This window comes from Miscanthus floridulus, chromosome 18, assembly GCF_019320115.1.
Source record: "Miscanthus floridulus cultivar M001 chromosome 18, ASM1932011v1, whole genome shotgun sequence".
In the NCBI taxonomy this organism is placed as follows: domain Eukaryota; kingdom Viridiplantae; phylum Streptophyta; class Magnoliopsida; order Poales; family Poaceae; genus Miscanthus; species Miscanthus floridulus.
The window spans coordinates 123285143-123426922 of NC_089597.1; the positions used below are offsets into that span (position 1 = coordinate 123285143).

Here is a 141780-nt window from a genome sequence, read left to right on the forward strand (position 1 = left end):
TCCTTTTTGGAAGCCTGGACTACATTGCTGATCGGCTTGGAGTGCTTCGCCTCCGCGAGGAGGCACTTGTCCCGGTGCCCGTCGAAGGAGGAGCGTCCCCCGTCGACTCTAGGACACCCGGCGACTTCAACGATGAGGCGCCCGTGCTTCGCTCCGAGCCTACACTGGGTTCAAACCCTACTGTGAGTAACATACATATTGTTCTTTACTCGCTTCTTTATATTTACCGCCGACTCTTCGGAGGAACCCCGTCATCCCTGCCATGACCGCTATATGACTGGTTCCCCTACGGCCTCACGTCCCCCACAGACGCGTACGCACGGGGGCGCTGGAAGATGCTGGCATCGCCCCCTCTCACATCTGAATTCGTGGGGATGGCGAGCTATGCTCCTACCTCTTTCCACGACCTTCTGGATCATGATGTCGAGAGCGACGGCTCCAGCATCGGTGACATCATGGCACCTAGCCACCCTCTATCCTGGGAGTGCGCTATGGCAGACGCCCCAATACAGCCGCTGGTGGTAGCGGAGTCTCTACAGACCCACACCCCTCTGGACCCTCGTGCAGAGGCCGTCGTGTGTGCGTAGGAGCACGGTGAGGAGCTATGACAAAGGTGGCAGAACCAGCCGCCACCTATGCCGACGCGCTCGGCACACCATGTTGCTCCCCACGCACGTAACCCGGCGAGCGGCGCTCGGGGTTGCACCCGCCAGGTTCAGTGCAACATCATCGACGGGGGAATGATCCCCCACAGTTCGCTCGGGCTGGCCAGAACATCGCCATGGTGGCAATGCTTCTGTGTGGCCTTCCCAAGCCTATCGACCCATAGGAGTAGGTGGTCCACCAGAACCTTCGGGCGCTGGTGGAGACCGCCGTTGTTCAAGAGGTAGTGAGCTCCGCGTCACGACACCGACTCGTGGCCTCTCTCCCCACCAGGAGAGTGGGGACGCACCAGATGAATCGCTCCATCCGCTCACCACTATAGTCGTCGGGCGTGGAACAGGAGGCCGTAGCGGCACCGCAGGCTAACTCGGTGCCCGCTCCACACCGACCCCCTATGCGCGAGCGGCTCGGGCCAAACCGAGATGCTCACAGCGTCATCAGCAACCGGCATCGGGCCCAACATGATGATGACATCCATCGAGCGACGATGAGAGCAGGCGACATAGGCCTTGGCCGGACCATCGAGGGGAGCGGTGAAACGTGCTCCAGGCATGGTCACTGACCCGATGACTAGAGTCCTAGCCCAGATGGCTCGGGAGATGAATCCTAGTATATGGCTCAAAGACTTCCGGCTTGCCTACTGAGCTAGAGGAGTGGATGATGACCACTTCATCATTCAATACCTCCCCATCTATGTGGGGGAACATGTTCGAGCGTGGCTCGAATTCCTCCCGCATGACAGCATCCGCGACTAGGCGAACCTCAAGAGGATCTTCGTCGAGAAAATTTCCAGGGGACGTATGTCTGCCCTAGGAACTCCTGGGATCTCAAGAGCTACCAGCTAGAGCCCAATGAGTCCGTGCGGGATTACATCCGCAGGTTTCTCAAAATGATGCAACTCCCTTCCTGATGTCATCAACGCGGACGTCATCAGCGCATTCCTCTCTGGGACAACCTGCGAGTCCCTGATCCACAAGCTTGGCTGCCTGAAGCCCCGTACCACCCATGACCTGCTCGACGTCGCCATGAACCACACCTTCGGCGAGGAGGCGGTCAGAACGGTCTTCAACAGATGCTAGGACAAGGGCATGGCCAAGCGCGAGGGCCCCTCCACATAGAGGGGCAAAAAGAATAAGAAGGATCGGCGCTGATTGGCCAACTCTATGTTGGTCACCGTAGCTGATCCATGGGCAAGCAGCCCCAGCAGGGCTAGCCTGACCACTTCGACAAGCTCATGGATAGTCCATGCACCAACCATGCCTACCCCATCAAATACCTCTACAAGGACTGCGAGCTCCTAAAACACTTCCTGCGATAGGCCGGCAGGCCAAAAGAAGGAAAAGGCAAGGAGACAGTAGCCAAGAAAGAAGGCGCAGCGGACAAGGATAGGGATGGCTTTCCCGACCCCGAGGAATGCATCATGATCTTCAGGGGAGCTGATGCCATCTACTCCAAGCGCCACCACAAAGTGCGCTATAGAGAGGCATGCGTCGCTGAAACGGTCGTCCCCTCCTTCCTTCGTTGGTTAGAATCTCCGATCACTTTTGATCAGAGGGACCATCCATCCCACGTCGCCAGACTAGGTCGCTACCCACTCATCGTTGACCCCATCATCCACAAGAAGTGCCTCACCAAGGTGCTGATGGACGGAGGCAGTGGCCTCAACATTCTCTACGTCAACACCCTCGACGCCATGCGCATCCCCCGGTCGGAGCTCCACCCAGCGAGCTCTCCCTTCCACGGCATGATCCTAGGAGCGTAGGCATACCCGCTCGGGCAAATTGACCTGCCCGTCACATTTGGTGACTGAGCCAACTTCCGCTCAAAGGTACTTACCTTTGAGGTGGTGGACTTCCCAGGGCCTTAACACGCCATCTTGGGGCGACCATGCTACGCCAAGTTCATGGCGGTCCCCAACTACACCTACCTAAAGTTGAGGATGCCAGGACCGAATGGCGTCATCATTGTGGGTAGCACTTTTTGCATGCCTACACGTGCGACCACGAGCATTACGAGCTTGCCACTGCCATCATCAACTCTTCTGAGCTCCCGTGGCTCAGGGAGTTGTCGACCCCAGTAGTTCTGGACTGCAACAAGCCAACCTCCTCGATTGCCTTCAGCCCACTCAAGGAAACTAAGGCGGTGGGGATTGACTCCACTGACCCTACCAAGATGGTGCGGATCGGGACCCAGCTCCCGGCCAAATAGGAATGCGAGCTCGTCGACTTTCTAAGCACCAATCGTGACGTCTTCACATGGAAACCTTCCGACATGCCAGGCATACCACGGGAGGTCACCGAGCATGCACTACACCTTGTCCCAGGCTCAAAGCCCACCAAGCAACACCTGCGTCACTTTGACGGCGAGAGGCGTAGGGCCATAGGTGAGGAGGTCGTCAAACTTCTGGCAGCCGGATTCATCAAAGAGGTATTCCACTCCGACTGGCTTGCCAATCCTGTTCTTGTTAAAAACAAGACTAGGAAATGGAGAATGTGCATTGATTATACTTGCCTCAACAAGGCATGTCTGAAGGACCATTTTCCTTTACCACGCATAGACCAGATAGTCGACTCCACCCTAGGATGCGAAATCCTCTCCTTTCTAGATGCCTATTTAGGCTATCACTAGATCACGATGAAAGAGTTCGACCAGCTCATGACTTCGTTCATCACCCCGTATGGTTTGTACTGTTACATAACCATGTCTTTCGGTCTGAAGAACACTGGCGCCACCAATCAACAGTGCATGCAGCAATGCTTTGCTGATTAAATCGACCCGCTCGATTAGCCTGACCAAGTCAAATGGCCAAAAGCAACAATCGATGTCTATGTTGATGACATAGTGGTCAAAATGCCTCAAGCTTGCGACCTGATCGCAAACCTAGCCACGACGTTTATGAACCTCCGAAGGTTCAACATCAAATTGAAACCTGAAAAATTTGTTTTCGGGGTTCCGAAGGGGAAGCTACTTGGATACATCATGTCCGAACGTGGCATCGAGGCCAACCCCAAAAAAATCATGGCCATCTCCAACATGGGCCCTATACGCAACGTCAAGGGCATACAGAGGTTCACCGACTGTTTGGCTGCCCTGAGCTGATTCATCTCCCGACTCGGTGAACGGGGGATGCCTCTCTACAAGCTTCTCAAAAAGATAGATGCTTTCAACTGGACTGAGAAAGCACAGTAGGCTTTGGAGAGCCTCAAAGCATCACTGACGTTGGCCCCAATCCTCGTCGCTCCTGAATAGGGAGAACCCCTCCTCCTCTATATCGCGGCAAGCAACCACATGGTGAGCGCCGCCTTAGTTGTCGAAAGGGAGGAGCCTGGGCACCACCTTAAGGTCCAACGACCAGTATACTTCATCTAGGAGGTACTCACCGACCCCAAGATCTAGTACCCCAAGGTGTAAAAACTCCTATGTGCCGTGCTGATGGCGACCCGGAAGCTCCTACACTACTTCACCGACCATGAAGTCTCGGTCGTCACTTCATACCTGCTCGGAGACATCATTCGCAACCTTGACGCCACAGGATGAATCTCCAAGTATGCACTCGAGCTAATGGGCATCAACATCAGGTATATCCCCCCGTACTGCTATTAAGTCTTGGACTCTCGTGGACTTTTGTCGTCGAATGGAGGGAGGTCTAGCTCTCGACCCTAGATGTCACCCACGAGTACTGGATGATGTACTTCGATGGGTCCGTAATGGCACCTGGCTAGGGGGCTAGAGTGGTTCTAATCTCCTCAGATGGGAGTAGGCTCTGCTACGCAATCCACCTCCACTTTTTGGCCTCAAACAACGCCATGAAATACGAGGCCCTCATCAACGGACTATGCATCACCATCGAGCTTAGCGCTACATGGCTCTACGTCCGCGATGACTCAAAGCTAGTTGTCGACAAGGTCATGAAGGAGTCCTCTTGCAAAAGCCCCTTTATGACAGTATACTGTCAGGAGGTGCGCAAGCTCGAGGACAAATTCTAGGGGATCGAGCTACACCATGTCCCTCGAAAGGACAACAATGCCGCTGATTTTCTCATAAAATTAGCTGCCAGGTGGGTTCCATCTCCGGATGGGGTCTTCATCAATGACCTTCATGAACCTCTACCAGCATCCTGGAAGGTCCGATCCAGACACACCCCGATGCCGACCTAGCGCTTGGGGGCTCTGACCCCAGTGCCTCCGTGACGACATCGTCCGCCAATGTCGCCATGGTGGCACTCAATTAAGCCGATTGGCGAGTGCCGCTACTCGCCTACCTCGTCGAGGAGGTTCTCCCACCCGAAAGGACTGAAGCACGATAGATCGCTCGATGCGCCAAAACATACGTCGTGATCAGTAACGAACTCTACAAATGAAGTCCGTCGGGAGTACTCATGAAGTGCGTCCCTACCGACCAAGGCAAGCAACTCCTCCTCGAGGTCCATGCCAAAATCTACGGACATCACATGGCCCCGAGGTCGCTGGTCGAAAAAGCCTTTCACCAAGGTTTTTATTGGCCCACCTCACTACGAGATGCAGAGGAGGTCATTCGTAGGTGTGAGGGATGCCAGTTCTACGCTCGACAAACACACTTGCCGGCACAGGAGCTTCAAACCATCCCCATCACCTGGCCGTTCATGGTCTAGGGCCTCGACATGGTAGGACCCCTCAAAAAGGGCCTGGGCGGCTTCACTCACCTACTCGTAGCAGTCGACAAATTCACCAAGTGGATAGAGGCCAAGCCCATCACCAACATTCGCTTGAAAGAGGTGGTCAGATTCTTCCTCGACATCATCTACCGGTTCGCCATTCCTAACTGTATCATCACTAACCATGGAACTAACTTCATCGGGAAGAAGTTCCTGGACTTTAGTGATGGATACAACATCAGGATCGACTGGGCCTCGGTCGGACATCCACATACTAACGGTCAAATCGAGCATGCCAATGGCATGGTCCTCCAAGGACTTAAGCCACGCATCTTCGACCGACTCAACAAGTATGCCGGGCTATGGGTCGCAGAGGTCCCAGCGATCCTCTAGAGCCTGAGAACGACCCCAAACTGATCCACAGGGTTCACACCTATCTTCCTAGCCTACGGAGCTAAAGCAGAGCTGCCCTTTGACCTCGACCACGGCGCCCTAAGAGTGAAGGTCTTTGACCGCGACCGAGCCATGGAGGCTCAATAAGACACAGTCGACCTGCTCTAGGAGGCCCACGAGATGACCATCATCTACTCCGCTTGCTACCAGCAGACTCTCCACAGGTACCATGAAAGAAAAATCAGAGGGAGAATCCTCGAGGTCGGAGACCTCGTGCTTTGAACGACTCAATCAACCAAAGAGAAACACAAACTCTCTCCGCCTTGGGAAGGACCCTATACGGTGACCGAAGTAAATAACTTGTATTGGATTGATTGTGTGTTTTACAATAACCGGGGTTTGATATTTATACCCGGAGCCTAAAAACGAATCCTACTCGAGTATGACTTAGTACAATCTTTGGTACAAAGAAAACATTTCTATTTTAAGATAACTTGAACTCTAATCTTTCCCCTTTTGTAGAGTCTGATATGTATCTTCTCGATGCCAACCATATCTCACCGTCGTTACTTGCTGACGTCATTTAAAGAGAAACGATCCCAGTGTCGCATCCGATCCGGCAGATATTAATCCTTACACAATCGACTCCTTGATTGACACAATCTTGGAAGCCTGCAAGTTCCCGTGCTTTTCTCCCAAATTTTGATGTAAACAAAGAGACATTGATGTTTTGTAGGGCCACAATACACCTTGACAGTTGACATGAAGGCTCGATGCAGATATGGCCTTTAAGGCAATACTCATACTCCATGCTGGAGTGTTGGGAAGCCCTTATTCGTGGATCCCTCTTTCAAAATATCCGATCATGCATTCGGTCTGTTCGCTGGTTGGTTTCTGGGCTGATAAGCCTGGCTAGTGCTGGTTTATTGTTAGAAAAAAACACAGTGGGCTGGCTGATAAGCCCTAGTTGAACCCAACAAGCTAACAGGCTTATTGATTGATGGAGGTTTAGGCATCACTATAACGGTGTGTATCTCATCGTCTACCCTTTAACGGCCACCAATTGCATCCAGCAAATCATTGTAAAAAACCGCATGCAGCAAACGGCATGACCATCATCATATCTCCTTGGCGAGGCAGCCTATCTGCCTTTTTTCTTTTGGAGAAATTGCGCGGTGGGGACGAACTCCACGACACCACAATGCAACCGCCTCACGCCGCCCGCCCCCCTGTATAAATTGGCACCACCCCCGTAGCCCCGCTGGTCGCCCCCTCTTCATCCATCTAATCCTCTCGATAAAAAGACTAAAAGTAAGACTATTTTTTGGTGCAGACTTTTTTTTGGGGTCGCTCCTCCCTTCCGTCCATACGATACCTGCGATAGAAAAAGAAACTGTCATCCCTGCGATCCTCGTCTACTTTGAAGGAAACAAATTGATCACCTGAGGCCACATGCATGGAAGAAAACAATAATCATGCATGGAAGGAAACAATTGGCAAAGATCAAGCAAGACTCCTCCCTTTCGGCCATGCGGTACCCCGCGCGATAGAAAAAGAAACTATCATCCCTGCAATCCTCGCCTACTTTGAAGGAAACAAATCGATCACCTAAGGCCACATGCATGGAAGGAAACAATAATCATGCATGGAAGGAAACAATTGGCAAAGATCAAGCAAGACGACTCAATGAGGTTGACCCTTAATTTTAGTGTTTCCAGCATGCAGACCTGAAATTAAAAAGTGACCGCTCCTTAAGAACATCAGTGGTGCCAAGTAAAAGATGTGCAGGTTATACATGGTGAGACTAGTGAACCTTCTGTAATTTCCTAAACGAATATTCCCACCATTCGTATATAGGTCCATTCCCCTACGTTTCTTCGTGCTCCAATTAGCATATAATATGAAAGTATTGTTGTGTTCATCACGACTTCCAGTTGACTACTCCCATTAGCATATACTTCCTCTGCCCCAAAATATAAGTCGTTATGAGATGTGTGCAGGTCAAACTTTCTCAACTTTGACTAGGTTTGTAAAAAATACTGTGCAAGTAATTCATTTGTCCACAGATTTAGTTTATTGAAGTTTTTGTTCCGTTTGCATATAGGCTATTCTCCCTCCTGAAAAAATCCCAGACGCATATGCTAATGGTTCCACTGAAGAGCAGGTACACCTGAAACCATATTATCTTGTGTAGTGGTATATTCTAGGAGTCCATGATTCATGCTCCCCCTAATTTTATATCACTCTCACTTTGTTCATTTGTGCATGCGTTTATACAAAATCTCGCACTCTTCTTCACGTCCTTCTTTAAGGTAAGGTCTTTCTCCCCTGAATACTAGTACTTGTCTAGTATAAGATCAATGGGAAAATTGGTTCTATAACATTGAAAGATCACAAGAATCAGAAAATACCATCGAAAGAGCCATGTCACGTAAAATACCATTCAAAGATGCAAACGTTAACTCAAAGTAGCATTCCATCACCTTCCGTCACCTTCGGAGCTAACGGCGTCTGTCTCCACCCGCTGGGAGCCTAGGACGTATGCTCTTTCTTCTCCTCCATCCATCTACTACTCACCGGCCGGACTGTTTGCTGAAGCCAAAAAGGACGAATGCCTGTGACATGGCGAGCAGAGCAGTGGTGATGCTGCTAGTGGCGCCGTGCGGCGCCCGCGACCTCTCGAGCTATGTGGGTTCTTGGTGGGCCTCGACGCTGTGGTCGACGGCTGGCCGACTGCGAACGCGTCCGAGATGGGTGCTGCCAACCAGAAGCTGCGGGGGCAGGTAACTACGTCGATCGTGGGCCTCAGCGTGAGCGAAAATGCCGGATTGGACACCCGTGGACAGCAACGGATTGTGAGTCTCCACCGTCCTCTTGGGAGAGCACGCACATTAGTGGACGCCGAGCAGCCGGCTGTCCTTATAGGACATCCACAGATCGATTGGGCTGGTGCATGCACACGTCGTCCTTTTCCATGCGAGAAAGCCAAAAGCGCTCGTTTTGGCGGAGTCCGGCGAGCTGGTACTCGGTGCAAGAATCATCGGTCGCTCCTAGACCGCGACCATGACAGCACGGTCACGCACAGCGCCACTAGCGGCACCTGTCTGAGCGGCAAGCAGACAGAGAGAAAAGGAGAGAGCAGACCGGTGGTGGCGACTGTCTTGGTGCCGGCGGCGCTCAGCTCCGGCCTTCGGCGTGGCGTCGGCTTCGATGCGCACGGGTGCTCTGTGCTAACCGCACTCGGCTCCAGTGCGGGGAGCTCCGGGCAGCGGGGTGGCGGCGGGAAGGCCCCATTGCCCGTGGGTCATGGTAGCGAGCTTCGGCGGCTGGCGGCTGTGGGTGGAGTCGCACGCTGGTGCGGCGCAGCTTCGGTGGAGGTAGCTTCGACGAGCCGGGGCGAGTGCGTCTTCGGCGGCGTAGGGCGTCGGCGCTGGAGTGCTAGGCGGCAGTGTCCGAGGCAAGGATAGGTGTTGCGGAGATGCTTCCAGGGGGCGCTGACTTAACCTTGGTGGCTGGCGGTGCCCCTTGCACTATAGACAGCGGCGGAGGTGGTGCGTCTGGCACTACCCGCCCAGCTTCGTCCGTAGACGTCACCTCTTGAAATCTATCTCTGTGCGCCGGTAGTGGCGGCGGCGGCGACACATTTGGCACAATGGCATTGCTGTCCTGCACTAATGGCTACGTACTCCCATTGGGTGAAGGTGAATCCATGGATGGTTGACCAGCTTCAAGTGATGCAGAGCTCGTAGAGCCTTCCATGCTGGTGCTGACGGGCGTGGTGTCTCTCGATGCTGTCGTCGGTGCTGCCTCAGAAGGCTGTGCGACGACTGTAGGTTGCACAACTACTACGGCGGTGTGGCCATCTTGCATTGCCTCCCAGGATTGCAGAAGCATGGGCAAGCCAACAACGGGCATGGGGGACGGTGGCGGCGCCAACAGCATATGTGGGGTTCATGCCTGCTGCTGCTGGTTTGCCCATCCTCCTCCAGCCCAGGCGCCGGTGTCCGAACTTTGCAATGTCTTGTGTCAGTGTGCCTCGCTGTGCTATCTTGGTGAGGCATCGCAACCTCGTCACCGTGACACCGTCTGATGGACGATGGCTGGCACTTCCACAATGCGCCGAAGATCTAGTGCGACAGAGAACAGGAGGGCGGCTAGACGTGAGCTGCACCATGGCTCATGCCCTCGCACACCTCCAGCTCCTAGAGCAGCACCATGATGGGGTCGCAGGGCTCACGGGGCACGGGCACGGTGGGGCCATCGGACGGCGGGTAGTAGACGTCGTTGGCGTGCACGACGCCGGCCTCCTCGCACCAGGTGCCGATGTACATCCCGCCGTCGGCGTGCATGTTGCCGGCCCTCCAGGTGCCGATGTACTCGTGGCCGTCGGCATGCATGTACGCGTTGCAGGTGTTGGCCAGGTTCGAGGGCTTCCCTTCCAAGAAGTTGGAGGTGCTGAGGACGGCAGCCGCGCTCTACTCCAAGCTGGACGGCACTGCATCGAGGCTCAAATGCTGGAAGCTCACCGCTGGCCCATCTCGCCGTAGCTCGACAGAGTGAAGAGCTACTTCAACAAGGTCCGTTCACTGCTGCACTGGCCAGTGGCCACTAGAGAATGCCTAGTGGTACGAATGCTGCTCAAGCGTGCGAGTACGACTCCGTGCAGGTCAAAGATGACATGGACATGGTGGAGCGGAACAGAGAGGAGGAGACGAGGCGGCTGCAGTCCCATGGCATCCACTTCGACTTCAGCGTATGCTCACTTTCAACGGTGTTAACAGCGAAAGTAACAGAGTGCTAGATTGCGGAACGAATGCTCACTTTCAATGGTATTTTATGGCACGACGAACTTTCGGTGGTATTTTCCGATTCTCGCATTCTTTTGATGCTATGAAACCAATTTTCCCAAGATCAATTTAGAGTAATAGACAATTGTTTGTATGGATTTGTAGATTGTTTTCTAAGTTCTGTAACTAATATGCAATATGCCATACTTCAGATTCTACTTCATCAGCTTTTGATGCTTGTCATTTTAAGCACTAGGAAAAGAAAGAGATGATGTATATGAAGATACTCTGTTGGGGGAGCCCATACGGAGTATGGGTCAACTCCCCCTCGAAGAGGCCTGATGAAGGAATAATGGCGGAGGCCTAGCCAGCGGAGGCTCTCCCCAAGACGGCGGAGGCCCGGCCGGCGGAGGCTCTCCCCAAGACGGCGGAGGCCCAGCCGGCGGAGGCTCTCCCCAAGACGGCGGAGGCCTAGCAGGCGAAGGCTCTCCCCAAGACGGTGGAGGCTCAGCCGGCGGAGGCTCTCCCCAAGATGGCGGAGGCCTAGCAGGCGAAGGCTCTCCCCAAGACGGCGGAGGCTCTCCCCAAGATGGCGGAGGCCTAGCCGGTGGAGGCTCTCCCCAAGATGGCGGAGGCCCAGCCAGCAGAGGCTCTCCCCAAGACGGCGGAGGCCTAGCCGGCGGAGGCTCTCCCTAAGACGGCGGAGGCCTAGACAGCGGAGGCTCTCCCCAAGACGGCGGAGGCCTGGCCGGCGGAGGCTCTCCCCAAGACGGCGGAGACCTAGCCGGCGGAGGCTCTCCCCAAGACGACAGAGGCCCGGCCGGCGGAGGCTCTCCCCAAGACGGCGGAGGCCTAGCTGGCGGAGGCTCTCCCCAAGACGGCGGAGGTCCAGCCAGCGGAGGCTCTCCCCAAGATGGTGGAGGCCTAGCCGGCGGAGGCTCTCCCCAAGACGGCGAGGCCTAGCCAGCGGAGGTTCTTCCCAAGACGGTGGAGGCCCAGTACAAGAATGACGGTGGAGTTTCTCCACGGGACGGTGGAGGCTCTCCCCGAGACAGCGGAGGCCAAGCGCAGTAATCATGGCGAAGGTGTTCCCCAGGGCGGCGGAGGCCCATCAAGGAACGATCAGGTTAGCGAGGCATACGTGAGGACAGTTGATGGGCCTCTAGTGGGCGTCGGCTTAGGCCCAAGATGAAGACATCGTGAGACAGTGTGATGAGAACACCCTTGAGGTTAGACACTAGGGCTGGAATATTCCTAGAATGTACCGTAGCAGTTGAGGGGTACTGTTGTAAACTCTGCAAAGTGGTAGTTGAGCCCTATAAATAGGGAACATTTGTAACTGTGAGGGGGAGGTTGGTGAAGCAATTATGAAACCCTAGTTCTTATGAGTCGGTACTTGATCCTCACTCTCTTCTTTAGGCAAGCCTGAGCCAAAGCCAGAGACTGGAGCCTTGGCCAAAGCCGAAGGCCTCCGCCCCTTTCTCTTATTCCCACTTAGCAAAACCCTTCTAAGTCCCTCGTTTAGCAACGATTTACCTGGAACCTCCGTTGAGGGATCTTGTCCGACAGGCGTGTGTTGGGGGGCCTCCGCCCGTCTTAGGTGGAGGCAGGCCTCTGCCCATCTTAGGTAGAGACCCCAACCTAAGACAAAGGCCTCCGCCCACTTCTCGCGCTTGTTAGAAACCAATGTTTCAACACTGGCGCCCACCGTGCTCGGCACGAAAATTTTTGCAGAGCTAGAAGTTGGAGCCCTCGTCGACACGCCTTCTCCGGCCCGTCCTTCACCAGTCGCCACTGGCCTTCATCACCGACATTCTCTGGCTAGACCTTCATCAGAGGACCTTCTCCGACCTGCCTTCGTCAACGCACCGTCTTCGGCTTAGCCTTTGTAGCAACGACTTCATTAGCGGACTGGCAGTGAACCTCAAGGGATGGTAAGAACCTTTGGGCGAAGGTATGAGTGTACGACATACTTACACCTCCTTAAAGAATTTTTAGCCGAAATCCTAAAGCCTTCGGCCGCTACTACTTAAAAAAGTTTCTACAAAGATTAGAAAGCCTCAAGAAATAAAAGCAGCACTACACTCTGATTTCATCTTTGCTCACATTTTTATATTTTGATAACTCCACACTCTGCTCTTATTTCTATTTTTGCTAATAACTTCTTGAGTGACGCAAAGGCAAGGTTGTTTTTTCATCTGCTCGACCATGCATGAAGTGTGCAATGCATCGACTGCTGGGCAAAGGCCATAACAATCATCGCTGTCAGCCTGACTGGTTAATTGGAATTCTGTTTGTCTCTGGAGTCTGACAGAGCTATCACATCAGGCTTTACCTCTCGCCATTTGTGTTTTTATATTCGGCTCTTGGTGTATGTGTGTCTCCAACTCTCCATTCTCCTAGCAGTATACGGAGCTGTACACGAAGACATCTTTTGGCAGCCTATGACTCTAGCTAGTTTTTGCCTTCGGCTCGTATCATGTTTGGCCCATCTATTTTGAGCATGAGCCTTCGAATGACCATGCAAAACTCCAATCAATGCTGCTGCCCAAAGATAAGTATGCTGCCCACCTTAATATAAGCCTTCGTACAAAAAAACTTCATATACATACACATGAGCTAACCTTCTTGAATTGAGATCGTCGTGTCCTTCGTGGGCACATGGGTCTTAAATGAGCAGCCCCACCTACGGAACCTCCGCACGCTAACCAGATTACCTTGCAAGCTTTTGTGCTCTGTGTGCATGCGCAGCTTGTTCCTTGGCACTGCATTGGTCGAAGGCCGAACACACGCAGAAGGGTGAAGGTACAGCCAGGCGGGCCTCTGCCACAGACCTCCGCTCCCAGACTCCACACCAACCATGCCCCCGTGGAGGCTATATCCTTCGCCACAACTCCAGAACAACTCCAACCACGTCAAGAAGTGAAGGGGGCCAACAAATTTTTATCCGCAGCTGCCGGCCCAACATGTTGGCAACGAAGGATTTGACCTTCGACACAAACCGCAGCTAAGTTGCTTAACTTTGCGCAACTTCGAATTCTTGAACCACAACACCAAAGGTATCAAAATAGCATAAGAGAATACTTTTCTTCAGCTTATAATCCTAACAAATTTCGACCTTGACATTTATTTTTACACATTCTTGGTCTAACCTCTGCCTCTCGAGGCAAATTTCATAAACCAACCTTCATGTACAACTTGTCACCAATGTGACCAAAAAACTTGTTGTGGCCTTCGCTGCATCGAAAACATGGCCTGAGTGGCTATACATGCTTGGCCCCGACCCGGCTAACTTAAAACAATTTTCAACTGTTGTCGAATCTCTTTTTCAATAGCATGCAGTCACCAGCGCTGTAAGTATCTCTACAGCCTCCGCCGATTATGGGTCTTCATTATATGTCAGTGCACCTTATCATTGGTTCTCCGCAGCCTCTGTCATCAGTCAGTGGGCAGCCTCCGATCAGTCAGCAGCCTCCGTCATCAGTCAGTGGGTAGCCTCCGATCAGTCAGCAGCCTCCATCATCAGTCAGTGGGTAGCCTTCGATCAGTGCAGCCTCCATCATCAGTCAGTGGGCAGCCTCCGATCAGTCAGCAGCCTCCGTCATCAGTCAATGAGCAGCCTCCGATCAGTCAGTAGCCTCCGTCAGCAGTCAGTGGGCAGCCTTCGATCAGTGCAGCCTCCGTCATCAGTCAGTGGGCAGCCTTCGATCAGTCAGCAGCCTCCATCATCAGTTAGTGGGCAGCCTTCGATCAGAGCAGCCTCCGTCATCAGTCAGTGGGCAGCCTTCGACTAGTGTAGCCTCCATCATCAGTCAGTGGGCAGCCTTCGATCAGTACAGCCTCCGTCATCAGTCAGTGGGCAGCCTTCGATCAGTTAGCTGATCAGCCTTCGATCAGTTAACAACCTTCGTCAGTCTTTGGCCTTCGTCAGTTTGGACCTTCGACAGTCATGGTCTTCATGAGTTAGTGGACTTCACCTATTATTGGTTTTTAGCAACCTCCATCAGTCATAGGCCTTCGACAGTTAGCAAACTTTGTCAGTTACTGGCCTTCATCAGTCAGTTGGTTTTCATCAGCAATAGACCTTCGGCAGTGACTAAACCTTTGAGCTGTCTAACGCTAACACTTTCTCTCATTTTTGCAGGTTGTGTTATTCAATCTCTTTCTCAAGTATTTATAATATGCATCAACACAATGTTATTGTGTATAACCTTCGTAGGGAACTGATTACTTATATATTCAATACTAGTTACATCCATACCCATGCAGGTCCTCAAATGATAGCCTTCGCAAGCTATCTGAACTATAACCCTCTCATATAATGCAGAGCTTATCTTTTATTCAAACTTTACCATCATTTTTGCAGGATGCATAATAACTTTACACCTTTTAAATATTTTTGCGCAAATGCTATCATTCTCATCATCGCATACATATATTGTGTAAGTACATTGCAATGCATGGCCCCGGCCACCCGGAAGAAGTCCCAAGAATACACGGGCGCCATGACTCTATGCATCAAAATCCTGGAAGAAGTCCTAAAACAACACAGGCACCAGGTCACGAAGCTAAGGCTATCATGCTGAGACATCAAAATCCTGGAAGAAGTCCTGAAACAACACAGGCACCAGGTCACGAAGCTAAGGTTGTCGTGCTGAGACATCAAATCCTGGAAGAAGTCCTAAACCAACACGGGCACCAGGTCACAGAGCTAAGGCTCTCGTGCTACCTTCACGTATCATATAAATGACTAACCATCTTTTGCAGCTAGTGGGAAAGCCAGTGCCTTTCCGGGTGTCGAAAGACTTGCAAAGCAAGTCGATATTCGATGAAGCTATAATGCCCAACCTAAGTCCCTAAAAATACAGGAGATCAACTCAGTTGCATTTTTACGACTTCTCTGGCCTTCGACACGCGGCGTCAGCGTCTATGTAGGCATCGCCTTCGCCAAGCTCTTCGGCATGAGGGGCTCCACAACCATCTTCGATAACTTCACCAACATCGCCTCCGCCAAAAACACCTTTTGGCCTTCGCCAAGCAGCTTTGCAGGAGGACCTTTGGCAAAACCATGATAACTAGCCTCCACCAACGCGACGGCATGAGGGGCTTCATCGACACCTTCATCGTGTACAACAACATCGCCTCTGTCAAACAACTTTTGCAATATGGCTCAAGAACCTCCGTCGAGGGATCTTGTCCGACAGGCGTGCGTTCGGGGGCCTCCGCCCGTCTTAGGCGGAGGCAGGCGCCAAGAACCTCCGTCGACACCTTTGATACCAAGCTCTACAACACCTTCATCGACGTCTACATCGGCAAACTTGGTTCTGAACACCTACTTCCACTACTATAACTGCGCTGCCTACACCAAGCGTCACTAAGGACCTGGTCACGAGCACTAGCCAAGAGGGGCTAGGGAAGCACGCGGACCAGCTTCTCCGAGGCATCAAGTCTTTTTGCCTGGTGGTCGTGAGCAACGGTTTGAAGGCCTCAGAACAACATTCTACCTCGACTACTATGACTACGTCGACTACACCAATCGCGGCTAAAAACTCGGCCACAAACGCCAGCCAAGAAGGGCTAGGGGAGTGCACCGGAGGACCAACCACTCAGGAGCGTGTGGCCTTTTGTCTGGCGCTCGTGAATGAAGATTTATTTGAAGACCTCCACCCAAAGAAGGATCGGAGACGAAGACCTCCGCCTGAAGAAAAGACGAAGACCTTCACCCAAAGAAGGATCGGAGATGAAGACCTCCGCCTGAAGAAAAGTCGAAGACCTCCGCCCAAAGAAGGATCGGAGATGAAGACCTCCGCCCAAAGAAAAGTCGAAGGCCTACGGAGGCCAGCACGCCAAGACGATACCAGACTCGGAGGTAAAGACCTCAGAGATGAACACCTACGAAGGCTTTGGAAGCAAAGGCCAGCGCATCAAGAAGACACTAGAGGCGAAGACCCCAGAGATGAAGACCTGGGGAGGCCTCGGAGGTGGAGACCCGCACGCCGAGATGACACCAATGGTAGAAGACCCGAAGGTGAAGACCTCTGCACCGAGAAGAGACACAGGCGAAGGCTCATACAATCGGGCCTTGGAGAGACACCTGCGCGCCAAAAAGACATCAGAAGCAAAGGCCTCAAGGATACAGACCTACGCATCGTGAAGGTCCCAGAAATGAAGACCAGAGCACTGAGTGAAGCCGATGAACCATGCCATAGAAGCAGCAGTAGGAGCCGAAGGCCATAGATGAAGAAATCTGGAAGATAAAGGCACCCAGAGCTGAAAGCCTAAGGAATTAGTGCATGTATAGGTTAGAGTCATGCGCGTGCTCTTTTCTCCATGCCCTTTTTTCCCACAAGGTTTTTGGGATGGAGTTTTTAGCGAGGCGTGCATGAACGGGTTGCGGAGGGCAATCCTCGCAACCAAGATCTGGGTTGTATAGTGCCTCTTCTTGTATGAACATCTACCAGGTCATGTAGTACCGTCCATAACCTAGTAGCTGAGGGGCTACTGTTGGGGGAGCCCATACGGAGTATGGGTCAACTCCCCCTCGAAGAGGCCTGATGAAGGAATAATGGCGGAGGCCTAGCCAGCGGAGGCTCTTCCTAAGACGGCGGAGGCCCGGCCGACGGAGGCTCTCCCCAAGACGGCGGAGGCCTAGCAGGCGAAGGCTCTCCCCAAGACAGCGGAGGCCCAGCCGGCGGAGGCTCTCCCCAAGATGGCGGAGGCCTAGCAGGCGAAGGCTCTCCCCAAGATGGCGGAGGCTCTCCCCAAGACGGCGGAGGCCTAGCCGGCGGAGGCTCTCCCCAAGACGGCGGAGGTCCAGCCAGCGGAGGCTCTCCCCAAGACGGTGGAGGCCTAGCCGGCGGAGGCTCTCCCCAAGACGGCGAGGCCTAGCCAGCGGAGGCTCTTCCCAAGACGGTGGAGGCCCAGTACAAGAATGACGGTGGAGTTTCTCCCCGGGACGGTGGAGGCTCTCCCCGAGACAGCGGAGGCCAAGCGCAGTAATCATGGCGAAGGTGTTCCCTAGGGCAGCGGAGGCCCATCAAGGAACGATCAGGTCAGCGAGGCGTACGTGAGGACAGTTGATGGGCCTCTAGTGGGCGTCGGCTTAGGCCCAAGATGAAGACATCGCGAGACGGTGTGATGAGAACACCCCTGAGGTTAGACACTAGGGCTGGAATATTCCTGGAATGTACCGTAGCAGTTGAGGGGCACTGTTGTAAACTCTGCAAAGTGGTAGTTGAGCCCTATAAATAGGGAACACTTGTAACTATGAGGGGGAGGTTGGTGAAGCAATTATGAAACCCTAGTTCTTATGAGTCGGTACTTGATCCTCACTCTCTTCTTCAGGCAAGCCTGAGCCAAAGCCAGAGACTGGAGCCTCGGCCAAAGCCGAAGGCCTTCGCCCCTTTCTCTTATTCCCACTTAGCAAAACCCTTCTAAGTCCCTCGTTTAGCAACGATTTACCTGGAACCTCCGTCGAGGGATCTTGTCCGACAGGCGTGCGTTGGGGGGCCTCCGCCCGTCTTAGGCGGAGGCAGGCCTCCGCCCATCTCAGGCGGAGACCCCAACCTAAGACGAAGGCCTCCGCCCACTTCTCACGCTTGTTAGAAACCGATGTTTCAACATACTCCATAAAAACAAATGAGTCTCCAATTGGTCTAACCCCTTCCCTTTCGTGCTAAATGCAGAATCACATGCGTATACTGGAACTAACTCAAGAAAATGCTGCTGCTTTGCTTATGGGTCTCGAGTACCTTATTGGAATTTCATATGTTGATGATACAGAGGTTTTTAAGGTAGGAATGCTGAAGTATATTTGTCATAGAAATATGGTGTAAGGACCACCTTACAACACTGGATAATTTACAGGCCTTCTTATGAAACTTTACAGGTTTGCTTGGATTACTGGAATGTGTTTGTCTTAGAGCTATTTGAAGCACACAATCAAATGGAACCTGCAGCAACTGTAAGCATGATGGGGCTTCAGGTGCTTTTATTTGATTTTTGTTCATCTTTTGGAACATTACCTGAATAAAATGAATAATGACTTTCTACTTTTGTTATCATACATTGTTGTGACATTTCTTTAGCATCCTTTTCCCTTTTTGTTCCTTTAGTTGCTCCTATATAGACTTCCTTTCTTGGGGATCTGTTTTTTTTCTTTCTTTCTTTGATGCTCTCTAATTATAGTGTTTTGTTCTGAATTCTGAATCTCATTAAAACTATACTGTAGGCACAGATGGTTCCTGGAATGGTAGATGGGACTGGAACTGCTGTTCAACAGAGGCGACAGCTTTACTCTGGTCCACTCTCAAAACTACGGATGCTGATGATTTGTAGAATGGCAAAGCCTGAGGAAGTACTTATTGTTGAAGACGAAAATGGCAATATTGTACGTGAGACAATGAAAGATAACGATGTTCTTGTTCAGTACAAGGTTAGTAAAAGGATTGCCTTCCTACCACCCCACCATTCATATGCTCTGTGCTTTATAAGCTTTGTAACCTTCTGACTGACGTGGAAATTACCATTGTTTTGAATAATATCAGATCATGAGGGAAACATTGATCTATTTATCTCATCTTGATCACGAGGATACAGAGCAACAGGTATGCTCACGGATACTTATGTTTAAGAACATATATGTAATTAATACTACAATATGCTTACCTTGCTCAGAAAATAATACTACATGAATGAAGCTTGTAACAATTAGTTAATTTCAAAAGTGGCTTGTGGCGCTTACATTGTAGTTAGTACTTTCATGGTTAGAAGGCCTGATTCACTGTAGCTGTGATGAAGGCGAATTCAAATCCACGGTTTAATAACGAACCGTATTAACTTACCATAACAACTCAATTCCTATCGAATTTCTATAGTAAAGTTCCTATAGGATAGAACGTACACAGGGTGTACACATTATATATGAATGAAACATATTCATTAACTTAAGCATGGTGAATAGCGGTTCTTGTTCTATTTTTGCTGTTTGTGAATTTAGTCCAGCACTTAGGGTAATTTATTCTGGAATTTCAGATGTTGAAGAAACTAAGCAAGCAATTAAATGGAGAAGACTGGAGTTGGAATAATCTTAATACTCTCTGCTGGGCTATTGGATCAATATCAGGCTCTATGGTAGAGGAGCAGGTTTGTATGTTGTTCTGTCCCTTTTGTTGCTTCTAAGAAACACTTTTGGAAGTATCAATCCTTCACTAATGATAGATGTTGTGTGATGGAATTCTAAAATTTTCTCACGTGTCTGTTGCAGGAGAATAGGTTTCTGGTTATGGTTATCCGTGATTTGCTAAACCTCTGTAATCTGTAGTCGATTTCTGGTCTGGCTAGGTCGTCAGGCGATGCTTTTAGGCTTCTATTACTGCTCGCGCTCTGCAATCTGTAGTCGATTTGCGGGAGAGGTGTAGATCCGCGGGCTGTGATGAGACTTTTGACGTTGATCTGTGGGTAGAGGTGTAGATCTGCGGGCTGTGATGAGGTTATTGGTGTTGATATGTGCTCGTGATTTTGCATGTTAAAGAGTTCGAGCACGGGCAGATATGATAGGTTCTACAGGTTGGCTCCCTCGCAGTTAGGGTTGGGCTGATGTTGGCATGCGTGTCATCTTGCTGCCGTACCTGCGTTTTATTGTTGGATCACGATTGGGTTATGTGATTTGGTTTAGATTGTTGATCCGATTCATCTAGATCCTGCTGTTCAGAGGATACTTCCTGATTGCTGGTTGTTCATATAATTTCATCAAGATCAGTGTCTTATTTATGCTCATACGTATGATGTGGCTATTGAACTTGTTTGGTTGCTAACCAGACAACCTTGTCTGGCACACGCAGAATCCCCAGCGTCTGATTTTGGTTGCCTGGGGACAGGGACACGATTGCTGCCTGGTGGTTGGTTGCCTGGGAGGCTTCCAACCAAGCAATCTGTATGCCTCATTATGATAGCTGATTGCTGTGGTAGTATTAAATTAAATAGCTTCATTACGGATTCTATGTCATCGCGTTTGTTGATACTGCTGCACAGCTGCACAATTGCATAATTGGATACTCTATGTCACTCATGTAGCGCTTTTTGCTAAATTGTCGTAGCCCTGTATATCATGTGTTTCGATTTTTACACTTGATTTTATGGTACTTCAAAGCTATTAAATATTATATTTCTGGCCATCACCCTTGAGGTTGAGTCCTCGGACACCATTGACAATGTAAGGCTAAGATCCAGGACAAGGAAGGCATTCCTCCGGACCAGCAGAGGCTCATCTTTGCCGGCTAGCAGCTGGAGGATGGCCGCACCCTTGCTGAGTACAACATCCAGAAGGAGTCCACCCTCCATCTGGTGCTCAGGCTCAGGGGAGGCATGCAGATCTTCGTCAAGACCCTCACTGGCAAGACCATCACGCTTGAGGTTGAGTCTTCTGACACGATCGACAACGTGAAGGCCAATATCCAGGACAAGGAGGGCATCCCTCCGGACCAGCAGCTTCTCATCTTTGCTGGCAAGCAGCTTGAGGATGGCCGTACCCTTGTTGACTACAACATCTAGAAGGAGTCGACACTCCACCTTGTGCTCAGGCTCAGGGGTGGTATGCAGATCTTTGTCAAGACCCTGACTGGCAAGACCATCACTCTGGAGAGTCCTCGGACACCATTGACAATGTGAAGGCCAAGATTCAGGACAAGGAGGGCATCCCCCGGACCAGCAGCGACTCATCTTTGCTGGTGCCTTGTGGTCTCCCAATTTGGGAGGATGTCTGTCTTCGTGTCCTGTGGTCCGAGTCCTGGTTGAGTCTTGTCTCTTGTTTGCCCGTCTGATGCATAGTCCTATGTTGAGTCCTATGTTGTCTGGTTATTTGTGAACGCTTGCTGCTGTGCAGCAGTTTGGTCGAACTATGGAATGAAGAATAAGTGAACCCTGAAGTTGTGGCTATCAGGCTGTGTGTGTTCATGGTTTCTGGATGTATCCTTGTTATTTGCTACGTTCATGCTTGTGAAGTGGATGTATCCTCGTGGCTATCTGATCTTTTCTTGGCATGTTGCTATAGTAATTCTGCTTGTGTTGTAATGCTCGGTTTAAGCCTGGGGATAGGATATTATGCAATTCTGCTACTGAAACCTCGGTCATGCTGGGTGCTCTGGCTGGATTTAGATTGATTGATATATATACACTGCTGTATGTTTCAGGTCAATGTATAGGTGTCTACATGAATTATCATTTCAGTTTGCTTTTCAAGATGTCATTTGTGCTGGCAATGGTCGCATATGTAGTGCCACTGCAATCTTCTGTTGATATGCAAATATGTGCCTACTTGGTTAGTAATTTTAAGTTGTATTTAGATTAGAGGCTGAATTGAGAAAGAAAACAAACTTTGAACATTATGTAGTGCCACTGCAATCTTCTGTTGATATGCAAATATGTGCCTAATTGGTTAGTAATTTTAAGTTGTATTTATATTAGAGGCTGAATTGAGAAAGAAAAGAAACTTTGAACATGACTAGTTTAGAACAAATATCACTATACCCGAGTATTACACGATTTTCCCTCGTCGATTGTCAGCAACTCAGCATCTCAGATTATTTGAAATGATAGTTCTTGTTTTTCTGGACAAGGTATGAATCCATTGCTTGATTCTGGATTAATGTTACGCTGATCTTAGAATTGCTGCCCCAGATGCTTTACGCGCACCAATTTCTGTAGTCAATTTGCAATCTGTAGAAACAAAATTGCTTGCTTTACGTGCACCATTTTCTGTAGCCAATTTGCCATTTGTAGAAACGAAATTGTCTGCACTTCCTGCATCAGAATCAAGCAGCCCTGAACCCAAGGTGATAGCAAGTCTGAACTCTGATATAGTGATATGCTCATTTTGACTATCTGTTAGCGAAGCGGGTTGCGATTTTTCAGTCTTCTTTTCATCCTATGTCATAGAACTGGATAGGATTGCATGCTTAAGCAGTGCATTGCATTCTTATATGAGGCATCATTTCCAGCCATGCAATGCACCCAAGGTGGCCGCCGCCGTCGCGGATGGAGAGGCGCCGGCGCGGGGCTTCCTGCCTCTAGACCTGTGACCCTTTCCAACTCCTTGGCTCGGCTAGTCGGCTCCCCTTGTATGCCCTCCGAGGTGACATTTTCCTTGGGCCATGTGGCCTTGCTCCTTATTGGGCTGGTCCCGATTGACACGGTGTCCACAAGACCGCGACGATGAAAAGCCGAGATAGCCCACGAGCACAAACAAACAACTTCATCATTATTTATTTATTTATTTATTTATTTATTTATTTTGTAATTTGTAACTTCATTACATTAGCACTCAAGAAAGATACGTAATAACACACTATTAACTTACCACGCCATACAAGTTCAACAAGATCCTCGTGCATCACACCTCAGCGCAACGCTAGTAGTAAAAACAAGCAACTTCAGTTTTTTTTCTTATTTTATATAAGTGATGATCGAAGCGACTCCAGTTGAACCGGCTGCCTTCTCTGCCAGCTAAGCAAGAACCATCTTGAGCACATCCATGGCTGCCCTAGCCGTGGCGGGGTGGGAGGTATCCTTCACCGGGTACGACGCGTCCATGGCGATGCCACACTTGCCCGTGGGCCATGGCACGTTGCGCCTCATGCGGATGTAGCCGGCCTCGCCCCAGTCAGTGTTCCACGAGTTCTTCACGATCCAGTAGTCCCTGCCGTTCTCGCTGCCGTAGCCCACCACCGTGACGCCATGGTCCAGGTTCGTCCCGCACGGCCCGTTGAAGATGCCCTGCGATTGTTACAAGACAACAGTTCAGTTTCTCCTCCAATCTGACGATCATCGTCTGATCTTGGAATGCACCGGTTCCATCTCAACTACTCCGCCGCCTTCCGTTCCGTTCCGTTCCATTCCGGGAGCATGCTTACCGAGCTGTAGTGTTGGAACGCACGTCCGCTTGCGTCGATGGCGACGCTGACGGGCTGGATCGCCACCGCCTCCTGCAGCGCCGTCTCGCTGTTGCTTGGCACCTCCACGAACCCATCTATGGTGGCAACCTTTTCATCGTTCTCCTGCATCGAACAATTAATATACAATCTCTCCAGTATTAGTACTAATGATGAAGCAAGCAGCTTCACTTTTGATGATGACGACAGTACCGTACCGACCGTACCTTGTTGACATCACAGGTGCCGTCGGTTGCGATGAAGGGGTAGTCGGCCTCGGTGTCGATGCCGCCGTTGTTGACGACGAACTGGAAGGCGTTCTCCATCTGCCCGCCGTTGCAGCCGCTGTCCTGCGTGTCGCAGTCGATGATCTCCTGCTCCGACAGCGACACGAGGTTGCCCGTCACGATCGCGTTGATCCCCTCGATGGCCGCCACCGCCGAGAACGCCCAGCACCCACCTGCAACACATATGCATGTTCCACGGCCGGCGCCGGACCAGAAGTCATCAGATAAATAGCTGCAAATTCTCGCCGGAGAACATGCCGCCTAGTTCGGCGAGCTAGCCGTAGCCAGAGGCCCAGAGCAGCATGCACGCATGGTGACGATGCAGTAGGCTACGGACCGCATTGTTGTTGGTCTTTGACGTCGGTGACGGCGCCAAGCTGGCGCCAGTCGATGGCGTCGGGGAGGTCGCCGCCGCGGGGGCGGGGACGACGGTAGCGGGTGCCGCCGCCGCTCCCGACCCTGCTGGCCGCCCTCACGCCGCTGCGGCGGCCGCGGAAGCCGAGGGCGCGGCCGCGGTACTCCTCAACGGTGAGGTCGGCGAAGGGGGTGAGGCCGAGGCGGAAGGTGTGGAGCCCCGCGTCCGCCTCCGCGTTGTGCGCGTCGATGTACCGCAGGTTGTCGCGGAACACCTCCAGACGCAGCCGGTCCTCCTCGCCGGCCATGTCGCAGTTGCCGCGCGGCCGGCCGTGCTTCGACTTCCACGCCTCGTACATACGCCGCACCTCCTCGTCCGCCCGCTCCACCGGCGCCGGAAGGATGGTGTGGGAGTGGCGGGCCAACGCCGTGGCGGCCAGTGCCAGTGCCACGGCAAGCGCAAGCAGCGCCTTGGCCGGCACGGGGGAGCGCAGTGGACGCATGGCGATAGCGCGCTGGACTGAGATCGAGCTCGGCGAGAGATGGATGGGAATTGAGAAGACTATCTGTGACTGTACGTGAACTGCTGTGTGTGTGACTTGTGAGTCTGTGCAGACGAGCCAGCTGCCATTTTATAGCCACGCGAGGCGACGAAGATCGAACGAACTGGGCCACCCGGCGGGCCCACTATTTTTATAGCCTCCACGTCTCTTCACGCCTGTCCTAAACAGAGGGCTGCGGGCCGCCATGCATGCACACCAAGATGATATCTAGTTACCGTGAGATAACTATAGGTTATTATACGATGATGGCTTGTTACGACACGGCTATAGATGCATGTAGCAGCCATAACAGTGAATTAATTATGGGATGCATGAATGGCTCGATAAATTATATAAAATAAGCTTGACTGAATGGCACTAGGTAGATTGCATTTCTTTTATTTTTGAGATTTTATGTCATCGTGAAGCTATCAAGATTCCAAGGGCAAATACATCGAGTGATGTAAAGACTTAATTAAAAAAAGTAGTTTTTGACGTGGGTGTATAATAAAAACACACAATCTAGTGAGTATTGATCAGTTGATTAGATTGAGACCCATGTGTCTAGGAGAAAAGCTATTGACCACCCTCACCAACTATTTGTGCCGCTGATACAATCAACTCCTATGGGTACGATTTCTCGAGAATAAACCAAGTACGGAGCATCAGCTAGCAGAATAATAAAACCTGCAAAAAAAAGAAGAATACCTTCTTTGGGCGAAGCTACACTATGAGGAGGGAATGCAAAGGCACCCCAAAAATTGTAAAAGCAATAGAATTGGTTAAAATTTCACCATATATGCACCCCCTAAAACACATGTCTATGCACCCACAAGATATGTGCATCCGCTTCTAGTTTGCTCTAGCTTCGCCACTGTTCTTTGACATAGCGGCCGGCCTCCCCTAAAAGGATTATCGGTTTTAATTCTTTACTAAAGTCTCCTAACTAATCGCCAAATATGTTGACATGTTACAAGGTTTGGGTAGATCCAACAAAAAACCTGAATTATCTCCCCTAAAAGGATTATCGGTTTTAATTCTTTACTAAAGTCTCCTAACTAATCGCCAAATATGTTGACATGGAACAAGCGAAACGGCAGTAAAAAAAGAGAGAAGTGTTTGATTGTCTCCATCTCAATCACAAAAACACCAAGTTTTACTACCTTACCATTTTCGCTTAGCAAAATTATCTTTTGTAAGCACTACTCAACAAGATTATATTTTTTTCTGAGTTATGAAAATTTGACTTCGGATGAAACTGGAATAACTTGTGTTTTGAAACAGAGAGAGTAAAGTCTTAAGATTTGAGCACTCAAAATCTCAAACAATTTTGCCCATCAGCATCATCTTCAGTGGAATCTGCAAAAGAAACCCTCACATCATCGTCCAACTTGGATGCCAGTATGGCAGTATCAACTAAAACTAACGTCAACTATTATGTTGTTTGGTTGTGATATTGTTTGAAGCACATCCTGTTCTTCTCACAGATATATAGTCGACACAACTATTCCTCAATTTTTTTTTAAAAAAAAACTTAAGTGCCACTTTTATGAGGGGTGTGGCATATAATTTGCCACCATATATGGCCACCGTCAGTGACTCAAGTGAACCCATATATGATATGACACCCGGATCCGTTTCTAGTAAAGATGAGTCTAGATAAACAAATGCAGTAGGTGATAGATCATAGATATGATTATCCCATCCTCGAGACCACTGCAAGCAGGTGGATTAGGGAGCTTGAGTCAGATTATCCCCTGTTCGGCGTCCCATTGTTTGAACCTAGCACTACCTGTCTGGACTGCAATCACCAGTCAATCAGTTAAAAAATACTCCATGTAGTACTATAGCCATCAACATGCTTATCTTAGTGGCCGGTAAAGGCCTCTAATGATGGGTGCTTTGGTACTCGGATTTGGACGATCCCTTTGACATGGCCGCCATGGGTAGGAGTAGGACCGTAGGATTACTACAGCAGCCGCTCGTTTAGCGATCACTAATACTCAAGGAGTCCTGGGGCACACTATTTACCCCAAGTTGAGCATCCTTTTGCCATTATTCTAAACGGCACTACTAATGGCAAGCGCGATCCTGACTGGCACCGTGCACTCTCACCACTCGATTACGCTCAGGCGTGCAACTGCCTGCGTCGTATACCTTGTCACCGACCGCCGCCGCCGGCGTGCTCCGACTGTGGAGCGCAGCAGGGAGCTCGACAGCTCGTCCCGCGGCGACGCTTTGTTGGGCAACGCCTTTCTACGAGCTCTCTCTTCATTTGTTTCTTTTTTGCGCAAGAAGAGCTCTCTGTCTCATATGCAGAGACGTGCAGTCATTAAAGCATCTTGTCGAGGGATAGATAAGAAACGACGAAACTAAAAGGCCACGAGGGGCCATCAATGGCGGGCGTTCCGGGCAGGAAACAGGGTGCGTTTCCTTGCCCATCTGACCCTGTCTCGCATTTGGGCACGCAGCTCTTGACGTTTGCGTCGTGGCTGTGGACGCCGATTCCACGGAAGATTAAACCGGATGCTTCACGCCTGCACGTGGTGATAATGTGATATTTTTTTTTAAAAAAATTGTTTTAACTAGTACTAGAAAACATGTTCACGCGTTTCAACAAAATGCATCATTTGTTACGCGGTCACATAGATAACTTGCGATGGCCGTGTTATCAGCTATTCCAATATATCTTAGAATTTAAGTACTGTGTACCTTGGCTAGACAAAGATCATATGAACAAAGATCGTGTGTCTAGGTTGAAAGCATCTTGGCCTAGTTGGGTTTCGGTGATTAATAACAATACATTATTACTATGACTAACGTGTGTTTTGTAGAGACAATTAAGTTAGGTCATGGTAATGGAGATCGATTGGGCTATTATGGTGGTCATGCCCCTACGTTGAAAATCGTTTCAGTTTTGAAAGGATGAACGACAAGATTAAGGATGGACTAGTTCTAAGTGTCGATTGGAGTTGAAGAGACACTTAGAGTAGTTTAGGACTTTGTTTTTCCTTTGGCCGTACTATTAAATGAGGTATGGATGGGTAGCTTGACCTAGATAAGAGCAAGTATAATAGCAGGCTGTAAGCCGACTAAATGCTGAGGTGAAGGAGAGAGGAGAGGAGAGAGAGGAGAAACGGGCTGTAAGCTTACAGCCGACTTGGGCACAAGAACCAAGAAAGTCTGTGAGAGAGACAAGTGTGCCATGTATTAACTGTAAAGAGCTAACTGCTGTATGAGTGGGCTGAGAGAAGGCTGCAAGTAACCTTACAGCCAGCAAGCCGGCTGTATTATTAGCCTTGCTCTAAGTCTAGTGGGTTAGGTGTGGTGCACACTTGCTAAACCTAGCACTAGGTAGCTCCTAAAAAGCCCTTAGATCAATTAGAGCAAACTTCATTCACGTATGATCGAAAGTTGGAAGTAAATGGAGGGTCAAATGCTGACCGGACGCTGGCTTCGGTGTGACCGGACGCTGGCGCAGAGTCCGGTCAGTTCATTTGATCAAGGTGAAGTCGTCTGAAAGTGACCGGACGCTGAGAGGTGAAGTGACCGGACACTGAGGGCCAGCGTCCGGTCGACTCCACTAAGGTTCTAGAGAGAAAAAATCACGACCGGACGCGTCCGGTCACACTGTAAATACTAGAGTTCAGGTGAACTGATCGGCGAGTCCGGTCAACATGACCGGAGCGTCTGGTCACCCCGCAGAGGCACATAACGGTTCGTTTTTTAGCCCATGTTATAAATACTTCCTCCATTCATGTGTGGGGGTACTTTTGTTCATTTCAACAGCTGAGAAACATCCTTGAGAGTGCCAAGAAGAACAAGGTCCTAGTTGGGTAATTAAGATTTGAGAATCTCAAAGAGAGCCCTCATTAGTGAGATCAAGAGTAGCAAAGTGTGCATCCACCCTTCTCATTAGGCTTGTCGTGGTCAAGTGAGAGTTCGTGCTTGTTAATCTTGGTGATCGCCATCACCTAGACGGCTTGGTGGTGATTGGGAGATTGGTGATCATCCGGCGGTGCTTGTAGATGACCCAACTCAAGTTGTGAGCGGTTGTAGGTGATTCACCGTGATAGAGTATCGAAGAATCAACCCATAGAGAGCACTTAATCCTTGCGCGGATCAAGGGGGAGCTACACCCTTGCGTGGGTGCTCCAACGAGGACTAGTGGGGAGTGGCGACTCTCCGATACCTCGGCAAAACATCGCCGCGTTCCTCCTTCTCTCCTTGCTTTGAGCAATTCAATTCTTGTCATTTACATTCCTAGAATTGCTATGCTAGAGTAGGATTGGAACTTAGGGTGCTACACTTTTATGCGTTAGATCAATAGAACATTTTCTAGATACAAGGGGTTAATTGGGCTAACCGTAGAGTTTAATTATTGCAAAGAAATTTAGAATTAACCCAATTCACCCCCCTCTTGGGCATCTTGATCTTTTCAATTGGTATCGGAGCCTCATGCTTACGTATTTAGGCTTAACCGCCTAGTGAAAGATGTCTCACGGGGATGGACCTCCTCCTATCTTTGAGGGGGATGATTTTCCATATTAGAAAATTCGCATGGAGACGTATCTAGAAGCTCTAGATGTTGGAATACTTAGAGCCGCCTCACAAGGTTTCCCAAAATCTCAGGATGCCGCACACCCACAAGGTGATAAGTTGAATTATGAAAAATGGAATGCAAAGGCTAGAAACACCATATTTAGAGGCTTTTATAAAGATGTGTTCAACCGGGTGAGAAACCACAAAGACGCCCATGCACTATGGTCGGACGTTTGTGCGCTCCATGAGGAAACAAAGAGTGAGCGTGAGGAACGCTATCATCTTGATATGAAAAAGCTTAACTCTTTTGAAATGCTTCCTAAAGAATGCTAATGAAATGTATTCACGTTTGAATGTTCTTGTAGAGGAAGTCAATGGGTTTGGACTCACTCAAATACAGCCATCCGATGTTGTAAGAAAGATCTTGAGTGTCCTCTCCATTGACAAATATGGGCATACTATGACCGTGCTCCATCAAGGTGATCTTTTCACCGCTACACTGACATAAATCTTAGGAAAGATCAATGCTTATGAGATGTACATGCACATCACACCTCAAGATGGCTCATCCTCTATAAAGAAGAAAGAAAAGGACTTAGCATTCAAAGCTAGCCAAGAGAAGGGCAAAGCAAGACTTGAGTATGAGAACTCAAGTGATGATGAAGTTGATGATGCAAGTCTTGCTCTCATGGTGAGAAAAACCATCAAGATGCTAAAGAAGCTCAACAAGAGTGGCATCAAGTTCGATGGCAAGAAGAAGAAGTTCTTCACTAGCTCTAGAAGGAAGCCAATCTCTGAGATGGATTGCTACAATTGTAGAGAACTTGATCATCTAGCACACCAATGCTCAAAGCCCAAGAAAGATAAGTTCAAAAACAAGAACAAGGGCAAGAAAGATGACTCAAGTGATGAAGATGAGAAGAAGAAAGATAAGCCATACAAGAAGAGAGATAGCAAGAAGAAGGACTTCCACAAGAAGAAGAAGAGTGGAAAGGCATACATCGTCGGTGATTGGCTCACGGACATTGATTTATCTAGTGGCTCATCCGATGATAGTGACAACGAGAAGGTAGCCGCCATTGTTATTGACTCTTCATCATCTTCACCGCCACCATTGCCATTATCCTCTACACACCTATGCCTTATGCCCAAGGGTGAACGCAAGGTATCAAATGATGATAAGAGTAGTGGTGATGAACATGCTAGTAATGATGATAGGGATAGTGATGATGATGAATATGAATCACCTTCTTATGATGATCTTGTTAAATTGCTAAATAAATACTCCAAGATTATTATAAAGACTAGAGCTAAGAATGACAAGCTAGAGGCTAAAAATGATTCTCTTTTAGCTAAATGTGATATAATCGAAAAGACTAGTGTTGAGCATAGAGAAGCAAATGAAACTATGTTATCCAAACTCAAGGAGCTCAAATCTTCTAAGAAAGAGCTTAAAGATAAACATGATAAACTTGAGAGGATGCATAAAGAGCTCATCACTAGCCATAATATGCTATAAGATAAATATACTACTCTTAAGATTAATCATGATAATCTTGTTATTGCTCAAGAATATTTATCCAATGAGCCACATGATGCTACTAACAATGTTGTTAAGATTGATATAGCTACATCATATGATGATTTAATCATTGAGAGCATTGAGCAAAGTTCTAGTAGCAAGGGCAAGCAAGTGGTTGAGGCCGATGATTATGATGAGTTTGTCAAGCTCAAGAATGACAATGAAAAGATCAAGAAAGATCTTGAAGAGATCAAAAGTGACAACACTATTATGCTAGAAACTCTTGATCATGATGGTGAGCCGTTGCTTGACAATGAGAAGCTCAAAGAAGAAAACAAGAAGCTCAAGGAAGAGAAAAACAATGATGCTCTTAAGGAAGAGAACAAGAAGCTCAAGTTGGAGAAAGAGCATCTCAAGATTGGATTGAGCAAGTTCACTAGAGGCAAGTATCTTCAAAGTGAGCTACTAATGAACACCGTTATAAAGATAGATAGAAGTGGCATTGGGTACATGGCAAACAAACAGAAGAAGGCTCAAGCTCAACAACAACAAAAGCCAAAGCCAAAGAAGTGTTTTGGGTGTGGACAAGAAGGCCACTTTGCTCATGAGTGCCAAACTCCACCACCACAACCCTTGCCCAAGCATGCTAGACCTTTTGCCTTCAATGCTCACTACATGCTTAGAAAGGATTCTAGTAGAAAGATGAAAGTCATGTTCTTAGGACCTCCAAATAAGAATAGGCCTAAGAAAATTTGGGTTGCAAAGTCACTTGTTGAGAAGGTAAAGGGCCCTCAATAAGTTTGGGTTCCTAAAACTTGATCTCTTGTGTGTAGGTGAACTACAAGACCGGTGGAAGTCATTGGGTTATTGATAGTGGTTGCACACAACATATGACCGATGATCCTCGTATGTTCACCTCACTAGATGAAGAAGTAGAAGGACAAGAAAGAATCACATTTGTAGATAATTCAAAGGGCAAGGTTAAAGGATTGGGCAAAGTAGCAATATCAAATAATCATTCAATCTCAAATGTGCTATATGTTGCTTCTTTGAGCTTCAACTTGCTATCCGTTGGACAATTGTGTGATCTTGGCTTCCAATGCTTGTTCACCGAGAAGGAAGTTGTTGTATGTAAGAAAGATGATGATCAAGTGATATTCAAAGGATTTAGATACAACAACCTATATCTAGTGGATTCCACCTCTAAAGATGCAAATTTAAAGACTTGCCTATTCACCAAAATAACACTTGGGTGGCTATGACATAGAAGACTTGCTCATGTTGGGATGAGCTCACTCAAGAAACTAATGAAGAATAATTTGGTAAGAGGGTTGAAGGACATGAAGTTTGAGAAGGATAAGCTTTGTAGTACATGTCAAGCCGGTAAGCAAGTTGCAAATACTCATCCAACCAAAGCTTTCATGTCAACCATAAGAGTGCTAGAACTCCTTCACATGGATTTATTTGGACCAACAACATACAAGAGCTTGGGAGGAAATCTTTATTGTCTTGTGATTATTGATGACTATTCAAGATACACATGGGTATTCTTCCTTCATGACAAATTCGAAGTTGCATCTTGCTTCAAGAAGTTTACCAAGAGAGCACAAAATGAGTTTGAAGTGAAGCTCAAGAAGATTAGAAATGACAATGGAAAGGAATTTGACAACACAAACGTAGAAGCCTATTATGATAAAGTTAGGATCAAGCATGAGGTCTCCGCAACATATACTCCTCAACAAAATGGTGTAGTTGAGAGAAAGAACCGGACATTGATCACTCTTGCAAGAACAATGCTAGATGAGTACAACACCTTCAAAGCTCTATGGGCGGAAGCTATCAACACCACATGCTATGCATCCAACTGCCTATTTTGTTCAAAAGTTCCTTGGTAAGACACCTTATGAGTTTCTCAATGGGAAGAAGCCAGACGTCTCTTTTCTTTAGGGTGTTTGGTTGCAAATGCTACATCTATAAGAAACGGCAACACCTAGGGAAGTTTCAAAGACGTTGTGATATTGGTTTTCTTGTTGGTTACTCATCAAAGTCCAAAGCATATAGAGTATTTAATCATACCACTGTCTTGGTTGAAGCAACATATGATGTGGAATTTGATGAATCTAATGGCTCCCAAGGAGCACATGAGAATCTTGATGATGTAGGTGATGAACCATTGAGGGAGGCTATGAAGAACATTCTGGTTGGAGACATCAAGCCTAAAGATAATGAAGATGATGTACAAGTGATTGATCCACCTTCTTCATCAAGTATGCCACAAGATGATGATAAAGATGGGAGAGTAGAAAATGAAGACACCCATGTCTCTTATGATCAAATGGTGGTAGAAGCACAAGATGTTGATGCTCCACAACCTCCTCCTCAAGTGGTCAATAGAAGAAATACACCTCTACTACAAGATCATCCACAAGATCTCATCATAGGGAGTCCATCAAAAGGTGTAATAACTCGCTCACAAAAACTTGCTTCATTTATTGCTCATCACTCTTTTGTCTCTTGCTATGAACCTACTAAGGTGGAAGAAGCTCTTCAAGATCCGGATTGGATAAATGCCATGCATGAAGAGTTGAATAACTTCACCCGCTATGAAGTTTGGACTCTTGAAGAGCGGTCAAAAGGTGCAAGAGTCATTGGACCAAAGTAGGTGTTCCGCAACAAGCAAGATGATCAAGGCGTAGTTGTGAGGAATAAGGCAAGACTAGTTGCAAAGGGGTTCTCTCAAGTTGAAGGATTGGATTTTGGAGAGACCTTTGCACCGGTTGTAAGACTAGAAGCTATTCGTATCCTCCTTGCATATGCATCACATCATGAAATGAAACTATATCAAATGGATGTGAAAAGTGCATTTTTAAATGGTTTTATTAATGAACTAGTCTATGTTGATCAACCTCCCGGGTTTGAAGACCCTAGATATCCTAATCATGTTTATAGGTTGTCCAAGGCATTATTGGGTTTAAGCAAGCCCCAAGAGCTTGGTATGAGTGCCTTCGGGACTTACTCATTGAGAAGGGCTTCACCATCGGGAAGGTTGACACCACACTATTCACCAAGAAGCTTGATGGGCACATCTTCATTTGTCAAGTGTATGTTGATGATATCATCTTTGGATCATCAAATGAAGATTCTTGCAAAGAGTTTGGTGAATTGATGTCAAAGGAGTTTGAGATGTCAATGATTAGAGAGCTTACATTCTTTCTTGGTTTTCAAGTTAAACAAATGAGAGAAGGGATTTTCATCTCTCAAGAGAAATATACCAATGATCTTCTCAAAAGATTCAAGATGGATGAATGTAAGCCAATCAAGACACCAATGCCAACTAATGGACATCTCAACCTAGATGAGGGAGGTAACACGATTGATCAAACTCTCTACCACTCTATGATTAGTAGCTTGCTATATTTAACCGCATCTAGGCCCAACATCATGTTTAGTGTGTGTATGTGTGCTAGAGTTCAAGCTAATCCTAAGGAAACTCATTTAATTGCCGTAAAAAGAATCCTTAGGTATCTTAAGCACACACCAAGCATTGGCCTTTGGTATCCCAAAGGAGCTATATTTGAGTTAGTTGGCTATTCCGATTTGGATTAAGCTGGTTGCAAAGTTGATAGAAAAAGCACATCCGGAGGGTGCAATTTGCTTGGTAGATCACTTGTGTCTTGGTCCTCCAAGAAGCAAAATAGTGTGGCTTTGTCCACCGCCGAAGCGGAATACATTGCCGCAGATGCTTGTTGTGCACAAATACTTTACATGAAACAAACTTTGCTAGACTATGGTGTAGTTCTAGAAAAAGTACATCTTTTATGCGACAATGAAAGTGCGGTAAAACTTACAAATAATCTAGTTCAACACTCTCGCACCAAGCACATAGATATCCGCCATCACTTTCTTAGAGATCATGTTGCTAAAAATGATATATCATTAGAAGATGTAAGGACCAAGGATCAATTAGCAGATATCTTCACTAAACCGCTAGATGAGGCGACTTTTTATCGATTGCGGAATGAGCTCAATGTTCTTGATTTTAGTAACTTCACTAAAAAATGAGCTTGTGTTGTCCCTTGCATTGCATTGTAATATACAACATGTTAAATTTTTGGTAATGCATATAGGGCTTGTCTAACATGGTTAAGTTAACCGCCGTAAAGCGTGTGAAAAATCTTAACCTTGGATCAAACTTGACAAGCAACTAGATTTATCTTCAAGTATTGCATTGCATATGCATGAATGTTGTTTTATCGCTTATCTTCAATTGCCCTCTTATTGCCTATTTTCATAAAAAGAATAATAGCCTAAGGCAAAATATTTTTGAAAAACATGAGGGTTTGAGAGAGGTCACTCACATCAGTCTCAATTGGTGTTTATTTGGATCTTACTGGAGTTGGGACTTGATTGGGAATAGGGAGCATGAAGGACTTTGAAGATTCGCTGGAAAAAGAGTGATCGAACGCTGCACCGGACTCTGATGTCCAGCGTCCGGTTAGTTCATAGGAGGTGAACCTACTATGAAGGAGTGACCGAACGCTGAAACAGTGTTCTCCCAACGTTCGGTCAAATGGTGGCTCTGCGTCCGGTCGATCGAAGATGAAGGAGACAGCTTGCACCGGACTCTGGCTGTGTCAGGTCGGTGTCCACCGGATGCGTTTGGTCGCGATTTTAGGGGATTTGGACCTCTCTAGAATCGACCGGACGCTGGGTGGCAGCGTCCAGTTGCTGCCACCGGAGCGTCTGGTCAGTTGAAAATGTGCGGGTTTCAATCTCTTTCTTGTTTCCTTCTCTATCACGTCGGGGACCCCTTTATAATCGCAGCGCCGCCGTGACCTATCTCGCATCCCACCGCGCCGTCTTCACCGTGCCTACGCCCTATCCGCTATGTTTCGTGCCTGTGACTTCACGTCGCCGTCGCACCGCGCCGCTGCGCCGCGCCTTCGTGCGCCACCACCCATGCTACGTCGCGCCTGAGCCGCCGCCCGCCAACGTAGTCGTGCTGCCGAGCTCCATGTCGCTGCGAGCCTGTGCTATTCCGCAAGCTCGTCGTGCCCTACCCTAGCCATGCAGCAAGCTCCACTGCGCCATCCTCTACCGAGCCGCCCTGCTTCCGTGCCAGTGCCGCCGTGAGCCTATGCTGCTCCACCGCGCCTCCCCATGTCCATGCGCCTGCTCAGCCACACCGCCACCGAGCTCCTGCACAAGCCCATGCCCTCTGCTCCACCCTCACCGCAGCCAAGCTCCAGTGCTCCAGCATCGCAGTGCTCAAACCCTAGCACCCGCACTGCCATCCATTGTTTCTTCATGACTGATCCAGAGCTACATTGCTTCGCCACAACCCTAATCCTAGGATTCTCGGTGGTTCCCTCCTCGTGTGTCATTCCTCTGCTTCTCGGGTCACCAGTTCGTCCGGTAGCAAGCCCTCGATTCAATTTCATACCTAATTGCTCGCTTTCTTAGGGTTTCGTATCTCTAGATGGATAATTAAAATTATTTGTATATCCTATCTATTCTATCATGCAGCGAGTCGGTGCCATTGTGGTCCTATTTGCAGTTGTCAGTCAACTCAGAGCCAAGCTCGCGAGTATAGATCGAGGCCAAGCCTCGAAAGTGACTGTTGGTAGTTGTTCTTCATCAGCGGCAGTTGTTCTTTTTAGATCCATCAGATGGTTTGTATCAAGAATGTTGGAGGTGGTCCCGGTGATGAGGATCCGAGACACCCGCCTCGCCTGCCTACAGATCCAAAAGGCAAGGCGACGAAGAAACTTGCAACAAAGAAGTAGAAGTATCCAGATGCAGACACAGCTAGAGTAGCCACAGTTGCAGCAGCAGTAGAGCGTGCAGAGGCAGGAGGTGCTAGGAGTGGAGTCCATATCACAGATCAGCTCTCTCCTTCTACTAGAGCTACACTAGAGCAGGTTGAGCGTCGTCATGGTGGTCCAGCTAGGACTGTCATGGTCGCGGGATGGCAAGTTGTCTTGGATGAGAGTCAGCCTCTAGGGGAGTCATAGTAGGAGCCACAGGCAACAGAGCATACTCAGGAGGGACAGCAGGCCGAGGAGACAGAGCAGGCACCTCAGCCATAGCTTCGCCGCTTTGGTCGTACCCGTGCTCTAGTCATACCGAGGGCAGATACACAGCGGAGGGGTTCTCGTCCACCGTCCAGACCACAGGGTCCACCTCTAGTGACTCATCTAGATCTGAGGGCTACCACGGCTAAGCAGGTGCAGTAGCTCAGATTTGTGGATTTTGAGCTGTGGTTTCTGTCGAGGTGAGATGAGCGTGCATCAGAGGGCTTCTACACACCACTGCAGGAGGACTTCTACAATGCATATCTTAATAGTAGAGCTATTTTCAGATCTCAGAGGGTGTGCAATATAGAGTCTATTATTGCAGCAGCTGGGGAACACATTCGCCCCTACCTTTCTTACCTGCCAGGGCTGATAGATTTACTTAGATGGATAGGCTTATATGTTCCATCTTGGGTTCGTCAGTTCTATGCTTCTCTCTGGATTGACCCACAGCACAGATTCATACACTTTGCATTCAGTGGTAGAGATTATAGGCTGACGAGTACTAGGGTTAGAGAGATACTTAGGCTTCAGGAGCAGCCCATCCAGCTATATGAGGTTTGCTATGGACAGACAGTGCCCCCAGACGTCCTCATGGCGGGATGGTGCCCTCTACAGATCTAGTTCGCCACTGCTTCATAGAGCCATTCGGCGAGGGGTCTAGCAGGACACCCAGTGATCTCACTCTTACTGCTAGAGTGCTTGATGCCATTATGAGGAGGACATTGCTTTTGAGGATGGGGTATCACGAGGGCTTGACTCGCATACAGTTGTGGCTACTGAACCGTCTGATGCAGCTGATAGTGTTTGATATTTGGGATCTCCTTCTATCAGAGATGGCGGATACTATTGATGAGGGGTTCAGAGGTCATCAACAGTTGCCCTATGCCCACTAGATCATGTTTCTTATTCATAGGGTAGTTACAGTGAGGCTGCCTAAGATGCTAGCTGAGTACAGTGGTGCTACAATAGAGTTCCCTGCATATAACCTGACTCAGATGATCCGCCATAGTACACCGACTGCACCTAGCCAGCCATGCTGTTGTCCAGAGGTGCCAGAGACTATAGCCCAGTAGGACAATACTATCAGGGGCATAGCAGCTATTAAGGAGGAGCAGTTAGATGCTCAGCAGGAGGGGATGGTCGAGAGCGACCCCAGTGACAGCTCAGATGAGGACTACCACGATATTCCTTAGATGCCTCCACGACGACATGATCATGAGGCCAGTAGGTCCAGTTCAGCTCCATCTGCACCGTAGACTGACCCCGCTCTACTTGCCATACTTGAGCGGATGAGGCAGGATCAGGCTCGCTAGCGCTAGGCTTAGGAGACCGCCGCTACTTTTGCATAGTTCTAGGCTTGACAGGATGAGTTTCAGCGGCAACAGCAGGCCATACAGCAGTAGCAGCAGGCCATGCATCAACAGCAGCTCCTCATGCAGCAACAACTCCTTGGATTTATGCAGCATGTAGTGATAGCTATTGAGGTTCCACCACCACAGCCTTCACCCTAGCTTGGTCAGCCTGCCACCACTTCTATGACTCCAGCGTTATAGCCTAGTGGGTTTCAGAGTTAGGGACAGCCACCAGCATAGTTTGCTTCACCTATAGAGTAGGTGTCCCAGTGGTTTGCTTTGCCCGTGTTAGCCCCACAGTTCACACCTCTCTAGACGGGCTTCACACCAGCTCAGACTTCCTTGGTACTAGTGCTAGGAACTTTAGTCTCTAGAAGTCTTGGAACGACTTTCAGTGAGTTGACAGGGCAGCCTACTCCACCATATTTGTATATCCTAGGTCCTTTTATAGTTGCACCTATTATTGGGACTATAGAGACGCTCCCTTCCTCAGTGGCATCATCAGAGCCAGCTGCTTTAGTCATACCTGCACAGTCTACAACAGCTCCAGTTGTTGATCCGACCCAGACCACTTCAGCATTGCTTCTAGCTACAGAGGGTCAGACAGCTTAGAGCTCTGGTTCAGATGATGATGGTACTTAGTTCTAGCTTGCTCCTCGTACCTTAGTGCCCGACTTGTCTGTTGCAGCCTTGCCGACCGACCCTTAGGTTTTGGTGTTTGACGCCAAAGGGGGAGAGGGATCGAGTATGTTAGTCTTAGGGGGAGCAACATATCTAGGGGGAGCTTAGTTTACTTAGACTATCTATTATTTGGTTTTTATGTGTGATACACTATTATACATTCGTGTGTTTACTTTTATGCATCAAACTATATCTATGTGATAGTGATATCTACGTAATCATGATATATGACATGTGTGCTCTCTACTTTGAATTATTTATATGTCATATCACTTGTGCTATGCTCATTTGCTTTGCTTCCGCATTTTACTCTGATGCAAATGAGCTTTATTACTTGTACTCATGTTTTTTTCATATCTTTTGAGTACATCATGTTGGCTTGGGTTATATAAGCTTGCCTAACTCTCTTGTTCTTATTGTCAAAAGCTTATATGAACCAAGCATGTCAAAAACCTCAACTCTTTCACATACTCGAGGTAGTATTGTCATCAATCACCAAAAAGGGAGAGATTGAAAGCATCTTGGCCCTTAGTTGGGTTTCAGTGATTAATGACAATACATGATTACTATAACTAACGTGTGTTTTGCAGAGGCAATTAAGTTAGGTCATGGTAATAGAGATCGATTGGGCTATCATGGTGGTCATGCCCCTACGATGGAAATCGTTTCGGTTTTCAAAGGATGGACGACAAGGTTAAGGATGGACTAGTTCTAAGTGTCGATTGGAGTTAAAGAGACACTTAGAGTAGTTTAGAACTTTGTTTTTTCTTTGGCCAAACTATTAAGGGGGGTATGGACGGGTAGCTTGACCTAGATAAGTCTAGTGGGTTAGGTGTGGTGCACACTTGCTAAACCTAGCACTAGGTAGCTCCTAAAAAGCCCTTAGATCCATTGGAGCAAACTTCATTCATGTATGATCGAAAATTGGAAGTAAATGGAGGGTGACCAGACACTGGCGCAGAGTCCGGTCAGTTCATTTGATCAAGGTGAAGTCGTCTAGAAGTGACCGAATGCTGAGAGGTGAAGTGACCGAACGCTGAGGGCCAGCGTCCGGTCGACTCCAGTAAGGTTCCAGAGAGGGAAAATCATGACCAGACGCGTCCAGTCAGTGCTGACCGGACGCTGATCAGTGTCCGGTCACACTATAAACACTGGAGTTCGGGGTGAACTGACCAGCGCGTCCGGTCACCCCGTAGAGGCACATAATGGTTCGTTTTTCAGCCCATGTTATAAATACTTCCTCCATTCATGTGTGGGGGTACTTTTGCTCATTTCAACAGCTGAGAAACATCCTTGAGAGTGTCAAGAAGAGCAAGGTCCTAGTGAGGTGATTGAGATTTGAGAATCCCAAAGAGAGCCCTTATTAGTGAGATCAAGAGTAGCAAAGTGTGCATCCACTCTTCTCATTAGGCTTGTCGTGGTCAAGTGAGAGTTTGCGCTTGTTACTCTTGGTGATCGCCATCACCTAGATGGCTTGGTGGTGATTGGGAGATTGGTGATCATCCGACGGTGCTTGTGGATGACCCAACTCAAGTTGTGAGCGGTTGTGGGTGATTCATCACGACGGAGTGTCGAAGAATCAACCTGTAGAGAGCACTTGATCCTTGCGCGGATCAAGGGGGAGCTACACCCTTGCGCGGGTGCTCCAACAAGGACTAGTGGGGAGTGACGACTCTCCGATACCTCGGCAAAACATCGCCGCGTTCCTCCTTCTCTCCTTACTTTAAGCACTTACTTTGAGCAATTCAATTCTTGTCATTTACATTCCTAGAATTGCCATGCTAGAGTAGGATTGGAACTTAGGGTGCTAAACTTTTATGCGTTAGATCAATAGAAATACTTTCTTGGCACAAGGGGTTAATTGGGCTAACTGTAGAGTTTAATTATTGTAAAGAAATTTAGAATTAGCCCAATTCACCCCCCCCCTCTTGGGCGTCTTGATCCTTTCATAGGTCACAAAGAAAGGTGTGCAGAGCATTATTAAAAGTAAAATATGATGAACCGAAGATTCCACTTTGAGGTTAATGTAACTAACGGTAGATAAGCTGGTGGTGCGATATGTAAATCAGTAAATCGTTTTTCTGCATGTAAAGCACTCTGGAGAGCTCCATGCTCAAGACTTGTATCCAAGGTGCTGGCTTCTCCACTTCTTTTTCTATATTGAAACAACATGATAACTATAAGCATAGTGACTCAGTTGGTTAAGTTTCTCGCGGCGGAACTTATTCACCCATGTTAAACTTTGACATGGCACAAGTGCTTGATTTATTCTAGAAAGGAACTTGTTGCTAGGTTTAATTCTACAATGGAAAATGATGGTGGGAACACAACATAAAAGGTGAGGCAACCACCCATCATATTAGTCTTTTAAGCTGAGTTAGGCCTGATGCCTTTGTTTGTTATAGACTTTGTTGGATTTGTGTCTAGTGTGGCGCTGGGTCGTGGGTATAACGATTTGCGCAATATCCGTTATGCAATCTAGGTAGGGTTTGGTTGGGAGACAAGGTGGTATGGGATGGTCCTATCCTGATTTCTGAGATGGGACGTACTCATTTTGTGTTTGATTGAGAAGGAAATGGACCGAATCGTTTTTTGTTTGGTGTAGAGACACAAAAAAGTGGGATGAGAATAAGCCTAATCGTCAGATGAGACAAGCCTACACTCCCATCCCACCTGGGATGACTCCGTCCCTTAGTTTTTTAGGGGCAAAATCATCCCACTTCTAGAGGAATATTTCCGGGATATCCCTCACTCTAGCTTGACTTTGAACCAAACACCACTAGAACTGGATTCTTCCCATCCCATCCAACCTTATCCCTCCAACCCCAGGCCTGACTCCAACCAAACACTGCCCAACATAATTGATAGAACTGACATAGACCTAATCCATGCATCAGCAATGGTGACATGACCAAATTTTGGCTATCAAGTTGGATAAACGAAGAAGCAGCAAGGAACATTGCACCATCCCAATATCAAAACACATGGGTTAGGCAAATTTTCTGATCAACTCACCAACGGGACTAACGGAATTTGTAAAGCTATGGGAAATGGTCAAGGATATCATGTAGAAACATGGAGGAAGAGGACCAAATTTGCTGGAGATGGACTAATAATGGAGAGTACAATACGAGCAGTGCCTACCAAATACAATATGTAGGAGTGACATGTAAACTAAAGATCAATTCAATCTGGAAGGCAAGGACAGGGCCAAAATGTCGTTTTTCCTTGGACTCTACTTCACAACAAAATTCTGACAGCTAATAATCATCAGAAAAGGGTTGGCCTAACAACTAGATATGTGGAGTATGTAACCAATACCCAGAAAGTCCCTGACACCTCTGCAAGAGCTATCCATATGCAATACAAGTTTGGAACAAAAGTGGCCCAATGGGAGATTCTATCAAATCTTCTAAACAACATTTGTCATAGTGGTTCAATTTATAAATGGTGGAGGTGGGTGAGAGCTAAATTTGACAAGAGCCAAAGGAAGCTTATTGATGAGATTGTTATCAGTTATTGGTAGAATTTATGCAATGAGATAAATTGGAGGACCTTTCAGAATTTGGCAAAGCAACTCGAGGAGGTGGCCTTCATGATAAAAGAAGTTGTTACTCACGATGGGTGGTGTTTGGAGATGCTAGCGCTCGGACGTCCGGACGCACAGATGCACACGCCTGCTGGTTTGTTTCCCTACACCTCGTTTCTTGTGTCTGCTCGTTTTGCGCGCCCAGGCGGGGCCCACGTCACCCGGATGTCTCCTGCCCGCTCGGCAGCGCCCCAGTAGTTGCAGCAGGCGACTGCGACAAGTAGGTCCCATTCAACATGTGCAACATCCAGATGAAGCACTTGCAATATACGTCCGAAACAACGAAAACACTTACAACATAAGGTCTGAAACACTTGGAAAACACAAAAAAAATTTTGAAAGCATGTGTGCAGCCATTGCAAAACATTGGAACATACAGATGAAAGTACTTGCAAACATACGTATGAAAAGACCTGGAACACTTGCATATATATGCAACATCTAAATCTACTTTTGCAACATCCAGACGATACACTTGAACCATACGTCTGAAACAGATAAAACATTAGAAACATACATGTATAGCCATAGCAACACGTGCAATATCTCGATCTACTTTTACAATATCCACAGAAAACACTTGTAAGATACCTCTCAAACATCTGAAACATTTGAAAGATACATTTAAAACATGTGATGTATCTTGGTGCGGCTTCCTCCGCCGTCTACAGCGGGGCGCCGCAGCCGTAGCAGGAGCGCGAGGCCGGAGGGCTTCCATGCCAGGGCCTGGCGCTTTTCCTTGCGCTAGCGGTGCCTGTCAGCGTTGTTGGGCGCATGCACGACGCTAAGTCACTTCTCTTTTATCATCATACTCTGCCTCCTAATATATTTGCAGGAAACCTCTTGCTGCCCTTTTGAAAAAAAAAGATCGATAAAACCATGCAAAACGGAATGAGAATCCATGGTTACAAAAGACAGAATTTTTATTACAATAAGTTATTAACTTATCACATCATAACTTTATTATGAGGAGTAACTTATTTCCGGTGGTACATATATAAAGTTAAACTAGACCATGCATCGTGCATCACACAACTCAGAACAGCACTATAGTGGAAACAACGATCGAGTAACTTCAGTTCAGTCGGCTGCCAGCCTCAGGCGGTCGCCGTCGGGTTGGGGCTGCCCTTCACCGGGTACGACGCGTCCATGGCGATGCCGCACTTGCCCGTGGCCGCGGCGACGTTGCGCCTGATGCGGATGTAGCCAGCCTCGCCCCAGTTGGCGCTCCACGAGTTCTTCACGATCCAGTAGTCCTTGCCGTTCTCGCTGCCGTAGCCCACCGCCGTGACGCCATGGTCTAGATTCGTCCCGCATGGCCCATTGAAGATGCCCTGCACGCATGTAATGCACGATTGGAAAAACAAACAGTTCATGGCCGTATCGTATCGTGGATTATTTACTGCTGGCTGGTTTGGTGTGAGAGAAAAACACTGTTCCCGGCTGGAAATTTACGATCGTTTACGAGCAAGCGAACAGGCTGAAACAACACCTCCATCTGATGATCTGATCTTGGCACAGGTTCGTCACCGATGCTTACCGAGGTGTAGTGCTGGAATTTACGCCCGCTTGCGTCGATTGCGACACTCACAGGCTGGTTCGCCACCGCCTCCTGCAACGCTGTCTCGTTCTTGGTCGCCACACTCACGAAGCCGTCAATGGTCACCACCCTTTCATTTACCTGCAATTGAACAATGCATGAAAATTTCAATTGCCTTCAGTTCCGGCCCATTGAATTGTGTCGTACTTTTGGCAGCAGTAGTGGTACCGACCCGGTTGGCATCACAGGCGGCGTCAGTTCCGATGAAGGGGTAGTCGGCCTCGGTGTCGATGCCGCCGTTGTTGATGACGAACTGGAAAGCGTTTTGCATCTCCCCGCCGTTGCAGCCGCCGTCCTGGGTGTCGCAGTCAATGATCTCCTGCTCCGACAGCGATACGAGGTTGCCCGTCACGATCTCGTTGATCCCCTCGATGGCCGCCACTGCCGAGAACGCCCAGCACCCACCTGCATGCCGCTTGCCGCCCCAGAAATCATCAGATAACTAACTGCAAATTATTGGCTCTAGAAGAACGTAGCTGGGCGAAGTAACAACGAGCTTGCACGCATGGCGCCGAGTACGCACCGCATTGTTCTTGGTTCTTGACCCCGGTGACGGCGCCAAGCTCGCGCCAGTCGATGGCGTCGGGGAGGTCGCCGCCGCGGGGGCGGGTGCTGCCGCTCCCGACCCTGGCCGCGCTGGCGCCGCGGCGGCCGCGGAAGCCGAGGACGCGGCCGCGGTACTCCTCGAGGGTGAGGTCAGCGAAGGGGGTGAGGCCGAGGCGGAAGGTGTGCAGCCCCGCGTCCGCCTCCGCGTTGTGCGCGTCGATGTACCGGAGGTTGTCGCGGAACACCTCCAGCCGTAGGCGGTCGTCGGAGGTGACGTCGCGCGGCCGGCCGTGGACGTGCTCCGACTTCCACGCATCGTACATGCGCCGCACCTCGTCGTCCGCCCGCTCCACCGGCGCCGGAACGATGGTGTAGGAGTGGCGGGCCACCGCGGCGGCGGCCAGTGACAGTGCCACGGCGAGCGCAAGCAGCGCCGAGGCGGGCACAGGGAGGCGTGGTGGACGCATGGCGATCCGAGACTTCGAGTTGGTGTTGAGCTGGGCGAGAGATTGTCCGAAGAGAATATGTGAAGTATGTGTATCTCAGTGCAGTGTGGCTTAGCCTGTGAGACGAGGCATCAATTTATAGCCATGCGAGGCAAAGTACTGGGCCTACCACCAACACTACTTCAGAAAGAGAAACTCCTGAGAGTTGAGACTTGTCTTAAACGGAGGGCTCTGCCGCCATGCATGCATGCATACCAAGCAGAGCCCAAGATGTTTGACTCTCTATCTAGTCTAGAGATAAAGTACGATGATGGCTTCATTATTAAACGGGGACTGCATGGCTTGTGATGATAATACTATTCCTCGTGGCAAACAGGGCTCTGTTTACACTGAAATCAGCGGCGGCAATCCAGCGACATGATGGATTCGACATGCATGTACTGTTCGTCTATATGATGATGTTTTTTTTATATGTCTAGGTGACGTTCAATTGTTTTGGCCTCTCCTGTCAACTGAATTTTTCTCATGCACTTACACCGTCTTCTAGTTATATTTACATTGTCTTATTGTTATACTTACAATGATTTATTCAGTGTAATTTATTGAACAGAGTAATATAATTTGGGAATAACACAAATATATACCATTTTTTTTTAAAAAAAATTACAAATTTTTTCTAAGGATTCCAGATATCAGACAAATATATACTAAATTGTTCATAAATATCATCAAATTTTTCATAAACTTACAAATTTACAAATTTTTCTATAGCGAGAAGCGTGCATGATGAACTGCATGCGACGTGTCTGGGATCGGATCTCCTGCGTGCACGTGCCCAGCCAGCAGGCATGGCGGCCACTGCTCCACTTTTGCCACGTACTACACGCGCACGGATGATGAATGCATACACCTAACAATGGCGGACGCATCGGACGGTCTGGGCCATCGGCCGACGGCAATGAACGGTCCAAAACTCAGTTGATACAAGCTCCTAAATTAACCCGATGATCATTTAGCCCTTTTAAATACCGCATAGTCCGTTTAATTGACAGTTTTAATCTAATTAGCTTCTTATAAGTTAAATAAATGATGACTAAATGATAGCGAATAGAGTGTTTGTTGTTTAATTAGCGTTTAGAAAAACGGATAGCGCTTAGGTAACAGGCCTCCAATGATGGGTGATCGGATTAGAGCACGCACGCATGCAGCCGGTCGTTTAGTGAAGGCACGATGGAGTCTGAGTGGCACCCCCATTCAGTACCCCCCAAGTTGAGCTTGATTTCAGTTTTTTTAATCGCCAGCAGCAGCAGGGCGTGCGATGCTTTCAGTTTTCGTCCCCAACCGTGGGCGACGGACGCCGGAACCATGCACTGCAGGTGCAGGTAGTCACGCCGCCACACGCCCACGGCAGCGCGCGGCGGCCGCGGGCTCCAACGGCCAAGAACCCGGAGGAGCAGTCCGGTGTCACTTTGGCCGACGCCTTTACTTCTCTACGAGAGCGCCAGGCCTTAGCTTCCCTGCACCTTTTTTTAATGCACAACGTGCAAGGCATGCTTCAAAGACAGAATATTCATGAGGGGGATATAACCGTCATATTAAGGCCTGTTTGAAATATGGGGTAAATGTCATGTTCCTGTGTTTTTTCCATAAAATTAAACTGATTTCTGAAATTCTTGCATGATTCCTATGAAATCCCTACGTTCCAAACGGACCTTGAATGTTATTTTCTGATTAATCTTGGATTAACCTAATTAATCTGCTCGTCTCTGGATTCGTACCATCTGTGCTATTCACCGCATATATAATAGCAAACATATCCGGGCTTCGTGATGGAATTTTCATCTTGCGTCATTTGTTCTAAAAAGTTTTGGAACCAGATTCTGTACTGTGCTTGAACGTACGTTATTCTAACTCATATAAGCATGGGTCAATTAGAGCTCTAATCTCTAGTTCATTATACATAGTTCACACCACATGTCTTTTAACACATGAAAAGATAGTTAGGTTTACAACACAAGTCTTTAAACTCTTGATTCAATATTCAAACATACACAAGCAAAGTTCTAAAGTACGGTAAGTTTAAAATACATCTTGTCGGCCATGCCATACCCGACCACAAGCTAACCCTTCATGGACAAACTCTACTCCAACCCCGAAGAGGGCTCATCACTACTACAGAAGTTAACTGTAGGGGCGGCTCTAGAGCTTCTGTAGGGGCGGCTGCGCCAGCCGCCCTTCCCAGGGTGTTCCTACAGAGGGTGTCTCTGTAGGAGCGGTTTCCTAACCGCCCCTGCAGTGCCCTCTGTAGGGGCGGCTGCTATTTTCAGCCGCCCCTACATTGCCCTCTGTAGGGGTGGCTGGTAATATCAGCCGCCCCTGTAGTGGACTTCTATAAGGGCGGCTGTATCACCAGCCGTCCCTACTGTGTGTATTTGTAAGGGCGGTTCAATCAAGAACCGCCCCTACAGTGGATTTTTCAGTAAAAAAAATTCAAATTCAAATCTGACCACGTATATATATAATTCAAATTCGAATCTGACCGCCACAAATATACATATATACATCCACAAACACAAGACCATTATTTAGAACATCATCACAAGTCATAATTCACAAAAATCCATCATTATTGGTAGTAAAGAAGATAAGAGGGGATGAAAGTGGACTACGATTATTACATCTTTAACTTCAAATGAATTGTGCCGCAGAGGAAACTGATCATGTAACACCCCAGGTGTTTGTCACCAGTTAAGCAATGGGTTTGAGCTCAAACATGACATGTCGAGTGGTAATGAAGGTGTCCAGATCAAATCTACATGATGGAGCTCCAACTTAAACTTGGGCCACGCACATTTGCTTACATATGGACCCTTGTTAAGATTATGCAAGAGTAATGTTAAACATGCTTATTCCATGTACATTACATCCACAAGCATCCATCTGGACCCGTGGAAAAGTTTTATGAAGTTTGGAATCAAAAAGTCACATGAAATGATAAGTCATATCTTTGCATGAATTACTTTATCAAGTAGATGGAAACGTATGACATCAACCAAACCCTGCAACCTTGCTCCAACGACTCTAATTGAACTCTACAATAAAAGTTATGAAGAGTTCGTGTTGAGCAAAGATGGAGAAAATATCCGAAAATCATGGAAACCCTAGATTCTATAGCAAAAAGGGCTTTGCGTTGACCGAGAAATAAAGTTGACTTCTGGACCAGATTTGAGGTTTGACCAAAAATGAAAGTTGAATAAAAGTTTGATTATAGCAAACTTTGTTAAAAGACCAAGTCATGATTCGGTTTCAAAATGGATCAAAACAAGGCTCAAAGTCTAATAGAAAAGCTGAAATCAGCCCGACAGTGTTTGCGGTCCGAAATTCACTGACATCGACATTGACATTCCGCGTTCTCCAAATTTTGCTAAGCAACTTGAGTTGGTCCAAAAATAAAAGTTGAAGGTTATATTATGGAGAAGAGCATATAAAAAGATGGCACTCGTTGGATTTCGTTTTGACCATCAATTTTGGACTTTTGTTCATCGCTGTCAATGCGCTGACACTATCACTTTGGAGCACAGTTAATCGCTAATCCATAGCCCTTATGGCAGTGCACCTTAAATAGAAATTGTAGAGCATTATGTGGGCTGCAACTTTGCTTTTGGGCCCATGTCCAAATTTGGCCTGTAAACGGCCCAGAATCGTGCCCCACGCTGATCGCTTTGCTGCCCGCCACGTGCTCGGTAAAACACCCTAATGGGCGGCGCATGTCCAGGGCGTGGCCGCCATGCATAGAGCGTGCTCGCCATTGCTGCCGCGTGCCCTGCCTCTCTGTCGTGCCTCTGCTTGTTCAACAAGCGCTGCCACATGCTGTCCCGGCCAGTGAACCACTCCGCGCTCGCTTCCTCTCACTCCTCCTCGCTCCACTCCGCGCTAGAGCCGCGTCCGCCATGGCCAGGCCGGCCGAGCTCCCGAGGCCGGGCCGCCTCAGGCAGCCGCTGGCCAGGCCGGCCTCTCCCTCGGCCGTGCGCATGCCTGGGCAAGCCGCGCCCTCGCCGCTCGTCGTCGACGCCCCTCCCCTGCCGGCCGAGTCGGTCGCCGGTCGGCCACCATGCTGAGCTCTGCATCCGTCTGTGAGTTAGAGAAGACGAAGGGCCACGTGCGGGAATAAGACATTTTACAGGGGGTTAAGTGAAGAACTTGCGACTCAGTTGAACAGTGTCGAAAAGGATCCATTTGTTCATGTTTAATTTGTGTTTTCCGCAGGGACCCCGATGCAAGATTTCAATCCCTTTTTCTTTGGTTTTTACAGATTTGAATGCTCCACTTTTAAAATTCGTAGTAATTTGTAGAAAAATCGTAAAATAGTAAATGAGGACTTTTTGGAATCCTTGTGAAATTCTCTATGTACTAGATCTATAATATTACATGTTTTAGTTTAAAGGTTTAGCTGTAAAAATAGAATTATGCAGTTAGGTTTTTAATGCTAGTTGTATTTGTCTTTTTCATAACTGTAGTTATTTTGCTCAAATAAATGTGAAATTTTTATGGAGTGCTCATAAGGTGATTGTTGTTGTATGGTAAAAATTTCAGAAGTGTAGGATTTATATTTTAAGAGTTATAAAAATAACAAATGTACTGTATTGTTTTGCTCCAACTCTGAATAGTCCTGCATGCTTGAATTAATTGGCTTAGTTAAGTTATGAATCATAACTTTATGATAATACATGAGTTGTATTACTTTTATTAAGATTTTCAAAAAGCTAAATATCATGATTTTTGGTTAAGTAGATCTTGAGTTATACTTGCTTAAATCTCCATGGCTGTTTCTGCCCAAACCTAGAGAGGGTTTCCTTGTTCTTACTGTGGGGCCTTCTTAATAGTAGAATTAGCTTTAGGTGTTTACAACAAAGTGGTTTAGAATTTGATAAGCTTTCTAAAAAGTCTAGAACCACATTTATTGGACATGTATAACTCCATTTATAGCTGTTTAAAGTGGCATGTCAGTTTCTATCTATGTTTTGGATATAGATGCAATTATTGAATTAATTGACCCTTCTAACTGTAGAATCATCTTAATATGAGAATAGTAAAGTTGTAGGTAACTTACTAAGCTTTTCAAAAAGTTATGGTTCATGTTTGTTGGAGGTCTAGAACTCCAGTTATGCTTCTCTGAAGTTCCTATCAGTTTTCTGTACCACTGCTGTTGGGTTGCATTTGCAGTTTTGCTTGTGCAATTATTTTCGTGGTGTAAATGCTGTTTGCTATGGTTGTAGTGAATACAAAAGTTGTAGAAAATTCCATGGCCTTGCTTGTGTTCAAATTGTAAGGCCATAGGCCTGATAGTGTAGGAGTTATATGACTTTTAAGTCTCCTGTCAGGTTTTGATTGTATTCTGAGCAGATCTGAAAGATGCTAGTGTTTGATCTAGTTAGGATTTGAATGAGCTTTTGGTGATAATAACAAAGTTGTAGATAATTCGTGTATCTAGCTTTTGTTAAAATTTGGTGGTATTTGGTCTTGTGGTTTGTGAGTGATACCTGTTTAAAGTTGGGTTATACAATTGATTGCTCTCTATCTTGTTTAGACCAGTTTCGGTAAATGTATAATTTCGACCTACTTAACTTGTGAGTCATGCTATGATGGTTATAGATGAAATGTAGATAATTTCATAAGCTTTCCAGAATGTTTTCTTGCAAGTCATTTGGATTTGTGTAACTCCAGTTATAGCTAAATCTTGTAGCTGCTGTTTGCATGTCCAGAAATTGACAGATTCCAATTATAGTTGTTTGCTTGTGTTGCTAAGTGTGGCTTATGCCCTTGTTGATGGTCAAGTTATGATACTTGAGATCTTGGGAAACTTGTGTCATGCTTGGTGTTGTCGTCTTCTTTGCCATCTTAGCATAATAGATTGTGTGATGTTTAAGTTAAGCATCGCAAAGTACGTAAGTGTGTTAGTGTAAACTATGCTTGTCTTGCTTGCTATTTTGTGATGCGTCTCATGGTACTATTCTTTATATTTATGCACTTGTATATTGCATCTCATCTAGGTATGCTAGATGCACCACGTGAAGGATGCGATGTTGGAGCCAAACCCGAAGATTTGGTTTGGTGGATATATCCCGAAGATGGAAGGACTAAGCAAGTGCTAGGACCTGAGATGTCATCAGGACGGTGCAAGCTAACTGAACTGACTTGTGTTGGATCCCAGACAAGCCCCGGAGCATATTAAGCCTCCTAATTTCCGAAATATAGTTAAAGTATTATTGTTACATATATATATATATATATATTGTTGCATTAAGTTTAGGTGTTGGATGCAAACCCTTGCTGCATTGGTTATCCAATCCTTGTCCAGATATTGATACCCTGAATCCTATGTAGCTCAGGTTCGTGCAGTGCTTAGCCCTGCTTAAACACGGTAGAAGTCAGGTGATTTCCTGTCACCTGCGAGATATAGGAATATACATATGGCACGGTTGGATATATTTGCTATCGTGAAAAAGAACCTGTCTTAATTTGAAATGAAGACCGGGCGGAGGCTTGTTGGTTTGTAGTGACTCTGTCTGTGTCGCTTATGGACTGAATCTTGGAGCCTTTCCTGTTCATGTTGAACGTATGCCTCTCTCTTAGTTGGCCGTGTCCGAAGACCGACCGCGAAGCCGAGTAGCTCAACTCAGGCCGGGAGTCGATAAGTATAAAGTATGCCTCGGAAGGGAGCTGTAGGCATGAGTCCAAGGGCAGGTGATTTAAAAGTCCTGATTGTCCTGGCAGAAGGGTAATCCCTGAGAGCGCTGGCGCTGATCGAACCCACAAATTTGGTTCCTGAGTTGTACCAAAGGTGACCCACGGCTACCCTTGCAAAGTATGCCAGGGTGAGAGTTAGGAATACCCCCTCAACTGAGTTGTAATTCGATTCGAGTCGCCGTCTCTCCCGGTTAGTGAGAACTTGACAGGCTTATCTCCAAAGTAGATACACTAAATAACATAATGGTTCAGAAATGATGATATGATGATGACAGCCTTATTATACCTGCTATGGTTAATATTGTTTGCTCCTAATAAGTGAGTGCTCTAGTACAGGTGCTAATCTAGTGGATAGGTAAATGATGATAAACTTGATGCTAAGTTTAAATTGGGCACTATATTCATAAGCTCTTTTATGCAACTATGTCAAGCTAGCCCACCTCATAAGCCTTGTATGACCCTTGGTGTCCTTTATTTCTGGTTTTGACGGGTAAGTCTAGCTGAGTATCTTCTCGTACTCAGGGTTTATCCCACCATGTTGCAGGTGAAGTTCTCGGCCTGTTGAAGATGGTGGCTAACTACCGGTGGGCTCGGTGATTCTATAGTTACTTCTCGTCTATATGCTTTTGTTGGATGATGTCACTTATGCTAGCAATGTATTTGGAGCATATATTAATGTAATCTTTTGAAAGCTATGTTGTTTTCACTAATCGATTTTGAAACCCAAACTGGTACTTTTAATTGTGAACCCAGTTGTAATATTATTTCTGCTACAACCCTGTGTATGTGATGTGTATTTGCTTAATCACACGATCTTAGTTGTGATGTTGATTTACCGAGGTCTTTTGGGACACTCGGCGGACTACCGGGTTTATATGAGTGAAAGTATGTGTGTGTCAACGTGTTAGCGGGGACAGCCGTACTTGATCTTGTATAAATTGGGCGGTTCTGTTACAGATCATGTCCAGCAAGTTCGAGCTGAGGTGGATTCACATGTTGTCCTTGGCCATAGAATGCTTGAAAAGCTTCCTCTCTTGAGTTGATTTTTTTTGTAGCAATTACCCTTGGAAGCCATCGACTTGAGCATGTGCTTTGTCCCAGCTAGAGTACACACCAGGTTCCTTCCTACGATGAACAACATACCATGCCATAGCTGCAGAAAAAGTAAAGTGTAGTAACAAAAATACCACTAGGAGGCATGTGTAAGCATCATTGGCAAAGAGGCATGTGCTCAGTTCTATGAAAAACACATCACAGGCAACATACATGTGCTCAGTTACATGAAAAACACATCATAAGCAATAGACATGTGCTCAGTTATATGAAAAATACATCACAGGCAACAAACATGTCCTCAGAAGAATGCAGGTAATATGCTTAGAAGAGTTAACAATAAGATGTTCAAATGAATGGCTGGGTCACATGATCAAACTGCCAAGGCAAATACACACACTAGCATCAGGTAGGTTGACCCAAAGAAGAATGCAAGGGTGTAGTGGCATATAGTCACTAACTACAAGCCACAGTTAGCCATAGTTAGTAGAGGGTAGCATGTTAACTGCACAAAAGAATGCAGGAACATGTCAACTGCACAGAGATGGGTAAGCCGACTACACAACCAAGCCCAGTAGGAGTGAGTTATGCACAAAAGAAGCCACTAGAGAAGACCAGATGCATCCACTAGGAGAGAGCAGCCACTGCACCAAACCATGCATACAAAATACCACTAGGAGAGGGCAGGCACTGCACAAAAGATGGATCAACCAACGGACCAGCAAGCAGCTCAGTTGTAATAGTGCTTGGCCAAGAAGGTTCTCAGCCACAGCACACGATGATCTGCATTCATGTTCACAAAAGCAGTACCTCGGGGCTTGTTGTCAAGAAGATGGTCTCATCAGCAAATCCAAGCATGAACATCACAGCCCCATACAGCTCTAGGTGGGAATCCTCAACCTTGGTTGAACAAATAACATCACAGCCCCAGCAGGCAAACTAGCCCCAACAACAGCAAACCTAGTAGGAGCACCAATCCTAGGGAACACAAGCTCATCAGGTGCAAGCATGTCAACATTCATCTCCTCAGCCATCCCCTAGTTTAGTTGGCACACCCCACTTAGTTAAAGTATCATATAAACAAATAATCATCATTGCTAATGTCCAAAGCCTCAAGTCAAATGTAGTATCACAAAAAATCATCATTGCATTTGTCCAATGCCTCAGTTCAAATGTAGCATCATAAAAATCATCATAGCATAAGTCCAAAGCCTCAGGTCAAGTGTAGCATAAAAAATAAATCATCATTGCACATTGTTCAATGCCTCAATTCACATGAAAAACATACGAAGCATGTTGACACACTCTATATCATTGCAGTTGTAAATTAAATCCAAGTTTTTTTTGCCTTTCCTCGTCCATGATTCTCAAAGGACCGTAGGTGATATGAGGCCTTGAATCATGTTGCATTCTAAGCCTACTAAACAAGAGTGCATATATAGCAGTGATAAGAGCAGCGGCCTAAGCAATCAACAGTCATCGCTGGTCCTCCAAAGCCATCTACCAAAGCAACACAGGTGCAACGAGCACAACAACACAACAAAGCTATGAAAATAAGGGTGTGTTTTATTTCCTAGACAAGGTAAACAACAACCAATGCTTACTATTCAATCTTTAGTACTATATGAAAGACATCATTGACATTGAACAAGTGCTCAGATTAACTGAAAACAAACATCCAAGGCATAGACAAAAATCTTTGGCATTGGACAGTGCTCAGATTTACTGAAAGAAATCATGAAAAGCATGGACAAATTATCATTGGCATTGGATAAATGCTCAGAGCAAAAATAGCAACATCATTGACTTGGACATGAGCTCAGAAATATATTTCATTCATAGATCTAGACAGCACCGACATCATCCATCAAGTACTACTGCAATAATCAGAATAGGGAGGAGGGGAGGGTTCAAAAGAGGAGGATTGCTTATACCGAACAGATGTGGTGATAGCACCACAATCAAAAGCAGATGAACAAACAAGGGATGACAGATCTAGTGTGCCTGCATCAAGTATGAGACGAAATAATTAGGGATCGACCTATTCCCCAAGAACCTAGGGTTACAAGATGAACAAAATAGAGGGAGGGGCGATGGGGAGAACCATATTCACTTGCTTGTTCAAGAACTCAGATCCATAGCGCCTGGAAAACAACCACAGAGGAAAAAAGGAAAAAAGATGAACAGAGGGGATGAGCACCTGCTGCCGGAGCTGAGCGAATGGTGAGCAACTGAGAAGGGAGACGGCGGGGATGGGGATATATACGCGGTGAATGGCGTGAAACAAAGCGGTAACCCTAGAGAGATGGCGTCGGGGTCGGAGAGGATGGTGAGGATGGGGCGGGGGCAACCGCACGACGAACCCTAGTCGCGCGCCGAGGGAGCAGACGGACGGGCCGCGCCGAGGAGTGCTCCCAAACCCTAGCCGGTCCGGCAAGGACAGAGGTCGAGGTCGAGGTCCGAGATGGGGCAGCCAGCCACGGGCGAGCGCTCCCAAACCCTAGCCGCCGTCGCGGCCTAGGGAACGGCGGTGGATGGGGCGAGGGCGGCGGTTGGGGTCAGGGAGACGGTGGATGAGGCGGTGGATGAACCTAGCGTTGACGAGCTGCGCGCGTAGGATGTGGGAGAGAGAGGGGGCCGCCTCGCAGCGAGGGAGGGCTACGAAGGAGGAGGATGGTGGCCGCCGTCGTCGTGCCAGCCGTCGGCGCGAACGCTCATGCCCGTCATGGCCCCCTGCCCGCGTCGGAGAGGGAGAGCGAGAGAGAGTGAACACGAGAGAGAGGAGGGGAAGAGAAGCTTCGTGAAGGAGAAGATGAAACTGAGTATATATTTGTTTGGGTGGATTCCGACGAGAAGCGGGAGAAGCAAGAAAGAAGCTGAGCAGAAGCCAGATAAGGTAAGGCGAAGCAGGAGAATCAGCTTCTGGTAGAATCCAATCCAAGAGATCTGTGTTGTCGGTTGTGGAGATCGAACGGTCGAAATAATTTGGGAAAAAATTTAAATTTTAAAAAATTAAAATCAAAACTACTAAAATAATTTTAAGACACCAAATGATCTCAAATGAAAATTTGATAAACATGAAAGTTGTAGAGGTCATGAAGATCTACAACTTTTATTTTGGTCATCTTGTCATTTGACAAAATTTGAACCTTTCAAATTTGAAATTTTAAAAAATGACAAGTTCGAACTAAAATTTGAGACCCAAAATGATTTCAACATAAAAAGTGATGAATACCAAAGTTGTTCAACTCATTAATATCTACAACTTTTATTTTAGTCATCTTGTCATTTGACAAAATTTGAACCTTTCAAATTGGAAATTTTGAAAAATGGCAAGTTCGAACCAAAATTTAAAACCCAAATTGATTTCAACATAAAAAGCGATGAATACCAAAGTTGTTCAACTCATGAATATATACAACTTTTATTTTGGTCATTTCTTCATTTGACAAAGTCTTAGCACACATTGTTCACTAATCTTACATATGTCTCATATAGTTTATAAAACTTTACGAGAGATGTGTCATATTTGTGAACAATATCGTTACCACTTTGTCATATGAAAAAATGACCAATACAAAAGTTGTAGATCTTGATGAGTTATTCAACTTTGGTATTTATCACTTTTTCAGTTGAAATCATTTAGGGAACCAAAATATTGTCCGAAGTTGCATTTTTTTAAAATTCAAAATTTAAATTGCTCAAACTTTTCATATGTATATATTGACAAAACCAACAAAATAAATTGATAGAGAATGATTTTAGAAAATTTTTGGAAAAAACATCATCAGATTTGGAGTTAGTATGAGAAAAAAAAAACTAGTTACAAAGTTGACCCACAGATTAAAAAAGAAATAACACTGTTCACTGTGATCATGTAAGGATCATCTAGAAGAGTGTGATTTCTCTTTTTAATCTGTGGGTAAACTTTGTAACTAGTTTTTCTCCCTCATACTAACTCTAAATGTGATGGTTTTTTTTTCTAAAAAATTCTAAAATCATGATTCAGCATTTAAGTTTGATCAAACTTGGATTTGACAATGTTTTACACATTTTAAAATTTGAAATTTGACAAGTTCAAACTAAATTTTCAAACCCTAAATGATTTCATATGTAAAAGTGATGAATACAAAAGTTGTTCAACTCATCAAGATCTACAACTTTTATTTTGGTTATCTTATCATTTGACTAAATTTGAACCTTTCAAATTTTGAAATTTGAAAAAAAGACAAGTGGGCACTACAGGGGCGGCTGGTGATTGAGTCGCCCCTACAGATCAGCCCCAACTGTAGGGGCGGCTCAGGTTACCAGCCGCCCCTACAGTGCCATCTGTAGGGGCGGCTAGGCTGCTGGGGCCCGAGGACGCCCCACTGTAGGGGCACCCTTAACCCCAGCCGCCCCTACAATAAAAATGCTCCCGTTCCTGGTGTAAGAATCTGGCGTAGTCATGGATGTAAAAGCACTCGTATATCAGTGTCCATTCACCTATAATAACAATTTAACGATAACGCCATAAACATAGGCTTGCTCTCCACAAGGCTTATACCTAAATAATACACAAAGAAATATAATGTATACTCGTATAGCTTTAGCAAGGTGAACAAGGTGAAGCTGCATAAAAACATTTGTTAAAATATAGGTTTAGCATGAACAGTATATAAACTAGATGCTTGAGCTCGATCTTTCATGAGTTCAACAACATGGCAACTTTACATTAAGGGCAACAATAGAGAGTTCGCTCGTAACCAAAAGCGCATCATTTTGAAGTGTACAACTCTTTCAACATGATAGGAAGGTTTTGTCAGTCCGTAAGAGGTAACTCAGTTGTCTCAACCTTTCCCACATTTGGCTAAATCATCTAATGAACGGTCATAAAACACAAAAGTACTAGCATCTTGTTACTTACACCTCACCACAAAACACACCCATCAAATTACCTAGTCACAACATGATACTCAGCTTGCCATACCCATGTGTAGCATGTAAGTACGAATATGTGCTCACATTGATGCAACAAGAGTCGATAGCTATCTCAGGCAAGTTATGCTATCCAAAACCCCGTCTCACCATGACCCAACCCATCGTCGAGTCTCATTCATCATGAACTCACCTTATCAAGTTTTGAGCTCCTTTTCCTCCTAGGTCCACTCTCATGTACATGACATCACAACAAATCAATTATCTTGGATATTGGAGAATGATACTATACATTATAGAGGGTGTTTCCTCCTAACATATAATACTTGCCATATAATATGGTATCCTTGATACGGCAGTATGATGTGGTGCCTTATCATGTACTGCCTCTGAACCAGTTTATAAGGCCATTCTTAGTAAATTGTTTCATTGTATTGTTTCCAAGAAAGTAGAATGCAATGAAACATGAATAAAATCACCACTCTCAATGCATAGTTTCATTCTTTTGTTTCATAGACATTTAATTCTATGACTCGTATTGAGTTGCTAACCGAGCCAAGAGAGTTCCATCCCCGTAAACTCACTTCTTCTCCTCTTCTTAAAAATATTGCCTCATCATCAAAACGCTAACGTGACAGCCTATTAAATGCAAATAAAACTCTCACAAAGACTGGCACTAGTAGAGAACAGACCTTTGATCCTCGGCCAAAATGGGCTCTAGTCCCGGAATTTTTTGCCCCCGGGACTAGAAATACCTTTAGTCCCGGTTGGTGGATCCAACCGGGACTAAAGGTCCCTGCCCAACGGCTACTGCGCCAGACAGAGGTGGCAGGGACCTTTAGTCCCGGTTGGAGCCACCAACCGGGACTAAAGGTATACTTTTACTCCCGGTTGGTGGCTCCAACCGGGAGTAAAGGTATACTCCCGGGCCGTGGCTGCGCCCGGGGTTGGAAAGTTACCTTTAGTCCCGGTTGGATCTATCAACCGGGACTAAATGTTCTCCCTTTATAAATCGGCCGTCTCCTCCTTCCTCCCCGAGCCCGAGCTCAGCACATTTTGAAGCTCACTGCAGTAGTGTTCTTGCTTCCTCCCTCCCTCCATTGTTCCTCCATCCATTCTTCGATTCCTCCGTCGATTCTTCAGTTGTAAAGGTTACCAATCTCATACTCTCATTTTTTACCATTTTCTTATGCCATTTTATTCACTATATATATTTATGGTTCTTTATTGTGGTTTTTTTTCATTTGTAAGCAATTTGAGCTCAAAATCACTTTAAGCTTGCATATTTACATGAAAGAAGGTTAAAGTATATATAAATATAAAGTTAGAAAATAGTTAGAAAATTATAGCAAATCCTTACTAGTTGAACTTGCGGACCATGTTCAGGTCGGCGAGGATGTTCTCTGCCGAGCGGTAACGGACGTCAAGGAGGAGCTTTGATTCTACGAGGGAGAGTGATAACGGTCGTGGAAGACCGTGTTCCCTTCCTCGTAGAATCGGAGCTCTTCCTTGACCAAGTACGGTGCCGTCCGGTGGAGAAATCCTCGCCGAGCTGATCACGTAAGCAAGGTCAACTAGTACGGATGGTTATTTATTCACATGTCCCGATATCGTCGTAGTAGTCTGTCAATCACCGTACCTAAACGTAGTATATATAAATAAAAACTTAGAAAATAGTTAGAAAATTATAGAAAATCCGTACTAGTTGAACTTGCGGACCGTGTTCAGCTCGGTAAGCATGTTCTCTGTCGAGCGGTAACGGACATCAAGGAGGAGCTTTGATTCTACGAGGGAGAGCGACAACGGTCGTGGGAGACCGTGTTCCCTTCCTCATAGAATCGGAGCTCTTCCTTGACCAAGTACGGTGCTGTCCGGTGGAGAAATGCTCGCCGAGATAATCACGTAAGCAAGGTCAACTAGTACGGATGGTTATTTATTCACACGTCCCGATATCGTCGTAGTAGTCTGTTATGTGTGTACATTCCCATTCTTCTGTTAATTTGCGGAAATATCATATGAATTACTTACCTGCCGCAGTAAAAGACGAGAACACAATGACCATTAAAAATATCATTGTTTAGAGATCTAGATAATTTTATAGTTTGTTAATTTTATTTGTTTATAAAAGAAGAAATTTATAGTGTATTAAAAAATGAGTATAGAGAGTAGATGGCAACTGCTTCCGGGTCCTCGGCCTCTCATGGGTTTCCAAAGCGACTTAGGCCGGGCCTTCCTCTCATTCCATGCGGCAAGTGTCGTGATGAGACGAAGATTGTGATGGAGTACCGAGTGAAGAAGGAGGGTCCCAACAAGGATCGTATCTTCTACAATTGTTCGGATCGCAATGTGAGTTATTTTATCGTATTTAATGATTATGGTTAGTTTATACCTATTTTCATGATGGTTGTGATTAAAGTTCTAATTTTTTGTTTTAATTTCAGTGGGATGGCAGTGGACGATGTTCAGGCTTCTACTGGGAGGAAGAGTATGTTGAACTCGTGCAAAAATATCTTGCACAACAGGCAGATACGGCGGCTAATGAGGCAGTGATCCAGCCGAAGAAGCCCAAAGATGTTGCACAATCAGGGGATCTGTCTGTTTTAGTTGAGATTGGTCGCGAAATCCTTGTGCTCCTGAAATGTATTTTAGCTTTAGTTCTTTTAGTGGTAGTTGGGATTGTCTACATTGTAGCGATGCTTTCATAAATTTGTATCTTTTGTGGTGGCACGCATGTTGTATAAATAATTAATTATGATCTAGGTTTTAATATGATATTTATGTCATGTAATGCAGATGAGCCGTCATTGGATGTATAATGCTGATCGCCGCTCACAAGAGTTCATTGACGGCGTGCATTCTTTATTACGTGCGGCCGAGACAAACAAACGCGACGGTTTCATGTGCTGCCCATGTGCCATATGTAAGAATACGGTGGAATATCCTTGCTCAAGGACTCTTCATTCACACTTGTTCAAGTCGGGTTTCATGCCAAACTATATTTGTTGGACAAAGCACGGAGAAACCGGTGTTGTAATGGAAGAAGATGAAGAAGAACAATGGGACGACAATGATATTATTCCTGATGGTGCGTGCTTCAATGATACTGCAATGGGAGAAGCTGAAGAAGAGGTAGCCGCAGAAGATGAGCCGGCTGATGATCTTTGTCAGGTCATTCGTGATGCACAAAGAGAATGTGAAAGTGAAAAGGAGAAGATCAAGTTCGAGCGGATGCTAGAAGATCACAAGAAATTGTTGTACCCAACTTGTGATGCAGGGCAGAAAAAGTTGGGAACCACACTAGAATTGCTGCAATGGAAGGCAAAGAATGGTGTATCTGACAAGGGATTTGGAGAGTTACTAAAAATCCAAAAGAAGATGCTTCCGAAGTACAATGAATTGCCCACCACTACCTACGAAGCAAAACAAGTTGTCTGTCCTATGGGGCTAGAAATAGAGAAGATACATGCATGTCCTAATGACTGCATCCTATACCGTGGCAAAGAGTACGAGAAATTGGATGCATGCCCAGTATGCCATGCGTCGCGGTATAAGATCAGGCGAGATGACCCTGGTGATGTTGAGGGCGAACGTCCACGTAAGAAAATCCCTGCCAAGGTTATGTGGTATGCTCCTATAATACCACGCTTGAAACGTCTGTTCAGAAACAAAGAACATGCAAAATTGTTACGATGGCACAAAGAAGACCGTAAGGTAGACAATATGTTGAGACACCCTGCTGATGGGTCCCAGTGGAGAGCAATCGACAGAGAATTCCCGGAGTTTGCAAATGACGCAAGAAACTTAAGGTTTGCTTTAAGTACAGATGGTATCAATCCTTTTGGAGAGCAGAACAGTAGTCATAGCACTTGGCCTGTTACTCTAAGTATCTACAACATTCCTCCTTGGTTATGCATGAAGCGGAAGTTCATTATGATGCCTGTGCTCATCCAAGGCCCGAAGCAACCTGGCAATGACATCGATGTGTACCTGAGACCACTTATTGATGAACTTCTCATTTTGTGGAATAAAGAAGGTGTACGTGTGTGGGATGAGTACAAACAGGAACACTTTGATCTGCGAGCATTATTGTTCGTAACAATCAATGATTGGCCTGCTCTAAGTAATCTTTCAGGACAGTCAAACAAGGGATATAATGCATGCACACACTGCTTCGGTGATATTAGAGGTGTATTCTTGAAAAAATGTCGAAAGGTCGTGTACCTTGGCCATCGTCGATTTCTTCCTGCAAATCACCCCGTAAGAAAGAAAGGTAAGCATTTTAAAGGGAATATGGTTCGAATTTAGGATTAATGCCACCGTGAAACCAAGGGCTATTCCCAAAATAATATCTGAAGAGAAGGAAGAAGGAACTGATGCATATAAAAAAGACATGTCTAGATTCTATGACAAACTTAAAATGAATCAAGAAGCAAGGAGAAACCCAGAGAAACCGTACTTCTTCGTAGCTCCGGATATTTTAAGAAAAAAGGTGACTTCTTACCAGCATCAACAGCGGGAATCTCGTAAGCCGTCCAAATCAACGTTATCAGACTATGACCGCACTCTCACCAAGTCAATTGAGGCGGCACAGAAAAAGAAGCGGGCAGGGAAAGGAGTTGCCCAACTCGGACAACAAGCGCACCAATCAATCCCCCCGCTAGTTGTTGGTAATGAATATGGTTCGAATTTAGGATTAATGCATCAGGCAAACATACCTCCGGATGTCGATTTGGATCACCTTGGTGAATTTCTTGATGAGACTGGTCTCGACCTTTACCAGATGTTTGGTGATGGAAACATTGAGAGTGCGGCGGAGGTTGATATTTGGAAGAAAAAATTTGTACTAGGCCAGAGTCTATACAACCCTCAAGCCTTATCTGATCTGGGGACGCAAATGTACCTGCTAAACAAGTGGTATATGCAGGCGTCTACCAGTGGAGACTTCTGCGTTGGTGTCAGAATTAGAGACGAACATTGGTTCCGTGGCGATGATGTTATGTATGTTGACTTTGCAGAATTTCATCAACTATGCCACCTGACCTCTCTGGACAAAGTTATCATTAGCTGCTATTGCCTGTAAGTAATAATTCTTTCGATCTATTATTAAACTCATCATATGTGTGTATATGCATATAAATTATCCTAACAAGTACTATATATATGCAGATTTACAATGACAGAGCTCAGAAAGGAAGGCTGCAATGAAATTGGTTTTGTTGATCCCCATATAGTATTCAAAGACCCAATTACTCCAATGACTAATTGGAAGTCTGAGTCAGAGAGTAACCTCATGAACTTCTTAGTGAACCAACGCCACAAGAAGGATATACTCTTTCCCTATAACTTCAAGTGAGTGTTAATCATGTCGATCATAGCCTTAATGGCTCATATGTTGATTCTAGTTAATTAATGAGTGTTATGCGTTATATCCTATAAACACATGCAGCAATCACTGGATATTGATGGACATCGATCTGGTGAAAAGTCACTTGATAATCTATGACTCGATGAGAAAACCACAACAAGACTACCAAGATATGATAGATATTATCCAGAGGTAATTTCGGGATCTCTAGCAACTATATATACACACAAACATGATGATTAACTATATCTGATGACGTGGCAAATTTTTTATTGGGCAGTGTTTGGAAAACCTTTATTGAGAAGCAACACATGGAAAAATGCAAAGCGCCACTGAATGTAATCCCATTGAAAGTAAGTCCCCTGAATCGCATCATCTTTATTAATTAAACATATAGCTTTCACCGGATCACCAGATTGGATGACAAATCTTTTTCTCGTAAAGTGGTGTCTGAGGCAGGAACAGGGGAACAATTACTGTGGTTACTATGTTTGCAAGTTTATCAAGGTGCTCTCCCAAAGAACTCCTACAGAGAGACTCAAAGTACGTTAAAAATACACTATATATTCATTTAATTATTATTATTGATTGTGTTACTATGTCTTTATATATATATATATGTACATATATTAATTTATTTTCCTTTAATTCAAACCTGTAGACTCGATGGTTGGAGGAAAAGGTCATACGGCAAGACCAAATCAAAGCAATTCAAGAGTCTATAGCCGGATTTTTTAATGAGCAGGTCATCGATTCCAAGGGCGAGTTCTACTTCGACCCAACACTGCCATTGAAGCCAAGCTAGAGGATGAGAAGAAACTTGTTATGTCACAACAACTATAATGCAATCTTTTGTAATATATGCACATGAAATAATATAATGTAAAATACACATATGCATGCATGCATGTAAATATATATATGATGCATGCATGCATATATATATATATATATATATATATATATATATATATATATATATATATTTCTATGCTTGAATTGTGTGATTTAATACGTTCATTGTGCTTGAACCGAAACATACTATATGCGCGTATAAATGTATAATTAGCAGCGTACAATACGACTTCGAAAACCTATTTTGAAAAGAAAACAAAAAAATGAAAAGAAAAGAAAAAAGAAAAAAACCTTTAGTCCCGGTTCGTATTACCAACCGGGACTAAAGGTGCCGGCCATCGTGGCATGTCAGGAGGCACCTTTAGTCCCGGTTGGTGTTACCCACCGGGACTAAAGGTCCTCCTTTAGTCCCGGTTCCTGACCCGGGACTAAAGGACCCCCCTTTAGTCCCGGATGCTTGCTCCCGGGTGGGGAACCGGGACTAGAGGGGGTTCCCCACTGGGAGTAAAGCTCGGTTCTCTACCAGTGTAGCCTAAGGGCACTCCTAACCCAGAAACTAGGATGATTTCTATTTTCATTAATTAGGGTGCCAACTTGGAGAGAGAAGACATATGATTAGATAAAAAATGATTTTGAATAAAGAGTAAAATGTACCAGAGGTCCATTAACTTTCGTGAAGGTGTCATTTAGGTCCATCAACTTTGAAGCTGTATTTTTGGGTCCATTAACTTTTAAAATTATTCACTGCAGGTCCATACCCATTTACTTAACTTTAAATCTAAAGTATATTCATAGAAAACCCCCTACATTTTTTATCTTCTACATGCTCACCGTTCCTGCTCAACGTACCTAAAACAACACAACCCACAAATTCGCCGCCGCCGGCCCTAGTCCTGACGCTGACGCCACGACGCGTGCTGCTGCCACGGCTGGAGCGGAACGCGACTAGGCTCGTGGTGCGCTGGAGCATCCCCGCTGCGGCGAGGTCCCAGAGCACGTGGTCGGGCAGACGCAGTGTGAACCTCTCGATGCCGGCGCCGGTGCCAGTGCCGGTGCTAGCAGACGCTGCGACTGCGAGCGAGTGCCCTGTGGAGTGCGAGCGCGGGAACCGTGCGGGCACGCGGCCGGACTTGGAGCGCAGCGCACGCTTCACGCTGCCGATGCGTATCAGCTCGTCGGTCTCCTCTCTGATGATCCTCTCCTCCTGTGTCTCCTCCATGTCAATGACCACCGCAGCAGCAGCCGCTGGCGGCGCGGCTGTGGGCGACGGCAGCTGCAGCTCACCCACCTCGTGAAGCTGGAGCCCCCCACCCGCGGCGCCAGGGAACCGCGGGAGGCGATGAACGTGGAGGGTGGAGCCGGAGGCGTCGTTCCTCGTGCAGGTCAAGAACCCCGACCCGCCCTCCGGCGGCCGCGACGGCGGCGGGTTCCGCGGGCTGCTGAGCAAGCGCCGGGTGGCGTTCCCCGCGCACCTGCAGGGCGCGTTCGGCAGCCGGCGGTACGCGCCGGTGGACCCGCCGGACCTGCTCAACTACGAGGGCTGCGAGCTGCTGCTGATCGCGGCGTCGGACGACGTGGAGGACGAGATCGGGCTCCAGCTGGAGGGGGAAGTGGAGGTGGAGGACGGCGAGGGTGAGAACCAGCAGGCCGCGGCGAGCTGCTCGGACCTGGTGAAGATGTTCGGCGAGGTGGCCGACGTGAAGCCGCTGCTGAGCGGGAGCTGGGACTAGACCACGACTGATCCGCTGATCTGATGCCATTGTACAACGTTCGTAGGTCGTAGCTAAGTGTTTTAGTTTTGCTAGTACGCTGCTAATAGGTGTTTGTTCTGTACTGGACCGACTGCTGCTAGTGTGTGTTTATTAGTTTGCTGCGTAGTCCGTCCTTGCACAAGCTTCGTGTTGTGATGAGGATCAAATGACTGGCAGAGTGCGACGTTTTGTTGCTCGGCCCAGTCTGCTCGTGTGGTGCATGATATGATATGATATGGTGCTCGGCCCACTCTACTCGTATATACATACATGATCGTGACATAAAAAGCCAACATGAAACCAAACTGCATCTCTTCGGCAGTGAAACAAGCGTTGCTAAACCTGAACGCTGATCTCATATCCTCCGAGAGCGGCATGGCGGGCGGAGTGGACCAGAGAACAGGGGCGCCACTCGCTCCAGCGCTACACTGCCGCAGTGCTCCCGCTCCGATCCGGAACAGGAAGCGGCCGGTGGCCGACAGCGGCGCCGTGCGCAACACAATGGGTCGGCGAGTCAGCACGCCCCCGCGAAGGGGTGCGGGGCCGCTGGCGCGAACGTACGCATCTTCTCTTACCAAAAAACGCGGCAGCGAGTGACGCGACCGCGCGGGAGCGGCAGGCACGCGGTCGCCGCACGCCACGGCGGTGGCCGGTGGGGTTGTGGGAGCCTGGGAGTGTGCCGGCGCGCCAAGTCGATGGAGGAGCCGTGCATGCACGGGCCGCCGTTCTACGACTGCAGGGCGAAGCACGGCGCTGATACGGGAAAGCTGGTGCCGCATCATTTATTTCGACTCGTACTGCCTCAGCTTCTCGAAAGGAGGTACGGGGTTTTTAGCGAATGCACTCTAGATTTAACGTTAAATAAATGGGTATGAACCTGCAGTGAACTATTTTAAAAGTTCATGATCTAAAAATACGGTTTCAAAGTTAATGAATCTAAATAACATCCTCACGAAAGTTAATGGACCTCCGATACATTTTACTCTTGAAGATACTACCCATTAGAAATATAGTTACTGTGTGTAGTGTCTACATAAATTGACAGACATAGAAACTAGTTGTGGTTTCTAGCATGGACTGGCCTAAGACGTTTGACATGTCAAGTCTCCAAGTTATATTTTGATCATAAGTCACAAAAAAAGTTATACTTTAATCATTTTATATTTTATTGTTTATATAACATTATGAGTATTGGATAGTACATTTGATTACAAATCGAACCCTATCAAGTTTGCATTATAATAGTTAAAATTGTTAGCTAAATTATTAGTAAAAAATTATAAAGCGTGAATCTTAATGTGTGTGCGCAACTTATAAGCTGGTCCGGTGGGAGTAAGTTTTATTTATTGGCTCGCATATTTTTTTCCTCTACCAAATGGCTTACATTCTGAGGAATGCTCCCAAAATTTTCTTGTGCAAAATTTTATTTATACATAATTTATGAGAGTTGCTATATTTTAGGTGTCTGGGTTTTGAGGCAACAATCTTACGCAACCAACTAGCAGTATAATAATTATAAAGACAACTTACAAGAGATAATTCAATTTTTTCTATAGCTAAACAATGACAAAATTATATATTGTCTGAACAACAACAAAAAACAGTCACTTGAAATAATATAGGATAAGTGATAATTTAATTATTCATAGTTTATTTTCCGTGGTACATAAATAAATAAAGTTCCATATATGAGACCATTTGCATCACAACTCACAACAACAAACGTGTAAACAAACACTCTTAAACCACAGCAAGGGGCAACAAATCGGTGGTCAGCAGACTGCCTAAGCACGAACCATCTTGATCTCCGGCTCAGCCGTCGGGTTGGGGCCATTCTTCACCGGGTACGACGCATCCATGGCGATGCCGCACTTGCCCATGGGCAGAAACACGTTGCGCGCCATGCGGATGTAGCCAGCCTCCCCCCATTCAGGTCCCCACGAGTTCTTCACGATCCAGAAGTCCTTGCCGTCCTCGCTGCCGTAGCCCACCGCCGTCACGCCGTGGTCCAGCTTCAGCCCGCAGATACCGCTGAAGATGCCCTGTACGTACGCACGAGAGATTGGGAAGAACAGTTTCAGAACAAAGGACAGCTCCTGCTGCTGCTCTCACTCTCATGCTTACTACGGCTTACCGAGCTGTAGAGCTGGAATGCAAGACCGCCAGCATCAATGGCGACGCTAACAGGCTGGTTTGCCACCGCCTTCTGCAGCGCCTTCTCGTTGTTGGCCGGCACATTCTCGTATGAATCTATGGACACAACCTTTCTGTTTTCCTGCATGCGTTGAATAAAAAGGAAACCTGCTCCATCAGACCATCGCCACCAATGCAGCATGCATATTGTTCATGCTGAGATTTATGACTTATGAGAGTGCTGACCCGGATGGCATCGCAAGCCATGTCAGTTCCGATGAAGGGATAGTCGGCCTCGGTGTCAATGCCGCCATTGTTGATGACGAACTGGAAAGCGTTGTCCATCTGCCCGCCATTGCAGCCGCTGTCCTGGGTGTCGCAGTCAATCAGCTCCTGCTCCGACAGCGACACCAGGTCGCCCGTCACGATCTTGTTGATCCCTTCCAAGGCTGCCACCGCCGAGAACGCCCAGCACCCACCTGCATGCATCTCTCAGTGACCAGAGAGGCAGAGATCATCAGTAACGAGCATTCTACGTAGAGTATCATGCAGCATGGAGCGGTGTACGACTACGAACCGCATTTCTGTTGGTTCTTGACCACGGTGACGGCGCCCCGGAGGCGCCAGTCGACGGCGTCGGGGAGGTCGTCGCCGGCGCGCGGCAGGTAGCGGTTGCTCGCGACCCGGGGCCTAGTGGAGTTGCGGAAGCCGAGGACGCGGCCGCGGTACTCCTCCAGGGTGAGGTCGGCCAAGGGGGTGAGGCCGAGGCGGAAGGTGTGCAGCCCCGCGTCCGCCTCCGCGTTGTGCGCGTCGATGTACCGCAGGTTGTCGCGGAACACCTCCAGCCGCAGCCGGTCGGAGCTGACGTCGCAGGGCGGCCGGCCGTGCTTCGACTTCCACGCCTCGTACATACGCCGCACCTCGTGGTCCGCCCGCTCTAGCGGCGCCGCCTCCGCGACAGTCGCGGCGGCCAGTGCCACCGTCAGCGCGAGCAGCGCCGCGGCGGGTGAAGCGGAGCGTGGTGGACTCATTGCGTTGCGACACCCAAGCTTGAGAGATGACGACGGAAAGCGGAAGGAGAAGGCGGCGGAGAGTATCTCTGAATTGCTGGTGTGTCTGTCAGGGAGCAGTGGGCTCGTCAATTTATACCACTGTCTGAAGCCTGAAATGCTCGACCATTCGTTGACCTGTCACAAACAGAGGGCTGCCGCCATGGCAAGGTGCTGATTTTGATTCAGCTCTGCGTGCCAATAGATAACTACGAAGATGCTTGTTTGTGACACGGTTTCTGATTCAGCTTCAAGGATGTTAGAAAGCTGTCGCTGAACAAAGCAGAAGATGCATGTCTTGTTCGCAGCAGCTTCTACGTTCTAATTTGCGCTTACATTACAAGTGTGGCGATGTAGGATGATCCAGACTTGTTTCTGATTGATGGATGAATGAATAATAGATGGCGTAGTGGATAGGGCGGCTCCAAGACTTCCAATTATGGGTGCTCGGATTTGGACGATCCCTCGGCAAGATCGTAGGATTAGAGCACGCAGCCGGTCGTTTAGCGAACATAATGGGCTCGAACAAACCCTATTACTTTACTCCAAGTTCAGCATGTATTGACCCCTAAAATGTGTTGTCACACTCACACGAGTATGTCACGCGCCCTGACGATTCCTCAGGTCGGGCCATAAAAAGTTAGGCTGTTTTAATTTCAGGCCACAAAATCGTGCCTACCCACGGACCGGCCTTTTCTTTCTTTCTTTGTGTGTGTGTGTGTGTGTGTGGGGGGGGGGGGGGGGGGGGGGGGGGCGGAGAGAGAGAGATCACCTGGTTTTCATGAGAGGAAACTTATCTAGACTCTAAATTGGACATCTCACATATGCGCATTTTCGATCATCTTAGCGAGAGGTACACAATGGTGAATCTCATTCAAGTCATTTTCAAAACTGAGGACCTGGTTTGGAAAACAGGATGATCCTATTTTCCCAAATAGCCCATTAAGTGTCAATTTTGCTCGCAAACATCATGCATTGTGGATTCTGATCCTATAATCACCAGTGCCTACTCTTATGTTGTCACTTCCCAACTTCCATTACGCCAAGTCGCAAAAAAAAAAGCTTCCATTACGCCAAATGGGACACTCATGTGTCTCCTCGTTGTTGTAAAGTATATTCTAGGGTGTATATCGCTGGTCCTTAAATCCGGAATCTACTAGTATTTTCAACTGTCATCTTCGTAATAACTTTTCTCTGATTTTTTATAGTGTGTCACCCCAGCAAATTGTTGAAGCACCTACAACTTTAGATTCACCATCTTACTTTCGACCTCTCTAGCACTTCCACCTCCCGATAAGAACACGACATGACCAAGATTGCTCCTCAACACGGTTGTGCCCTTTATAGTTTATACCCATCCGAGCTCCCATATAATTGTAGTCATCATGGAAAATCGTCATTACTAGCAAGAATCTGCACCAACGAGTCGCGACACCACCCAGTACCGACACACTAACGGTCACATTATACTTATTGGGGTTGCTACCTATTTAGATGATAACTTTACCAGCTTAAGGACCGAATGGTCCAAGAGAGGGTTGGAATTAGGCACTAAAAAGGCACAAATTAAAGCCAATATTTTTAAATAATGATGCACATTTGCTACTCACTCATGATAATGATCAAAATGCTCCCCCTATGGAAACTCAACTCCCAAGATGTGCCTATCTAATACATGAATCAGAGAGCTTGTCATGGAACACAAATATATATACATAGTCCACAAATGAGAGCCACAGAACACAGTTGACACAACGCGATTTATGTGGAAAACCTCTTCAAGATGAGAAATAAAAACCACGGGACAATTTATCCACTCCAAGTTCCCACTACAATCAATAATGGGAACAAGAAGTATTCTCTAGAGTATCTAGAGGATTACAATAGTTGGAACACATTCATAAAATTGCAAACTTGGCATCAACTACAACCACAACCATCTAACAAGAGGAATGACAACAAGTAAACATAGAAGTCACAGATTTTATCCCCCCTCAGTAATCAATTCATATCTCATATACTATAGTTCCACTAACGAATTTTGGTAGGCATGAAGATTGAGTCCCCTAACCGTTGACCAAGTTTCATCTCAATCAGACACATTTTCACCACCCAAATCAATCATCTACTGAAACTACAATACAAATCTGATGCTCTGCTGAACGAGTCCTCAAAACGACTGAACTGATTGAAGTACTCTAAGTGTATAACAAGCTCACCAAGTTTGGTGCCAATTCAATCACGTTTGAGCCTCCAATCACAATCTTGAAGATCATCGATTAGAGCTACCAAATATGGACAGATTTGCTTCTCTTTTTTCTTCCTCTCTTCTCACGTTGTGTTGTGTACTCTTGTGTTCTCTCTCTCTCTCTCTCTCTCTCTCTCTCTCTCAACAGCAACAGATAAGGCAAAGAGGAGGGAAGCATTTCTCTTCTCTCCTTTCTTTTAAGGAGTGATCTCCACCATCGATTCCAACCAAAATCAACAATTCATTGTGAGCTACAATGGACTGCTTTGCTGGGCTCCAAATCATCCTCCATTTGGAGCAACAATCCAGTAGATACAAAATCTATCTCAGTATCACTATCACAAAGAAAGCATCGAATTATTTCATCAAGTCATTAAGTGCGAACAACTTCTACTCAAGTATGTATTATGTAACAAAAGAGAAATGTTATCCGACACTTGAGTGTTTTAGAGCAATCCAACACTCTATTTTTCCTTCTCTTCTCTTCCTCTCCCTCTCTTCTTTTCCAACTTCGGCGGGCTTAGAAGGGGCTCTGGGGACGCAGGCCGGCCAGGCGGTGGCAGGATGGCGGCTGGGGCTCCGGCAGCGTCGGAGGCAGTTGGGCTAGGTCAGGGCGGAGGCGCCCATGGCCATGGCGGCGGCGGGAGGAGGAGAGGAAGGAGGAGGTCGCCACGGGCGGTAGAGCTCCATGACCGTGGAGCTCCAGTGAAACCCAACCGCGCCGCAGTGGGCCGCGGCGGCGCACCGGGTGGAGGAAGAAGGTACGGAGGAAAAAAAATCGGGTGTTGGAAGAACCTAAAACACGCGAGTGTTAACAAAAACTAACAAATGGCTTTACATTGTGAGGAATACTCCGGAAATTTCACTTATAAAAGTTTATTTTGTTACATAATATTAACTTTATTCGTAACTTATTTGTCGTGTTACAAATAAATAAATAAAATTCAATAATGAGACTATTTTCACCAGAACACTTAGTACAACAAACGCTTAAACGCTAAACAAAGACGTACTCTTAGGCAGACACCAGAGCAAGGGCAAGCGGTCAGCAGAGCCTGCCTACAGCAATAACCATCTTGAACTTTTGATCCATGGCTTAATTAGTCGTCGTCGGTCAGCGGTCGTTCTTGACGGGGTAGGACGCGTACATGGCGATGCCGCACGTGCCCATGGGCAAAAGCACATTTCGCTTCATGCGGATGTAGCCAGCCTCGCCCCACGTGGCGCCCCACGAGTTCTTCACGATCCAGAAATCCTCGCCGTTCTCGCTGCCGTAGCCCACCGCCGTCACTCCGTGGTCCAGTATGTACCCGCATGGCCCGTTGAAGATGCCCTGCATGCATGTACACAAGTTTATATTGACCGATCGATCGACAAGAACACTTCAGAACAAAGAACAGCGCCTGCTGCTAGCTAGAGCTCCTAGCTTATAGGCTGGTTTAGGGCATGCTTGACAGGACTCCAGCTCTGAAAACACAGCTCGAGAGCAGGTGATCCACCATAGAGCAGCTCTATGGTGAAGCTGATCTCCCACCAAACCGTTTTGTAGAGCTCCAACTCTTCGATGGACTTATATTTAATTATTGAAACCTAATCAGGGACCAAAATAAAAAAAACGCGTCTTCTTCCTCTCTCTCGATCGATACGGCCATGGCAGGCATTCCCGGCTGAGGAGGAGCGCGGGGGACGGGCCGTCGGTGGGAGGGGCGCTGGGGAGGGGCCGCTGGCCAGAGGGGCACCGACTGCAGGCCGGAGGTGCGGCCACGGCTACGCATCGCACACCGGCCATGGCGGTGCATCCCGTGTGGCCATGGCGGGCGCGGCCATGCCTGGCCTCCGGGCGACGGTTCGGCGGGGTAGGGCTCCCTGCGGGACGCGCGCCGGCCAGGTGGCCGTGGTGGTCCCTGCCGCACCTGCGAGAGAAGAAGAAGCGCGGGGATTGGGGCAACGGGGAAAGAAACGCGAGGAAAAAAAGAACGAACCATTCATTTTCCACTAATCAATGGCATGGTGGGTAACTCTAGTCAACTCCACATATCCATGAGTTTTCAGAGCACCTCTTAAGGTGCTCCGTGAATTTGGTGGATCTGGAAGCTAGATCCACGTTTTTTGCGGAGCTAGGGTGTTTGGCTGGAAAAATTGAGAGCGGAGCTGTTTTGAGCTCTACCAAGCAGGCTGTGATTCTGTGCTCCGATCCTTGTCCTTCACCCAAAATGCATGCATGCTTACCGAGCTGTAGTGTTGGAACGCAGGACCGTTCGTGTCAATGGCGACACTGACCGGCTGGTTCGCCACCGCCTTCTGCAGCGCCTTCTCATCGTTGGTTGGCACGTTCTCGTATGAATCTATGGACACAACCTTTCTCTTCTCCTGCATTTGAGCAAAATGCAAACTTTCCATCACTGCCAATGCACCGCAGGCGCAGAGGCTTATATACGAGACTTGTGAGAAGTTGTACCGACCCTGATGGCATCGCAAGTCCCATTAGTTCCGATGAAGGGATAGTCGGCCTCGGTGTCAATGCCGCCGTTGTCGATCACGAACTGGAAAGCCTTCTGCATCTCTCCACCGTGGCAGCCGTAGTCCTCACTGTCACAGTCAATCAGCTCCTGCTCCGACAACGATATGAGGTTGTTCGTCACGATCTTGTTGATCCCCTCCATTGCTGCCACCGCCGAGAACGCCCAGCACCCACCTGCATCATCCCTCACGACCGGCCCAGAGATCATCATCAGTGCAAATCCTTGTACTAACCCGGCGAAGTAATTAACGAGCATGGAGATTAATCAGTACGAACCGCAGTCCAGCTGGTTCTTGACCCCGGTTACGGCGCCCTGCTGGCGCCAGTCGACGGCGTCGGGGAGGTCATCGCCGGCGCGGGGCAGGTAGCGGTCGCTCGCGACGCGGGGCAGAGTGGAGTTGAGGAAGCCGAAGGCTCGGGCTCGGAACTCCTCCAGGGTGAGGTCGGTGAAGGGGGTGAGGCCGAGGCGGAAGGTGTGCAGCCCCGCGTCCGCCTCCGCGTTGTGCCTGTCGATGTACCGCAGGTTGTCGCGGAACACCTCCAGCCGGTCGGAGCTGCCGTCGCGCGGCCGGCTGTGCTCCGACTTCCACGCCTCGTAGAGCCGCCGCACCTCCTCGTCCGCCCGCTCCAGCGGCGCCGTCGAGCGCAAGTCGCGCGCCGCGGCGACGGTCGTGGCGGCCAGTGCCACCGTGAGCGCGAGCAGCGCCACGGTGGCAACCGGGGAGCGTGGTGGACTCATGGCGATCCCCTGATGCACTGGTTTGGATTGACCCCTCAAACCTCAAGCTCGATCGATCGGAGCAGCAAGAGATAACGAGAAGCGGAAGGAGAAGGTGATCGACGACGATCGAAGAGTACAATTTGTGAACTGCTGGTGTGTCTCAGTGTCTGCCCTGCCCATGCAGTGGCTCATCAAATTTATAGCCACCGGAGGCAACGAGCTGGGCGCCACCGGACCCACGGCCAACCCCACCACCACGCAACCTAAAAAGCTCGTGCCCTGATGATGCCTGTCTGTCTCGGTTCTCAAACAGAGGGCTGTCACCTTGTTAACGTGTGTTGGTTTGGATTCAACTCTGTCTGTCAAGTGTCAAGAGAGCGATCGAGAACTACGACGATCCTTGCTATGACACGGTCTCTGATTTAGCTGCTTGAAGCAGTTTCAAATGGCAGGAATAATAATCCACTTCAACATATGGAAGGGAGTTGAACAAAGCATAAGATCGATGACTTGTTCGCAGCAGCTTCTACGTTCTAACTTGTGCATCGTCCAGCTCGATAAGAGTAGGATGAGTTGTAAAGTTGGAATTAAGAATTTTCAAGTCAAAATGTGAGGCTATCTTACAGGTCAACATACATCTTACCTTATATTAGACGTGAGGTTCGAAAAAATTAAGTTGGTGACATATCATCCTATTATTCAATTACAACCAAACGCTGCTTTGTTGCTGCGTTTCCTTTGTTGCTGCGTGCAACTGCTGCTTTTCTGATCTGGGTGCACACGCGTCCGCGGCGCGGGGGCTCATGGCGTTTGGGCCGTGGCGGGAGGCTGGCTGGCAGTTCGCCTTCGCGGAAGTGATCGCGTTGCATCACGCGGTGCGGGTGGCCGCTCCACAGACAGTCCCGTTCGACACTCGACGGGTACTCGCCGCGGCTGCACCAGCACAACCGGTCTGCCCCTCGCTGATGCGGCGTCTTCCGATTGCCCCGATCGTAAGATCCAACACTCCGAGCAATCAATCGCCAACGCCAAATGCTTAAGCAACTGTCTATGGGAGATGCAGCAGCATGCTGCACCCAACAGCAAGCAAGGACCTCAGAAAACGATTGGTTTGCTCCAGCCTACAGGTATTATACTCCAAGTCTACAAGACCATCCACGGCCATTTCTCAAACAGGCAATCATGGCGGCTTTGGCTCAATACGTGACGTGACGACCTCTCTACGGATTGGAATTGGTGGAGAAAATAACCAACGGATTTGGTTTAACATCCCTGCTTATCTCAATACACATGGATGCTCGAGAATGCAGCACATGGATGCTCGAGAATGCAGGTATGCGCACCCAGCCATCAGCCCATGCTCGAGAATGCAGCCTGTTCGCTTTTCAGGCAGGGCTTATCAGTCATGATACAATGTTTTTCTCTCACAACAAACCAGCACCAGCCGGGCTTATCAGCCCAGAAACCAATAAGCGAACAGGCTGGTTGAGTACTTTCTTCACAACCATAGACATACTTCCAGAATTCAGCCACCATTTTTCAGTTTCCAATGCAGCATACATTACAACACAACAGATACAGCTACATTAAAAGTGTGCACTCTACAGATAACATACCCAAGCGTGGACCATCGCCACAAGAGCAAAAACATCAGGAAAAAAAAACACAGCCACCACCAGATTAACCGGATTCGCTTCCTACTGTGTTTTTGCAGGGTGTGAGAGATATACATTACAATGCCAGTACGTTTTGCATCAGTTGTGTTGCCCTTGAGGGTCGCCCTTCCGTTTCGTGGTGCCTTGGGGCCGAGATGATTTGTTGGCTCTTGACAGGCGCCTATCCTCCTGCTCTTGCTTGTCGTCCAACAACTCAGATGGAAGCTCGGTGGTGGTTTCAGGCCATGGAGTGCGCTTTGCAGGGACGACGATTTCCAAAGGTGGCTCAATTACCCATCTGCAAAAGAACGTTTTCAGTTGTGGCTAAGAAAGAAAAGGAAAGCTAAATGGGCAAAAGAATTAAACATGAGAGAGACATGAGTAAATTAAACAGCTAATTGCACTCTAAAGGATCCAGTTTCTTAGGTAAGGAAAAATGTTTTCACTCTTTGTTGGTTTCAATGAAATTAATGTTTTCCTAAGGGAACCCAATGTTTTCACTCTCTGTTGGTTTCAATGAAACTAACTATTTCCCTTACAAGACCTTTTCCTTGTTCAAGGTCCCAGGAACAAGATACTTATCACACATGATTATCAAAGACACTCTTGTCACGAGAACCCAGTTTTTTTCTTTTTTAGAGTGACGAGGACCTGGTCTTCAACCATGAGATCAGCCTAGATGCTAGATTTCATGCCAAACAAAACATAAAAATAATACTCTGTCAAATGTTAATAATGATACATTGGAATCTATCTCGCGCCTTAGCCATGTGGCACCATGGAAGAGGCAAATTGTTAAGATAGCATGTAATCTTACACTCTAGTAGGCATCAAATAAGTAGTAACTGTCTAAAAATTTCCAGAACCCAGTTTTTTTTAGCACTTACAAACATCAAATTTACAGGTTCAGCAGCTTAAAATCAACAACAAAACCTTTTAGTAGAGGTACAAATGGTCTGATAATACCTACAGATATGAATACATGTAGCTACTGTATTTCTCGAATTTAGATTCAAATAGTGTCAGTTGTGTCTCGGATAAGCTATGAATGGATATCAACATCATATATATCCGATTTGGAGCATTCAGATATGGACGGATCTGAACTCTAAACGAAGTCGAACCCAGATACAAACGGAAAATACCCGTACTATTTGCACCCCTATCTTTTAGTGCCAAAGCTAGTTGGGAGAGGCTACATGCCTAAATCAGTTTACAATAAGAAAGCACATACGAATTGGACATAATGCAGGCAAAGCAAAGAAAGTATATTTAAGCTGCATATCAAAATCAAATCCCTTCTACAAAGTAAAATTAAACATGATGTCTTCAGTAGCACAAAGCAAATTTCATACTTCGTTGATCACGAATATGAGATTTGTCCCAAGTCAACTTTTTACAAAAAACTTTGACAGGTAATATCTATAAAAAATTATATCAAATGAAAAGAGCTATATGTTGTAAAAGTAATTTTACATAATGAATCTACTTGTGTTGTCAATATACATAAAATTTTAGTTATTGATTGTCAAAGTTGAAATTTTTTAACCTACTACAGACATAGATGGGCTTATATTTACAATCAAAGCTTCAGAGGAAGTAGATTATAGAGTTTTCAATCAGTGTTTGCTGGTATTATCACATCCTAGACAAGTATGGAAACTCTATGACCAGACCAGACTGGCTTAGTGACAGGACAACATAAACTATTTTACTTGATGTATTAAGGGACTACTGTAAAGCAGTTGTTGGTGACATACTTATCTCAATGCAATCAGTCAATGAGTCAATCACATTCAACATGATAAAATCCATATAAGATTCATATGTAACAAAGGGCTTGTTTGGCAGGACGTGTGGAGCTAAGGTTTGGTGTGCACCGAGAGTGTTGGGGTGTCTCATTTTAATTAAAGACTAAAACTAGTTATTTAAGGAGTTTTATTATAGCATACAAACTCCAAACCTGGCGTGGTCCGCATGATATCTTGAAGCTGGAGCTCAGCCAAACAGGGCCAAAGTTTCAGTTGCTGGGTAGCTATTAGACAGTTGGTTTATATCCAGTTGCCACAAATATCCATTGGAGATGTTGAGCCCGTGAACCTAGCTAAGTCTGATAAGGCTTAACTAATAACTTAACAAAGTTAAAAAAAAGGAGTTTCCATGACTCTAGATGTTTGAATCTTGGATGCTAACAGAACATTGTAATCTTTCCCAATAGCATAGCTGGGCTGGGTAGCAAAAAAAATGTCAAATAATGGGATGTCGAAAAACTCACCCCTGAGGAAACTTGCTGTCAGCCCGTGCTTCAACACGGAGCCACCACAGCAGGACCTTCTTCCCACAGTTGCCCAGTGGCTCAACAGAGGACGGATCATTCAACAGAGTAAGTGGGTTCTCAATCTCCTCTCCATTCTCGCCCACAGCATCAAGATCCTTTACCCAGTCAGGCTTGCCGTCAGCCTCCTTCCACAGCATTCTGGAGTTCAACACAAAGCCAGCCCACTCCAAACCCCTGGGCAGAACTGGGGCCGCCTCTCCAACCACTGTGGCGGTCTTCCCAGAGAAGGGCAGTGAGTTGAACGTGTGCCATCCAGCCAGATGCCCTGAGGAGTTGCAAGCAGGGCCCTGGACTGGAAGAGGCATATTCTGCTTGTCCTCCTCGCTGAGCCGTAGTTGGTCTGCCGTTCCAGTATGCGCAAGGATTCCAACGGATACAGCACCCATCCACTGGACCTTCTGCACCTCATCAAACAGCTCCATGCTATGAACATTGCTGTCGTCCGCAAAAACAACTACACCATCCATCTTCCTCTCACGGATCACGCTGCACAAGGAAACCGATCCTTCATCAGCGACCTTCTCTCCATAACTATACTAGCTAGCTGAGGAAGCAGTAGGAAACCATACATACCGTAGGGCGTGGAGGCGCATCCGGTTCTCAGTGGCGTGGCGGTCGGCCCAGTCGTGGGGCATGCGGTCAGGGAATGGGATGTGGACGAAAGTGAGGCCAGAGCGCGCAAGCATCGAAGCCGTGGCGTTGGTGGTGCCGCCCGCCTCGACGACGATCCAGGTGAGCGGGTACGGCACGTTGCGGAGGGAGTGGAGGAGGCCTGTGAGGTGGAGCGCCTGGAACGCGCGGGAGTAGGTCGGGGTGACGACGAGCACCTGCCTGGGCTCCTTGACGCCGTACCAGCGGCGCTGCTCCTCCTGCACGCGCTCCATGATCCGGTGCGCCCGCATCACCTCGACGGGGTCCGGGTGCGGCCACGGCCGGATCCGAATCCCGTGCCTCCCCACCACGACGTGGCTCTGCAGATTCCCGGACGACGCCGCATCCAGCGCGGTGCGGTTAGCGGGGCCGGACGGGGGAGTGTTGGCGGCGGCGAAGGAGAGCGTGAAGGTGTTGGTGGTCGTCGTCGTGGTTGTCGTAGTTGTGGTGGTAGTGGTGGTGGCGCGCAGGACCGCGGCCGAGGACGAGGAGGTGGTGGAGTGGTAGAGCGCGGTGGTGGAGAAGAGCAGGAAGAAGAGGAGCCGCGAGAAGCGGAAGCCGAGGAAGAGCGAGATGAGGCAGCAGAGCGCGTGGAGCAGGAACCAGAAGGTGGAGGAAGCCGGCGCCCGCGGGCCCGCCCCGCCGCCGTCGGCCATAGCCCCGTCTGCCCCCGCTGCGCCGCCGCCCGACGACCGCGCTGCCGCCGCCGACGAGCGCCGCAGCTGGCTCTGCGGCAGCAGCGACTTCATCATAGCCGCCGGATCTGGTGGGCTTCCCCCGCCGCCCGGCGCTCCCTCCTCCTCCTCCTCCGCCCGGCTCGAACGGAATCAATCGATCGCGCTCGTCGGCGGGTAGAGGTGGGGTGGGGTGGGGTGGATAGTTTTTGTGGGGGGAGAGGTTGGTGGGGGGTGAAGTGCGGGGCACGAAACAGCGGGTGCGGAGGTGAGGTGAGCTATCAATTGTTGGGCAGAGGAAAAGGAAGGGGAGGAGGGGGAGAGCATTGGGTTGGGTTGGTGCCCGACGGGGACGGGGTCGCTGGAGCCGAGAAGAAGCCAAAGGCGCAAGCGCGTGCCCCGGTGCGCGGTGCGGGGGTGCGCGAGGCGAGGGCGAGGGCGAGGACGGGGGGATCGGGTTGGGGGAGTTTGGTGAGGAGGTGGGGGCGGGATGCCGAACCCGCGGGGCGCGGACGGGGTCGGCGGCGCGGCGTGGCGCGGGAGAGGGGTTGGACTGGAGTTCTACTTCTACTGGACCAGGCCGCGGGTCGGTCGCCGGAGACACTTGCGCGTTCGGTGACGGCGTGTCGCCGTGTACCGTTTCGTCATTCTGTTTTTTAGTTCAAAAAACATAAATTTTGCTTCGTTTTTTTTTATAGAGGTGTCAGGTGTGCAGCATGCTCGTTTGATGATTTCCGTCGAGGTTTATCGGCTAGCCAACAATATTTTTTTCTCTCAGTAAATCAATATTAATCGAACTTATCAATTAAGAAACCATCCGGCATCCGGCTAACAGGTGGTAGTGGTTTGTGTTTCTTACGTTTTCAATGATTGCCAGCTGCCAGCGTCGGCGGCACTCAGGTTTGTGCCAGCTGCGTTTGACTTAGCGTCGGTTCAGGGTTTTTGTCCCGAAGGACTAAAGAAGTCATGTTTGTACAGGTGGTCATGATTCTTAGGATCTATGTAATCCCCAAATTGCATAGAAATTTAGTTCGTTAAATCCTACACGATCATGCTACTGCACAAATTTAAGTTCAATTTTACTCCCTCCGTCTCCAATTAACTGTCTCCGTTGATTTCCATACCGAAAGTTTGATTCGATTTGAAGAAAATACTTACAACATTTATGTCGGTGTTTCGAGTAAGCACCGGCTAGTAAATTTGTATATTACGCGTCTGACTCAGATGGTGTGCTAAGAGGACACAAGGATTATACTGGTTCGGACCGAATGTCCCTACGTCCAATTTCGAGCTGCTCATGTTACTAGCACTGAGTTTGTAGTAGGGGGTTACAAACTGGCGAAAGAGGGAGATAGCTCCCAAATCTCTGGTGTGATGCGGTGTGTTTGTTCGATGAATCGCTCCCGATACGGTACGGTGAACTGATGAGTCGATGTCCTAGGTGGGACGCCCTGCTTTCTCTTTTATAGGCCAAAGGAAAGCAGGGTTACAGCCGAAGGGAGGAGAAAAAAGAGAGAAAGAAATAAGGTTCCCGGAGGTATACCGTCCTCCTCTTCACGTGGGTCCCGCTGACTCTATAGATCGTGGTGGCAACGGCGTCGTACCCGGGTCCTGTTGGCCACTGCAGCTTACGTGCGAGCGTTGTGCGCCATTCTTGTCTTCCGTCCCATCCGAGCGGACGGAATGGTCAAAGGGTCCCCTGACAGAAAGCCATGCGGAGGGCTAGCGCTACAGTGCCAGACAACTAACGTCGGTTGACTAACGTTGGACAGTGGTCAGGCAAGGAGTTGGTAGCATAGTGACCACGCGTCCGTCACTAGGGGCGATGTGAGTCCCCCGGGATGACATGTCGTGGGAACGGGTCGTGTTGAAATGTGACCGCTCCCAGCATGATGCAAGAAGTTTGATCTTGAGTGGTACTTTCTGGGCCATTGTGGTTGGCGGCGACATGAGCTTCCGTTAGGGACCGTGTTCGAGGGATCGGGCGAGGCAGAGCCAGTCCTCAGACATCAGCTGAGGCAGAGCCAACCCTCAGGGGTCAGCCGAGGCAAAGCCTACCCTCGGGAGTCAGCCAAAGTGGAGCCAGCCCTCGGACGTCGAGCGAGGTGGAGCTGACCCTTAGATGTCGGGCGAGACGGAGCCAACCTTTGGGGTCGAACGAGACGGAGTCAGCCCTTGGGAGTCAGCTGAGGTGGAGCCGACCCTAGGGGGTCGGACGAGGCAGAGATCGTGGCCTTAGTGTCCACCGAGGCCGAGCCAACCCTCAGGGATCGGACGAGGTGGAGCCCATGGCCTCGGTGGTCAAACGAGGTGGAGCCCAGCAAGAGGTGTAGTCGCGCTCTTGACCGCTCGGATGGATCGATCATTGATGGTCATTAGCTCCTCATCTTCGGGTACCCTAGCATTGGTCCCCGACAGTAGCCCCCTAGCCCCCGGACGATTCGGGTAGAATCACCTGGGGGATTTTTCGACTTGCCAGTAGGTACGCGTGAGCACACCCGGTGGGTGTAGCCCCCGAGCCTGCGGAGGAGTAGAATACTTCTTCGGTGGTTTTTTGAAAGGGAGGACTCCGAGGGCCCTGGCCTTCTTTTGTTGCCCACGGCGTGTCCTGGGAACAATGATTCCTTTTTGTCGAGATCGGACCCTTCACCGTTATGACCGTGAGGTTTGGTGGTTCGTTAGCTAGATAGCTCGATTGGGGCCTCGGCATCTCGTTCGCCGGGATTCGACTAGGGTCAGTATGGCTGAGACCTGATCGTGGGCTAAGATACCCGTGGCGCTCGTGCGCCTAGGTACTAGCTGCTTGTGGGGCTCATCCCTTTCTATCCCTTATCGTAAGGGTGCCTGGAGCGATTGTCGAACCCATTGATGGGCCAACCGTCAAACTCCTGGGCCTAGATGGGCCGTAGAGGTGTTTTTTGATCCGTATTCCTCTTACTCGTAACGAGTCGTGGCCCGCCTAGGGAGGTGAAACGTCTGGCACATCTTCTGAGGGAAAGGGTAGGGATTGCGTTCGTATATCCCGTGGCGTAACGTTATAGCAGATCATGGCGGGCACGGAGATCTAGGTGGATGGTTGGTTTCCTCGCATCCATCGCCCCTATAAAACCAAAGGGTTCGCCCCTAGGGTTTCATACCTTGCCTTCTTGCCTTCGTATCTGCAACCTCCACCGCCAATTGCCTAGGCTTCTTGCATCCGCATTGCAGCCACCGTCAATCTCGCGTTCACCCGCCCCCATCTTCTAATGGATCCATGGTGCCGCTCTGACATCATGTTCCAGCGTATGGAGGGCCTCGTCCATCGCGGTCTTCTCTGCGCGTGGACCATGGATGAGTGGCTGCAGCCTAGCGAGGAGGACATGCCATTACCGCCCCTTGGCTACGTGGTGTCGTTCGTGCACTTTGATGAGCGCGGGTTCACTACCCCTGCTCATGGATTTCTTCGGGGGCTGCTGCACTACTATAAGATTGAGCTGCAGCACCTCAATCCCAACGGAATCCAGCACATGGCGGCATTCATCACCCTGTGTGAGGGATTCCTGGGGATTAGTCCCCACTTTGATTTGTGGTGGAACTTATTCGCCGTTACCCTCCAGAAGAAGAGGGAGAAGAAGCAGGAGCTGAATACGCCGATGGGATGCGCCGCCATCCACCTCCGGAACAATTAGGTCAATGAGTACCCATCAATGCGGCTGTCGACCTCCAACAAAGGGTGGCATTCGCGTTGGTTCTATCTCAAGAACGACACTACCGCCCCCTGCTAGAGTTCTCTGGGCGCCTAATCGAAGAGGCCTCGGATTCATGGAAGTGGGGTGTCCTAGAGAAGGATAAGAAGAAGATCCGGGACCACATCGCCACCATCCGTATCCTAAAGGAGAGGGACCTAAAGGGGTTGGGCATCATTGGGGCCTACCATGCGAGGAGGGTGGCGCCGCTGATGAGGTGCGCGCTTCCATTGTTTGTGATCGCATCCAAGGCGTCATTCATTGGGACGGTGCTGGCCGAGGGAGCGCTCTTCCCCTCTGAAGTTGCGCAGCGCATCAAGGAGGTGATGGAGCCTTCTCAAGACGACGCAGGTGTCCCTCTTGATTTTGTGTACCCGGTGCTAGGGCACCCTCCGATGCAGTCCGAACTGGGCTACATCATCTTCGTAAGTTTCCTTTCCTCATGCCTCCTCTTCAATTGATCTCCCGTCCCCTTGACACTAACATTGCGATGGGGGGACCAACCGAGGGACCTCGCCCTTATGGATCTCCTAGCTCCGCTGCCGAGGGATCTGTCCGTGAGGGTGGTAAATCGTGCCGAGGCTAAGCGACCGAGGAAGGCGAAGGAGGACGAGAGGAAGAAAAGACAGCATAAATTGCGGGCGTGGGAGCGAGGGGTGGACCCTGACAACGACGATGATGATGATGAGGAAGACGATGATGAGGTAGTCGACGACATCGAGTGTGATGAATAGGAGAGTGAGGATGTGCTGATAGGTATCCGCTCGTCCTTGTAGGGATCGGGGCCCTTTCTGTTCCATGGAGGGGAGGGTGTGTCCGAGAGGCCTTTCTATTCCATGGAGGGGAGGGTGTGTCCGAGAGGCCGGCGAAGATGGGTCGAACCATCGGCCTATCCTAGGAGCCAACAAGGGCGAGCGGGCCTGCCACCGCGCTTGAGGTGCTAGCGGATGAGGGTGGCTTCGCCGTCATGCCCCAAGATTCAAGGGGGGCGAGCCCCTCTTCCTAGGAGCAGGGGGCGGGCTCAAAATGGCCCCGCCCCGATGTGGTGGAGTAGGGATCTAGGGGTTCGCCCTGTAAACGTATACGTCGCCCAACAGCGCCATTGTAAGTCACCAACTCCTCTATTTTTCTCTGTTTTCGTCATGAGTCATGCTTTTCTTTCTCACAGCGTTTTGAGGTGGCGTAATCTTTTGGCACTGGCGCCAAAGAAATGCGTCGCCCTCCGATCGAGGTGGCAACCGTCGGTTGGTGTTGCGCTCGTTTTAGGCGGGAGCGACGCTAGTGCAACTGCCTCGTTGATCGATCATGTGCCACCCACGGTGGCGCCTGTGCCCTTAGCAGGACAAGCGGGCACTGGGGCTCGAGGGACACCCTTAGAGGTCGCTGAGCAGCTGGCGATGGAGGTGATACCGCTGCCGACGACAAGGCGGTCGGAGCCACCGGCCACACTTGTGGTGCCGACCGCGGCGAACGCGATGCCTCTAGTCGAGGCCCCACCAACGCAGGCGGAGGTGGCAGTGGCTGTGATAGGCGGGGACATAGCCAGATGTAGCCATGGCAGTGACTAAGGTAGCGGCGTGACCCGCGCCACTGGTGGCCCAAGTGATGGCACCCAACGTGGGCCAGACGGAGGGGGACGCACCCGAGGGGTCCCCGGACGTCGTGGTGGTGGCAGAGAGGACTGGCGGGGAATCATCCTTGGCCCTGACGTCGGGGGGCAGCCACTCGCCCATGCAGGATGAGCCCCTACTCTAGTGGATGAATCCATAGGACCTGATGTCGACACTCTTCCCCCTCGATGATGCCACTGAGAGCATGGAGCGGGAGAGTCTCGACGAGGGGATTGCGGTCGTGCTAGAAGCCTTGAACCATGCCAGGGGCACCTTGCGCGAAGTCATCATTCCCACTAGCTGGGTATTCACTTGATCTTGCTCTCCACTCGCCCTCTTCTTTCTTCACGTATTTTTGTGTTCTGACCTTAATCTTTTTTTAGTCCCTTATCGCTCGTAGTCAGGTGAAATCCTAGTTCCTTCCTAAGTAGAAGGGAACCTAGGACCACCTTGTTGAGGAGGCATGGCTGCATGGGGAGGTGATGGCCTAGCTTGCTACCGCCTAGCAGAGGGTGGCCAAGCTGACTCCCATTGTCGAGGAGGCGAATGGTCTCCGATTGCGGGTGGCCAAGGCCCATCGTCATGCGGACGAGGCCGAGAGGGCATTTGAGGCTCTATCAGCGAGGCCACGGGAGGACAACAAGGAGGACGCTAAGGTCAGGAGGCAGAGGGATGAGCTGCTTTAGAAGGACACCGAGACCTGCCGGTGTATCCTTGACCTTTTGGCCAAGGTTGAGAAGGAGCAAGAGCTGAAGCTAGGGGTCGAGGAGAAGCTCATGGCCGTGGAGGAGAAGGCGAGTCTGGACACCGCGGCGGTCATCCAGCTACGTAAGGATCGTGATGAGCTGCTCAAAACCACAAAGAGGCTCCACTCGGAGCATGGCGTGGATCGCGAGGAGCGCGATCAGGCCCTTCGAGAGCGTGTAGATGCACTATACAAGATCGGCTCCCTCCAGACCGAGCCTAGAACTGTGATGACCTAGAGGCTGGAGGCTGAGGGTATCTCTGTCGGGCTGGCCACAGACCTCATCGAGGTGAGGAGGAACCTTTAGGCAGAGAGCGATGAGCTCGGTATCCTGAGCGCTGCCCTCGAAGTGGTCTGCGATAACCTAGAGGTGGTGCAGTCAGAGGGACCAGTTTGCTCGTGGCCCATGACGTCGAGATCATGGCGTGGGTGCACCAGCTCAAGAGGGACGCCCTTCGCACCAGGGTCCATCAATCCTTCTCGATCGCTCGTTCTCATTGCGAGGACAACATCAACCTAGAGACGATGAGCCTTGGCTTCGTGCCTGGCTACACTGATGCCGAGCTGAATGAGATAGATGTAGCGGTGGCTCCTCTTTCGTGGGACCTGGCAGACAAAATGGAAGACACAGTTCTACCCCGAAGGGGTTAGTTAGTTAGTTAGATAGGTCGAGTAATCGTTCATGTAACAAGCAGACAAACTCCAACCCTTCTGCACTATCGCACAAACTTATCATTTTGTTTTGTTTGACTAAGTTTGTTTTTCCTCCCTTTTTATGTGTGGAAAGGGGTTCGTGTGTTCTGACCCTTTTGTTTGTTAAAACTACGGGGCCCGAGCTGTAGGAGGGAAACTTTGATCATGCTAGTGAGTAAGAGTGTTGTAGCCGTAGGGGCGTAGGTTTCTCGTAGTCCAACTAGCGATGCCCAATCGCTTGTTTCCGCAGGCCTTGCTACTAGATTTATCATGAGGAAGAGGTCGAGCGTGGTGACTATTTTAAAAAGGGTGTATTTATACCCTTATCAGCCCTCAAGTGAGATCCAACCCCTTGTCATTGCTGGGGTCAGGTGTCACTAAAGATCATGAAGAGGATAGCGAGATTAGTAAGAGAAAATGTCTCTTGTTTTCGTACGTACCCCCTCCCTAGGATTCGAGCTATCGTTCTGTGACCGCGTGTTCGGTCTCCTTGTGAGTCCAACTTTCATTGAGCCCCCTCATGTAGCGAGGGTTCGATCAAGGGTCGGCTTGACTTTGTGATTGTTGCCCCATCTGTGGTTTCCCCAACTATGGGGGTTGAGCTAAAGTTACTTGCCTCGATGGCTCGAGTGATGCATTTGGTGAGCTCGCTAACGGGTATGTTCGAGTGGAATCCAGGTCCGTCATTCGTGACGGGCTCAGTAGAGCCTTCATGTGACGTTCTACTGCTCCTTAACCCACCTTCCAATAGATGCCCCCTCAATGGGGATTCTATGGTGTCGCACCCAATTTTGCATAGCAAAATCAAGTACTCATATATTTGCGCCCAGGATGTCCAAACACACACACATATCACAAATTGTAATAATATCAAAGTAAAGTACTTATTACATCGCATATCTCACCATAAGGTTAATACATAGTTTTGCTTAATGGCAACATTATTACACACACAGCGGAATAACTAGACCCAATCTACCACAGGGACTCCAACCGGTGAACATCATCCTAGTAGGCCTGGACATCCTCTAGAAACTCCTCATACACATTATCTGTTACCCCATCCAGGATTTTCATTGAATGTAAAGCAATTGTAAGCTCACCATGCTTAGTAAGTATATCAAAGGGATCTATGAGGCTCAAAGGCTAGACACGGTTTGATCGTGGTTCGCAATTTTAGTTGATCAAGTTTTAGCATCCTAAATCACTACTTTAGTGAACAATCCCAAATCCCAAGTGATAATAATGTATAATCAAGTTTATATCAATTCCCAACCATCCATAGTAACCACTAATCATGAAGGATCCAGATATCTCGTATCCGTGAGCACGGCTGTTATAACAGGTCAAATATTTTTGTAGAAATTATACAACTTTACCCACCGAGCCATGATTCCCAATGCTGGGGTTTGCAAAGCCCACAACACCTCTACCTAGGAAGTGTGGTAGGGTTTCACTACGTAACCTTTCGCTAGGCGCACTAACAAGTCATAGCTACTAAGGTTTTAGCCATCTAGCCATATGTGGCCCTCCTCTAGGAGTGGCACGTGTGGTCGTGGCATGGTACACACACCCTAGCAGGTAAGGAAACATACCAACTAGTGCCCCCCCTCTTGCCCTTTTGGAAAGTTATATACGAGCTAGTACAATCTAGTTAATAGGTTAAAGTCAGGGCCATATGACACTCAGGGTTGTATGAATCCTCCTGGGTGGTCGCTTCAGGATTAAGTCCTTATGGAGAGACACTAGAGTACTCAACCCCATACTCTAACCCCCTAATTGTTGCTAAAAAGCTCCATTTTATCACATTGCATAATACCTTTAGTCATGTTTGACAATTATTTTATGTTAAGCGCTGCAACATCTATCCAAAATACATACCCAAACCCTAGGTAACAAGGATATGTGGTACAAGTAATAATCTAGGTAAAGTCCTTAAAGGTATTTCAAATTAGACACATGCATGAATATGTATTGTAAAGTTCATATGTACAAGGGGCCTTTGCTACACTTGCCTTCCTCAAAGTTATCCTCTGGGTACTACTGATCCTCCTGCTGGTCCTTAGTTACCATGAACTGCTCACCCTCCAAACATGTTCCAATTCACCAATCAAGCATCTAATCCAATCATTACATGCATACAAATAGACTTCTATTAGAACAGTACACCAAACAGTAGAAACATAGATTGAAAAGCTTATAAATCTATTCTACGTACTACTACAAACACGTGAGCGAAAGAATCACTCAAATCAGATGTAAAATGCTAAAGTTATGCATGAAATAAGGTTCCAATGGTATTTCTGTAAATAAACCAAACTCATTTTTGAATTAAAACAATTAAAATCTGAATTTACATGATTTATGGACTGTGCGTACTATTTCTGAGAACTACAGGGTCTAAAATGAATAAAAATAGGACTGAAATGTATTTGTTTTGAACTGAACTGGACCGCGGGTTGATTCTCTAGAAACCGAGGGGCTAATCTGCAAAACATGTGCGGCTGACCATGTGTTGACCGTGGCTGCTGACTGGACGGACACGTTTCAGCGTGCGAGTGGTCTGGTGCATCACATGGCGTGGGCGCGCGCTGACGTGGCGCTGTGGACCGAGTCCACGGTCCGCGGTGGACCAGTTACACACCGAAGGGGTATGTTTAAATCCCGGTCGTTCATCCAAGATCCGACAGCGAGGAGTGTACGCGATGACCTCCGCCAGCTGCACAGTGCCTCCGGCGAGCCGTGCACCACGGCGAACGCCAGTACGGCGCTCCAGACGGTCCCGATCGAATCCATCTACAAGTACATGAACTACTAGCGCTCGTGAACACAATGGGGTGTAATCCTAGGGTGGGGAACACATCAGAGCGACGGTCCCACAGCGGCGCCATGGCCAGCGGCGACTAGTGCTCGCCAATATGGTGCTCCAGTATGTTATTCAAAGGAATAGGGGCACAAGAAGGTGGAGAAGCTCACCGCGAGTCAGATGGAAGGGATCACGGCGTCCGGGAAGGCTCCGAAGGGCGGGTCGACGGTGGCGGCGAACTAGAGAGAGAGAAAGGGTGCGGGTGAGGGTGAATCCAAGCGGCGGGTAACCAAATTGACAAATTGATGGTACCTACAGATGCGGGGGAGTATGGCGGAGCTCCAAGGCACGTCGGTGTTGAGGATTGGGGTGCTGGTACGGTGTATTGCAGGTGCGGTGGGGAGCTCGAGCGTGGACGAAAGGAAAGGAGAGAGGGAGGGGTGTGGCTCGGGGTTTTGTAGGTGGGCGGCGAGCAGTAGATGGCAAGGAGCATGGTGCAGTGATTTTGGACGCTTGCCATAGCTGGCGCGACGGCGACGACTTGTCGTAGGTGGCAGCGCCATCACCGGCGGTGAAGAAAGGAAAGGGGTGCGGGCACTGACGGGCAGGTCCCACGTTGCAGCGAGGGAGAAGGGAGTGGAGTGCGTGCGGGTGTGGGCGCTGGCAGTGAAGGCCAAAGTGGGCCACGGTAGTGGGTTGCGTGGTAAGCAGCAGGCGCGCTCGTGGAGCGACGCGTGAGCTAGGCCGCTGAGCAGGCTAGGCCGGGAAGGGGAGGAAGAAGAGGCTGGTCGAGCCTGGGTTGGGCTCAAAAGAGAGAGAGAAAGAGTTTTTCAAAATTAAATCCTTTTCTATTTATAGTTTCCAAATCCAAGCCAAATTCAAATGGAATTTGAATTCAACTTCAACCATTCTAGCCCTACACTCAACCAAAAATAGTATGCTTCGGCATGAATACAACAAACATGTTTTTAAACCTTATAGTTAATTTTATTTAACCAAAATTTATTATTTAGCCTAGGTTAAAAATACATAGAAAATTAAATAAATTCTCAAAATTAATTACTAATTTGCAGTTGAAATTTTTGGGTGTTACATATGGGCTTGGCTGGGAGCTAGGATCGAACGAGAAGGTTGAGATGACCCTGTCCGCTTCTAGGTGAGTCACGCGAAGGCCGCTAGGGCACATCTGTGTTTTCTCCCCTTGGCCTTGTTTGATGTGAGGCGGCCTCGGACCCTCCGTGGGTCGGCCTTCGAACCCTGATCTCACGATTTAGGGTCGGACAGCTTGAGCCCCCGAGCCTTGTGAGGCTCGGTTGGGGTCGGCCTTGTTTTATGTGTTACCCCGCCCTAGGTTTTCATAGCCAATGGTGACTCGTCGTCTGTTTGTAACCATGTATTCGGTCTCTTTGCGATGCTAAGCCCTCGAGCCCCTACGCGTAGCATGGGTCCGACCTAGGGGTCATTTTGTCTTGCGTCGTCACCCCTCATGCGTCCATTCGCTAGAACAAAGGGGCTGAGCCATGCCGTGCTTTCCTCGCTGGACGAAGCACGGTGCTCGGTGTGTTGTTAACGCACTTTTTCGAGTGGAGCCCCGACATCCCCTTCATGGGGGCCCAGTTCGAGGGCATCTAGTGACTGACTCCATATTCTTAGTGGCCGGTCCATATAGTTCCTGAATCTATTTGATCGGTCCGAGGGCTCGATGCCTTTCTTCAGGGAAAACCCATGGACCCTGCATCATCCAAGACTCAAAACAAGGGTCAAGACGCCTGAGGCGCTCTGCGTGCTTTGGGTATTGGCCGCTAGCGGCCTGTCCTTAACCTCCCCTCACTCTAGGGTGCCCTAGAGCGGCCGTGAAACCACTGGTGGGCTAGCCTTTGAACTCCTAGGTGTTAATGGGCCATAGGAGCGTTTTCAGCTCCATATCCCACTTACCTACGGTGGCCCGTAGTCTTTGAGGGTGAACCATCACTCGGTAGATCCTTCATGGGGAAGATTTTGATAGGCATGCACTCGTCTTCTGGTAGCTTCCTGGAGCTGTTCGATTGACCTGGGCACATGTTTTACCTTGATGATAAGAGTGATGGGTTCGGGAAGCTCTTACTGGATATGATTGAGTGGGGTCTGGGTTTGTTGTTCATGATGGGGTCGGCATGACCCGCATGGGGCATCCTATTGCTCCCCACCTGTTTCATAGCGTCGGTCAAGCCATCCAATTGACTTGCGTTACCTGCTAGGACAAGGTTTTCTGGATATGATTGAGCGGGGTTCGAGTCCGTTGTTCGTGATGGGGTCAGCATGACCCGCATGGGGGCATCCTACTGCTCCCCACCCATTTCACGGTGTCGATCAAGCCGTCCAATTGACTTGTGTTACCTGCTGGGACAAGGTTTTCCTATGGAGATAGAGGATGAGAACATCCCGCACGAGAATTTAGTTTAGGCAGATAAACCTGTTGGGGAACTTGTAATAAATGGACAATCTCTTAAATTTTGTTATAGCAAACAATTTTTTAGTTCTTCTCCCCTTTTTGTATAAAAAGGTTAGTGCATTCCGACCTTTTTTGTCGTTTAGGCCATAAAAGCTCGGGATGCGGGTGAGACAGTTCTGATCACGCTGGTGAGCAGAGACGTCGTAGCCGCTGGGGCGTAGGTTTCCTAAAGCTCGACCAGTTATACTCAGAGCCTATTCCCATAAACCTAGCTCCTAGGTTTTAACATGAAAGGGGGTCGGACACTGAGAATGTTTGCTAGGCGGATAGATTTTTAAAGCATACCGTCCCTTTCCATGCCTAAGGCAAAAAATGCCTGGGGTGCGGAAAAGAAACTCTGATTATGCTGGTGAGCAAAGGCGTCGTAGCCGCTGGGGCGTAGGTTTCTCACAGTCCGACCAGTTTTACTCAGGGTTTATTTCCGCAAACTTTGCTTTTGGGTCTTAATCATGAAAAAGGGGTGGACGTAGAGATTATCTACTAGATAGATATGTCCTTATTAGCCCCCGAGTGAGGCCCGACCCCCCACCATTTGCTGGGGTCGGGTGTCACAAAAGATCGAGGAGTTCGACAGCGAATCTAATAATAAGTGGAAGTACGTGTTTATTAGGGGTAAAAGTGGCATAGCTGCTTAATGTTCTAGGCGTTTATTGGGGGTAAAAGTGGCATAGCCACAAGCTCTCCCCGTCGAGTTTGTTGGCGCCTAGCCAGAGCATCTTTGTGACGACGCGCAGTCCCTCCTACGGCGGGGGGAGCTTGTGGCGGTCCTTACATACTTGGCCAAGGGAAGGGGTGATGTCGCACGCTTTGTCTAGCTGGGCTCCATCCTATGCTCCCCCTTGTTAGAGCTTCCAGACAAGAACCGCTTCAAGACAACACAGTCCTTGTACAGGTGCTTGATGAGGAAAGCATGATTCAGGCATAGCCCTTCAAGTAGCTTCTCAAAGTGGCTCAGGGTGCCCTCCGCAGGCTTTCGGCCCCCCGTGTGGTTGGTGTTGGCCGCTAGCGAGCTCCCACACCACCACTTGTTCTTCCTTTTGTTGGGAGGCTTGGAGGCACCTTCGTCAGCATCCTTTTCCTGCTTTGCCTTGCCCTTGAGGGCGTGTCGGCCGAAGGCCTGAGGTCCCATCAAGTCAGGGCTCGGGCTTTGGTCCTCACCACTGTCATAGCGTCTGCCATGACTTGGATGGTAGCCATGGCTAGCCCCTTCCTTTGCATCGCTGTAGGCACACCTACGGGCGTCGAGGGTGTCACGGGCGTCGCGGTGGAGGCTAAGACGCTCATGCACCAGAACTATGGTGCATGGCCCATCGCCCTGTTGGGCCTGATGGACCAGTATGTCCTCATCGGGTTGTTCTAAGGGCGCTTCGCGTCTGCGGGCATCAGGGGTGTCACGCGCGTCACGGTGGAGCTCAAGACGCTCGTGCACTGAACCCACGGAGGGGCTGGTTGCTTTTGGGGGCATGGACCTCCGTTGTAGGTAGCTACAGCTCCTCGGGCGCCTTGGCGATTGCATCAAGGTCGGTGAAGAGGAGGGGTTGTGTGTGTAACACCTCTGGTGTTTTGACCTAGCACTAAAATTTGACATGTCATCATATGCATTGCAAAGCATTCATAAAGTAGAAATTTTTTGAATGTATTCACTAAATAAGCCTTATTTCATATTGTTGTTATTTCATGTGATGTGTTTCAAAACCCTAAATAAAGATCATGACCACAAGGGTCAAATTTCATGTGATCATGTGAGGTCATGTGTCATTTGACTTAAATAACCCTAATGGGCCATGTTACTGGTCAAAAATCAAAATTTAAGTAAAAGGAAGACAAATCAAAATTGAATTCATATTCAAATTATAAAAGTCCTTTTTGCCCCTTTTGACTAATTCAAAATCCATATGGAATTTGGGGTTGAGGCAAAAAGCAAAGTTGGAGGTTATTTTATGTGGATCAACTTTGGTATTCAAAGTTTTTCAAGTTTACATATAAAATTTGGAGTAATTTTGAAATGATTCAAACGCTCAAATGCACCCCAAATTCAAATTTCAAAATAGAGGCAGAATTTGAAAATATTTCTAGAAGCAAAGTTGTAGAGTTTGAAAAATTGAACAACTTTCATTTTGGATATTTTCAACTTCTTTAGAAAATTTGGGAGTAATTTGAAAAAATAGACTCAGTGGCAGTTCTGTAAATAATTCAAAAATTAAGATTTACATCACCGCTTACCGTCGGCGCCACGCCTCTGTCGCCGCCGAGCGTTTTGCGCCGCTTCCTCATGCCCTAGCACGTCTTCATCGCCATGGCGTCTTCGTCGTGTGCTGTCGAAGCCAGACGAGCTTCTCCCGGCTATAAATAGCCGTACCGTCGTCGTCTCTCTCTTCCTTTCCTGCCTCTGCTCGCCGCCGACGACCTCGCTGCGCTCGCAAAATTCGCCGCCGTCGTAGCATCTTGAGTCAGTAGCATCCGCCAGTAGCTCCGCCTCATCTTCCTGCTCCTCCCAAGCCTGATCGTGTCGCTCCTAGAAGTCCAGCGCCACCGCGCGACGTCGTCTTCCCCGAGTCCGACCGAAGCTCCGCCGCAACCCACCTCACCGTGGCTAGGGCGATTCAGTACGTCTCCGCCTGCACCAAGTACACCCTCGTGATCACAGTGAGCTCCTGAGCGTGAAGATCGCTCTTCTTTTGACTCTACTGCACCGTAGACATAGCTACATCGACCGCCGTCGAGTCTGAGTCGCCATGGCCGGCGTAGGGTTCCATCTGGTGTGCCTGTTGCTGTTCTGAGGGTTGGGTTAGATTCGCGACATGGTGTAGATCACGTTGGTGCAGTCCATCTCACCGGAGAAGCACCGCCGACGCGTTTTGCTGATCGGAACTGACCACGCCGCCATGCGGTTGCTTTGAGTCACTGACAGTGGGGCCTGGCTGTCAGTGCAAGTGAGGAAGAAGAACAGTGAAAATTTTTATTTTCTGAATTTGTGAATAGTGCTAAAACTTTGGGAATTTTTAGGAAATTCATGATAGCTCCAAAAATTATGAAATTTTGTGTGTAGCTTCTGTACATGTTCTAGTATGATTTAAAAATTTGAAACTTGAAATTTGAATAAATTTTTAATGTTCAAATATTCAGTCCATTAATTGAAAAATGCAATTTCCATGATTTTTGTAGGTCACTGTATAATTCCAAAAATTATGAAATTTGTTTTGGTACACTAATTTGTCATGAGGAAGCTTACATAAAATTTTTAGGTCATTTGGAACAAGTTCATTTTTGGGCTTAATTCCATATTAATTCAAAAATAAATAAAGACCAACCCTAAGTGTTTGATTAGTGTTGGATCTTGTTTTGGTCATGTTTTGTGACTAGTAGGGTTTCAAGATCCATTTGGTCAAGACACATGTGTGGTTCTTGATGGTAGGATTGCAAGTTGGTTTTGTTGGCTTGCAACTGTACCGTGAAATAAAATCATTTACGGGGTGTTTTACATTTCATGTACAATGAAAGCATCATGTTTACATTATCATCATGTTAAGGCATATGTTATCGTTTCGTGTAGAACCCGAGAGTGAAACGATTCTAGTTGAGCAAGTTCTAGAAGAATCCCCGGTTGTCACGGGATTTGATAATTGTGGTACGGATCCAGAACCTGAGATCGTCAACGAAGGCAAGCCCGGTTTATGCATTAAACCCTTACCTTGTTTACTTTGAAAAGTTTATCACCTATGTTACTTATTGCATTAAGTTGTTTAATTCAAATTGTACCTACTTGATGCATTACCTACCTTGATAATTGTTTACCATCCTTGAAGATATTTTCATTTATAAAAGCGTAGTATGCTTAATATGCTTTATGGTAGGCTTTCAAAGTAAAAGTTTTGATACAATCAAAGATGGCATACTGGCCAAAGAAAGAAAGAAGATAGAATGAATTAGAGACTAGTCGGGTGACTTATCTTGAATGTTGGGTAATGTTGCCGACTATGTCGCTTAAAGGCCACTCATTGTGGATCTTCTGAACAAGACACTTTGTAGTACTGGTCACATACTCCGGTAAGCCTACTTCGGCTAATCCGATACTAAGATGAATGCCCACGCACTGGGAGTGGAGAGATGGTGGGAGTAGCGTGTACCCTCGTGGCTGGAATGTGGCTGGATTTGAGGTGTGCTGTGCTCTTGGGTGGCGTGGAGACGGCTTAGTATAGGAGGATCTGGTAGCAAGGTTGATATATGCAAGATTAAGTTCTACATATGTCGTGTGATAAGGAATCCCCAGCTGGGACTTGAATCAATTCGAATTGCCGGTGCTCCGTGGATATGGAGACTCGATTCATTACAGAAGCAATGCAGGACTGGTGAATTACTAAAATATGAGAAAAGAATGGAATGAGAAGGATTGGAATATGGTAAATGTACATTTAGTTTGAGATAATGAACTAAAAGGACTTAGGGGTAAAACTTGAAAATAGGATAAGAATAGTAAGCTTTTGGCAAAGGACTTTGAATTTTGCTACATCCTTACCTTGCCCCAACCCCTGCATATTTAAAAGTCTTACACCCCTGTTACGTCGGGTTAGTCTTGTTGAGTACTTTTGTACTCAGGGTTTATTAACCCTTATTGCAGGTGAGTCGCATGCGCAGGCTTGTTTTGGTCCCTGCTGCATGTCTGTGTTCGAAGTCAATGACGATGAGGAGTGATGAATGGCCTTTGGACAAGGCACTAGTTTGTATGATAAATAAAGTTAATGTAATATTATCCCGCTACTATGGTTGTATAACACTTATGGTATTGTAAGTTTGAAAACAACTGGTTTGTAACTATGTTATCTTAAGACTTCCGCTATCTTTTACTCTGATGTATATATTTGAATAAACTATTGTAATCTGCAATGTCTGTGATTGGGATCCTGTTTGAAAAGAGAATTGTGGACGATTCGGGTTACCCGAGGACACCCGACATACCTGTTGAGTTGTTGGGAACTCGTGTACGCTATCTGAGGTCTGTTAAAGACAATGATAGGTGCACGTGGGCCCGATTCCTTAGGAGGTTCTGCCACAGCTAGTATCAGAGCAGTTCCCATCTAAGATCATTGTAGGTTACTTTGGAAAACCTTCAAATTGATTTGGATCAAAGAAAGTAAACTTGATATTTTAAAGTTCAAATTTCTTTCTTCTTACCTTTGATCTAGACTCAATCCTGTCTTATTTGAAAGTTTGTGGCGGATAATATGCTTAGGTTTGTCCTATGTATTAAAAAATCTAGTACTTATGATTATATAAATCTTTTATACTTAGATTCATAAGATCGATTCATGCATCATGCTTAAGCACATTGCATAATAAATCCCCTTAATAGTGGTTGGGTAAGTAATGTCAATCCCATTCTTGCTAACCTCCATTATCCTCAAGCTATTCTTATAGTCCTACCTTAAATCCTACAGGCTATGGCAAAGACCAAGAAAACCGCACGCAAGTCCATCGGACCTCATGGAGTCCCTCGTCACCAGTTGGCACCAAGAAACCACGAGTTTGGTGAAGGTAGTGCCAAGACCCTAGGAGATCAAGGATCTTCAAACAACCCCACCAACCTCGAGAACCTTAACAAGGAGCTCAACACTCTTCATCGAGCTCATGCCAAAGATCAAGAGGAGTTGGCAGAAATGCAAAGGGGTATCACCATGACCATGGAGCTACGGAATGAAGCCTGGACACGAGAGGATGCGGCCAATGAACGCGTCCATGAGTTGGAGTTCTATGTAGAAGACCTAGAGATGGACAATGCTATTCTTCATGAGAATGTCCACATGTTGTACGCTCAACTTCATCCACCTCATGGGGATGGTGAAGTTACCGATGAAGAAATGATTGTAGCTCCAGGAGAAGTCGAGAATGAAGAAGAGGAGGAGGATCCTGAGGAGTTGGTGTACTTCTCAGATGAAGATGAGGTTTCATCCGATATGGGCACGGATGCCGAAGACTGAAAGCTCGGAGTAGAAATAGTTCCTTTACTGCTTTCCTAGAAAACCAGGGCTGTCTTGTGGGATACAAGACATGTAATTTAAATAAGTAACCCTTTGTAGCATGAAACCTTTTTAATGCTTTTAATAAAGAATAATGTAAGTAAATGTGTTTGTCTAATAGATGCCTCGTCCTATCAACCGAACTGGTGCTAGTGGCTCGTATGACGATGATGAGTGCCCAAATCCTCCACCAATGCCTTCAACTATGGCAGATGCCATAGCCGCACTCGTCAACGTAATGGCAGAGAATGCTAGGCTGTTATGGGAATTGGTGCAGAACCAGCAGGCACCATACCCTAATCATGGCCGTCGTAATGGAAATGACAAGTCAACCTATGTGGATTTTACTAACACACGTCCGCCTGTGTTCTCTAAGGCAGACGAACCTTTAGAAGCTAATGATTGGCTTAGGACAATAGAGCAAAAGTTTGAGCTGATTCACTGTACCGAGGTTCAGAAACCAAGGTTTGCGGCACAGCAACTCCGAGGAGCTGCTGGTGCCTGGTGGGCAAATTTGGTAGCAGTACAGCCCGCTAGTCACCAAATCAATTGGAGGGAGTTCAAGGATGCCTTTAGGGCACACTATATTCCAGACGGTGTGATGACCATGAAGTTAGAAGAGTTTTTGGCTCTTAAGCAAGGAGAGCACCCGGTGATGCATTATGTTGGGCATTTTAACCACCTGTCGTAGTATGCTATTGAGTATGTGAATACTGACAGGAAGAAAAAGAATCATTTTCTTAGAGGCCTAAACACTAAACTTCAGACCATGATGGCAACTTGTGGTAACGCAACTTACCACGAGACAATCAACATTGCTATCGCTTCAGAGGAGAATTACCGCCGACACAAGGAGGCGAAGAAGAAAATATTTGCTTCCGGATCATCGAGTGGAAAGCGTCAGAAGATCATATACCATCCTCAGAATCATGGCCGTGTACCATTCCGCCCACAACAAGGCCAAAGCAGGCAGCAAATCTTCATTCGCCCTGCAACTAATACGCCTTATACTCATCAAGCCCCGCAGCAGCAAAATAATACAAATAATGCAAACCGCAATGCTACTCCCCAGAATCACAATTATCTATGCTATAATTGTGATAAACCCAGACATTTTCCCAAGAATGTCCGTATCCTAGGAAGAACAATCCTGATGCACCCAAAGCCCCTGTTAATCAAGCTCAGAATCAGTACAAGGGCAATGCTCAGAACAATCAGAAGGGTCAGGCTGAGAAGAAAACTAGAAGGGTATTCTATACTCAAGTGGAATCTATTCCAGAAGGAGAACCAGTTATGATGGGTATGTTTCCCATTGCTAAGCATCCTGCAATTACCTTATTTGATTCTGGTGCATCCTATACATTCATCAATCGTACATTTGTTGTGAAGCATGGGATAGCTATTGGGGAAACAAAAGAACCCTATCATATACAGTCGCCTGGGGGACGAATCTGTACAAGGGAGGTAGTTCAGCATGTACCTATTGATTTGGGAGGTTATGAGTTCCCTACCAATATGCCGATATTAAAGGATCAAGATATAGATGTGATCCTTGGTATGAACTGGTTAACTCAACACGGGGCTATCATAGATGTCCTGCATAGAACCATAAGGGTAAATGCACCTGGCAGCAAAACCCAACTTCTCATCCAACTTCTCTTTCCTAAGAGTACAGTGGAAACAGTCTGTGCAACTATTGTTGAAGGAGTTGAGAAAATTTTAGTGGTATGTGAGTTTATGGATGTCTTTCCTGATGATCTGCCTGGTCTACCACCAGACCGAGACGTAGAGTTCAGAATTGATCTGAAACCAGGGACAATACCAGTGTCCAGAAGAGCATATAGGATGCCACCCAAGGAACTAGCAGAATTAAAAATGCAACTACAAGAGTTGTTAGACAAGGGTTTCATTCAACCTAGTTCATCACCTTGGGGATGCCCTGCTATCTTCGTGAAGAAGGACCAAACCTTGAGGTTATGTGTTGACTATCAGCCATTAAATGAAGTCACCATCAAGAACAAATACCCCTTACCCCGAATTGATTTGCTTTTTGATCAACTTGCGGGAGCTAAGGTATTTTCGAAGATAGACCCAAGATTAGGCTACCACCAGATTAACATCAGACGTGAAGATGTGCCGAAGACAGCATTTACTACCCGATATGGTCTATATGAGTATCTAGTCATGTCTTTTGGGCTAACCAATGCCCCGGCTCATTTCATGTACCTGATGAACTCAGTTTTCATGCCTGAGTTAGATAAGTTTGTCGTGGTGTTCATAGACGACATTCTTATCTATTCTAAGAGCAAAGAGGAACATGCAGAACATCTCTGTATTGTTCTACAAAGATTGAGAGATCACCAACTATATGCCAAATTCAGCAAATGTGCATTTTGGTTGGAGGAAGTACAATTTCTGGGTCATGTGCTATCTACTGAAGGTATAGCTATTGATCCGAGTAAGGTAGAAGAAGTCCTTAACTGGAGAGCACCTACAACTGTTCATCAAGTTCGTAGTTTCCTGGGGTTGGCAGGGTATTACCGTCGATTTATCCCTGACTTCTCCAGAATTGCAAAGCCAATTACTGGATTGCTAAAAAATCAAACAAAGTTTGTATGGTCAACAGAATGTGAAGAGGCCTTTCAGACATTGAAGAAGTTGTTAACAACTGCCCTAGAATTAGCACAACCTGATATCGAGAGGCCGTTTGATATCTATTGTGATGCATCTGGAATTGGTATTGGCTGTGTTCTAATGCAAGAAGGCAGAGTCATAGCATACGCTTCTAGACAACTCAAGAAGCATGAAGAACATTATCCCACCCATGACCTTGAATTAGCTGCTGTTGTTCATTCACTCAAGATTTGGCGACATTATTTATTGGGCAATATATGTCATATCTATACGGATCACAAAAGTTTGAAATACATCTTCACTCAGTCAGAGTTGAATATGAGGCAAAGAAGATGGTTAGAACTTATCAAAGATTATGATTTAGAAGTGCATTATCATCCGGGCAAGGCTAATGTGGTTGCCGATGCCCTGAGTCGCAAGAGTCATTGTCATTGCCTAATTGTAGAACCTATGCAGCGAACATTGTGTCAAGAGATGAAGCATCTGGATTTAGAAATCATAGAACAAGGTTCCCTATCCAATATTGTAGTTGAGTCAACTATCAAAGATCAGATCATTGCTGCTCAACAGAAAAGTAAGGGCATAGCCCATATTAAGGATAAAGTCAGATATAGAAAACCAACATGTTTCAAGATTGATGAATCAGATGTCGTATGGTTCAAGGATAGATTGGTAGTACCCAAAAATCCGAAGCTACGAAAGCAGATTCTTGATGAAGCTCATTCTACAAGATACTCCATTCATCCGAGAAGCAACAAAATATATCATGATCTGAGAAAGAGATATTGGTGGACCAAAATGAAAATAGAAATCGCTCAATATGTGGCCAAGTGTGATGTTTGTCAGAGAGTCAAAGCGGTTCATATGAAGACTCTAGGTCCATTACATTCATTGCCAGTTCCATCTTGGAAGTGGAAAGATATTTGTATGGACTTCATCGTGGGATTGCCCAGGACATCTGCAGGCTACAATTCCATATGGGTTATTGTTGATCGCCTAACCAAGATAGCTCACTTCCTACCAGTCAGAGATAAATATCGAGCGGAGCAGTATGCAAAGCTTTATCTTGATAGAATCTTCAGTCTGCATGGGGCACCCAAGACCATTGTCTCTGATAGAGGGTCATTGTTCATATCTAAGTTTTGGAAAAGTCTACATGAGTCTTTAGGAACTAAACTTATCCATAGTTCTGCTTATCATCCGCAAACAGATGGACAAACTAAAAGGGTAAATCAAATTCTTGAAGATATGTTAAGAGCATGTGTTCTTTCTTTTGGTGCTAAATGGGATGAATGCCTTCCCTTAGCTGAATTCTCGTATAACAATAGCCATCAAGAGAGCGTTAAAATGGCACCATTCGAGGCACTATATGGCTGTAGGTGCCAAACACCTTTAAATTGGTCAGAAGCTGGAGAACGTTGGTTCTTTGGACCGGATGTGGTTAAGGAAGCTAAAGAGAAAGTTAAACTCATACAAGCCAATATGAAGGGAGCTCAATCCCGACAGAAAAGCTATGCTGATAAGAGGAGATAACCGCTAGAATTCAAAGTGGGAGATTATGTCTACCTCAAGGTATCACCGATGAAAGGAGTTCATCGTTTTGGGATTCGGGGAAAGTTGGCACCCCGTTATGTCGGTCCTTTTCAGATCCAACAACGATGTGGACCAGTCACCTATCGCATCAAGCTACCAGATCACATGTCAGCGGTGCATGATATCTTCCATGTATCTCAGTTAAAGAAGTGCCTTCAAGTACCTGACCAAGAGATCGACTTTTGTGATGTAGAACTGGAACCTGATTTGACTTATGCCGAGTACCCCATTAGAGTCTTAGATCAGAAAGATCGAGTCACTCGGAGACGTACGATCAAGTTCTACAAAGTACAATGGAATCAACACACTAAAGATGAAGCTACTTGGGAGTCCGAGGATTACTTAGAAGAGAATTTTCCTGACTTCTTCGCTTCTATCTAGTTGCAATACCTTGTCTATATTGTAACTTGTCTCGTTTGTCAGCAGAATGGAAAACCCCCTCACTCGCCTTTTTGAATAAAGTTCTAATGTGTTAGCTTGACACATTTCCTTTTCCATTACTTAGCCTTAAGTTTTAAATCTCGGGACGAGATTTCTTTAAGGGGGAAGGGTTGTAACACCTCTAGTGTTTTGACCTAGCACTAAAATTTGACATGTCATCATATGCATTGCAAAGCATTCATAAAGTAGAAAATTTTTGAATGCATTCACTAAATAAGCCTTATTTCATAATGTTGTTATTTCATGTGATGTGTTTCAAAACCCTAAATAAAGATCATGACCACAAGGGTCAAATTTCATGTGATCATGTGAGGTCATGTGTCATTTGACTTAAATAACCCTAATGGGCCATGTTACTGGTCAAAAATCAAAATTTAAGTAAAAGGAAGACAAATCAAATTTGAATTCATATTCAAATTATAAAAGTCCTTTTTGCCCCTTTTGACTAATTCAAAATCCATATGGAATTTGGGGTTGAGGCAAAAAGCAAAGTTGGAGGTTATTTTATGTGGATCAACTTTGGTATTCAAAGTTTTTCAAGTTTACATATAAAATTTGGAGTAATTTTGAAATGATTCAAATGCTCAAATGCACCCCAAATTCAAATTTCAAAATGGAGGCAGAATTTGAAAGTATTTCTAGAAGCAAAGTTGTAGAGTTTGAAAAATTGAACAACTTTCATTTTTGGAGATTTTCAACTTCTTTAGAAAATTTGGGAGTAATTTGAAAAAATAGACTCAGTGGCAGTTCTATAAATAATTCAAAAATTAAGATTTATATCTCCGCTTACCACCGGCGCCACGCCTCTACCGCCGCTGAGCGTTTTGCGCCGCTTCCTCACGCCCTGGCATGTCTTCATCGCCGTGGCATCTTCGTCGTGTGCCGTCGAAGCCAGACGAGCTTCTCCCGGCTATAAATAGCCGTACCGTCGTCGTCTCTCTCTTCCTTTCCTGCCTCTGCTCGCCGCCGACGACCTCGCTGTGCTCGCAAAATTCGCCACCGTCGTAGCATCTTGAGTCAGTAGCATCCGCCAGTAGCTCCGCCTCGTCTTCCTGCTCCTCCCAAGCCTGATCGTGTCACTCCTAGAAGTCCAGCACCACCGCGCGATGTCGTCTTCCCCGAGTCCGGCTGAAGCTCCGCCGCGACCCACCTCACCGTGGACAGGGTGATTCAGTACGTCTCCGCCTACACCAAGTACACCCTCGTGATCACGGTGAGCTCCTGAGCGTGAAGATTGCTCTTATTTTGACTCTACTACACCATAGACATAGCTACGTTGACCGCCATCGAGTCTGAGTCGCCATGGCCGGCGTAGGGTTCCATCTGGTGTGCCTCTTCCTGTTCTGAGGGTTGGGTTAGATTTGCGACATGGTGTAGATCACGTTGGTGCAGTCCATCTCACCGGAGAAGCACCGCCGGTGCATTTTGCCGATCGGAACTGACCACGCCGCCGTGCGGTTGCTTTGAGTCACTGACAGTGGGGCCTGGCTGTCAGTGCAAGTGAGGAAGAAGAACAGTGAAAATTTTTATTTTCTGAATTTGTGAATAGTGCTAAAACTTTGGGAATTTATAGGAAATTCATGATAGCTCCAAAAATTATGAAATTTTGTGTGTAGCTTCTGTACATGTTCTAGTATGATTTAAAATTTTGAAACTTGAAATTTGAATAAATTTTTAATGTTCAAATATTCAGTCCATTAATTGAAAAATGCAATTTCCATGATTTTTGTAGGTCACTATATAATTCCAAAAATTATGAAATTTGTTTTGGTACACTAATTTGTCATGAGGAAGCTTACATAAAATTTTTAGGTCATTTGGAACAAGTTCATTTTTGGGCTTAATTCCAGATTAATTCAAAAATAAATAAAGACCAACCCTAAGTGTTTGATTAGTGTTGGATCTTGTTTTGGTCATGTTTTGTGACTAGTAGGGTTTCAAGATCCATTTGGTCAAGACACATGTGTGGTTCTTGATGGTAGGATTGCAAGTTGGTTTTGTTGGCTTGCAACTGTACCGTGAAATAAAATCATTTGCGGGGTGTTTTACATTTCATGTACCATGAAAGCATCTTGTTTACATTATCATCATGTTAAGGCATATGTTATCGTTTCGTGTAGAACCCGAGAGTGAAACGATTCTAGTTGAGCAAGTTCTGGAAGAATCCCCGGTTGTCATGGGATTCGATAATTGTGGTACGGATCCGGAACCTGAGATCATCAACGAAGGCAAGCCCCAGTTTATGCATTAAACCCTTACCTTGTTTACTTTGAAAAGTTTATCACCTATGTTACTTATTGCATTAAGTTGTTTAATTCAAATGTTACCTACTTGATGCATTACCTACCTTGATAATTGTTTACCATCCTTGAAGATATTTTCATTTATAAAAGCGTAGTATGCTTAGTATGCTTTATGGTAGGCTTTCAAAGTAAAAGTTTTGATACAATCAAAGATGGCATACTGGCCAAAGAAAGAAAGAAGATAGAATGAATTAGAGACTAGTCGGGTGACTTATCTTGAATGTTGGGTAATGTTGCCGACTATGTCGCTTAAAGGCCACTCATTGTGGATCTTCTGAACGAGACACTTTGTAGTACTGGTCACATACTCCGGTAAGCCTACTTCGGCTAATCCGATACTAAGACGAATGCCCATGCTCTGGGAGTGGAGAGATGGCGGGAGTAGCGTGTACCCTCGTGGCTGGAATGTGGCCGGATTTGAGGTGTGCTGTGCTCTCGGGTGGCGTGGAGACGGCTTAGTATAGGAGGATCCGGTAGCGAGGTTGATATATGCAAGATTAAGTTCTACATATGTCGTGTGATAAGGAATCCCCAGCTGGGACTTGAATCAATTTGAATTGCCGGTGCTCCACGGATATGGAAACTCAATTCATTACAGAAGCAATGCAGGACTGGTGAATTACTAAAATATGAGAAAAGAATGGAATGAGAAGGATTGGAATATGGGAAATGTACATTTAGTTTGAGATAATGAACTAAAAGGACTTAGGGGTAAAACTTGAAAATAGGATAAGAATTGTAAGCTTTTGGCAAAGGACTTTGAATTTTGCTACATCCTTACCTTGCCCTAACCCCTGCATATTTAAAAGTCTTACACCCCTGTTACGTCGGGTTAGTCTTGTTGAGTACTTTTGTACTCAGGGTTTATTAACCCTTGTTGCAGGTGAGTCGCATGCGCAGGCTTGTTTTGGTCCCTGCTGCATGTCTGTGTTCGAAGTCAATGACGATGAGGAGTGATGAATGGCCTTTGGACAAGGCACTAGTTTGTATGATAAATAAAGTTAATGTAATATTATCCCGCTACTATGGTTGTATAACACTTATGGTATTGTAAGTTTGAAAACAACTGGTTTGTAACTATGTTATCTTAAGACTTCCGCTATCTTTTACTCTGATGTATATATTTGAATAAACTGTTGTAATCTGTAATGTCTGTGATTGGGATCCTGTTTGAAAAGAGAATCGTGGATGATTCGGGTTTCTCGAGGACACCCTACAGACCTGTTGAGTTGTTGGGAACTCGTGTACGCTATCCGAGGTCTGTTAAAGACAACGATAGGTGAACGTGGGCCCGATTCCTTAGGTGGTTCTGCCATGGTGTGGCAGCAGAAGATCGCACCAACTCTCCCTCCATCGTAATGACAAAGTCTAGGTTCTTGAAATACACACGCACGCCCGGGACCCAGCTGGTGTTGATGTTGAAACGCGCAAAAAGGCCCGTACCTAGCGCGCCAATTGTCGGTGTTTTGAGTAAGCACCGACTAGTAAATTTGTATATTCCGCGTCTGACCTGGATGGTGTGCTAAGAGGATACGAGGATTATACTGGTTCAGGCCGAATGTCCCTACGTCTAGTTTTGAGCTGCTCGTGTTACTAGCACTAAGTTTGTAGTAGGGGGTTACAAACTGGCGAGAGATGGAGGTAGCTCCCAAGTCTCTAGTGTGATGCGGTGTGTTTGTTCGATGAATCGCTCCCGATGCGGTATGGTGAACTGATGAGTCGATGTCCTAAGTGGGACGTCATGCTTTCCCTTTTATAGGCCAAGGGAAAGCATGGGTTATAGCCAAAGGGAAGAGGGAAAAAGAGAAAGAAATAAGGCTCCCAGAGGTATACCATCCTCCTCTTCATGTGGGTCCCACCGACCCTGTAGATCATGGTGGCAGCGGCGTCGTACCAGGGTCCTATTGGCACTGTAGCTTACGTGTGAGCATCGTGCGCCATTCTTGTCTTCCATCCCATCCGAGCGGACGGAATGGTCAGAGGATCCCCTGACAGAAAGCCATGTGGGGAGCTAGTGGTATAGTGCCAGTCAACTGACGCCAGTTGACTGATGTTGGACGGTGATCAGGCAGGGAGTTGGCAACACATTGACCACGCGTCTGTCACTGTGGGTGATGTGAGCCCCCCAGGATGACATGTCATGGGGACGGGTCGTGCTGAGATGTAACCGCTCCCTGCACGATGCTCGAAGTTTGACCTTGAGTGGTACTTTCTAGCCCACAGTGGTTGGAGGTGACATAAGCTTTCGTTAGGGACCATGTTTGAGGGATCGGGCGAGGCAGAACTAGCCCTCAGATGTTGGCTGAGGCAGAGCCAACCCTTGAGGGTCGACTGAGGTGGAGCCTACCCTCGGGAGTCAGCCGAAGCGGAGCTAGCCCTCGGATGTCGAGCAAGGCGGAGCTAGCCCTCAGACATCGGGTAAGGCGGAGCCAACCTTCGAGGGTCGGACAAGACAGAGTCAGCCCTTGGGAATTAGCTGAGGTGGAGCCAACCCTAGGGGGTCGGGCGAGGCAGAGCCTGCAACCTTAATGTCCACCGAGGCCGAGCCAACCCTCGGGGGTCGGACGAGGCGGAGCCCATGGCCTCAGTGGTCAGACGAGGCGGAGCCTAGCAAGAGGTGTAGTCGCGCTCTTGACTGCTCGGATGGATCGATCGTTGATGGTAATTAGCTCCTCCCCTTCGGGTACCCTAGTGTTGGTCCCCGACAATTTGTATGTCTAAATAAATTTATTAAAAAACTAAATTCAAATATCTATCTAATGATATTAATTTTGTACCATAAATATTAATATATATATATAGTCAAGTTCTTTCTCTAGAAGCAAAAACGACATATATTTAGGGACGAAGGGAGTAGACACATAAATATAATTTATGTTCAATTTTAGATACATAAATATAGTTTCTGTCAATAGTAAGATGTGCCTATGTTAACTTTGTCAATCTCAAGATTTATATTTTGTGCATATGTGCATTTACAACTTTCAAGGGTAATCTATGAGTGTCTACATCTGATTCAGGAAAAGAAAGACCACCCTAATTGGGGCATGTTGTTTGAGTGACTTGTACTCCAAATTTAGGAAATTTGCAAGGATCATTTTCTTGTTCATGCGAATCTACATTGTTATTGTTAGGGATGGCAATGGGGCTATCCCCGCCAGGTTTGACCTTAACGGGGCTATCCCCATTACAGAAAAATTTACCCGTCCCCATCCCCATCCCTGTTTGCGGGGAAAGATTTTCCCCATCCCCGAGTGAGGAATTCTCACCCAACGGGGGCCCCATCCCCGATAATTCCCCACAAACCAGTAGCATAAAACACATAAAATTGCGAATAACTGCAGCTTAGTATCAACTGACGATCAATAATTGAACTTATTATTATGTTCATAGCTGCAGCAAAAGCAAGATAGTAGTAGTGTTATCACACATCATTCGTTACAACCAAAGCTTACATAAATATTTAGTGTTAAACTGTTAATGCTGAAGCATTGGTCGAACAGTGTGATCCCATTCTACTTGGACAGCACGCCATCTTGAGTTCTTGAGTCTTGATAGGGAGGAATTTGTTGTTAAATTGCAAGATCCTATGTAGATATACATTGACAAAGTTACTGACTGAAAAGAGAAGACACACAAAATAGAGGAATGTTGCTGTACTGGATCAATCACCTGAAGGCCTTCTTGGACTTCTTGAAGAACAGACCAAAAGCTGGCAGGTTATCCTTCATCATTAACAAGGCCTGCATAGGATTGCAAGAATATTTTTAAATGAGAAGCTATCAAGTATGAACTACATGAGGAAAAAAGCATTGAATAACTGGACAAAAAGAATTATAAATTGTCCAAGAAATTTACCTTTATACTTGTTTCTAATCCAATCCTGTGAGCACATTATAGCCTCTAGCATTTGAGAAGTGAGCCTGCTGCGATGCTCACTAGGAACTCGCCCACTAGTGCTAAATGCAGATTCTGAAGCAATTGTGGTTATAGGAATTGCAAAAATATCCCTTGCTATCAATCTCAAAGTAGGATAGCGTGTTCCTGCCACTTTCCACCAATCTAAAATAGCAAAGTCCTTTGTAAGTATGTCCACGATCTCATCCTCCAAGTAGTGATCCAACTCAGATCTGAATCTTATGGCACCTAGCTTTGTACTTGCAACTTGTGCACTAAAGGAAGACAAGAAGCCTGAATTCCCTACTGTAGGTGCCGATGCCTTGTTAACTCTAGGTTCATCCTCTTCCAAATGGTACTCAAGCATCAAATCACTTAGTGATTCCTTCACTTTAGTAACCTCATCCTCACAATCCATCCCATGTCTTCCAAGTAACACCTCAAAACATTGAAGCAACATGATATGTTTGAATCGAGGATCAAGAAGAGTAGCAATGCCCATCAGGCCTTGAATATCAGTCCAATATTTCTTAAACTTCGCTTCCATATTAACTGACATTTCTTCAATAAAAAAATTACCACAAACTGACCACTCCTTAATGTTACTTCTAATCTCACAAATTTTGTAGAAGAACATGTTTGCTGTGACATAATTAGTTCCAGAAAATAGTAATGATATGTCACTAAACAGTTTAAGCCTTTCTACAACATAATAAGCAAATTCCCATTCTTGCTCAGTAGGGCAACAAGTGTATTGCCTATCCACACGACTTGCTCTAATGAAAACAGCCTTGTAGGGTAGTGCAGTACTAAGCATTGTATAAGTTGAATTTCATCGTGTTTTGCAATCAAGGCCTATCTTCTTATCAATCTTAACATGAACATACTTTGCTATCTCCTGAAACTTCTCAACCCTTTTTGGTGTTGCTGTCCAGTGAGCTACACTATCATGAAAGTTTTTAATTGCATCTTTTAGCATTTCTAATCCATCCTTAACAATCAGATTCAAGATATGAGCACAACAACGCATGTGTAAGAATTTCCCTTCACCCAACAGCTTACTTTTTCCAATTTTCCCGACCAGATAAGGAATTGCACTATCATTTGTACTGCAATTGTCAAGGGTGATAGTGGATACCTTCTCATCAAGATTCCAATCAACAAGGGATTCATATAGTTCATCGCCAATGACATCATGAGTGTGAGGAGCTGGCACATAAATAAACCTATACAAGAATAAACATCATTATGAGTGAATCAATAAAAATGCAAACAAATTAAGCTGTGCGCTATGATCTAGATCCAGAATGCTCACCTCATGATAATGTTTCTATGAGTCCAAGATTCATCGATAAAGTGTGTTGTGATGGCCATGTAACCTCTCTTTTGGTTGTCAGAGGTCCACATGTCACTAGTGATGGCCACTCTAGATTTGATTCCAGCCAAGTACTAAATGGCCTTCTTCCTCTCTACCTCATATTGATCAATGATGTGCTTCCTAAAAAATATATAATACCTTTAGATATGCATTAACAGAACTTTAGCAACATAAAAAATAACTTGCACCTATATACCTTAGTGTGTTTTTGGTCCCAATCTTGAAGAGTGGTTGGAGTGCATGTACAAATCTCCGAAAGCATGCATGATCAACCATGGAAAGAGGGTGTCAATGCGAAAAGTGACCAACTAGTTAATATTTGTCATTTTGCCATACGTTGTGATCGGATGTGGCCTAGTACTCAATGACACAGGGTTTATACTGGTTCAGGCAACGTGCCCTACATCCAGTTTGAGTCGGTTGGTGGCTTTATTCCTGAGCCTAGGTGCTCAAAGTTTGCTGTGGTGTTACAAACGAGAGGGAGTAAGATGGGTGGTATCAGAGGTTCGGTCGGACTCTAGACCAAAGAGCCAAGAGTGATGGGAGCTCCAACGTGCGCTAAGTGTTTGAACGTATACTCTGTCTGGCTTAGAGTTCTAGAGCCAAGCAGAGAGAATCAGAGTCAGTTGTCTGAATCGTTGGAATCATCTCTGTGAATCGATCATCCCCCTTTTGGAGAGAGCGCATCCCCTTTTATAGATAAAGGGGATGGCTTTACAAGAGAGAGTGTGAGAGAAAGAGAGTGTGTGTGCTACCTAGTCTTGTTGCCCACGCCATTGGGTACAAGGTGGTTTGTTGGCACCCATAATACTATTGATGGTTGGATGCATGTGGTTGGTTCCACCGTGTTCTTCTAGTATGGAAAATGTCGGCGCCTATCATACTATAGACCAAATATCAGCGCCTATAACACTATTCATGTTCTAACATGTCTGGAAGGTTGCAGAGCACCCTTCTGACATGACCTGATAGTACTGTCCTATAGGTGTGCAGGGTATGGTCCTTAATATTGTGGTTGACTTGAGAGCCCTGCCTTACTTGCTTCGCCTGATTCTTTGGGTTCTTACCGAGTGGGCATCCTCGTTCGGTCGTTTCCCAATTGACTCCGACTACATTGGTCAGAGAAGAGCTGTAAGCAGAGGTTCAGTGTACTCCCAGTCGGAGAAGTGGGTCAGAGTCAAAAGCGAGCGTCGTCCTCTCCTTTGCCAGGCCTTTCGGTCGGAGAGGCGGGCTAGAGTCAGAAGCGAGCGTTGTCCTCTCCTTGGCCAGGCCTTCTGGTCAGAGAGGCGGGTCGGAGTCGTAAGCGAGCATCATTCCTCTTTGGCTAGGCCTTCTGGTTGAAGAGGCGGGCCAGAGTCGGAAGCGAGCATTGTCCTCTCCTTGGCCAGGCCTTCTGATCAGGGAGGTGGGCCAGAGTTGGAAGCAAGCGCCATTCCTCCTTGGCCAGGCCTTCCAGTCGGAGACTCGATCACCCTTCTGGCCTATCATTAGGTTTTTTGGGCCGGCCTAGGAGTTGCGAGTCATTCGCAATGTTGTCTGCTAGGCTGAGCTCTTGCTAGGAAGCAGGTCCACGAGGGACCCTGGGTTTATGAACCCGACAGGAGCCCCTGAGCCATTGGGCGATTTGGGTAGAGTTGTTAAGGGGATTTTTGTTTTGACAGCGGGTGCACATGAGCGCACCCATAGGTGTAGCCTCTGAGCCCCAGTAAATTCGGGTAGAATTGTCTGGGGTTTTTTCATTTTGCCAGTAGGGGATTTTTTTTTGTTTTTACAGCGGGTGCGCACGAGCACACCCGCGGGTGTAGCCCCTGAGCCTGCATCCGACTGATGAGTCAGTTGGAGGCTGAATATCTTGGTACTCTTTCCTAGGGCCGTAGACTCCTATGTTTCCGCCATTCAAGGTTTTTCCCTGTGTGTGTCTCGCCTGCGACCTACGTGGTCGATTGATTTCCCGAGTTAGTGTTGGGCGACCTGAGCCCCTAAGCCCCATTGGGCTCCATAGGGGTTGGTCTAGTTATGTGCGTTAGCCCATCCATAGTTTCCGCAACTGGAGGGGCTGAGCTAACATCGCTTGCCTTGATGGCTCGAGTGACACGCTCGGTGAGCTCGCTAATGGGCACGTTCGAGCGGAATCCGAGTCCATCGTTCGTGACAAGGTTGGCATAGCCCTCATATGGCATTCCACTGACCCACGTCCTGACAGATGCCTAGGTCATTCTAGAGACCGACTCAGGCGGCCCACTGGCCTCCCATCGATGGAGATTCTATGGGCACGGTTTGAGGTTAGGATCAAATGAGAAGGTTGAGATGACACTGTCTCCTTTTTGAGTAGATTGGGTGAGGGCCGCTGGGGCTCATCTGTGTTTTCTCCCCTAGCTCTATTTGATGCGAGGCTGTCTCGAGCCCTTCATGGGTTGGCCTTCGAACCTTGGTCGGTCATCGCTCATGTTAAATGAGGCAACTACCGCTTCGTGACGCAACACGGAGCGTTGTGATGCATTAATTGCATATGCGATGCTTTAGATGTATGGGATGAATGAATGACTATATGAATGAATGTGTGAATGCATGTTAAGAATGGATGAATGAATGATCATGCATCAGAAAAAATAAAGTAAGAGGGATTGGTAGAGTTACCTTGATGACTCGAGTGACAGGCTTGAGGAGTTCTTATCGGATATGTCTGAATGGGATCCGCATTCATCGTTCATGATGGAGTCCGCATGGCCCACATTGGGTGTCCCTCTACTCCTTACCTATCTCTCGGCGTTCACCTGAGCCATTCAATCGACTTAGGAAGCCCATTGGTTTCTCCTTGGCAGAGATCCTGTTGTTGGGCCCTTTCAAGTCCTGCCTAGGAAGGAGGAGGACCGCCTGCATATGGTTGCGCCTTGTTTCCCACGCCCAGTGCATGGTAGTGGTGGGCCATGCCCAGGCCATGTTCCGTCTAACCAGGCACCGTCTCATCGGGCAGGGCGCATCCCATTAGTCAGGATGCGTCCCATTGCATTCCCATCTACATTAAATAGGGGAAGAGAGAGGGTTTTTTGCCCCAATCCTTTGCCTTTCTCTAACTGTTGTGTCTCCTCCTTAAATAGGGGAAGGGAGAGGGTTTTTGTCCCAATCCTTCACCTATTCTCCAACTGCTGCTGCTGCTTCTTCTTCCTTTTTGCCAAGCACATTCGTGTGTCGCTCCGGTTCCTAAGTAAGAGAGGGTAAAGCGAGGGAGAAGAGGACTCACAGATCCATTCATGAATCCAGAGCGCAATGCTGAGCTAGAGGCCATCGAACGTAGATGAGACAGTGTTGTCCGCCTTCGTTGAGAAGGGGTTGCTCCCGCCGAAGGAGGTGGTGCACTAGAGGGCTCCTACGAGGGAGGCCTTTCCATGGCCTCGGGCCAACGAGGTTGTTTCCTTCCTCACCTTCCATGAGCGTGGGCTAGGATACCCCGCGTACTGGTTCCTACGTGGGCTCCTCAATGAGTGGGGCCTAGAGCTATAGCACCTCAATCTAACTAGGGTGCTGCATGTCGCTAGTTTCATCACCGTCTGCGATGCCTTCCTTGGGATGGAGCCGCACGTGGACCTCTTTCGGTGAATCTTCACCGGGTGTGCCTTGTCAGAGGGGAAGCCGCCCAGGAACACGCCGGTGGGGTTTTTGCCCTACAGAAGAAGTCAAGGCCATTGGGCTCCTACCCCACGTATACCCCCTATGACTCTAATCGGGGGTGGCATGGGGAGTGGTTCTACATTAGGAACCTGGCGGAGGCACCATTCTCGGTGTTCACCGGAAGGAGACCGGAGAGGCGGGACAACTAGTCGTGGGGGCCCACCAGTCGACAAAATAGGCTGGAGGTCATCGAGGCAGAGCTCTAGAAGTTGGTGCAGCATGGCCTCAACGGGGTGCGGGTGTTCCACACCTTCTTCCACCATCAGGTCGCCCCGCTAGCGGAAAGGACGTGGCCGATGTGGCTGTACACCAGCTCGACGGACCTCGACCATGCGTCGTCAGTGGAGTTGATGAAGGATGAAGTCTAGAGCTGACTTGACTGAGTGCTGCAACTAAAGGTCCAGGAGACCCTTGAAGGAAAGCCTAGACCTCTCCACGCCGGGAAGCTACCCAATCTGGTATGTTCTCCTTTCCTTATTTTGTGTCCCTTTCGATCTCACTCTCCTATAATTTGACTTCAAGTCGTCTGTTTTGTAGGGACTCACCGGTTATAAATCCCAGCCACATCTTTCGAAGGGGCCAGAGGGCATGGCTTAGCAAGCTGCCCAAAAGGAGGCAGCAGTCGTGAAGATGAAGAAGAGAGCTGAGAAGGCTCGGAGGAAGCACGGGAAGGAGATGGAGATCACCCGGCAGGTGCGGGCCGGTGAGAATCGTAGCAACGTCAAGGCGAAGCTTGAGTCGGAGGAGCCCACGGAGCTGGGTGGCGATGCGAGCATCTTTGAAGATGAGGGTAGCCAGAGCATTGTCACAACTTTGGTGGAGCATCGTGAGCCTGCGGCCGCGTCTGTCGGCGGGAGGCAGAGAGGCATGGTGATGTTCCCAAGCCATGAGCTCAGACGCCATCGGCGAGCGGGAGGCAAAGTGAATACGGTCATCGTGCCCTTCAGAGGCATCGTTGGTCTTGCTCCTACCTGCTCTGGGCGTGGCAGGGCAGGCCAGGCGGTCAAAAGAGCGGGCTCACACCCCCACGTCATCGGGGTCAGTGCATGCGCGTGACCCATAATGGGGGGACGCCCCACCAGCTACTCTAGTGGGCGCGCCTTGAGCCGGCGGTTGCGGTGACTCGCAGGCCGATCGGGAGCCGGCCAGGTCGACTCTCCCCTCCCGGTTGAAGTGAGGGGGCATGGCTCGCGACCTGTGAGCAGGCCTCGTCCGGTGGGCCCATTGCTTGTGGGTCAGGGCTTTAGAGCCCTACCACTTATAGCCCGATATGCATTCCTTTTTTCTTTTTGATCTTATTGTTGAGTTTTTAGAGTTCGACTAACCTGTATTTTTTTATAGTGTCTAGATACTGACGGGGTTGAGCATCACCCCACCTCCCATGTGGGAGGAGTGGAGACCTAGCTTGCAACATGTTACGATTAGCGGCGAGAAGAGCAGGGTAGCGACGGTGCGACCTTCCCCTCTGAGGGCTACGCCCTCCCGACCGGTCGTAAATATGGCGGCAGCGGCGGTGATGGTGTTGGCGGCGATCCCGATGGCGACGACAGAGGTTGGGTCAGAGGTGACCCTTGTGACCCCTCCCCCAATAGTCATGGTGGAAGAGAGGAGGGAGACCAGGCTTCTTACCTCGCCCGACGAAGGGACACATGGCTCGCCCTTCTGGTCGGAGCTGTCGGGGTCAGGAGGAGATGTGGCCAGATCAGAGGCAGAAGAACCACCGGTGGGCTGCGAGGTCGAGGAGGTGGAGATCCCCTACCCCGACAAGGTAGGCACCAAGGTGGAGCCGCTGGCCATCCCACCATCATAGGAGCTAGCGGTGGTCTGGTAATCGACTGGGCCTTCCAGCAGGTTGGGGACGACCACCGACCTGGTGTGGCCCTACCTCAGTGACCTAAGGAAGGTGTGGTTCATCCTTTGGGATGAGAAGGAGGTGTAGCTCTAGGATGTACTTAGGGGGAGAGGACTCATGATGGAGTCCGATCTTGCCCAAACTAGGGCGAGGCTGGAGGAGGCCTTGGAGCGGGTCAAGGTCATCCATCAGGCGGTTATGGTCGACCTACCCCACATCATAGAGGTAAGTTTTCTATGTTTGTCCTTGACTCCTTGGTCTTTCGCTGGTTGTCTCAGCATGCTTGCTTCTCATTTTGTAGGGTCTGGAGGAGATGTCGAGCCACAAGTCTTGTTTCCTCTGAGAGGAGCAAGCTCGGATGGAGCGGGAGGCTGTGGCATCATGGTGGGTCGTCGAGCTCGAGCACCAGCTAGAGTCCACCCACCATGAGTCTCAAGACTGGGCGACCGAGGCAATAGAAGCACGGGTGGCAGAACTGCTCGCAGTGGAGCAAGCATCTACCGCTGAGCGAGGACTTGATGCGGTGAAGGTCCACTAGGCGAAGACCGAGGCGACACTCCAGAAGTCCCTAGTGGAGATTGAGGCGGTGCTCTAGGAGTCCCTAGAGGCTCTAGAGTCAGAGCGAAAGGCCCGGTCGTTGATTGGCCAGGAAGTGCTCGCGCTCCGTGGCCAGATGCTTGGGACGGAGGAGTCGAATGCTCGGCTATGTGAGCAGGTGACTCAATAGGAGGAAGGACTCTCCATCCTCGAGAACATCCACATCAGTATGTACCTATTCTACTTTTTGTTGATGTCTTGGCTTTTCCTTTCCCTTGCTTCTGAGCCTATCATCCTTCTTCCTGAACTAGGCGAAAGGGTTGGGTCGCTGGAGCAGGAGCTGGAGACAGCCAAGGCAGCGGTGGGTCAGAGCATGGAGGCACTAGCCAAGTCCCTCGAAGAGCAATGTGCTCTCAAGGGGGAGCTCGACCAGATCCGCAACGTTGCCCAGGTCGTTGTCTCAAAGGTGTTTGGGTCGGCGCCGAGCACCAACACGCCCGCCATTCGACTGGTGGAGGTCCCAGATGAGGTTCAGGCCCTCATCTCTGATGGAATGTTCTACGGGACGTCGGGGGTGCTGACCTCAGTGGTGACACACCACCTAGACCTAGACTTTGCCACCATCTACAGCAGGTATGCCAATGGCTGGAGCACGGACACCATCCATGCGCTCAGGGAAAGCTTGCTACCACATGCCCAGTTGGTGGCCGAGCAAGTCTCCACGCAGTGGGTGATGGAGGCTCACCATGCGAGCATGGTTGAAGGCGTGTGCCCGGAAGACATCACCCAACCGGTAGATGGAGTGGAGGCCAGGTCGAAAGCGAACGTCATCCCACCTCCAACCGAACCGAACGTCGCCCCATCGGAGAGCGAACAAGCCTTATCTTCATCGGTCGCACCATCAGCCGATGCCGTCGGGCGTCCACAAAAGTATTTAGTAGAAGTAATTAGCATATGTAAAGGATAAGTTCATGGGGAAGCCCCCGTGTGAACAGTTGCATTAATGAATACATCAATTTTCATTTTGTGATGAATCACTTCATTCGGGAAAGCTTGTCCCATCTGTTCCTTATTTTTACCCTAGCATAGCTTTGTTTCTTATTCTTTCTTTTTCGCACCTGCCCGTTTGAACTATAGGCTACAACCTTAAGAACCTGGGTGTGGCCCGTGAGGCTCAGCTGCTCATAACCATAGGTCGTGGCGGGGTGTGATCGGTCAGAATGTTTAAAGCATAAGTTACGTAGGGTAATTAAAGGAATGGACTACCCTTTCATTTGGGTAAAAATTATTTACTTATATCATAGTAAAAAAGAGAGGTGGTATCGCACCCTCGTGGAGCCCTCGAGCAACCCGGACTGAAAGTGTTTGGGCCAAGGTGCTTTGTACGAGCAAACGTTTGAATGAAAGAAAACAGTAAGACTAAATTTTAGGGGAAGAAACGACGTAACTATTCGATGTTCCAAGTGTTGGTGAGAACATCGCCGTTGTCGTCCTTCAGTCGGTAGGCACTCGGTTGGATCACCTTGGTCATCACATAGGGTCCTTCCCATGGTGGAGAGAGTTTGTGTTTCTCCTTGGTTGATTGGGTCCTTCGAAGCACAAGGTCTCCAACCTTGATGATCCTCCCTCTGATTTTCCTTTCATGGTACCTACAGAGAGTTTGCTGGTAGCGAGTGGAGCGAATGATGGTCATCTCGTGGGCCTCCTCGAGCAGGTCAACTATGTCTTGTTGAGCCTCTATGGCTCGGTCACGGTTGAAGGCCTTCACTCTTGGGGCACCATGGTCGAGGTCGGAGGGCAGCACTGCTTCAGTTCCGTAGGCCAGAAAGAAGGGTGTGAGCCCAGTGGATCAGTTTGGGGTCATTCTCAGGCTCTAGATGATCACTGGGACCTCTACAACCCAACACCCAACATACTTGTTGAGTCAATCGAAGATGCGTGGCTTGAGTCCTTGGAGGACCATGCCATTGGCTCGCTCGACCTAACCGTTAGTACGCGGATGTCTGATCGAGGCCTAGTCGATCCTGATGTTGTATCCATCATAGAAGTCTAGGAACTTCCTAGTGAAGTTAGTTCCATGATCAGTGATGATACAGTTAGGAATGTCGAACCGGTAGACGATGTCGAGGAAGAATTTGACCGCCTCTTTCCGAGCGAATGTTGGTGATGGGCTTGGCCTCTATCCACTTGGTGAATTTGTCGACCGCTACGAGTAGGTGAGTGAAGCTGCTTGGACCCTTTTTGAGGGGTCCTATCATGTTGAGGCCCCAGACCACAAACGGCCAGGTGATGGAGATGGTTTGAAGCTCCTGTGCCGGCAAGTGCGTTTGCTGAGCGTAGAATTGGCATCCCTCACACCTGCGGACGTCCTCCTCTGCATTTTGTAGCACGGTGGGCCAGTAAAAACCTTGGCGAAAGGCTTTTCTGATCAGCGACCTCAGGGCCACATGATGTCTGTAGATTCTGGCATGGGCCTCGAGGAGTAGCTGCTTGCCTTTGTTGGTAGGGACGCACTTCATGAGTACTCCTGATGGACTTTGTCTATAAAGTTCATTACCAAACGTGACAAACATCTTGGCGTGTCAAGCGATCTATCGTGCTTCAGTCCTTTTGGGTGGGAGAACCTCCTCGAGGAGGTAGGCGAGTAGTGGCGCTCGCCAGTCAGCTTGATCGAGTGCCAACACGGTGACGTCGACGGGCGACATCGTCATGGAGGCACTGGGGTCAGAGCCCCCGAGTGCTAGGTCGGCATCGGGGTGTGTCTAGATCGGACCTTCTAGGATGTGGGTAGATGGTTCATGAAGGTCGTTGATGAAGACCCCGTCCAAAGATGGAACACACCTGGCAGCCAATTTTGTGAGAAAATCGGCGGCATCGTTGTCCTTTCGAGGGATATGGTGTAGCTCGATCCCCTAGAATCTGTCCACAAGCTTGCACACCTCTTGGTAGTATTCTGCCATGAGGGGGCTTTTGTAGGAGGACTCCTTCATGACTTGGTCGATGACCAACTCCGAGTCACCGTGAATATAGAGTCACGTAGCGCCGAGCTCGATGGCGATGCACAGTTCGTTGATGAGGGCCTTGTATTCTGCGACATTGTTTGAGGCCAAAAAGTGGAGGCAGATTGCGTAGCAGAGCCTACTCCCATCTGGGGAGATCAGAACCACTCTAGCCCCCGAGCCAGGTGCCATTATGGACCTGTCGAAGTACATCGTCTAGTACTCATGGGTGACGTCTAGGGTCAGGAGCTGGACCTCTGTCCATTCGGTGATAAAGTTCATGAGAGTCTGAGACTTAATAGTGGTATGGGGGATATACCTAATGTCGTGGCCCATTAGCTCGAGTGCCCACTTGGAGATTCGTCCCATGGCGTCGTGGTTGCGGATGATGTCTCCGAGCGGGTATGAAGTGATGACCGAGACTTCATAGTCAGAGAAGTAGTGCAGGAGCTTCTGGGTTGCCATCAACACGGCATATAGGAGTTTTTGCACCTAGGGGTACCAGACCTTAGGGTCGGCGAGTACCTCCCCAACGAAGTATATGGGTCATTGGACCTTAAGGCGGTGTCCCAGCTCCTCCCTTTCAACGACTAGGGCGGCGCTCACCATGTTGTTGCTTGCCGTGACGTAGAGGAGGAGGGGTTCTCCCCGTTCGGGAGCGACGAGGATTGGGGCCGACGTTAGTGATGCTTTGAGGCTCTCCCAAGCCTGTTGTGCTTCCTCAGTCTAGACGAAAGTGTTCATCTTTTTTAGAAGCTTGTAGAGAGGCATCCCCTGTTCGTCGAGCCGAGAGATGAATCGGCTCAGGGTGGCCAAATAGTCGGTGAGCCTCTATACGCACTTGACATTGCGTATAGGGTCCATGTTGGAGATGGCCATGATTTGTTTGAGGTTGGCCTTGATGCTGTGTTCGGACATGATGTATCCAAGCAGCTTCCCCAATGGAACCCCAAAAACACATTTTTTGGGATTCAATTTGATGTTGAACCTTCGGAGGTTCGTGAATGTTGCGGCCAAGTTTGCAATCAGGTCACAAGCTTGAGCCGTTTTGACCACTATGTCATCAACATAGACGGCGATTGTTGGTTTTAGCCACTCGACTTGGTCAGGCTGATCGAGCGGGTCGATTTGATCGGCGAAGCATTGCTGCATGCACCGTTGATAGGTGGCGCTAGCGTTCTTTAGACCGAAAGGCATGCTTACGTAACAGTACGAACCATATGGAGTGATGAACATGCGCTAAGTGTTCGAACATATGCTCTATCTGGCTTAGAGTTCTAGAGCCAAGCAAAGAGAATCAGAGTCAGTTCTCTGAATCGTTGGAATCGTCTCTGAAAGCATCTAGGCCCCTTGTTGGGTTTCGATGATTAATGACAATACAAGATTACTATGACTAACATGTGTTTTGCAGAGGCAATTAAGTTAGGTCATGGTAATGGAGATCGATTGGGCAATCAAGGTTGTCATGCCCCTATGATGAAAATCATTTTGGTTTTCAAAGGATGGACGACAAGGTTAAGGAGGACTAGTTCTAAGTGTCAATTGGAGTTGGAGAGACACTTAGAGTAGTTTAGGACTTTGTTATTCCTTTGGCCATACTATTAAAGGGGGTATGGACGGGTAGCTTGACCTAGATGATTCTAGTGAGTTAGGTGTGGTGCACACTTGTTAAAACTAGCACTAGGTAACTCCACAACAGCCCTATGATCCTATGGAGCAAACTTCATTCACATATGTTCGAGAGTTGGAAGTGAATGGAGGGTCAAATGCTGACCGAACGCTGGCTCTGGTGCGACCGGACGCTGGCTGTAGGGTCTGGTCAGTTCATTTGATTAAGAGACTGCGTTCGGTGCGACCGAACGCTGGAGTGGTCAAGTGACCAGACGCTAAGAGGCAGCGTCCGGTCGACTCCAGTAAGATTCTAGAGAAGGAAATCTGTGACCGGACGTGTCCGGTCAATACTGACCGGACCCTGAGGATCCAGCATCCGGTCGAGTACAGTGAGCATCTAGTGAGGGTTTAATATGACTGGACGTGTCCGATCAGTGGTGATCGGACCCTGCCAGTGTCTAGTCAACACTTAAACACTAGTGTGCGGGTGGAACTAACCGGAGCGTCCGATCAACCTGACCGGAGTGTCCGGTCACCCCACAGAAGCTCATAACGGTTTGTTTTTCAGGCTGCCTTATAAATAGAAGCTCCACTCGTGTGTGGAGTCACTTTTGCTCATTCCAACAGCTGAGAAACATGTTTATGAGTGCCAAGAAGAGCAAGATCCTAGTGAGATGATTGAGATTCGTAAATCTAAGAGAGTAGCCTCATTAGTGAATCAAGAGTAGCAAAGTGTGCATCCACCATTCTCATTAGGCTTCGCGTGGTCAAGTGAGAGTTCGTGCTTGTTACTCTTGGTGATTGCCATCACCTAGACAGCTTGGTGGTGATTGGGAGCTTGGTGATCACCCGGCGGAGCTTGTGGGTGACCCAACTCAAGTTGTGAGCGGTTTTGGGTGATTCGCCGCGATGGAGTGTCGAAGAATCAACCCGTAGAGAGCACTTGATCCTTACACAGATCAAGGGGGAGCTACACCCTTGCGCGGGTGCTCCAATGAGGACTAGTGGGGAGTGGCGACTCTCCGATACCTCGGCAAAATATCGCCGCATTCCTCTCTCTCTATTTACTTTGAGCATTTACTTTGAGCAATTTAATACTTGTCTTTACATTCATAGAATTGCCATGCTAGAGTAAGTTTGGAACATAGGTTGCAAGTCCATTGTGCGTTAGATTAATAGAAACACTTTTCTAGGCACAAGGGGTTAATTGGGCTAACCGTATGATTTGATTATTGCAAGAAAATTTAGAATTAGCCCAATTCACCCCCCCTCTTGGGCATCTTGATCCTTTCAATTGGTATCAGAGCCTCGTGCTCACGTTTTTAAGCTTAACTGCTTAGAGCAAGATGTCTTACGAGGATGAACCTCCTCCTATCTTTGAGGGAGATGACTTTCCATATTGGAAAATCCGCATGGAGGCGTACTTAGAAGCTCTAGACGTTGGTATTCTTAGAGCCACCTCACAAGGCTTCCCAAAACCTCAGGATGCTACTAACTTACAAGGCGATGAGGTTAATTATAAAAAATGGAATGCAAAGGCTCGAAACACTATCTTTAGAGGCCTTTGCAAAGATGTGTTCAACCGCGTAAGGAACCATAAAGACGCCCATGCACTATGGTCGGACGTTTGTGCGCTCCATGAGGGAACCAAGAGTGAGCGTGAGGAACGCTATCATCTTATGATTAAAAGGCTAAATTCATTTGAGATGCTTCCCAAAGAATGTGCTAATAAGATGTATTCATGTTTGAATGTTCTTGTAGAGGAAGTCAATGGGCTTGGACTTACTCAAATGTCACCATTCGATGTTGTGAGAAAGATCTTGAGTGTCCTCCCCATTGACAAATATGGGCATACTGTGACCATGTTACACCAAGGTGATCTTTCCACCGCTATACCGACACAAATCTTGGGAAAGATCAATGCTCATGAGATGTACATGCACATCACGCCACAAGATGGCTCATCCTCTACCAAGAAGAAAGAGAAGGACTTAGCATTCAAAGCTAGCCAAGACAAGGGCAAAGCAAGACTTGAGTATGAGAGCTCAAGTGATGAAGAAGATGAAGATGAAAATCTTGTTCTCATGGTGAAGAAAGCCGCCAAGATGCTAAAGAAGCTAAACAAGAGTGGCATCAAGTTCAACGGCAAGAAGAAGAAGTTCTTCACAAGCTCTAGAAGAAAGCCAATCTCCGAAATGGATTGCTTCAATTGTGGTGAACTTGGTCATCTAGCACATCAATGCCCCAAGCCCAAGAAAGACAAGTTCAAGAACAAGAACAAGGGCAAGAAAGATGACTCAAGTAATGAAGATGAAGATGAGAAGAAGAAGAACAAGCCATACAAGAAGAGAGATGGCAAAAAGAGGGACTTCCACAAGAAGAAGAAGAGTGGAAAGGCCTACATCGTTGGTGATTGGCTCACGGACATTGATTCATCTAGTGGATCATCCAATGATGATAGTGACAATGAGAAGGTGGCCGCCATTGCTATTGATCTTTCATCTTCACCACCACCATCGCCATCATCCTCTACACACCTATGCCTTATGGCCAAGGGTGAATGTAAGGTAACTAAGAATGATGATAGTAGTGATGATGAGCAAGCTAGTGATGATGATTCACCTTCATATGATGATCTTGTCAAAATACTAAGAAAATACACTAAGATCATTAGAAAGAGTAGAGCTACAAATGAAAAGCTTGATGCTAAAAATGATTCACTCTTAGCAAGGTGTGATACATTGGAAAAGGCTAATGATGAGCTTAGAGAAACTAATGATGCTATATCATCCAAACTCAAGGAGCTCAAATCTTCTAAGAAAGAGCTTAAAGATAAACATGATAAACTTGAGTGGGTGCATAATGAGCTCATCACTAGTCACAACAAGCTAAAAGGTGAGTATACAACTCTTAAGATCAATCATGATACTCTTGTTATTGCTCAAGAATTTTTACCAAATGAGCCACATGATGCTACTAACCATATTGTTAAGATTGATATAGCTACATCATGTGATGATTTGATTGATGAGAGCTTTGAGCAAGGATCTAGTGGCAAAGGCAAGCAAGTGGTTGAGTGCAATGACTATGATAAATATGTCAAGCTCAAGAACACAAATGAAAAGCTTATGAAAGATCTTGAAGAAATGAAAAGCCACAACACCATTGTGCTAGAAACTCTTGATCATGACAAAGAGTTGATCCTTGAGAATGAGAAGCTCAAAGAAGAAAACAAGAAGCTCAAGGAAGAGAAGAAAGATGATGCTCTAAAGGAAGAAAATAAGAAGCTCAAGTTGAAGAAAGAACATCTCAAGATTGGGTTGAGCAAGTTTGCTAGAGGCAAGCACCTCCAAAGTGAGCTACTCATGAACACCATCATAAAGATGGATAGAAGTGGCAATGGATATGTGGCAAGTGTAGAGAAGAAGAAGGCTCAAGTTCAACAACAACAATCAAAGCCAAAGCCAAAGCCAAAGAGATGTTTTGAGTGTGGACAAGAAGGCCACTTTGCTCATGAGTGCCAAACTCCACCGCCACAACCCTTGTCCAAGCATGCTAGACCCTTTGCCTTCAATGCTCACTACATGCTTAGAAAGGACTCTAGTGGAAAGATGAAAGTCATGTTCTTAGGACCCCCTAACAAGAATAGGCCTAAGAAGATTTGGGTGGCTAAGTCACTTGTTGAGAAGGTGAAGGGCCCTCAACAAGTTTAGATTCCTAAAGCTTGAATCTCATGTGTGTAGGTGAACTACAAGACCGGTGGAAGTCATTGGGTTATTGATAGTGGTTGCACTCAACATATGACCGGTGATCCTCGTATGTTCACCTCACTAGATGAAGAGGTAGATGGACAAGAGAAAATAACATTTGGAGATAATTCAAAGGGCAAGGTTAAAGGATTGGGCAAAGTGGCAATATCAAATGATCATTCCATCTCCAATGTGCTATATGTTGCCTCATTAAGCTTCAACTTGCTATCCGTTGGACAATTGTGTGATCTTGGCTTCCAATGCTTGTTCATCGAGAAGGAGGTTGTTGTATCCAAGGTAGATGATAATCAAGTGATATTCAATGGATTTAGATACAACAACTTATATCTAGTAGACTTCACCTCCAAAGATGCAAATTTGAAGACTTGCCTATTCACCAAAACAACACTTGGGTGGCTATGGCATAGAAGACTTGCTCATGTTGGGATGAGCTCACTCAAGAAACTTATGAAGAATGATTTGGTGAGAGGGTTGAAGGATGTGAAGTTTGAAAAGTACAAGCTTTGTAGTGCATGTCAAGCCAGCAAGCAAGTTGCAAATACTCATCCAACCAAAGCTTTCATGTCAACCACAAGAGTGCTAGAACTCCTACACATGGATTTATTTGGACCAACAACATACAAGAGTTTGGGAGGGAATCTCTATTGTCTTGTGATTGTTGATGACTATTCAAGGTATACATAGGTATTCTTCCTTCATGACAAATCCGAAGTTGCATCTTGCTTCAAAAAGTTTGCCAAGAGAGCTCAAAATGAATTTGAAGTGAAGCTCAAGAAGATAAGAAGTGACAATGAAAAAGAATTTGACAACACAAACATTGAAGCTTATTGTGATGAAGCTGGGATCAAGCATGAAGTCTCCGCAACTTATACTCCTCAACAAAATGGTGTAGTTGAGAGGAAGAACCGGACTTTGATTACTCTTGCAAGGACAATGCTAGATGAGTACAACATCCCCCAAAGCTCTATAGGCGGAAGCAATCAACACCGCATGCTATGCATTAAATCGCCTATTCCTTCAAAAGTTCCTTGGCAAGACACCTTATGAGTTGCTCAATGGGAAGAAGCCGGACGTCTCCTTCTTTAGGGTGTTTGGTTGTAAATGCTATATCTACAAGAAGCGGCAACGCCTAGGGAAGTTCCAAAGACGTTGTGATATTGGTTTTCTTATTGGTTACTCATCAAAGTCCAAAGCATATTGAGTATTTAATCATGCCACCGGCTTGGTTGAAGAAATATATGATGTGGAATTTGATGAATCTAACGGCTCCCAAGGAGCACATGAGAATCTTGATGATGTAGGTGATGAACCATTGAGGGAGGCTATGAAGAACATTCCAGTTGGAGACATCAAGCCAAAAGATGATGAAGATGATGTACAAGTCATTGATCAACCTTCTTCATCAAGTGTGCCACAAGATGGTGAAAAAGATGGGAGAGTAGAAAATGAATATACTCATATCTCCTATGAGCAAATGGTGGTACAAGCACAAGATGTTGATGCTCCACAACCTCCTCCTCAAATAGTCAATAGAAGAAATACACCTCTCCTACAAGATCATCCACAAGATCTCATCATAGGGAGTCCATCAAAGGGTGTAATGACTCGATCTCAAAAACTTGCTTCATTTATTGCTCATCACTCTTTTGTCTCTTGCTATGAGCCTACCAAGGTAGAAGAAGCTCTTAAAGATCTAGATTGGATCAATGCCATGCATGAAGAGTTGAATAACTTCACTCGCAATGAAGTTTGGACTCTTAAAGAGCGACCAAAAGGTGCAAGAGTCATTAGAACAAAGTGGGTGTTTCGCAACAAGCAAGATGATCAAGGTGTTGTTGTGAGGAACAAGGCAAGACTAGTTGCAAAGGGGTTCTCCCAAGTTGAAGGTTTGGATTTTGGAGAGACCTTTGCACCGGTTGCAAGATTAGAAGCCGTCCGTATCCTACTTGCATATGCATCACATCATGAAATAAAACTTTATCAAATGGGTGTGAAAAGTGCATTCTTAAATGGCTTTATTAATTAACTAGTCTATGTTGATCAACCTCCCGGGTTTGAAGACCCTAGATATCCTAATCATGTTTATAGGTTATTCAAGGCGTTATATGGGCTTAAGCAAGCCCCAAGAGCTTGGTATGAGCGCCTTTGGGACTTCCTCATTGAGAAGGGCTTCACCATTGGGAAGGTCGACACCACACTACTCACAAAGAAGCTCGATAGGCATATCTTCATTTGTCAAGTATATGTTGATGATATTATCTTTGGATCATCAAATGAAGATTCTTGCAAAGAATTTGGTGAATTGATGTCGAAGGAGTTCGAGATGTCCATGATTGGTGAGCTTACATTCTTTCTTGGTTTTCAAGTTAAGCAATTGAGAGAAGGAATCTTCATCTCTCAAGAGAAATATACAAAAGATCTTCTCAAAAGATTCAAGATGGATGAATGTAAGTCAATCAAGACACCAATGCCTACTAATGGACATCTCGACCTAGATGAGGGAGGTAACAAAGTTGATCAAACTCTCTACCATTCTATGATTGGTAGCTTGTTATATTTAACCGCATCTAGGCCCAACATCATGTTTAGTGTGTGTATGTGTGCTAGATTCAAGCTAATCCTAAGAATCCTTAGGTATCTTAAGCACACACCAAAATTGGCCTTTGGTATCCCAAAGGAGCTATATTTGAATTAGTTGGCTATTCCGATTCAGATTATGCCGGTTGCAAAGTTGATAGAAAGAGCACATCCGGAGGGTGCCATTTGCTTGGTAGATCACTTGTGTCTTGGTCCTCCAAGAAACAAAATAGTGTGGCTTTGTCCACCGCCGAAGCAGAATACATTGCCGCGGGTGCTTGTTGTGCACAAATCTTATACATAAAACAAACTTTGCTAGACTATGGTGTAGTTCTAGAAAAGGTACCTCTTTTGTGCGACAATGAAAGTGCGGTAAAACTTGTAAATAATCCGATTCAACACTCCCGCACCAAGCACATAGATATCCACCATCACTTTCTAAGAGATCATATTGCTAAAAATGATATATCACTAGAAGGTGTAAGAACCGAAGATCAATTAGCGGATATCTTCACTAAACCGCTAGATGAGGCTACATTTTGTAGATTGCGAAATGAGCTCAATGTACTTGATTTTAGTAACTTCACTACAAGATGAGCTTGTGTTGTCCCTTGCATTCATTGTAATATACAACATGTTTGTTTTTTGGTAATGCATATAGGGCTTGTCTAACATGGTTAAGATAACCACCGAAAAGCGTGTGAAGAAGCTTAACCTTGGATCAAACTTGACAAGCAACTAGATTTACCTACAAAGTATTGCATATGGATGGATGTTGTTTTGTCGTTTTGTTCCATTTGCCCTCTTATTGCCTATTTTCTTAAAAAGAATTATAGCCTAAGGCAAAATATTTTGAAAAATATGAGGGTTTGATAGAGGTCACTCACATCAGTCCTAATTGGTGTTTATTTGGATCTTATTCTTGTTGGGACTTGATTGGGAATAGGTAGAGCGAAGGAACATTGAAGATTTGCTGGAAAAGAGTGATCGAACGCTGCACCGGACTCTGCAGTCCAGCGTCCGGTCAGTTCACAGGAGGTGAACTGCTACTGAAGGAGTGACCGGACTCTGCCTTTCAGCGTCCGGTCAGAAGACAACTCAGCGTCCAGTTGTTTGAAGAGGAAATAGGCTGAGTTGACCGGACCCTTCCTGCGTCCGGTCATGGACCACCGGACAAGTCCGGTCGCGATTCCAGAGGAATTGGACCTCTATGGAATTGACCGGACGCTGGGTGGTAGCATCCGGTCGCTACCACCGGAGCGTCCGGTCAGTAGATCTCATGCGGCATCAGGACTCTTCTTCCGTTTCCTATTCTATCGCGTTGGGGGACCCATATAACCGCTCGTGTCGTACCTTGCCTCGCATCCGCCGTGACCTAGCCCTAGCCAGCGCCACCACAGCTCCTCCACGCCAGCCGTCGCCGTGCCCTAGCCGACGCCACCGCAACTCCTCGCGACAGTCTTCACCGTGCCACAATGCCCCTTCGTCCACGCTTTGCCCCATCGAGCAGAGCCACCGCCAAGCACCACCGCTGGTTGCCCGCGCTGTTCTAGTGCGCCATCGAGTCACCAAGCCAAGCTCCACAGCCCAACCACTCCAGCGCCTAGTCCCTGCTCCAGCATGCTGCCAAGATTCACTGCAAAGTTCTCTCTCATTGCTCCGTGCCGTACCATCGATTCACTGCATCATGCAACCCTAACCCTAGCCGGCTTCTATGGTTCCCCCGCGTGACGTCTCTTCTTTTCATCGGATCGCCATTTCGTCAGGTAGAAAGCCCGTCGTCTCAATTTCGTATCTAAATTGCTTGCTTCCTAGGGTTTCGCATCTATTAGATATATCATATTTATTTGTATATCTATCTATTCCATCGTGCAGCAAGTCGGTGCTGTTGAGGTGACAGGTCCAGTTGTCAGTTAACTCGGAGCCAAGCTCGCGAGTACGGATCGAGGCCAAGCCTCGAGAGTGTCAGTGGATAGTTGGTCTTGTCAGCAGCAGTTTTTCTCTTGTCAGATCAGATGGCTCGCACCAAGAACGTTGGTGGTGGTCCAGAAGATGACGATCGGAGGTCCCCACCTCGCTTGCCCGCAGGAACCAAAGGCAAGGCGATGAAGCAGGTCACATCTAAGAAGCGGAAGTACCCCGACGTAGAGACAACGAGAGCAGCAGCAGTCGCTGAGGCCATAGAGCGTGCCGAGAGAGGCGGTGCTCATAGTGGTGTTGTCATTTTAGATCAGTAGCTTACACCAGCACAGAGGGCAGCAGTTGAGGAGGCTGAGCATGATGGTAGGACGTTGTCTGGCTATTGAGGAACCTCAGCCTCAGGGGGAGTCCCAGCAGGAGCCACAGCAGCAGCCCCCACCAGCAGAGCTTTAGGTAGCTCAGCAGACTCAGGAGGGCCAGCAGGCCGAGGAGACCAAGTAGGCACCCCAGCTACGCCACTCTGGTCATACCCGTGTTCCAGTCTCACCGAGGCCGCCGACACAGCGGAGGGGATCACGTCCACCGCCTAGACCATAGGGTCCGCCTCCAGTGGTACATCTTGACTTGAGGGCCGCCACGACCAGACAGGTTCAGCAGCTGAGATTTGTAGAGTTCAAGGTGTGGTTTCCTCCGAGGAGGGATGAGAGAGCAGCAGAGGGTTTCTACACGCCACTACAGGAGGATTTCTACAATACTTATCTCAACAGTGGGGCAGTGTTCAGATCTCAGAGAGTCTACAGTATTGAGGCTATAGTAGCAGCCGAAGAGCATATCCGCCCTTACTTATCATATTTGCTGGGGCTGATAGATCTGATTGGCCGGACAGGATTGTATGTATCATCTTGGGTTCGGTAGTTCTATGCTTCGCTCTACGTTGACCCGCAGCATAACTTCATACACTTTGCATTCAACGGCAGAGACTATAGGGTGATGAGTTTTAGGGCCAGGGAGATACTGAGGCTATAGGAGTAGCCTGTCAGGTTACATGAGGTTTGTTATGGACAGTAGGAGCCTCCTAGGCATCCTCATGGAGGTTTAGTGCCCCCTACTAATCTTGTGCGTCATTGCTTCAAGGAGCCCTTTGGTGAGGGGTCGAGGAGGAACCCTAGTGACCTTACTCCTACAGCTCGAGTGCTAGAGGCTATCATCAGGAGGACACTACTTCCTAGGTTGGGATACAGAGAGGGTCTGACTCACCTACAGCTCTGGCTCCTCAATGCCCTTATGCAGCAGACCGTGTTCGACATTTGGGACCTCCTTCTATCAGAGATGGAGGATACTATAGCTGAGGGCTTCAAGGGTCGCAGGCAGCTCCCATATGCACATTGGATCACTTTCCTGATGCTTAAGGCTATGCAGGTTAGGACCCCTGATATGGTTGCAGAATACAAGGGTGCCACCACTGAGTTTCCAGCTTATAACATGGCACAGAGGATCAGGCATAGCACACCATAGGCACCCACTCAGCCTAGCCGTCATCCAGATGTTCTAGAGTCAGTAGCTCAGCAGGACGAGATTATCAGAGGCATAGCTGCTACTGAGGAGGAGCAGCTTGAGGCACAGCAGGAGGTGATAGAGTCTAGTGATAGTTTGGATGACAACTATCTGCCGATTCCTCATATGCCTTCACGCAGACATGATGTAGAGGCCGGCAGTTCTAGCTTAGCTCCACCTGCACCACAGACAGACCCCGCTTTGATTGCTATTCTTGAGCGGATGCAGCAGGATTAGGCACGACAGGCTCAGGAGACTGCTGCCAACTTTGCACAGTTTTAGGCTCATTAGGACGAGTTCCAGCGATAGCAGCAGATCCTTCAGCAGCAGCAGCAGCAGCAGATGCATTAGTAGCAGTTACTCATGCAGCAGCAGCTTATGGGATTTATGCAGCATGTAGTAACAACACTTGGGGCCCCACAGCCATAGCTTTCGCCCTAGCTTGCTCAGCCTGCCACCACTACGACAACTCTAGCAGTACAGCCTAGTGAGCTTCAGAGTTAGGGACAGCCTCTAGCTCCGTTTGCCTCCCCCACAGTACAGGTGTCCCAGTGGTTATCTTCGCTAGTGGTAGCTCCATAGTTCACACCATATCATACGGGCTTCTCACCGGATCAGTCATCCTCGCTATTTGTGCCTGACACGTCAGTCTCTAGGAGTCTTGGAGCATCCTTCAGCGAGTTGACAGGCATGTCTACACTGCCACATATGCATACCACTGGTCCTTCTATAGTAGCCCCTGTCGCCGTGACTACTCAGAGGCTCCCTTTGTCTATCGCCTCTTCAGATCCTACGACAGACATACCAGCAGCATCACTGGCCGCACCTGCCCCAGCTCAGACCCAGACCGCTTCAGAGACACTTCCAGCCACAGAGGGTCAGTCAGTATAGAGCTTAGGGTCAGATGATGATGGCGCCCAGTTTCATCTTGCTCCTCGTACCTCAGCACCCGGCTCGTCCGCTGCAGCCCCGCCGACCGACCCTTAGGTTTTGGTGTTTGACGCCAAAGGGGAGAGGATTCGAGTATGTAGACTTAGGGGGAGCGACATTTAGGGGGAGCTAGTTATCTATTATTAGCTTATTATCTATTACATTTGGAGTTTCTATGTGTGTGATACATTATGCATCCATGTTTACTATTTTATCTATGTGATAGTGATATATACGTGATTGTGACATATGACATGTGTGCTCTCTACTTTGAATTTCTGTATATGTCATATCACTTGTGCTATGCTCATTTGCTTTTGCTTCCGCGTTTATACTCCGATGCAAATGAGCTTTATTACTTGTACTCATGCTTAATTCATATCCTTTGAGTACATTGTGTTGGCTTGGGTCATATAAGCTTGCCTAACTCTTTTGTTCTTAATGACAAAAGCTTATATGAACCAAGCTCATCAAAAACCTCACTCTTTCACATACTCGAGGTGGTATTGTCATCAATCACCAAAAAGGGGGAGATTGAAAGCATCTAGGCCCCTTGTTGGGTTTTGGTGATTAATGACAATACAAGATTACTATGACTAACGTGTGTTTTGTAGAGGCAATTAAGTTAGGTCATGGTAATGGAGATCGATTGGGCAATCAAGGTTGTCATGCCCCTACGATGAAAATCGTTTTGATTTTCAAAGGATGGACGACAAGGTTAAGAACGACTAGTTCTAAGTGTCGATTGGAGTTGGAGAGACATTTAGAGTAGTTTAGGACTTTGTTTTTCCTTTGGCCGTACTATTAAGGGGGGTATGGACAGGTAGCTTGACCTAGATGAGTCTAGTGAGTTAGGTGTGGTGCACACTTGTTAAAACTAGCACTAGGTAGCTCCACAACAGCCCTATGATCCCATGGAGCAAACTTCATTCACATATGTTCGAGAGTTGGAAGTGAATGGAGGGTCAAATGCTGACCGGACGCTGGCTCCAGTGCGACCAGACGCTGGCCGCAGGGTCCGATAAGTTCATTTGATTAAGAGACTGCGTTCGGTGTGACCAGACGCTGGAGTGGTCAAGTGACCATACGCTGAGAGATAGCGTCCGGTCGACTCCAATAAGGTTCCAGAGAAGGAAATCTGTGACCAGACGGGTCCGGTCAATACTGACCGGACCCTGAGGATCCAGCGTCTGGTCGAGTACAGTAAGCATCCAGTGAGGGTTTAATGCGACCAGACGCGTTCGGTCAGTGGTGATCGGACCCTGCCAGTGTCTGGTCAACACTTAAACACTAGTGTGCGGGTTGAACTAACCGGAGCGTTCGGTCAACCTGACCGGAGCGTCCGATCAACCCGCAGAAGCTCATAACGGTTTGTTTTTCAGGCTGCCTTATAAATAGAAGCTCCACTCGTGTGTGGAGTCACTTTTGCTCATTCCAACAGCTAAGAAACACGTTTGTGAGTGCCAAGAAGAGCAAGGTACTAGTGAGGTGATTGAGATTCGTGAATGCAAGAGAGTAGCCTCATTAGTGAATCAAGAGTAGCAAAGTGTGCATCCACCGTTCTCATTAGGCTTCGCGTGGTCAAGTGAGAGTTCGTGCTTGTTACTCTTGGTGATCGCCATCACCTAGACGGCTTGGTGGTGATTGAGAGCTTGGTGATCACCCGGCGGAGCTTATGGGTGACCCAACTCAAGTTGTGAGCGGTTTTGGGTGATTCGCCGTGATGGAGTGTTGAAGAATCAACCCGTAGAGAGCACTTGATCCTTGCGCAGATCAAGGGGGAGCTACACCCTTGCGTGGGTGCTCCAACGAGGACTAGTGGGGAGTGGCGACTCTCCGATACCTTGGCAAAACATCGCCGCATTCCTCTCTCTCTATTTACTTTGAGCATTTACTTTGAGCATTTACTTTGAGCAATTCAATACTTGTCTTTACATTCATAGAATTGCCATACTAGAGTAAGTTTGGAACATAGGTTGCAAGTCCGTTGTGCGTTAGATTAATAGAAACACTTTTCTAGGCATAAGGGGTTAATTGAGCTAACCGTAGGATTTGATTATTGCAAGAAAATTTAGAATTAGCCCAATTCACCCCCCTCTTTGGCATCTTGATCCTTTTAGTCTCTGTGAATCGATCATCCCCCTTTTGGAGAGAGCGTATCCCCTTTTATAGATGAAGGGGACGGCTTTACAAGAGAGATAGTGTGAGAGAAAGAGAGTGTGTGTGCTACCTAGTCTTGTTACCCACGCTGTCGGAAACAAGGTGGTTTGTCGGCGCCCACAATACTGTTGATGGTTGGATGCATGTGGTTGGTTCCACCGTGTTCTTCTGGTATGGCAAATGTCGGCGCCTACCATACTATAGGTCAAATGTCGACGCATATAACACTGTTCATGTTCTAACACGTCTGGAAGGTTGTAGAGCACCCTTCTGACATGACCTGACAGTACTATCCTGCAGGTGTGCAGGGTATGGTCCTTGGTATTACGGTTGACTTGAGAGCCCTGCCTTACTTGCTCCGCCTGATTCTTTGGGTTCTTACCGAGCGGGCGTCCCCGTTCGGTCGTTTCCCAGTCGGCTCTGACCACGTTGGTCGGAGAAGAGCTGTAAGCAGAGGTTCGGTGTACTCCCGGTCGGAGAAGCAGGTCAGAGTCGGAAGCGAGCGTCGTCCTCTCCTTTGCCAGGCCTTCCAGTCGGAGAGGCGGGTCGGAGTTAGAAGCGAGCGTCGTCCTCTCCTTGGCCAGGCCTTCCGGTCGAAGAGGCAGGTCGGAGTCAGAAGCGAGCGTCGTTCCACCTTGGCTAGGCCTTTTGGTCAGAGAGGCAGGCCAGAGTCAGAAGCGAGCGTGGTCCTCTCCTTGGCTAGGCCTTCCGATCGGAAAGGTGGGCCGAAGTCAGAAGCGAGCGTCGTTCCTGCTTGGCTAGGCCTTCTGGTCAGAGAGGCGGGCCGGAGTCGGAAGCGAGCGCCGTTCCTCCTTGGCTAGGTCTTCCGATCGGAGACTGGATCGCCCTTCTGGCCTGTCGTTAGGTTTTTGGGCCGGCCCAGGAGTTGCGCGTCTTTCACAACATCATCTGCTGGGCCGAGCTCTTGCTGGGAAGCAGGTCCATGAGGGACCCCAGGTTTATGAACTCGACAGAGGGTATTCATGCAGCACCATCATAGCACCAATTTCTTTTCTTGCTATATCTTGATCAAATGTGTAGTTCTCCACTGAAACTTTCCCTGAATCTATGGCAGTGAACCTCAATGATGCTTGTGACAATGTCTTATTTCCAGATAGATGAATCTTTCTAAGTGTACAAATCTTTAAGTGATCATGAAGGTGCTTAGTTCCACTCCTTGTTTCTCCTACAAGCTTGCTGGAGCAATACATGCACTTCATCTTTATTTTGCCATTCCATCTCACTCTCTTGAATTCCTTCCAAACAACTGAGGTCAGCTTCCTCTTCGAACCCACCTCAACACCATCTTCTTCTACCTCTTCAACCTCCTCTTCTTCGTCATCATCTATTTCAATTGCTTCAGATTCATTGAAAGATTCAATATGTGAATCAGTTTCTGGCTGTGAGCCAACAGAAACTGGAACTTGGTTGCTACTACCTTCTGACATCTTCTTTTGCTTCTGTAGCCTGCAGTTAATTAAACAGAAAATACCATTAAAGGTGTTTCTATCAACAATATAGTTCTGTTTCTACCAACAATACTCGCTAATATAGTTCTGTTTCTACCAACAATATAGTTCTGTTTCTACCAACAATACTCGCTAATATAGTTCTGTTTCTACCAACATATATCAAATCAACAATATAGTTATTTACTTCTGTTTCTACCATTTCTACCAACATATATCAAATCAGCCTATTAGCTATATCAGGATAAAGTGACATGAATACCAATTCAAAACAAACAACATGGACCATTCAATCAGTTTATGGTTGCCTAACTATTTAATTAAAAATAAGTAACAGAGTAAGTAATAGACAACAAAATAAATCAAATGCAAACTTGTGTAGTGTACTAACCCTAGTGACTGAATAATATTGCGCCCTCCCTGCAAGCGGCGGCGTTTTGGATCAGCAGGTTTGGCCACAGGTGGTCGAGGAAGCCACTTGGGATCACCTGCAACAATGGCGGCTTTGGTGGACAACAATGTTATGGTCTTCTTCGCTCCGACGCTGGCGGCCTTCACTGCATCCTTCGCTCCGGCGGCAGCGGCCTCCACTGCATCCTTCGCTCTGGCAGCAGCGGCCTCCATAGGGTCGTCCAATCCAGCGCCGGCGACCTCGGCAACCACCCCCTTGCTTCTCTCGGTGGGATCCGGTGGCGGCCGGTCGGAGGCGTCGTCGTCCCTTGAGAGGTGGGTTTGCGGTTGGGAGGTTCTGGGTCAGTAGACAAACAGGACACTCCAATCGGAAGGGTTAACGATGGGAGAAAAGGAAGAAGGAAGAAGGATTCACCGGCAATACATGGTGCATCCTGTTATTCCTGTATCCATGGGGGATGGCCGCCGTCGGTCGGGCGCCGGGCCGGGAGAAGAACGGAAGATGAGCGTAGCGCACTAGCGCTAGCCGCTGGGCGCCTGTGGACGATAGGGATTGAGATTGACTGACAGAGTGCGGACTGCGGAGAGCGAAGTCGCCTGCCAGTCTGTCGTCTGCCGCATGCGGCATGCGGGAGCGGGATGGCAATGGGGAGAAGAAGACGAGGGGCAGAGGGAGATGGAAAAACAGCAACCGGCGGCAGGGAGATGGAAAGTCGCGCGACGATTCAGGGATTCGTCAACCGGCGGCGGCAGACGGACTCTGGGAGGCAGGGCGTCGTGAGTCGCGACTCGCAGCGCTAGTAGAGGCGTAGCGCTATGCAGACAGGACCGCCGGACGCTAGGGTTGGCTTCATGGGCTTGGTTGAATTGTTGGGCCGATATTGTTACTCGGGCCCCCAGCGGGTAACAGGGACGGGGAGGAGTGAAATGTTCTCTAATCCGCTCTTCTCCCGATGGGGATCAAAATTGGCCCATTAAGCTCCCCGTGGGGACTAAAAACAACCCATCTGTATCCCCTAACGGATGAATTCCCCACCAGGATCAAGTATCGGGCCCCATTGCCATCCCTAGTTCTTGTAATGTTTATCAGGCAGGACAGAAAAACAACAGTATTCTCCAATCTCAGATGGACAAATTTATTTTGAGTTAATTTCTCAAAGGTTCATCGTTCAAAAATATATTTGCAACATCGGAGTTTGCAGTACCACAACATACACGACATTCATGAACAAATTCACATAAAAGCAAAACAAGGAGCCATGCTCAGGACAACACCCCACTGTGGTCCAAATATTCTTCATGGGCTGATAATTGACAGGACCACATTATCCAGCTATTCCAAACGAATAAATACTCATTTGAGGAAACAATGAGCATCGCAGTATATTCTTTAATGCAAACTATTTAGTCATTTGAGGAAACGAATAAATACTCATTTGAGGAAACGAATAAATACTCATTTAAGATCACTATTTAGTCGATTTTACATGACCAGATGTCTAGTGAAAGTTTGAGCAATGGCTCTATGATGCTTATGCATAAAGTTATATAACAATGGCGAAGCATGGATGGCAATGAGCGCCCCACGGGACCTTGATCGCGATGATTCATCGTCGCCTGACAATTCCAAAGCTATGGACGGCAGCATCAATCCATGCCCCACTCAATCCCTCATTTTGGTGCAGATCAAAGTCATCCTTCAACCGCCTGTATGGGTTCACTCGTATGGGTTCCTGAAGTTCTTGAGAAGTTCTGGAATGTCATATCCAAGCATATCATCCACGGCCTGTATCATCTTGGGCTTGACCTTCTCGAACTTGTCGAAGCTATACCCGCTCAAGACCTCTTTGAAGTGCTCCACATAAGGAAAATCTCCCGATGGAAGATGGTATTCCCGTTGCACCTATTCCACCAGACAGCAGTTGTTGCTTAGAGCATGAAAATTATATGGAAAGGATATGTAAGTGAATGCTTCACATGGCATCCAGTAAAAGAAAAGAGAGGACACTGTAAGTCTGTAACTGAAATGAAACAGGAAGAGCCCAGAATTCACACCATCGGCAAACTCAACCAGCTCTTACTGTCACTATTTTAGAATGCGCAAAGTAGTAAAATAATCGAAACTTAAGGTGCAAGCTGGTTAGGTGAAACAAGCCACGAGGCCATGATACGCCAAAAAAAAAAAGTGGTAAGAGGACATCTGACAGACAAAAGCTTCCATCCTAAGTTGCCAACATAAGCAAGGACCTCTGCGGCTCTTCAATCTACAATGATCTTATATCGACTAGAGAAGTTCAGAATCTCAAAATACATACCTTTGCAAACTCATCGGGCAGATTGTCTATGAGTCGTTGTTGGGCTTTTGCTTTGCCCATCATTGTAGGCATCTCCTTCTTTAGATGGCCTATTATATAAGCATGGATCTTGGCAGCTCTAGCACGTTTAACAAATTCATTGATCTGCAGGCACAGAATACTGATGTCAATATGCAAAAACTAATTAGTTAGGACTCAAAAAACACATGGAAAGAAAAAAGAAAAAAAATTACCCGACGATCACAGGCTTTCTTGGGGATATCTTTGAGATCAGAAAGGAGATCATCTTGCTCTCTCTCAAATAGTTCCTTTCCAAGTGGACCAACAGCTGATTCATTTATTGGTTTGTCATTGAATGATCTACAAACAAACATGGAAGTTACTTGAATGATTTGCAGGCACTTGAATGATCTAAGGTCAATACCAGAACAAGATTCAAATATACTATTGTTTAAGTAATGGAGAAATCCAGTAATACCCGAGTCAACCTTTAATAAAGTAAATGAAAAACATCAATACTCTACTAGTAATTTTGAAGTTACAATTTGAAGATCTTATGTAATCTATCATAAAATACCAAATAGTGAAATAAAGAAGATCAGGGTATCAGAAGTTACCCAATATAAACACGTGAAACCTCAGGTGTATTCAATACTTTCCCAAGAGACCACATCAATGCACCATAAACTCTCATAAGCTGCATGTCAATGAGAAAAGGACTATTAATATGTAGAGCAAAACAAAGAAAAATGTCCCATCACGAGTTAAGACACAAAAAGATCCACAAATACTACCTGTTGAGTGTCTACTTGATCTGCCTTGTTCAAAACTACACGTATTTTGTCATCATGTCCACGTAATGATCCAATGACACGTTTGAACTCATCGCTGATATCAAGCTTATGAGGATCAAACAGAAGAAGAATAAGATCACACTTCGCAGCAAACCATGATGTCACGCCAGTGAAATCATAGCTGCGTTGCGTGCGTTGCTTTTCACCAGAAAGAACACCAGGTGTGTCAACAAATGTGATATGCTCTAGCAGCTTCAAGGTAAATGTTTGGTATCAGTTTCCAGATTACATGCCTTTTAGGTTTTCACTTGCATCAAAATTAAATCTTACTGGATGTCGCATCTGAGAGCACTCAAACTTGGATAAAAATGCAGTCCCAAATGTTGTAAGACCGCTAAAAGGCATGTCAGCTTGAACAGCAATAGTATTTCCAGGAATAGTCCTTTCGTCAGGTCCTGACTGGCAAGCATACATAAGTTAACTGGAGCGACAGAAAGGGGAAAGTATTATAGGTATAAAACATGTGGTAATGTAATAGGTGGCACACAGGCAATTCATACTGTTTATACTGCAGTTACATTGGCCTAGGTTGAAAAAACTGAAATTGGACAAAAAGAGTGTGCCAATAGGTGCTTAGTATCTATTGCCAGTTTCACAAGCAAGAATTTGCATAAATCTAGCAATGATGAACTTAAACTTTAATATTGATTTGGAGATGTGTGCATTATGCTTCTTTTACATTAGCTAACATTCCCAACAAACCCTAAGGAATCAGAAACAATCATAAATATGATGGCTGGAGATATAATCGCAGCTCAGCATTTCATAGAAAATTTAGAGAAAAAGGTACAGGCTGCTAATCACAACGCAACAGGTGTCAGCCAGAAAATTGACAGTGTTTCCACGAAGCACAAAAAGACAATAAGATCCAAACATATTATAGAAATGAACAAGCAATGCATCCCAAAAGCACTAATTTTAGTTCTTGTTGGCAACAGGAATCCTAAGCCAGGATAGTAACGTGAAGAGAGGCAGAGGAAGACCGAAGTTGACCTGGGTAGAGGCAATAAAAGGAGACTTGAAAGGATGGAATATACCCAAAGATTTAGCCTTAGATAGGAGTGCTTGGAAGACAGCTATTCACGTGCCTGAACCGTGCTTCTGCTGGGTTTCAACTCTACCCTACCCCAACTTGTTTGGGACTTAAAGGCTTTGTTGTTGTTGGCAATAGGAAGAACCCCCCCCCCCCCCACAAAAAAAAAAAACGAAATAAAAAAGAAATGGCAGGCTGATAATTTTGCGAGCCGTAGCACCTAAGAAAATTATGGCATCAGCACTAGCGCTATTTTTTTAATACTTCTACCAAATAGAGAACCTAGATCAGCCTATACCCTTCTGTTTACTATGTAGAAAACTCTTTACATGCTCTTGAGGATTTTACAAACTATATATAGAAAACTGTGACGATATTCAAAGGCATAATGTCATACTCCAATCTGTGTCATTATCTATCAACTACTATGTGATTCTAAAATCTGTAAAGACAACATCTTAGGAGGGATCCCATAGGTAACTAACAATGTAAATTCCCTATCCAAAGTTTTGAGAAAAATGTTGGATTGCTTCATCCGTTCATCATTTCAACTAAAATTACTTCACAAATCATAATAAGAAGTTTAAATCATTTGATGCACCTATTATACCTACAAAGAGAAATCCTAAGTTTTGTTCAGTTTACCATGACAACTACAAATCTGTCTGTTGTTGGCTCTGGTCCAATATGGGCACCTGCAAATGCAAAACATAAACTGTCAGACAGCATGTTACTTGAACAAACCTGGGAAACTATAGAAGGTACATCTGGTAGGTAAAAAAACCTGGATAGCTTGTTCTTAGCAGATGTTTGATAAAAGTTGTTTTACCAGTAGAATATTGACCTAAGAGCATAACCATTGGCTTTGCATCAAAATCACTACTTGTCTGCAACACACACACAAAAAAAAAAGGATTAACAATATTCTGCATGAAAGGGAGTTATTTTGAACAAATTGAGAAGGAAACAACAATAATGATGGCATAGATTACACAGGAAAGTAGTCATTTCTGTTTCCTAAAGTATCCAGAAAATGGGAATACAGTATGTACCAGCAAAGGGGAGACGAAATCATTGAACTTGTATGTAACTTCCAAAGGCTTCAACTTTTCGATATAAAGTTTTTTCAAGCCATCAATGACAGAAGTAACAGCAGTCAGAGGTATCTGTTTACATATAACACCATAAATGGAAAGATCAGCAATAATGATAAATGTGTCATTGACAAAACTAGGGTCAACTGACAGCATTTCTTTATATAGGGAAAGGTCTTAATATTGGCACAAAAATATCTCTGTTGCTTAATAATGCATAATAGAAACACAAGTACTGAGAGCTATGTTGTCTTGCAAACATTTTGGTGGACTGTGGGCTTCCTTTTAGACAACTTACATGCATCATATTGTTTCCAAGCTCGTTAACAGACAAGATACAATTAAAATAAATAGTTAACCAGCTACAGAAGCTTACACAAGCTAAACAGGTAAACTTGCTGCCTTTTCCTTTTGCGAACGTAAAAAGACAGATAACTGATCTATCAACATATGCTCACTAATGAGGATATACCAGAATTTTCCTCAAAAGTTCCTTTGGTGCTGATATGCAATAGATATTCACAAGAGCGATATTCTAGGAGCATACAGAAGAAAATTGTGAAGATGACATGACTACATGAATATTACCTTCTTTGATGACTTTGAGCTGAACCATTTGTTTGTTAAATGGGATTGTTCCTGAGGGTATCCTGCATGGATAAAAAAAGGTTTGCATCATAGATTTCCCCCAAGCATGAATTTCCTGTTAAAGAGTGCATTACTTACCATCCATTTCTGGATCAACACGCTTCACCAAATGCTTAGATTTCTGAAAGCAGTTGCCATCATATTTACTACAAGGCATTGAGATAAAGCAAAAATTCGATACAGAAAAACTGTAAGGGCATAGTAATGCATTACCGCAAGTAGGGCATCCAAACCTTCCATCACAGGTGGATTCAAACTGACCAAATCTGTCAGATATAACCTTAAACTTGTTAGCAGTAAATAAATAAGCATAATGCAATCAAGTAGGCTTGATTTGGAGGCTAGCAACAACCATCGCGTTTAAGGCTATCTTGAGTAATCTCATTCCCTGCTTGTGCCAGAGAGACTAGCTGCCAATTGAAACAAGCC

General features: G+C 47.2%; 8 protein-coding genes and 1 pseudogene across 8 annotated transcripts in view; 3 read left to right on the top strand and 6 right to left on the bottom strand.

Annotated features, from left to right (window-relative positions):
• Positions 1 to 7904: 7904 nt before the first annotated feature.
• Positions 7905 to 19678, top strand: LOC136522350 (protein EXPORTIN 1A-like). Its single transcript, XM_066516180.1, has 6 exons — positions 7905 to 8001; positions 18162 to 18269; positions 18365 to 18460; positions 18707 to 18910; positions 19023 to 19082; positions 19510 to 19678. Exons 2-6 carry the CDS (start codon positions 18168 to 18170, stop codon positions 19654 to 19656), a joined length of 609 nt encoding a protein of 202 aa, XP_066372277.1. The 5' UTR covers positions 7905 to 8001; positions 18162 to 18167; the 3' UTR covers positions 19657 to 19678.
• A 1163-nt stretch (positions 19679 to 20841) lies between these two features.
• On the top strand, positions 20842 to 22553 carry LOC136524555 (uncharacterized). The gene is made up of 3 exons (XM_066517880.1): positions 20842 to 21001; positions 22153 to 22317; positions 22411 to 22553. The coding sequence occupies exons 1-3, from the start codon at positions 20842 to 20844 to the stop codon at positions 22551 to 22553; spliced, it is 468 nt and encodes a 155-aa protein (XP_066373977.1).
• Positions 22554 to 22792: 239 nt separating this feature from the next.
• Positions 22793 to 24626, bottom strand: LOC136521255 (cysteine proteinase COT44-like). Its single transcript, XM_066514957.1, has 4 exons — positions 24027 to 24626; positions 23630 to 23862; positions 23385 to 23528; positions 22793 to 23247 (listed from the first exon to the last, which is right to left on the bottom strand). Exons 1-4 carry the CDS (start codon positions 24544 to 24546, stop codon positions 22978 to 22980), a joined length of 1167 nt encoding a protein of 388 aa, XP_066371054.1. The 5' UTR covers positions 24547 to 24626; the 3' UTR covers positions 22793 to 22977.
• An 18819-nt stretch (positions 24627 to 43445) lies between these two features.
• LOC136521588 (oryzain alpha chain-like) lies at positions 43446 to 44961 on the bottom strand. Its single transcript, XM_066515336.1, has 4 exons — positions 44472 to 44961; positions 44121 to 44353; positions 43889 to 44029; positions 43446 to 43682 (listed from the first exon to the last, which is right to left on the bottom strand). The coding sequence occupies exons 1-4, from the start codon at positions 44959 to 44961 to the stop codon at positions 43446 to 43448; spliced, it is 1101 nt and encodes a 366-aa protein (XP_066371433.1).
• A 19944-nt stretch (positions 44962 to 64905) lies between these two features.
• Positions 64906 to 65713, top strand: LOC136524556 (uncharacterized; annotated as a pseudogene).
• Positions 65714 to 67412: 1699 nt separating this feature from the next.
• Positions 67413 to 68792, bottom strand: LOC136524557 (oryzain alpha chain-like). Its single transcript, XM_066517882.1, has 4 exons — positions 68339 to 68792; positions 68008 to 68240; positions 67763 to 67903; positions 67413 to 67670 (listed from the first exon to the last, which is right to left on the bottom strand). Exons 1-4 carry the CDS (start codon positions 68790 to 68792, stop codon positions 67413 to 67415), a joined length of 1086 nt encoding a protein of 361 aa, XP_066373979.1.
• A 3380-nt stretch (positions 68793 to 72172) lies between these two features.
• On the bottom strand, positions 72173 to 74318 carry LOC136522171 (oryzain alpha chain-like). Its single transcript, XM_066515963.1, has 4 exons — positions 73856 to 74318; positions 73521 to 73753; positions 73288 to 73428; positions 72173 to 72391 (listed from the first exon to the last, which is right to left on the bottom strand). The coding sequence occupies exons 1-4, from the start codon at positions 74316 to 74318 to the stop codon at positions 72173 to 72175; spliced, it is 1056 nt and encodes a 351-aa protein (XP_066372060.1).
• Positions 74319 to 75816: 1498 nt separating this feature from the next.
• On the bottom strand, positions 75817 to 79952 carry LOC136522170 (probable beta-1,4-xylosyltransferase IRX14). The gene is made up of 3 exons (XM_066515962.1): positions 78867 to 79952; positions 78231 to 78779; positions 75817 to 76253 (listed from the first exon to the last, which is right to left on the bottom strand). The coding sequence occupies exons 1-3, from the start codon at positions 79694 to 79696 to the stop codon at positions 76055 to 76057; spliced, it is 1578 nt and encodes a 525-aa protein (XP_066372059.1). The 5' UTR covers positions 79697 to 79952; the 3' UTR covers positions 75817 to 76054.
• A 56858-nt stretch (positions 79953 to 136810) lies between these two features.
• LOC136519774 (EH domain-containing protein 1-like) overlaps positions 136811 to 141780 on the bottom strand; it is a 5608-nt gene continuing 638 nt past the window's right edge. The window contains exons 4-16 of the mRNA XM_066513142.1: positions 141704 to 141761; positions 141565 to 141617; positions 141430 to 141472; positions 141292 to 141353; positions 140662 to 140775; positions 140394 to 140496; positions 140255 to 140304; positions 138847 to 138975; positions 138517 to 138768; positions 138340 to 138419; positions 137956 to 138082; positions 137723 to 137866; positions 136811 to 137310 (exon numbers count right to left, since the gene is read on the bottom strand). Coding sequence (XP_066369239.1) covers positions 137125 to 137310; positions 137723 to 137866; positions 137956 to 138082; positions 138340 to 138419; positions 138517 to 138768; positions 138847 to 138975; positions 140255 to 140304; positions 140394 to 140496; positions 140662 to 140775; positions 141292 to 141353; positions 141430 to 141472; positions 141565 to 141617; positions 141704 to 141761 — 1401 coding nt within the window. The 3' untranslated portion in view covers positions 136811 to 137124. The remainder of the gene's footprint in view (positions 137311 to 137722; positions 137867 to 137955; positions 138083 to 138339; positions 138420 to 138516; positions 138769 to 138846; positions 138976 to 140254; positions 140305 to 140393; positions 140497 to 140661; positions 140776 to 141291; positions 141354 to 141429; positions 141473 to 141564; positions 141618 to 141703; positions 141762 to 141780) is intronic.

Excerpts from the sequence above, each read along its gene's own strand:
- LOC136521588 (XM_066515336.1), bottom strand. The coding sequence starts at position 44,961 with ATGCGTCCACCACGCCTCCCTGTGCCCGCCTCGGCGCTGCTTGCGCTC. Across the intron at positions 44,030-44,120 it reads CCGCCTGTGATGCCAACCGG|GTAAATGAAAGGGTGGTGAC; the intron begins GTCGGTACCACT and ends GTTCAATTGCAG. Across the intron at positions 43,683-43,888 it reads AATTCCAGCACTACACCTCG|GGCATCTTCAATGGGCCATG; the intron begins GTAAGCATCGGT and ends ACATGCGTGCAG.
- LOC136524557 (XM_066517882.1), bottom strand. The coding sequence starts at position 68,792 with ATGAGTCCACCACGCTCCGCTTCACCCGCCGCGGCGCTGCTCGCGCTG. Across the intron at positions 68,241-68,338 it reads CAAGAACCAACAGAAATGCG|GTGGGTGCTGGGCGTTCTCG; the intron begins GTTCGTAGTCGT and ends AGATGCATGCAG. Across the intron at positions 67,671-67,762 it reads CATTCCAGCTCTACAGCTCG|GGCATCTTCAGCGGTATCTG; the intron begins GTAAGCCGTAGT and ends GCGTACGTACAG.
- LOC136522170 (XM_066515962.1), bottom strand. The coding sequence starts at position 79,696 with ATGATGAAGTCGCTGCTGCCGCAGAGCCAGCTGCGGCGCTCGTCGGCG. Across the intron at positions 78,780-78,866 it reads ATGCGCCTCCACGCCCTACG|CGTGATCCGTGAGAGGAAGA; the intron begins GTATGTATGGTT and ends TTCCTTGTGCAG. Across the intron at positions 76,254-78,230 it reads GACAGCAAGTTTCCTCAGGG|ATGGGTAATTGAGCCACCTT; the intron begins GTGAGTTTTTCG and ends GTTCTTTTGCAG.
- LOC136522350 (XM_066516180.1), top strand. The coding sequence starts at position 18,168 with ATGCGTATACTGGAACTAACTCAAGAAAATGCTGCTGCTTTGCTTATG. Across the intron at positions 18,270-18,364 it reads ATGATACAGAGGTTTTTAAG|GTTTGCTTGGATTACTGGAA; the intron begins GTAGGAATGCTG and ends GAAACTTTACAG. Across the intron at positions 18,911-19,022 it reads ATGTTCTTGTTCAGTACAAG|ATCATGAGGGAAACATTGAT; the intron begins GTTAGTAAAAGG and ends GAATAATATCAG.
- LOC136521255 (XM_066514957.1), bottom strand. The coding sequence starts at position 24,546 with ATGCGTCCACTGCGCTCCCCCGTGCCGGCCAAGGCGCTGCTTGCGCTT. Across the intron at positions 23,529-23,629 it reads GCACCTGTGATGTCAACAAG|GAGAACGATGAAAAGGTTGC; the intron begins GTACGGTCGGTA and ends TGTTCGATGCAG. Across the intron at positions 23,248-23,384 it reads CGTTCCAACACTACAGCTCG|GGCATCTTCAACGGGCCGTG; the intron begins GTAAGCATGCTC and ends TAACAATCGCAG.
- LOC136522171 (XM_066515963.1), bottom strand. The coding sequence starts at position 74,318 with ATGAGTCCACCACGCTCCCCGGTTGCCACCGTGGCGCTGCTCGCGCTC. Across the intron at positions 73,429-73,520 it reads GGACTTGCGATGCCATCAGG|GAGAAGAGAAAGGTTGTGTC; the intron begins GTCGGTACAACT and ends GCTCAAATGCAG. Across the intron at positions 72,392-73,287 it reads CGTTCCAACACTACAGCTCG|GGCATCTTCAACGGGCCATG; the intron begins GTAAGCATGCAT and ends ACATGCATGCAG.
- LOC136524555 (XM_066517880.1), top strand. The coding sequence starts at position 20,842 with ATGCAGATCTTCGTCAAGACCCTCACTGGCAAGACCATCACGCTTGAG. Across the intron at positions 21,002-22,152 it reads CAAGCAGCTTGAGGATGGCC|ATGCTTTACGCGCACCAATT; the intron begins GTACCCTTGTTG and ends TTGCTGCCCCAG. Across the intron at positions 22,318-22,410 it reads TGAACCCAAGGTGATAGCAA|AACTGGATAGGATTGCATGC; the intron begins GTCTGAACTCTG and ends CCTATGTCATAG.